Source organism: Limanda limanda, chromosome 11 (genome assembly GCF_963576545.1).
Source record: "Limanda limanda chromosome 11, fLimLim1.1, whole genome shotgun sequence".
Taxonomy (NCBI): domain Eukaryota; kingdom Metazoa; phylum Chordata; class Actinopteri; order Pleuronectiformes; family Pleuronectidae; genus Limanda; species Limanda limanda.
Window position 1 is genome coordinate 2,279,606 of NC_083646.1, and position 142,401 is coordinate 2,422,006.

Sequence of the window (142,401 nt, forward strand, 5' to 3'; positions counted from 1 at the left end):
AATTACACTTTTTCTACTTTTCTTTTCATTTGCAGTAAAACTAGAGATGGGTTTTTGTGTGACTCTGTTTCTCCTCTTCTTTGGTGAGTACACACACACACACACACACACACACACACACACACACACACACACACACACACACACACACACACACATGCTCGGTCTAAAAAGATGATGCGTGTAAATGTAAATGAAATCAAGGGATACGTCTTTGATTCTTCACCTGATAGTTAAACACAATAGACGAGTTTTGGCAGAATTTATTTATTTAATTAATTAATTCAACCTCAGTCTTATTATTAATTGTAATCTTTGATCTTCCTGTATGTTTAGTTAGGGCCCGAGCACCTACGGTGGGAGGCCCTATTGTATTTCGAAGGATTTATATTTCCCTTTTGGGGCTTTTTCAGGACCTAGACATGCTCAAATTCCGACCAAAGTTTGCAGGAATTTCAAAACCCAAAAAAGTAATTGTATTCTGATGTAATTTGAATTGGCTGTGGCAAAATGGCTCAACAGCGGAAAAGCTCTTCATTTAGCTTTCACCGATCCTCATGGACTTACTTGGACAGATCTATTAGTCTGTATGTAATAATAGTCATGGCGCCACTGCAACAGGAAGTAAGCTTTGTTTTACAACTTTTTTTGGGGGACGGACATCTCTCTGTCTGTCTTACGTCATACTTAAGTTGTTGTAACATTGTCCAATTGAAACAAAAAGCCTGTGCTCGGGCCCGTTAGTGCTAGTTTTAATTAGTTATTTGATGCGATGTCAAACGGGATGAAATGTCAGGATTGACAGCTGGAACTGGAAGGTGATTGGTCGAGTGAGATTACCCTCGGGTCCTCGCTGCCATCCGCTAACATGGAGGAGGCAAGGTTTAGTCCAGGAAACTGATTGTTGTCGTCATGGCGATGGTGTCTGCACCCAGTTGGAATGATCGGCCACTGGGGGCAGGAAGTAGCTGGTGCATCAACCCGCTGGGCATCAGGGCATCTCAGGGATTTAGGATTTAGACTTTACTCTGTGCAGAGTCGTTTACAGAAACATGAGAAAAACACTTTGAACAACTTCAAATAGTTTCATGTAACTGTATTAATTTGTCTATTAAATACTAACGACCCCGTCTTTTGTCGACGCCCAGGATGCGTCCTCTGCTCCGGGTTCCCGGTGCGTCAGTACCACTATGTGCAGCAGCTGAGGAACTGGGCCAGTGCTCAGAGTTACTGCAGAGAGCATCACTCCGACCTGGCGACCTTCGAGAGCGCCGCTGACCTACAGACGCTGAACGCCGGTTTTCTCTATCAGTGGGCGTGGCTGGGACTGAGGGACGGCCCTGAGATCAGAGACACCTGGAGATGGTCAGCGACCGGTGATACCATCGGAACTGGTTATCAGAACTGGGCTCACTATGAACCGAGCAACGGAGCTGGAGACAACTGTGTGAGGATGTACACGGATGGAGAATGGTACGAAAGGCCTTGTAATGAGAAAAGATATTTTGTCTGTTACAGTGGTAAGTAAACATTTAACTTATCAACTTTATCTGTATTAGCCTGTTGGATACAAGGAGACTTTATGTGATTATGGTTGAATTTAATTGAAAATGTCCCAGGAACTGGCCTGAAGCGGTTTCCACATCGACGCCATCTAGTGGCCGGAAGCATCATGTTTCTGAGTATCTGTCCATCTCATGTTTGTTGAACACGATATCTCAAGAACTCCTCGAGGGGATTTCTTAAATTTGGGCGCAAATACTCACTTGGACTCAAAGATTAACTGATTTGATTTTGGTGGTCAAAGGTCACAGTGACCTTCCAAAACCCTTCTTTCCCTGTGTTCACTGTTTTGTTCACAAGTGACTCCTGGATTAATTGGTCTAGAACATGATGTCCAAGATGAACTGGTAAAGTTTTACTGGTCGGACTGAAACTGCACTGATTGGTGGAGGTACAGCCACACAGCTGTAATTCATTTTTTTTTAATTAATTGATTTTGTTGGTAGATAAAATACCAGAAAAGCTTCCACTTCTCTGTTCCGTTCATTGCAGTGGGGACATACCCTTATTACGATCCTCGCACATATCACTACGTCGAACTTTCGAGAACTTGGTCTTCTGCTTGGGATTACTGCAGAAGTCACTACACAGACTTGGCCGTGATCGAGAACGAAGTGGAAAACTCCCAGGTCTTAAGTGTGAAACCAGCCTCTATGGTAGTTTGGATCGGTCTGTACCGAGAACCGTGGTGGACGTGGTCGGACATGTCTCAAAGCTCCTTTAGGAACTGGGAGACGGTGAGTGCAGAGAACTTCATTGGCAACGGACCCTGCGCGTTGGAGAATCCTCTCCACGAGTGGAACAACGCACCCTGTGAGGACAAGCACCCGTTCATCTGTCATCAAGGTGAGGGTTCAGTGACGCCATGAAAATCTGAAATCAACCGTCACAGCCCGTGTCTCTTTGTGTTGTAAGTTCATAGTTTATAGCTTTGTTGTACTTTTTAGTTTTAGTTCCAAGACAGAAGACGGTGGTGAGGATGAAGTTCAGGACCGAGGCGGACCTGACGGATCCAGCTGTTAATGCCCAGATCCTCCAGCAGGTACATTGCACTCATAAGATGTAGAATGACTTGGACACAGTCAATGACAGGAACCTGCACGTTTCCTTTTGTTCCTCAGCTCAGGTCAGTGCTCACAAGTCAGAAGTCGACCAACTTCACTCTGCGCTGGAAGGTTCCGCCCAGAAAGCAAGAGACAACCCCAAGGACAGACCTTTAAACACTCTCTGGCAAACTCTCTGAACCCTCCGGACACACTTCGAATGTTGGCACTTCTGCAGACTATGCTAAAGGGGAAATTACCCACAATTCATAGCGTCGTAATATAGAAGGAGCCGACAATCTCTACATCGTAACTATAAACACGTAGCTGTGTGCTAATTTTAGAATTTATGTAGCAGCTCGTCCTGATCCTTGGTAATTTAAAACTCTCCCCTCGTCCTCTGTAGGAAAAGTCTTGAACTTTATGTCGATTTGGTCTTGTTTTCGCTGAGTCGTCAGGCTCATATCACATGACCCCCTTCCAGAAGAAAACCACCGATCAGCTCATTCTAATAAAGCCACATCCATACCGCGATGTTTCAAACTAAAACCTTCCTGTACATTTGTATCTTCTAATACAATTCTAACATTTGAAAGTAGCAACAGGTCATAACAAATTAGACGTTCAAGACGTGATAAATATAAATCATTACAAAATATAGAAAGCAGTGACGATAACAGTGGAAACATTTGACTGCATCAACAAAGTTTTCTGTGATTTCTTACGGAGGAGCAGAGTGAGTGTGATGAAGGTCAACCCAAGGTCGTCCGTGAGCAGTTTGAAGAAACCAGTCAAATCAGCGTCTGTGGTTAATCTCCGGCAACCTAATGAGACGTGACTGCTATAAGCAAATCTGAGATTTGAATCAAATTCAAATGATCTTACACGTCCTCCGTGAGAAACATAATCCTTGCCGGCAAATAATATCACTTTGCATTTCATTTGGATCTGAGCTGCGTCGGGTTTTCCTGTCAGAGGTTCAGTGGTAAAGCATCGGAACAGGATTCAGATCTGAGAGCAGCTCTGATACATTAATAGACACTGGAACCCATGAATTAATATAAATAAAGCCCAATACTTAATAACAGAGTAAAAGTATAAAGGGGATTTAAATAGCTTGTATGTAGAAGTTGTTTTCTTTCTTATGTTTTTCAGTGTGGATTTAAATGTTAACGTTAATACATACATATATATTTTTGAGGACCCCAATTAGAGAATGTGGATAGTTAATTGAAATCTGCTCATTCAATTTGTTAAACTTAATTTCGGTTGGTTATGATAAAGATTAATAAAAGATGAATAAGTGTGACTGATATCTATATATAGATGTATATACAACGTCAGTTTGGTAAAGGTAGAGCAGCCGTTAATTCCAAACTCTTGATCAGGACAACAGACATTTAAAATGGCTGCCATGTGCCAAGTATGTGATCAGCCCCAGATGCTCAGAGTTCACCTCTCGTGGGAACCGTTCATCAATCACCAGGAGGAGTCTGTTTTTCAGCCGTTTAATAGTCCAGGTTCCGACTCTTTAGAAAATCTAAAAACGACTTCAAAGAGTCGTTTTAAAACCTGTCCGGTCGCCGTCGTCCTGCTGCCACTGCTGTGACAGAGAAAGTACAGAGATATATTGCACTAATAAATAACCCATCAATGGTGCCAGGCTGCAAACTGAAGGTTTACAACTGGTTGTAAAGAGTCAAAAGGACGACCGAGGATCGTTTGGTCATTTTGTTCCAATTCACCATTTGCTGCGACGCCATTAGACAAAAAGAGGAGCAGAGGAAAAGAGTTTCACAGTTCTCAGGAAGCCAGGATGTGGTTTGTGTGTGTTTGTGTTGTTTTGTAAACTTTGTTTTAAATTTCCTAAATCGTGACGATAGCATAATATCAACTTGAAACATGTTGAAATAACGTCTTTTAATTGAGCAGGGACACAAACTACAGGTGTCGAAATCCACATTCTTGAATCAACACAAACCGAACAGTGAAACATTTATCATACTGTTGTATCACAATGAAGTAGCAGGCGTACCTAATAAACTGGAAACTGAATGTATTTTAATCGTCCTTTTGAGCATTTAAGATACAAAACATCAATGAACTTTAATATACAACTGTTCCAACAGATATCACACGTACTTCTCTCCACAGATCTGCCAAAGACGCTCATCAACTTCAGATATATTATATGTATTTAGTTGTTGTTGGATCTTTTATTTAGTTGGTTTTAATCTTTTATTGTTGTTGTGGCTTTTCTTAACTTGTATTTTACTTTGTGAAGCACCATGAAACTCTCTGCGCTATAGAAATAAAGTTTATTGTTTAATTCATATTTAATTAGGTTTATACGATTATTATTATTCAGTCTGACACAGAATTCAAACTAACGTCAATTAACTTGTGCAAATCAATGTTTCAGTGGGACAATAAATAAATTGCAGTTTTCTTGACATATTTGTTGCATGTAAATACATTTTCTCTCATTACTTTAGTTCCAATTAGTTTAGTGCTTAACTCACAAATGCTAACATGCTAAACCATGATGGTGGACACATGTTAAACATTAAACCACTTAACATTAGCAAGTAAGAAGCATTGACTGTATATAAAGATGAATGAGACGACCGCAATCATCTGGCTCGCCCCCTGGTGGCCGAGGGAATACAGGTCATATACCTTGCCTCCTCCATGTTAGCAGACGGGACATGGACCAAAACAGAGTGAAGAGGTTGTGAGTAGTTTCCAAACTTCTGTCTGAGCAGCTCTAAAAACTCCTGTAGTGTGGATGTGGAGACCCAGGATCCATCTCTATGCACAGTCTTCAGTTGGTGGTGTCATTGTGAACTTGCTGATTTAACATTTAGTTTTTTAATCTTAATAAAAACCAGTATATCCCCTATCTATCTTTCCATGAAAAGCCTGGACAGATCCCACCACGGAAGGGAAACAAATGACCAAATGAATATTGGAAAAGGGTCGATGAATGAATGATGGAGAGCAGGAACAAAATGCAAGCGATGCAAAGTGGGGCCGAGGGAAGAGGAGGAAGATGAGAGAGGAGGATGGATGAAGGAGGAGAAAGGAGGACAGGCCGAGCAGAGAGGGAGGTGGAGCAGCAGCAGGCTGCAGGAATGTTTCACATGCTTGTCCTCTCCCTGACCTGGGCTCCCTGGAGTGTGGGAGATACTGGGAGTAATTAGCCTCCTTTAACATTGGAGCTGTGCTGCCCTTACGCCTCAATGGGGTTACAACAGTGGCATTGAAGGAGATCAAGTGTATTTCTTTTATTTTCAAACAAAAAAACAGCTTTCACGTTCTTCTCCTGCACCACCTGTCTGCAGCACGTTCAGACCATGCATTTAATCCCTTTTCCACATATAGATATAGATATTCTCTTTTGGCAGGTTGTTTTACAGTCGTTAGCAGCTGACGAATGTTGTAAATTAGATTCATTATTTGGAAGTGGAGCAGATCTGCTTCCCCCTCACCCAGCGGCCCGTCTTGCAGCTGACCTACTTCGTCTTCCAGCAGATTTAATCACGCCTCCTCCTAACTGCAAATATTTCTCACTTAAAGTCAGGCAGCGAGAATTGAAGTGGACGTGAATGAAGAGAAACTGAGCCTCGAAGTATTGATTGTGTAGAAGGCCACACGGTTTCAATCAGGAAATGCCAATAGTGGAACATTAGCGTTATCAGCTTTGCTCTGACGCCCGTTATTTAAAAACACACACCAGAATAATGTTAATCCAACATCAATCAATCGTTTAACAAGGTTTTGGAATAATTTGAATATCACCAGCATCCGGTGAAAACATCTGTATCTTTTAAAACAGAAAATGTTGGAGAACCATTGTTCACAGTTGAAAATATCTGATTTAATATCAGAGCAGACGTTTTCTGCTAAGAGAACACACGGTATAAAATGTGAAATGTAGAGATATATATAAAAGCAAACGTTAAGGTTTGTTACTTGCAGATGAATAAATTAGTTATACAACTTATAAATTAATAAATAGGTGAAATAAATGCACGGCTAAAAGGGATTTAAATGTTCTCTCAGTGTGTTCGATGCCACAGATTAAAGGTTTATGACTTTATACTGAACATCACATGAATTATGTAGTTTTATCAAAAACCATGGAAACTTTAACCAATTATATTTTTTTTCTGCAAAGGCTCGATTGGCAGTGCATGTTTAAGGTTTAATTTTAAGTTCAACACTTTCATGTTATATATTTTACTGAAGAAATGTTAGAAATATGTTTTTTAAAAATGCTTCAATCAGTATCACATAAATTAATAAAGTTATTCATAAATACAACGTGATACAACAAATGTACTTTGTGTGTAATCAACTACGGTAATTTGTTAAAGTAACTAAATAGAATATTGTTTCCTGTCAGTGTATGATTCCATATTTCAACTCAAACTTCTGCAAGAAAACTAAATATAAAACAGATGTCGAGTCGATTTAAGATATTTTTTATTGAATAATTGTTAAATATGTTTTTTAATCGACAACACATTAATGAATTAAGTTATTCGTCAACAGGACTTACATTATTTCCACTGGCTATGATGTCTAAGAAAACAACAAATACAACTTTTACTTCATTACTTTTTTCAATTGGTAGAAATAAAGTGGCTCAAACCAAAGTTCTCAGTTAGTGCAACTGAACATAACTTTGAATTTTGAGCAAATCTATTTAATTTGTCTGTTTCCAGTTGTGGTGCTTTCCCAGTGTTTTATTGTTTCCCAGTGCATCTGAAGCTGGTTCAGAATCATAACGATCAAACGATTTGTTTCCCTCAGATCAGGGAATCAGAATCAGAACCAGAATCAGAAGTATTTTATTGCCAAGTACGTTCACACATACAAGGAATTTGCTCTGGTTATTGGTGCAAACAATGAACATAGAAACATAAAAACGCAATAAATACAACATAGGAGAGCAATAAAAAATTGGAAACCAGTATATATTTACTCTGTTTACTGTTTACTTCTTATTTACTCACTTTTTACCAATATTTATACAAAGTAACATTTATTTTGACATAAACATTTCTGAATAAAAATATATAAAAAGATAAAAGATATAAAAAGTGAAGTAAAAGGTGAAATGCTAAATCGACTTCTGTTAAACCCGAACCTCCTCGTGGACCTGGAGTCAGACCTGGAGTCAGATCTGGAGTCGGACCTGGAGTCGGACCTGGAGTCGGACCTGGAGTTGGAGCTGGAGTCGGACCTGGATTCAGACCTGGAGTCGGACCTGGAGTCAGAGCTGGAGTCGGACCTGGAGTCAGAACCTGGATTCGGACCTGGAGTCGGACCTGGAGTCAGAGCTGGAGTCGGACCTGGAGTCAGACCTGGAGTCGGACCTGGAGTCAGAGCTGGAGTCGGACCTGGAGTCAGAACCTGGATTCGGACCTGGAGTCGGACCTGGAGTCAGAGCTGGAGTCGGACCTGGAGTCGGACCTGGAGTCGGACCTGGAGTTGGACCTGGAGTCAGAGCTGGAGTCGGACCTGGAGTCGGACCTGGAGTCAGACCTGGATTCAGACCTGGAGTCGGACCTGGAGTCGGACCTCGGACCTGGAGTCGGACCAGGAGTCGAACCTCCTCGTGGATCTGGAGCCGGACCTGGAGTCAGACCTGGAGTCGGACCTGGAGTCAGACCTGGACCTGGAGTCGGACCTGGAGTCAGAGCTGGAGTCGGACCTGGAGTCGGACCTGGAGTCAGACCTGGAGTCGGACCTGGAGTCAGAGCTGGAGTCGGACCTGGAGTCGGAGCTGGAGTCGACCTGGAGTCAGACCTGGACCTGGAGTCGGACCTGGAGTCAGAGCTGGAGTCGGACCTGGAGTCGGACCTGGAGTCGGACCTGGAGTCTGAGCTGGAGTCGGACCTAGAGTCGGACCTGGAGTCGGACCTGGAGTCAGACCTGGAGTCGGACCTGGAGTCAGACCTGGAGTCAGACCTGGACCTGGAGTCGGACCTGGAGTCGGACCTGGAGTCGGACCTGGAGTCAGAGCTGGAGTCGGACCTGGAGTCGGACCTGGAGTCGGACCTGGAGTCGGACCTGGAGTCGGACCTGGAGTCTGAGCTGGAGTCGGATCTGGAGTCGGACCTGGAGTCGGACCTGGAGTCAGACCTGGAGTCAGACCTGGAGTCGGACCTGGAGTCAGAGCTCCGGTCTGAGAACCTCCTCTTAGAGCTGGATTCAGACCTGGAGTTGAACGTGGAGTCGGACCTGGAGTCGGACCTGGAGTCGGACCTCCTCGTGGATCTGGAGTCGGACCTGGAGCCGGACCTGGAGTCAGACCTGGACCTGGATTCGGACCTGGAGTCGGACCTGGAGTCGGACCTGGAGTCGGACCTGGACCTGGAGTCGGACCTGGAGTCAGAGCTGGAGTCAGACCTGGAGTCGGACCTGGACCTGGACCTGGAGTCGGACCTGGAGTCGGACCTGGAGTCGGACCTGGAGTTGGACCTGGACCTGGAGTCGGACCTGGAGTCGGACCTGGAGTCGGACCTGGATTCAGACCTGGAGCCGGACCTTGAGTCAGACCTGGACCTGGAGTCAGACCTGGACCTGGAGTCGGACCTGGATTCAGACCTGGATTCAGACCTGGATTCAGACCTGGAGTCAGACCTGGACCTGGACTCAGAGCTGCTGCTGGTGCCGGTTCCTTGCGGGGTCACCTGAAGGTCACCACCAGCGGAGGAGGTTCACGCAGAGTTCACGCGCATACATTAGGTAACACAACGCTGCTGTGACGTAACCAGCGTCGAGCAGCTCGGGACGTGCAGGCGATAGAGGAGGAGGAGAAGGAGGAGAAGAAGGAGAAGGAGGAGAAGGAGGAGAAGGAGGAGAAGGAGGAGAAGGAGGAGAGAAGTCCTGGATCTAACTTTGTTGTTCTGAAACAGATGTGGATGCGTCAAACCGCTGGATTCTGCTGCTGGACGTGCACACGCCCCCTGTGCGCGCGTCCGCCACGTTAGATCTGTGTTTGCGTCCGAAGTGAAGAAGGAGCTGCGGAGGATTCCTCATTCCAGGATCCCGGAGAACATGTTCGATTATGTGGAGTTCCAGTCGTTCGCACCCGGAGTCATCATGGACCTGTACCGCTCATCCAGCCCCGCCTTCGCGCTGCAGGACCGGGATCAGGACCGGGACAGGGATCAGGACCGGGACCGGGACCAGGACCAGGACCAGGACCTGGCAGCCTTCTTCCCCGAGCTGATCGAGTCGGACTGGCAGCAGCACCGGTGCTCACAGTGTAGGTGGAAAATAGAAACTGATGTTTTCTTTGGTTAACACTAGAATCTGCAACGCTTTCCTGCACAACAATACAAAACCTGACTTCAAAAATGTGACCTGCATGAAGATAAATAACAGTTTATAATTTTTAGAGAGGACAATAATCCATCTCTACTGTGTTTTATAACAAATTGGACGCACAAATCAGAATAAGAAACTTCAAATTGTCCAAATATCAGTGCAGGACTTCATCCACACGTCTGTCGAATCCTCAAATCTTTGCAACACAAAATTAAAACATGGGAATTTGTCTAAATTAGCATTTTAACAGCTATTTGAGTAAATAGCTTTGGTTTCGCATTAAAAGTCTGGTTGTGTTGGACAGAATCAGACTGAGCCTCAGGTCCAAAGGGAGGTGTCCATGTTCTGGAGATAAGGCTGAAGTTTGCAGGATGAACTCGTTCTGTTGGGTCTTGTCTACATCCTGGTCAATAATCAATACATCAATGATAATTTGAGGAGCAACATTCCTGCAGGTTTAGTTTGAAAATCAGATATGATTGACAGGCTGATCCCGAGACAGTGCAAATGTAAACAGTGAAACAATCTGAGATAGAAATGAGGCAATAAAACCGACAGCAGAGATAAAGAGACGCAGATTAGAACAAATAGACGAGATAAGACGGAATAAAACATTTTAAAGTATAAATTATATGTTTAACACTCAAATCTGTATGGAATGTTTATTGTTGTGCTTAAAAACAAAGTGAGTCAATTCAAAACCTTCAGGAAACCTTCAAATTTTTATGTAATATAATAAATTTACAGTTCAAAAGTGTGTTACTCTTACCAAACCTCAGATTTGTTCAGTTAATCTTATATTTACGATAATGTTGCTACATCTGGATGAAGTCAACACATCATATCATTTTAGTTATTTGATTCTAACCCATTAACGAGCAGCAGATTGTTTACAACAAACTTAACTTAAGCTTAAAGTGGATAAAAATGCTTTTTAATGTATTTGTCAACAAGTAGAACTTCTCCTGTGAACATCCACAAGTGGAAGCTGCTGTGCAAAAAGATAATTAACGTCAATACAGTAAAAAACAGTTGTAATAATGTAAAATAGTGAGACTTGTAGCTGCATGTAACGTGTTGTGACCTCTTCGCTAAAAACCAGATAGAATCAGTAAAAGCAAAGTGTTGAATTCTCCCTTGAGGCAGTTTTCCTGTTGACTTTGCTGCTGCAGGATCTTTTATGTTTCACCAGTAGAAAGTGTTTGAAAGCAGTGGAAACCAGTGCAGTGTACTGGTTGACCGGTGGTGGTCTGCGTCTCGGGCCGGCCCGGTCAGTCCGGGGTCACCGCGGGTTCACCGGACGGTCACTGGCTCAGGAGGTCAGAGGAGAGCCAGACACTTCCACCGGAGGAACATGGTCTCGCTTAAAGTACAATAAACTTTATAGACCCTTAAGAGTACTTTGCAAGGTACAGAAGTAATAACAGTTAAACCATAACTAGTAGTAAATAAAGTAAATAAATAAATGGGCCCATAAGTTATACACTATTACTTATAGCACGGTTATACCAAAAATATCTTCTACTAAAATCTATTCGTCCAACTTGACTATGATGTTTAAAATTAGTTTTAATTAAATATTGGAATGTTTGACAGAGATTTGACCCCAATACCTTTCTCTTTGATGGTTTATTTGTTTATTTGTTATGTTTGTCAACAAAACTTTATTTATAAATTAAGATGTTTAAGAACATAATGCCACAATGAGCCATTATACCATTATAATATATAAAAAGTTGTTTCCCAGAGTTTTTAAAGTGTCTCTAAGTCAAAATATTTTCACACTTTAGTGATAAAACACAGAAAAATGTTAAATAACCAGATTACAACACATGTGAAATAATGCGTCTGTGAAGTCAGAATCATCTTAAAGTTCATGAACACAGAAAAATGTTTTTATTTTGATTTACACTTAGAAATAGAACAATACAAATAAAAACCTTAAGCAGCTTGTAGCATCTCTAAATAATCTTAATAAATGTTAGTTTTTTTCACACCAAGCAGCTGCTTCCTCTTAAACTTTATCTTTCCCTGAGAATTGTTTTACACCCCCTAAAAATTCTTTCTAGGTTTGAATCCTTGACACACATCAAACAACACCAACTAAATTGGGGCTGGGGCAACACCCCCCCTCGCCCACCTCCCCCGTCCCCCTCATCACTTCCAGCCACCCCCCCACCACAGACACTTTCTGTTCCACCTCCCTCCCTCCCTCCCTCTCATCACTCACCCGGGGCTCGTGGCCTGCTCCTGCATTGTGTGGTGTTGGGGGGGCGCTCGGCCTGATGGGGGGAGTCCACGTTTGACCCCCCGATTCCAGGTTCAACCAGGGGCCGCCGGTTCAAGGGGACGGAGATGAACAATTTCTCTTTCTCTTTTTTTCAAAATGACTCCCTTTGTTTTTTCCGCCAGCGCCGGCGGAGGTGGTCGGGTGGGCGGCGGGGGGGGGGCCGGGGGGGCCGGGCGGGAGGGCGAGTCCCGGCTCAGAAGTGGGTTTTAAGTGGGAGAGCGCTGCCTGCTGGGATTGATGGAGGGACGTTTTTAGACATTTAGCCGGATAAAGAAAGGAGGTTAGAGCGTAAGCGGTGATAGAGTGGCAGAGTTTACAAGAGGAGGGAGGTGGATTCAGAACAGAGGATGAGGCCGAAGAAAAGAAAATGAAGAAACCGAGTAGATCTGTGACGCTTCAAGGAAACTAAAGACTGAAACTTCTTCTCACTTGTTTCTCCGGCTTCATCCACACGAATACGTTTGAGATTGAAAATGTTTTAGAAAATCCATGCTCTTACTTTTACTTACTGCAGTGGAGACATTCTACTTCCTGTTTACACCGGCTCATCCATAGACATATATAAAGACTAGATGTCTCGTTCGACGGAGCCGGACGTCACCACATGGCGGCCATCTTGCTAGGGGGCAGCTCGCTCACCCATAACATTGTGTTGGTAGTGGTAAATAACCATAACTTGCTCAATTTTCAACCGATTTTGAAACGGTGTGGTTTGTTATAAACGTCAGAGATGTAGATATGACACTGCATACTTATGAATAATTATGTTGTTTTCTAAAAAAAATTAATAATTTATGCAGTGTCATAACTACATCTCTGACGTTTATAACAAACCAGACCGTTTCAAAATCGGTTGAAAATTGAGCAAGTTATGGTTATTTACCAACACAATGTTATGGGTGAGCGAGCTGCCCCCTAGCAAGATGGCCGCCATGTGGCGACGTCCGGCTCCGTTGGTCGGCAACGCAGATGAGACATCTAGTCTTTATATATATATCTATGGCTGCAACTACTTCTTCGCTGACCCGTACTCTCACTAGTTTCTCCGGCTTCATCCACACGACTACGTTTGAGTTTTAAAATGTTTTTCAAATCCTTGCTCTTACTTTTACTCATCTGCAGTGGAGACATTCTACTTCCTGTTTACACCGGCTCATCAGTTTCATGCATCTCATTAGATTTTTCAGTTTTTCATCCCGATGCTGTGAAGATCGGAGCCTCAATGAAACGTTATAGGGTTGATTCCCCGGAGACACTAATGTTCAGAGTCTAACGATATGAGACAGTTGCACCCCTCCCCCCTTTCCAGCACCCCCCCCCCTTCCAGCACCCCCCCCTTCCAGCACCCCTGTCACATGTGCAGGACCTAAACAGGAAGTAGCTTCTTCATCCAGATCCATGTCGTCCCTTTTTGTCGTTGCCCCTGTGATCCACCAGTGTTGTGAGGTGTGTGTGTGTGTGTGTGTGATGTTGTGTGTTTGCAGCAGTGGGCAGTCAGAGCTCCAGCTCCAGCTCGGACGACCTCTTCGCCAGCCCCTCCTCCCCGCCGCCGCCCCCCCGCACGTACAAGCCCTGCTTCGTGTGTCAGGACAAGTCGTCCGGGTACCACTACGGAGTCAGCGCCTGCGAGGGCTGCAAGGTAACGTGTGGGCGTCGGCCTCAGCGGACACGCAGGTGGTTTGTAAACCACAGCGTTAACAGGACAAGACAAATAATTATGTTGATGCTTGATAATGTTTTACAGGATTTGTATCATTATTTTCTGTTGCATTTGTCAGCAACATGTGGTAGAAGCAACTTTCTACTATATAACTCAAACACAGGACGTTTTCCATTTTCCACAGAACATTTCATTTCCTCTTGTAAATAACCTGAAAATTTTCTTCTGAGATTTGTCTCATTTGTTTTCAATGTTTCTTTATTTATTAAATTCATGTTTTCATCTCTGATATTAGAAGAAACGGATCAAACTCTGCAGTGACTCACATTTTACTTGACAAGAAAATAACATTTAACTTATTAGTGTTCTAGGAATGTTCATATTTATCGTAAATTATGTTGTCGATTTTTGATTTCTGACATTGACAAACAGCATTTATCAATATCACAACATCCATTAGGTGGATTTGCTTAATATTTTGCAGCCAATCATTGTTCCCACATAATGAATCCATTCCGCTAGCGCCACCACCAGGTCAAACTGTCACTTTTCTAGTTAAATAATCAAAATATCTATGAATTAAACATTTGTAGTCATTACACATTAATACAGGATGTTGTGAACATTCCTCCCACGACTTCTTGTAACTTAAATCATTAACGTCTTCTCCTCCCCCCCCGCAGGGCTTCTTCCGCCGCAGCGTGCAGAAGAACATGGTTTACACGTGTCACCGCGACCGGAACTGCATCATCAACAAGATCACCAGGAACCGCTGCCAGTACTGCCGGCTGCAGAGGTGCTTCGCCGCCGGGATGTCGAGAGAGTGTGAGTGTCCGAGACTCGTTTACTCTGCTGATGATCACGTGGCGTCTTCAGGGAACAAGTCGTTTCGCCCTCGAGGGAACGAGAACGACCCTCGTTAGAGCTCAGATTCCTCCGCCAAGGTTCAGCTGTTTCCTTTAATGCCAAATTCACACTCTCATAGTCATCAGTCCCTTAAATATGTAGTCATAGTAAGAACTTTATTTGTATAGCTCCTTTCTTTTTATATGCTATATTCTTTTTTATAGAATATAGTCATAAAACCGTTGAAGATTCATATGAAGTGTTGATTATCTGCTGAATCCACTTTATCTCAGCTACACGTTGGTGGTAGATAAAGGTCTCTAACACTGTTTATTGCTGAAGATTGGTGGGAGAACCACATATGAAACCACTTTAAATCTACTAGATGTGGATTTTTATTCTAAATCACAACAAATTGCACACACTCATATATTAGTTTCCCTAAATATACCAGAGTATTCGTTTAAATTCATGAATGATTCCCCGGGAAAAGAAAAAGCCATAAAACTCAAGGTTAAAGATTGTGAAAGAATATCCCAGATCCGCCCCATTTACCCAGAAGCCGAACTTTAATGATTTCTGTCTTGGCCCGTGTCCCATCCTCTCACCGAGGTTTTGTGTAATCCTGCTGACAAACAAACAAACAAACAAACAACAAACAAACCAACAAACAGACAAACTCACAGGGGTGAAAACATGACCTCTGAGGTGGTAGATCTTCAGAGAGGGTGACGTGTGACAGGTGAATGAAAGGTCAGTGTCGTCCTGTGAATCATTGACTCAGGTTTTTCTTTAGTGTTTCATAACTGATTTTATCAAACCACAGAGAAATGAGAGAACGTAGACAATAAAAACCTGAATACATAGATTTATTGTGTTCTGAGATTAGAGAATTAAATTTCTGAATGAGAAAAACCACAAAAACAACAACTGTGCAGTGTATTTATCTGAAAACATCATCTTCTCTTGTGAGATACTGGAGGACAGACAGGAAACAGGTTCAGAGATATTCAGTTAATGGTTCGACCGGCCGGGAATCGAACTGTGTCGCTGTTCAGTCGCCCGGAGAATTAATCTTGTAGCTAATGCAGAGGATTTTTTAAAAAGGTTTAAAAGTTAAAATTATCACAAAGTCACCACATTTGGAAAAGTTGATAAATCACTGTTATCTGTGTTCAGAGGTTACGTCTTGTTTTTATCAAATCTCTTCATCTTCCGTTACATCATCACTTCCCATTCTGAAGAAGTCAGAAAAGCGGTTTCCCAGCTAACAGAATGTCTTATGAAACAACCTCATGACACAGATATTGACCCGGTCATCTGATCGACCTTCGGTGATTCGTGTGTCTTCAGACCAGCAAGATGTTTATGGACGCTTCCTCACAGACGCTCTTATCTCCTCTGGTGCCGATTATTGAAGCTGAAGGCAGCGAGACAAACGAAAGACGACTAATCTCAGTAAACTTAGGTTAAGAAGAAAAAACATGAAGGGGGAAATGATTCATATTCCTCATAAAAGTCTCATATGTCCCACCTGCTAACATGGAGGAGGCAGGGTGTATGGCCTGTACTGCAGTCGGCCACCAGGGGGGCGATTGAGACACTTTGGCTTCACCTTTTCTGAGCTTTAACGTCGTCCGTCTTTAAATACTCCGTCTGTTGTGTCTGTGAATGTGAGCTGTCCTCTCCATAAGCCCCCCCTCCCCTGTGATTCGCTGACATCCTGTCCTGGGCGTGACCTTCCTCTCGCCGGTCAGCTGTGATTGGCTCCCTGTGACGGGATGAGCGCTCTAGATAAAGGACGAAGCTCCGAACACTGTGATCCCAACGTGCAGAACAGAGTTGACCTGAAAGCACCTCAGAGGACGGACGTACACTTTGTCCCACAGCGTCTGAAACTCAAACATTTTGTATTAATCAATGTTTTCCATGAATTTTACATCATTCTTCTTCGCTCTCTGGAGACTGAGGAAGTTCTCTGCTCATATTTGTACATTTCAAACTCATTTCCCGGTCCTGAGCTGCCTCGGCTGCACACGAGAAACACGGTGTTCAAACCCGGCAGAGCAGTGACCCAGATAACCGAGCTGGTGTTACGCACAGGGAGCCGGTGGCAGTGATAGGGCGACAGCGGAGGATCCACCCAAACACATGTTCCTGTTGTTGCTCCTCCACGCTCAGACACACACACACACACAAACACACACACACAGTCATTACATAAATACAGCACATCACATGGAGCAGACGGATGCCGTGTAGCTGCTTCCTGGCTGCTGCGGTCGCTCTGCAATACGAGCTGAGTCGCCGTGTTTACACAAGGAGGCCGGGAATTAGGGCATCCACGCAGAGGAGGAGGAGGAGGAGGAGGAGGAGGAAGAGGAGGAGGAGACTCGCAGTGAGGAAGGCAGACACCGAGGTGTTGCGTAATCCTGAGGCTCCCTGGACATGTGCGAAGCCGCCTGAACCAAGTCACTGTAATGTGATGACACTGTTACCCAAGCCGTTACGAAAGGCTAACCTGGTTCGGGCTCCAGGCCGCGGCAGCCGGCTCCACGTGCTCCCTGCCGCGGCAGCAGATGATTCACTCAGATCAGCTGCTTCATTTAGAGTCAGTTCTGTTCCAGTTACAGGGAAACCTGCTTTTAATGAGCTGAGCCTCAGTAACAAACACTCAAACAACAGCATGGAGAAAAGAACCTTGAAGCTCACGCGCACTTGTTTTAGTGAATTTACTGTTTGTTATGTTTTTCTTCTGACGTAGAACACTGAGCAGAATAAAAGACTAAACGCACCATATGAAATTAAATCAACCTTTAGTTTAACATTGAGGCAGAGAATTCATTTACTATGAATGAGTCAAGAAAATACACAAAACATTCCAAGAAAACCCAAATAAACCGAGACATTTACCAAAAAAAAGTAAAAGTAAAATCGTTTGGATGAAATTCTGTCTTTTTATATCAGGAAATATCAACTAAGAGAAAACTGTGGCTGCTCCTGATGTGCAGGCAGATCCAGGATATTTATTCAAATTTTCTCAGGGAATTATTCATGGATTAGTCCTATTTAGGGCACTGATATTTATGAGTGTCTGTGATGCGGTGCAGCTTTATAGGAAGTGTTGGCCGTGTAGTTATGAGCTTTACATCCTGAACAGAGCTTCAGGTGACGTGTCCCTGAACAGTTTTCATTCTCTCCTCCTTCTTCCTTTAACCATATTAGTTTTAGGCTGGTGTTGTACCTAATAAACTTACAGCTGAGTGTATACTACAAGTATTGAGATTTCTGCAAGGAGACCCATAAGGGATGTTTGTGGGGTAGTGCAAATATAAGGGAATGAAATAATTAGGATGAATCTCTCCATGATCAAACCCTGATACTTGACAGTTAAACCATAAGTAGCTGTAAATAAACACAATTAAAACCACATATTTAATAACTTACAGCTGAGTTTATACTACAAGTATTGAGATTTTTGCAGCCAGACCCATAGTGTATAAATGCAAATATAAGGGAATTAAATAATTAGGATAAATCTCCTGAGGATTGATACTTGACAGTTAAACCACAAACATGACGATAAGTAACTGTAAATAAACAGAAAACACAATTAAAACCACATATTTAACTGTGCTTTTGAGTTCTGCGCTGATTGTCTTGTAACCGGCGTCTTCCTGGTTCTGCAGCGGTGAGAAACGACAGGATCCGGAGGAAGGGGAAGAAGGAGGCGGTGAAGATGACGATCGTGGAGACGTACGAGCTGACGTCGGAGCTCGGCCTGATCGTGGAGAAGATCTGCAGAGCGCACACGGAAACCTTCCCCGCCCTCGGCCAGCTGGGAAAATACACCACAGTGAGTCGTGACACCAGATCTGACTCTTCATAGATAAATAAATAATCTGCAGAGGGGGGGAAACATCAAAGCCGTCGACTCCAGCCAGTGATTCAGTGGATTCACGTGTGTGTTTTATGCATCACAGGTGAATGATATCATGGATTTTGATCACGTGTTTCCAGTTTGGTTGTTAATTCGAGATCTCAAACGCAAAAAAAACAACGGGATCTACACGTGAGATTTTGCAGAAACGTCCACAAAGCTGTGGCGTTTTTTCCACTTATGGGATTACTGGAGTCTGAAAGCCTCATGGGAAATGTAGGAGTGTCGTCTGTGATCCGTAGTAAAGAGGGATTTAAGATGTCTGAGGGCATTTAAAGCTCAACACGTGATTTATACTTAGATCCTGAAAGGTCAGAGCTCGATGTCACAGCGGCTGAACACACACTCCTGGTTTTTACATCCATGTTGAAAAACCTTCAACGTTTACAAACTTATAATCAATAATAAAGAGGTTAATAGAGCAACAGCGCAAAAAACAGCCATGTGTTTAGGATAACTAACAATAAAATATTGCTTATTGGATTAACCTCAAACGTCTCATATTCTAACTTGATGATAACTCGTTTTTTGATTCATGCAGAAGTGTAAACAAACCTCACGTCCAGTGTTAGAAGAGTGAAATGTGAAATATAAACCACAGGAGAGGATTTAACTGAAATGTACACGAACTGTAGCTGTCGTGTTTCTGAAAGTATGAGCTGAACTTTCTCTTTGTGAGATTTATCAACACTGGACAGAGTCAAACATCTAACGAGCCCCAAAGACCTGCATCCATCAAAACAAGGAAAACCTGCTCGTCCCTTTAGAAGAGAGAACAGGCCCCTCCCACTGTTATGAAATACATCAAACTGTTAAAACATACAAGGGCGTGGCCTTTCCACAAACACACAGACTCCTTGACTCAGTTGTTTGTGTTTTAATGAGTCAGATGAAATCAATGACGCTGAAATAATGAATAAGATCACGACAGAAACATCTTCTGCATAAACACAGTCTACTTCCTGGTTTCCGATAAAGATCATTAACTATATACGTATATTTAATACTTCAAAAAGTATATTTTGAATTAATTTGAAGATTTTACAGATTAAAAAGATTCAATATTTAAGTTAAATGATTTTAAGTCATAGTTAAAACATGTTTGTGCCTAAAAATCCATTACATGGTTTTCTTTGCGTGGTATTGTAAATTAAATATGTAAAATGTATAAACTCTAGTGTCTTTACGTCCACAATATGGTTCTGATGAACTCATGATGTTTGGTTCTGGTGTTTTTAGTTCATTGTTTTGGTTTTTACAGGATAAATTTCATTGTTTTGTTTCGGTCGTCAAGCTTATTTACAGTTTTCAGTGAAGAGGCTCTAATACCTATCGAACTTTTGAACTAATGTTGGACATATTAATCAGATCACGTCTTCAACAGATCTTTAATGTGTCTCTGTGGATCCTTGCTTCCTGAAACATAAACTTCCACTCCCAACAGTTAAAGACATTCTCCATCTTTGTCTCCCGCCTCCAGAACTCCAGCTCCGACCACAGGATCCAGTTGGACCTCGGGCTGTGGGACAAGTTCAGCGAACTCGCCACCAAGTGCATCATCAAGGTCGTGGAGTTCGCCAAGCGAGTGCCGGGTTTCACCGGCCTGACCATCGCTGACCAGATCACTCTCCTCAAAGCCGCCTGTCTGGACATCCTGGTACGTTTCCCCCTCCCTAAGGAAATCCATTCCTTTACTTTTGTATCTGCAATAAGTGGCGTATACAGGATGTGATAATGTCTTGAGCTGAGTCATTTCACAAATATGAGTCACACCTTCTGCAGCAGCCCTCAGGCAGAGTGAGTGACAGCAGCGGGGGGGCGTCACATACAATCACAAGCTCCGATGTGTTTCCTCATAACACACGTTTCCTCACTGAAGCGTTCAGGGACAATTCTTTACCTCATTTGATCGTCATACTCTACATTCTTCACCCGACACACCCGACTATTACACATTCCAACAACAACATGTCCTTTTATGTATGTAAGGCTTTCCGGATGTTCTGTTTCCTGGTGTCTACAAGTTATTAATATGAATAGAAGCCCCATGAATTAAACCTTGTTTCCACTGTTTTTCTTTTCTCCTCTGTTCTTCTCGCGTCGCTCAGATCCTGAGGATTTGCACCCGCTACACCCCCGACCAGGACACCATGACCTTCTCCGACGGCTTGACCCTGACCCGCACTCAGATCCACAACGCCGGATTCGGGCCGCTCACGGATCAGGTTTTCACTTTCGCCGGCCAGCTGCTGCCGCTGGAGATGGACGACACGGAGAGCGGGCTCCTCAGCGCCATCTGCCTCGTGTCCGGAGGTAAGAACCTCCCACGCACATCAATTCTCTGCATGTGTTTCACCTCAGGAGGCAAAAACGTTGTGTGTCTCCGTCTGCTCAGACCGACAAGACCTGGAGGAGCCGTCGAAGGTGGAGGTGCTGCAGGAGCCGCTGCTGGAGGCGCTGAAGATCTACTCCCGCAAGCGGCGCCCCAGCATGCCCCTCATGTTCCCCAAGGCCCTGATGAAGATCACAGACCTGCGCAGCATCAGCGCCAAAGGTCAGGAACCGGCGACTCGCTGAGAGGACGTTCTTCACACAGTTCTTCACCTGGTCTAATGAGGACGAGACGTGGCGTTAACATGTGCTGTGTGTGTGTGTGTCTGTGTGTGTGTGTGTGTGTGTGTGTGTGTGTGTGTGTCTCCTCAGGGGCCGAGAGGGTGGTGACACTAAAGCTGGAGATCCCCGGCTCCATGCCACCGCTGATAGAGGAGATGCTGGAGGATCTGCAGAACCTGGAGGAGCACCAGAAGAAAGGCTCGGAGGAGAGCTGAGCAGAACACACAGACACACACAGACACACACACACACACACACACACACACACACTCTGGTTTCTCGCTCCGAAGCAGCTTAAAGAACAATACGTGGTCTTCCCCCTGAGAGAAGCAACAGAGAACGATGCAGTAATGTTTTTAATCAGTTTAATGTTTAACACCTCGTAACCACGGATCTGTTATTTTCTGTATTTATATTTGCATGGATTCATTTTTGTCTGATTAAGTAATAATATCTTTAGCATTAGTCTCGTAAAGAGAGTGAACATATGGAATTTGAGCTTTTTACAAACTGTGAATATTTGTACCTGATGTCTCGATGTTTTTTCTTCACGTTTGTAAAAACAAAAGGGAAATTTAGGTTTTTACTCGTAACGGTGAATGTTTAAAAATGGCTTCAACAAAGTTTACAAGCAGATGAAACTGAGTTGAAGCCGGAAACGTCAAATTTAATTACAAAAAAACCCTGAAAATACAACAAATTAATACTTAAAACACAGAATTGTTGTCAACTCTCGGGCAGAGTTTTGCATTTTGCTGGAAATCTTTGTCTCTAGAAAGAAAAAGGCTCTAGAATAGAGAATGTATTCATACAGCCGAGCCTGTCGGGACCTCTCATGCTGGGTTCGAACAAATTGAAATGATCTTCGGCTTCGATTCGGTTCTTATCTACTTGATTTTTTATGCTGCACATGCCTGTAATCGAGGAAAACACCAGCTAATAATCTCTTTGACTCAATTCAATGAATGTTTTCTACATTTAAAAACAATTTTAATTTCAGAAAATAAGCCAATTTCTGAAGTGCATCAGTGTTTGATGCCTCATCACAGAGAGCTGTAATAAAATAATGTGAAATGATAAAAAGAACAACAGCAGTTTTATTAAAAAAGTACCTGATCACAGGAGATAAAGGATTATTGGTAATGTGGTTTTCTGAGGTGTGAGAAAACACAAAACTACATATTCAGCATCATCATCTAATAGATTTTAGCAAAGCAGGTGTAAAATACAAAATGGACTCAATTATATTTGTGCCTGAAGTACGTATGTTTTATGGAAAAGAATGAAATAGAAGTGTGTGAATTATTCATTTAGAAATTACAAAGTCAGCATCTTATGTACTGTAACACCTCATCTGTGCCTATACTACAAAAAACATATCTATGATTTTTATATACTTTGCAAATTTATCAACCTGGAAATGTGAATGTCTTCATTTTTCTCCCCCATGTCTCCTGTTGTATAGCATAACTACTGTGTGTACATATTATATCTATGATCATTTTCCACGATGCGTTCATTTGTTATAATACTAAACAGATTTCATCACATTTTTTGTGGCTCTATTAATTAAAAGTCTTGTGTAATTTTGATTTCACGCTTCCTTTGATGCTTGAGGCTTTTTCTCGTGTTTCATGTGAGGTTGTTTCAGGTCACATCAGCTGCACTGAACTGGGCTCGTACTGCCCCCTGTGGACCAGTGGCAGATACTGCACTGCGGTACATTGTGTCCCCATTGAGTTTGAGTACACTGAACGTGTAACTGCTTTTAAAAAATATATATATTCAGTATTCAATTCAGATATAAAAAATGAACAGGTTGATATCTGACCCATAAAGCATCCCTCCACTGCACTTTTCAAAGTTACATAGGGTTTCATAAATGGGTAAAAAAATAAAAACTCAAACAATTATATATTTAATACACACACACAGGGGCCTGTAGTATAAAAGGTTGACAGCTTTAAGTTACCAGTTTTTTAATCTTTACTTTCATTTAATTTAATAACTCTCTCTCTCTCTCTCTCTCTCTCTCTCTCTCTCTCTCTCTCTCTCTCTCTCTCTCTCTCTCTCTCTCTCTCTCTCTCTCTCTCTCTCTCTCTCTCTCTCTCTCTCTCTCTCTCTCTCTCTCTCTCTCTCTCTCACAGACCAATGTTGTCTGTATGAATATGAGAATGAAAGAACAAGGAAATTGTTGATTTTCAATCATGAATACTGACATCTGTAAATACACACTTAAATATATTTCCCATATTATAACACTCATTCTTGCCAGAAGTGCCTTTTGAGTACTTACACCTCAACCTTTAATTTCAAATTTTCTGTATCTTTTCTCTTCTTTCAGCTTTAAAATGACAAAGAAAACTTACAAAACAGAAACATGCATTTAAGATGACCTTTATTTTGAAAATAAGTATTTCGGAGCACATGTGAATGAAAGTCAAGTGGAAATACCTTTGGGCTGGTTTCTCACGTCTGATTTATGAAAAGTGATGTTGAACTGAACAGACGCTCTGTGTCTTATCAGCTCTTTGAAAGTGAAGTGAGAGAGGAAACTAAAAACGAGTTAAAACAGTCAAACCACCGGATGTTTGCTCCTGAGACTTTAAACCACTAAACTGTGAAGTCAGTGGTTTTCTAGTGAAGCTGCCAGTTTACATAAATAAAAAAACACTAAACAACAACCGTTACAACCACATGAATGTACAGTACAAGTATAATATCATACATTCCCCTTGAATATCAGCACAGTCACATCACATTTGTAGGATTAGTCAAAGCCTGAGAGTCAAGGAGAAGAGTGGAGACAGAAACATATAAGTTATCGAGTACAAACGAGTACACGTCTTATGAATTTCATAGGTTAACATGTTTACTTATATATACATTTTAAATACATTTGATTATTGTATTGTGGAACATTTAGTATTTCTGTAAACAAATGTTGCCCTGCTGAAATAACAGCTATGAGGATGTATGTGGACGATGGTCATTTCTTTTCTCTTCGGCCCTAAGACACAAAAAAAAAAAAACAAGGACTTGTGTTCGAGTTCACGCATGTTTTGTGGCTTCAGTGTAAAAGTCGTACATGTGAGAAAATCCTCCCTCACCTTCTGTTTGGAGCTCGGTAGTAGCTGCTCTCCTCCAGCAGCTCCTCTATGATCCCCTGGGAAGAAACAGTTGAACAGGAAATCGTCACCATGAAGTGGAAATGAAAGGATGTTTACAGAATGATACACAGAACTGAAACAACCAGCATATTGTCTAAATCACATATTTTAAATATAAGTACTAGTTTAGCAAATTAGCATATTGTCTAAATCACATAATTAATCATTCTTCAAAAAGAAATGGATGAGTGAACGACAGGAAAGTGACCTGCATCTGCTGATAGGTCACTCCCTCTTTGAGGCTCCCGTCACCTGTCAACAGAACAAACACTGTAAGATTTAAGATTTAAAAGTATGTCAAAAGGAATTTGCAGTATTTGAGATCATGGGTCACTCTCCTCTGCAGCTCTAACTCGACTGTGGCTCTACCTGCTCTGTCAGCAGTGAGGGGGTCTCCTGTGTAGCGGTGGACCAGAGACCACCAGTCTGAACTGGTCGAGCCTAATTCCATCAGCTCTGTCGAGGCCTGGAGGAGCTGCAGGGAACAAACAGGGAGATTCTGATTTTGCTCACACAGGTTGAGGTACAAATGAAAAACGGTGAGGAGTTGGGTTCCTGGTTGAACACGTTCACATTTTATCTGAACCTTCATGGATTGGTGATTTCATCATTGAAATGCCCACCACCAGTTGATGTTTACCTACAGTACCTTGGGAGAGACCTATTCTACAACCAGTGAAGATGGGCCTGAGGGAAGCTGGAGTTGAGCATAGTGGGCAGGGTGGATCTTCTTTCAAGCTGTCGGTTTTTGGGTGGGGGAAGGACATCGTAGGTTGTTCTAAGCAGGAAGCTAATCCTGCTTGCTTCTATTCCCCACAGGTCCTTCCAGCTGATCCTCCTTTTTCTAGATGCTCTCCTGTTTCATCCACTGCTCCTGTTTTGCTTGAGTGACAGCCTTTGCACATCTTACTCCCTCTTCCTGATAACCGATTTCCAGGACTACCAATCTTTGCTGCTCTGAAGGAGCTGCCTTGTTCCACAGGGGTTGACTCTGACCTAGGCCCAAACTGCTGTATGTCCTCCATGTTGAAGGTGGTTCACAAGTGCAGCTTTAACCTGTTGAGTTTTGGATTCCATTACCTTCCTGTTGCCAGTGATGGTCCAGCAGTCTGTATAGATGGGTCTCAGGACTCTGAGAGGATCTCCAGTCTTGTCTTGGGGCCTTTAAACTCCTCTAAAGACTTGAGGATGCTGTTTCCATACATACAGGAGTTGATCATTCTCTCAACGTTCTCATCTCCTGTGAGGGGACGTCGGACTCCTGTGAGTCAGTCAGGGTAACAGGCCAAACTGTAAGGACCATAGCTTAAGCTTGCCAGAAGACAGGGACTGGTCGATGTTCGTAAGGCCGCTGCTGACATCCTGCCTCAGTTGCTGGACCTGCTCGCAGTCATTGAGGCTTTTTATAGAAGGAAAAGAGCAGAACTGTATCTGAAAAATTAGCCAAGATGTGTTTTTCTTATTCCCTTTGGTTGACAGGTGGTTAGCAACCGATCTACGGTGTATTACCGCCATCTACTGGACTTCTTCTTTGTTCAAGAGCCAAATTTTGTGTGTGTGCAGGGAAATATGTGGGAGAAGAAGTTCAAAATGTTTTAGATGTTCAAATAGAAAAATCTGAGAGTGATGACATCACAGTGGAACAGTCCTTTCATCTTCGTCTTTGAAGGTAGAACATCAAAGAACTCTTGACCAATGACCAAAGCAAACAAAGAACAGAAGAAGAGTCACTATTAACACGGTTGGTGGATACAAAGTTTTATCAAAGCGAATTCAACCATCGGCAGGTCAAGTTTTGCTCTTTTAGAAGATAAAGACATTGACAGTGATGGAGACGAGGAACGTTTCTTTGGCTGGGGAGATGGAGGAGCTGGACAATCTGCAGGAGATAGAGGAGGGGATGAAGGATGGGATGCAGGAGGAGATACAGGAGGAGACAGTGGTGAAAACAGAGGAGGAGATACAGGAGAAGATTGAGGAGAAGATACAGGAGAAGATTAAGGATAAGATACAGGAGGAGAAACAGGAGGAGACGGAGGAGAAGATAAAGGAGGAGATCCAGGAGAAGATTGAGGAGGAGATACAGCAGGAGATGCAAGAGGAAAAAGAGAAGGAGATACAGGAGGAGATACAGGAGAAGATTAGGGATGAGATACAGGAGGAGACAGAGAAGGAGATACAGGAGAAGAGTGAGGAGAAGATACAAGAGAAGATTAAGGATGAGATACAGAAGAAGACGGAGGAGAAGATAAAGGAGGAGATCCAGGAGAAGATTGAGGAGGAGATACAGCAGGAGATACAGCAGGATATTCAAGAGGAACCAGAGAAGGAGATAGACGAAGGAACAAAGGAGGAGAAGGAGGAAAAGACAAAGGATGAGATTGAGGAGAAGATAGAGGAAGAGATACAGAAGGAGACAGAGAAGGAGATAGAGGATGAGATACAAGGGGAGACAGAGGAGGAGCTACAAGAGGAGATTGAGGAAAAGACAGTGGAGAAGATTGAGGAGGAGATAGAGGAGGAGATTCAGAAGGAGCATGAGAAGAAGATAGAGGAGGAGACAGTGGAGGAGATAGAGGAGGAGATAGAGTCGGGGATTGAGGAGGAAACAGAGGAGGATATAGAGGAGGGCCAAGAGGAGGAGACAGAGGAGGAGGTCCAGGAGGAGACAGAGGAGGAGACAGAGGAGGAGACAGAGGAGATTATGAGTGAGACAGAGGAGGAGACAGATGAGGAGACAGATGAGGAGACAGATGAGGAGATTGTGGGTGAGACAGAGGAGGAGACAGATGAGGACACAGATGAGGAGATTGTGGGTGAGACAGAGGAGGAGACACAGGAGGAGATCAAGGAGGGCCAAGAGGAGGAGACAGAGGAGGAGGTCCAGGAGGAGATAGAGGAGGAGACAGAGAAGGAGAAAAAGGAGGAGACAGAGGAGGATATAGAGTGGGGGATAGAGGAGGAGACAGAGGAGGATATAGAGGAGGAGATTGAGGAGGAGATAGAAGAGGAGATAGTGGGTGAGATTGAAGAGGAGACAGTGGATGAGATAGAGGAGGAGATAGAGGAGGATATAGAGGAGGAGATTGAGGAGGAAATTGAGGAGGAGGAGACAGGGGAGGAGATTGTGGGTGAGACAGAGGAGGAGACAGAGGAGGACATCGAGGAGGTGATGGAGATGAGGAACGTCTTTTTGGTGGAGGAGCTGGAGGAGCTGGACTTTCAGCTTGGCTCAATGAAAACGCCAAAATCAATTTATGCTGAAGAGGTTGAGGAGGAGATTGATTGCTCCAAACCCGAGGAGGTAGAGGAGGAGTTAAAGGAGAAGCTCCAGGAAGTAACTGAGGAGGAGATAGAGGAGGAGATTGAGGAGGAGAGCTACACCCCCAATTATGAGGAGGTAAGTGTGTATGTAGGTACACACCCTACACACAAAATAAATGTAATAATATTTACATCTTGTGTAATATCTAATATTTTAGGTATTATTGACTCCCTTTCAGTAATTGACTGCATTTATTTAATAATTAATTATTATAAATGAATAATTAATTTTGTTTGGCTACATAAGCATATGAGTAAAAAACAACATGTCAATAGTCAGATGAATGAATGAACAACAAACCAATAATTGTTCTATGTTCCACAGTTTCAAGAATCAAGTTCTTGTGATGTTCTGCTCAGCGACCTCCAAAAGGACAAAGATGCCAAAGCTGCTCTTGAAGAGGAGTTGAGAATAAGAAGAGCGGAAGCTGAGATGAAAGAAGCCCTGAGGAAAAAGCGAAAAGCGAACCACGCTCATTCAAAAGCTTTGAAGAAGGAGCAAGTTGAAAAAGATCAAATAGCTCATCTTAGGCGATCAGAGCAAGACCACGAGCACAGATATGCAAAGCTTCAAAAGCAAATGAGCAGAATGACGGCTGATTTCAAAGAGAAAGATGGGCTGATCGAGAAACTCAAAGCTGAGCTGAAGGGGAATTGTGAGGTAATCCTTCAAGGACAGGAAACAATTAAGGAACTCAAACAGGTGTATGAGGATCTTTTTAAGATGAAACTGAAATTTCTTGAACAAGACAATGAAATCCAATCCCTTCACATCAGTATTGAAACTCTTCAAAACAGCTCAGAAGCCAAGAGCAATATTATTTCCATGCTGCAAGAGAGAGTTGACCAGTGGGCCTCTGGCCTCAAAGAGGAGAGAGCAAAAAACTACAAACTCCAGAGCGATTTGGAAGCCGCCCTCTCCCAACAGCAGAGGGACAAAGACGAGCTGATCCTTCTGACTTGTAAGAATCAGCAACTGGCTGTGGAGCAAAAGAGGCTACAGGGTGAACTTGAGGATGACCACAAGAGACAGCGTGCTCAAGATAACCAGTTGACCGTGAAACTGAAAAAGGAGCAAGCCAAAAACGATACACTCCAGAAGGATTATGAGGCTGCCTTCTCCCAGCAGCAGCAGAAGAACAGAGAAAAGCTGATCCTTATGACTTATAAAAATCAGAATCTGCAGAAATTGGAGCAAAAGAGGCTACGAGGTCAACTTGAGGATGACCCCAAGAGAGAGCTTGCTCAAGCTAGCCAGTGGGCCGTGAAACTCAAACAGGAGCAAGGCAAAAACAATAAACTCCAGAACGATTTGGAAGTTGCCCTCTCCCAGCAGCACAAGGACAAAGAACAGCTGATGCTTCTGACTTGTAAAAATCTGAAACTGGCGTCGGAGCAAAAGAGGCTCCGAGGTGAACTTGGGGATGACCCCAAGAGAGAGCTGGCTCAAGATAACCAGTGGACCTTGAAACTCAAACTGGAGCTAGGCAAAAACAATAAGCTCCAGAAGGACTATGAGGCTGTCCTCTCCCAGCAGCAGAAGGACAAAGAAGAGCTGATACTTCTGACCTGTAAAAATCACCAACTGGCTTTGGATAAAAAGAGGCTACAAGGTGAACTTGAAGATGTCAAACACAAGAGAGAGCTTTCGCTAAACCAGGTCAAGATAGACAGAGACACTTGCAATAGGCTTGAAGAGAAACTCCGGAAGTACAAAACCTGCTTATTGAGAGAAATAAAACAAAACGAGCTCCGAAAGAAAGCCTCAACAGCCACAGAGAGTAAGATGAAAGACAGGAAAACACCAAGGATGGAGAACGAGGGCATCACGGATAAATCTGAGGCTAAGGATCGATCAGAGAGCACACTGACACTGGCCCAACTCGAAGAGGCCCTGCACAAGGAAACAGTACAAAGGTCAATGTTGGAGGAGAGATCCATTCTGATTGGATCTGCTCTGGAAAGAGAACGGAAAAGAGCCAATGAAACGTTCTCTGCTCTTGAAAGAGAACGGGAGAGAGCCAACCAATCTTCCTCTGCTCTTGAAAAAGAAAGGGCCACATGCGAGAAGCTCAAGGAAGCTTTGACGAAGCAGAAACATGAGCAGACAAACTTTCAGCTCCGACAGCCCGATGAGCTCAGGCTGAATGAGCAGCCGCGTGCTTTGAGCGAGACAACGAACGCTCGACACAACCCGCAGAGGAGACACACAGATCTTGGGAGGCAGCATCGAGAAATGAATTCTAATTTCCTTGAGCTGCGTTTACCTCCCACCAACCTCCAGGACAACCAGGAGCGGCTCAGCTCTGCAGGGAAGCCCCGGCCACTATTCAGTCGGTCTCAGCCGAACCCGGATAGGACATCACTCATTTTAACCCTCCCCAAACCTGGTCCCTGCACTAATCTTAAACTTTAACCCTGCCCTAAAAGCCCAACCCTGACTCCAACCTGTCAACATATCATATCATATCATTAAGCATGGCTGGTGGTCCTCAATAACAAGACCTGGCAAACTGAGCTGAAGAGGCCGCTGTGCAAAGTTTGAATGAAGCGTCAAAGTATGAAGGAGATTGAGCACTTTCCCCATTCATTTGAATGAGTGAAAATATACAGAAAATACAAACATCCACTCACCACCTCAGAAAATACTTCAAGAATTAGTAATGGTGGAAACAAGTACTGAACGAGCTGAATGTTTTGAAACGGGACTGGTTTGTTTCCAATTCATCTTGAGGGGGACGTTGATATGTGCAACACAGTTTTTGGAACATTTCAATATGAACCAAAACCTAATTATGGACCCAGAATAGACGGTGAAGCCTGGATTCAAGCAGGGCCAAGCTGCGAGTGAGAAAACAGTTACAGGAAATTCATTATTTTCACCTCTTCAGTGACCACGGTACTGAAGTCAATTATAAGTCAACAGTACAAACCTTGCTTAGCTCCACCTTCAGGTTGTACGGATCGCTTCCATAGTGGAAGAGAGACTTTTTAAATCTTTCAATGACTCTGCGTCTGATGTTGTGGTGCGGAGCTGGTGGAAGCTGGTGATAACACAACCCAATTTAATACTAACACAAGAGCCTGTTTGCAGGCAGATCACAATGACATTAATCATTTGAATCCCAAGGATTTCTTGGATTTTCTGTGACACAAAAACTGTGCGTTACAATACTTGAGAGATGTAGACAATCTTGTGCAGCTGCACGAGTAGCGTCTGGCTGGGATCGATAATCTGTCGAAGCTTCTTCTGGGAGACGCAGATCCCTGCTGACACTGGGTTAGGATCCAAGAACAGACACAGGACAGACAGTGGTTTATGACTTTCAAACTTTTAAAACGTTGGCCTGAACTTCTGTTGTTTTATTTGTGAAGTCTCCTCATATAGTCAAGAGATTGAAAGAGAGGGTTGGGTTTTAGCATAAGGCTGAAAACATACCTGGTCTCGCTCTCGTTCTTGCTGCAGCATAATCCTTACTGAGGAGAAAAGGCCAGTGAGGAAGTAGACGTCAATAAACAGTGTGAGAAAAGAAATGTCGATAATTGTGCATCAACAAGTCGCCATTATTTAGAAGACATATTTTTACATGCATGGATAAAGTCAACATAATTTACTGCTTGATTCCTTCTCACTGACCACAAGATAAAGAAGAAAAAGATAATGTGATCTTTTTCACTTACCACTGTAGAACCTGGTCCGGTGTAGCACAGGAACTGGGCGTCACTGCTTTCAGTCAAAACCAAAGAATAAAGATCAAATCAGCAGGAACAGAGTTGAGTGTCATTGATAGCGAATTGGGGTTGATGTTATATCTGTTTGGACATCATTCAGAAACATGAAGTAATACCGGATACTACTGTCAGACCTTCATGCAGAAACTAAAAAGGTCAAACGTCTTAATCAGGAAATAATACCATGTTATCTATGTGAACATTGGCTGAATAATAACTTACTCTCTGATTACTCTTACCATAGTTTTTTCCCTCAGAGGAAGTGGTGGAGTGTTTCGTGTCAGACGGTTCAGCATCATCGTCTGAGGCCTCTTCTGAACACACATATACATAATTATTAAAAACGTGGTGTAATGATGTATTTAAAATGCTCCCAGTTGGTTTTAAACGTCTGCAGAATGAAACAGGAAACAGATTCACCTGGACGGATTATATGCTCGCTGTGGTTTGAGCTGCAGGTGGCAGAGGAGAGGGGAATCGGATATTCACTTTGCATCGAGGGTGTTTCCTGAATTCAGTGCAGCACAGCTTTAATTTACCTTCACCAAAAACATCTACTAATATCAGAGAAGGATGTGAAACGTTCAGGTACAATCCAAGTTTTCCTCAGTGAAATTCTTTCATTACCTGCGACAGACTCGAGAGGCAGCAGCTCCTCCTGCTTTTGTGTCGCTCCAGGAAATACTTTTGTGCTCGTTTTCTGTCTCTCTCCGCTCTTCTCTCCAGAACATTCTGGGAAGTGTAGAGTCCGTCCATCAGCTTCATGATGAGGTCACAGATCCTGGAGCTGACGGCCACAACGTCCGGCCGCTGGTCTGCATCTGGACTCAGACACCTGATAGGTCCATAACCAAACAGATATCCAATTGCTCTTAATTTAGAACAATATGAGTGGGATCAAATTTATGACAACTGTGATTTATTAGGATGAATTTATCAGGTTAAGTAGAATCAATCTTTGAGTTTAAATGGCACTCAGTATGGAGCGTTTCTCCGCCAAGGCCAAACAATCACAGATTCAGCATTTTCTTTCCCCAGATGTACGATTACTATCTGGATCTTATCCAGAATGTACAATCTCAACAGCATAAAAATGTCTGGCTCTTTTACAACAGGATCCATTACTGAGAAATTGAAGCAAATGCTGAAAAAAGACCCATCTTTAATGATTAAAAATAAATCTTTTAACGGGACATTTTATGGATTCAGGCACAGTTGCTTCACGTTTGAAAGCATTACCTCCTTGGCAGAGGAAATAAGCTTGTAAATCCCCAGAGGATCAACATGAGTGTCAGTGAAATATAACATTTAAATTTATTTAGTCGTGAATATTTTTATAACTAAGACTGAAGTCCTTCTTTTATGGATTCTATAAAACCTGCGTAACTTGTGTAAAACACCCTCAGGCAGGTGCAGTCACAAGTCAGTATGATTCATTTCAAAATAAAAGTCCCACCATCTGATCATGTCTGTCACTCTCTCAGAAAAAGAGCCTTCTTCAACCGGCTCGTAGTCGGCTTCCACAATCTGCAGGAGGGAATAAGAGGAAAAGATCATTAACTGATGATAAACAAAGCAATATTGTCTAGTGTGTGTGTGTATGTGTGTGTGTGTGTGTGTGTGTGTTGCCTTGTTGGCCAGCGACAGCATGTTACTACTGTTGAAAGGAGGATGTAAAGTGGCCATCTGGTAGAGGATACAGCCCAACGCCCAGATATCAGCTTTCTCTCCGTAAGGCTCATTCTTCACCACCTCTGGACTAACACACAAAACATAAACATCTGGGAATTGACACAAAACCATTCCTTATGCTAAGTCTGTTCGTAATTCTACTGACTGAACCACCGGTGGTTTAGTTGGAGCTTTTGGTGAGAAAGAAAAACATGTGGAATAAAAATAGTTTAAAGAGTGAAACCATGAAAACATTTCCTTCCTTATTTTCCCCAAAAATCTCCTCAGTCTCAACGTGTACAACTCAAACTTCATACAATGAAATATTTACTATTATCTTTAAAGGAGACATATTATGCTAATATTCAAATGGATCATTTTAATTTGTGTTTTTACTTGAAAATCTTAACACCTGCTCCTAACACGTCGCTTTCCTCATCCTGTCCTTTGCTGCAACTCCTCTCTTCAGCCTCTGTCTGAAACACATGGTCTTAGGGCCTGTCTCTTTAAGGCCCCCCACCCAAACCAACCCAGTCTGCTCTGATTGGTCAGCTGGCCTACTCTGATGTGATTGGTCTAGAGAATGTCGCTCTGCTTGGCTTTTTTAGGGGGCGTGCCCGACTAGACTTTTATAAATAATAACGTCTATATCACATGAGAGCAAAGAAGAACTGAAAAAGCATCTTGAAGTTTCTGATGTTCAGAATGCGTTTCCTCACCAGGAGTAGAGGATGGTGCCGACCACCGACGTCAGCTTGCTGTTGTCCTGCTTCTGTTTGGCGAGGCCGAAGTCGGCTTCAGACACGGGAAAAAAAACACGGTTGTCATAATGAGACGAAACAGGAAGTGGCGTGAATGCAGATGTGTTACACTGGAAACACACACTCACTGATGGTGACTCTGTCCTTCTCCCCCAGCATGATGTTGTTGGGCGTGAGGTCGCGGTGGACTATCCTCTTCTCCTTGTGCAGGTACCTCAGGGCCAGGCACATCTGGCCGAGCATGCAGATGTTGTACCAGTTAGTGATAAACAAGTGAGGAAGAGGAGTTTGTCGTGAGAAGTCTCCACTGAGGCCAATTATTTACATTTATATTTTGGGTTTTTGTTAGATAAAAAAGGATGATTATCATGGAAAGTGTGTTTTCTGACTGTATTTCTTATATCTTGACATCTGAATGATCAGCTCCCAAAGTCGATCATCTAAAAACTCCCTCCAGAGATTTATTTCCTCAAAGTCGAGCTCGGCAAACTCTTACCTGAATGAATATATTCCAAATTCTGTCTTCGGTGAACTGCTGCTGCTTCTCCTTCAGAGAGGTGAAATGCTCGGCCAGTGGCACGCCCTCTATCAGCTCCATCACGATGTACAGCCGGTCACCTGAAATAACGTGGCACCATCATTGTTTCATCTTTTATTTTGTTGTGTTCCTTCTCACAATTTAGTCAAAGTAAAAATTATCCTCACCTTCCAAAAATGTCTTGTAATATTTAACAATGTTTGGGTGTGTCATCTAGGGAGGAAGAACAAAACAACACATAATCATAAGTAAATATGATATGTTTGTTCGAATAGCTTGTTGCTGAATTGTCTGTCGGTGATTCAAGTTGAAAATCGTGTGCCTGCTCTTTGACGATCGTTAGCTCAGAGATGATTTTCTCCACGTTGCTGTCTCTGGACTTCTTGTCTTTGCCGAACACCGGGTTGTGCAGGTTCACCTCCTTCAGCGCCAGGAGGTTCTGGCCACTCTGCTTTCGAACCTGTCAGCGAGAACATTTGCTGAAATCGTGTGAGCCGCTCGAGGTTCGACTGCTTGAGGCCATAAACGATATATAATGATCACGAGAAAGCTGCTGAGTCAGAGTCCCTCAGTTTGGAGGAAGTTCATCGAACCTTGAAGACGCTTCCGAACGCCCCGGTGCCCAGGTGGTCCAGCACCGAGTAACCGTTGATGACCCTGAGGGGGGGGCGATTCTGATCCACAGCCTCGACGCTCTCTCTCAGATCGTCCAATTCATCTTCCTGAAGTAGAAAAACACAAAGCAATCAATCCTCCCTGTTGGTTTGAAAAGTTGTATTTATATATTTCTTTTTATTTCACAGCCTGAAACCAGCTGGACAAACAGAGGAATGAATTCCGAAGCTGTTTTCTTACAGTGTAGAGTGAGACCTTGGTTTGCAGTCCTTCATAGGCAGTGAGGTCCCGCACACAGTGGCCAACATCAATAAACATCTCAAAGATGTCTGTGGGAAAGAGTCTGAAAGAGAACAGATTACGTAACAGCGGAGGAGAACATTTGATGGAGCTTCTTTCCAAAGCAGATATCAAACAGAAGCTCATTTTGAAGTCCTTGCATATGACAAGATAAACATTATATTCTTTTTACTCTGAAATAATCATTTATTATAAACTTCATCACCTCTTGAACAGATGCCTGTTTCTTTCCACACGGAAAAGAAATCGGAGGGTCCTGAATGCATAGCACTGCCAACAAGCCAACAGGTTTGGAAATATGTTATTTAATATGATCAAATATCTTGATTTAAATCATAATGTAATTTAATACACATACAGCGTGAAGCCATTTACCTGCAATGATGAGATCTTTGCTCCAGACGTTTGTGCTGATATCAACTTTGCTATAATGTAAATGCCGTTTTCCTGAGAAAAGAAAATGAATGATGAATGTTTTGTATATTTGATATGAAGGTGGACTGTGCACGTCTCAGGGACTTTCCTTTACCTGCACAATGTGGTGAGCAGACGTGTCATCCAGACTGAGCTCGGTCAGAGCTGTACAGCACGCTGCATTAAACAGGATATGACTTCATTTATGAATTTATATACGTGCAAGTGTCAGACACAGCTGCAACCATAACAACTCTCCCCAAACTGTTTACTGTCGGAAGAGCTGTACTAAATATGACAAAGTAATAGTAGTTTTATACACAAGTGTTTTATTTTAGTGTCTGTTGAAATCCAGAAACAGAGAATTTACAACTACTTCCTCCAAAATTCATAAACAAGTCATGTATCAGTGGTCTGGATCCTTCAGGAAAAGCATGTTTACGTTCTCTGCTGCTGATAAGAGTCTCCTTGGGGAAGTGGTTTTCTTCACTCTGCAATGGCTCTGGGCTTTTTCTCCATTTTATATCATTTAAAGAACCTTTTCACATTAACTGGATGAATTATAACTCTACAGAAGCCTATAAATAACTCAACAGTTTCTCTTCCAGTTTATAGCTTTAACCTCTGACCTGACTGCAGAGCCTCGGTGTTGTCCACTTCCTGCTGTAGGCTGAGCTCCTCTCTGACGAGTTCTCTCTGGAAGCCAGCGGCTGCTTCGGGGCCGGAGGGCGTCTCAGTCAAGGAGCGGTCGGAGACAAACTGCCTGTCGCTGTGAGAGTTATATTACATGTCACCGTGATGAAAAACTATAAATTTAAACACACCCGCCTCTTAAGAGGTTAAACTGTTTCTTAGAACTGAAACAGTTTCAGATGAGTGGAAATATTTTGTTTCCAACACTGAGAAATAGGAAATAAAAACTATTTTTAAAGGCCAGAAATCTTGTGGTCAACACCTGGAAGATGTATTATTCCAAAGGCAGCAAAAGTTTGAAACTTTTTCACTTTAAAAAAACACTGTTTTTAGAAAGAGTTACTCCATGAAAGTTTGGCGAGAAAAAAGAGGCAGATGTTTAAAAGAAGAATATAGAGAATTCATGTTGTCCTGCCTGAGAAAAAGACTTTACAATGGGTTATGCTCTAAAATTACTGGACTACATTACCCTTTATGCAACCAACTGCATATTTGCCTTAGACACTCCCTTTGATAAACATCCATGTATATCAAATTCCCCAGTTTGTAATCCAGGTTTTCTGCAGTACATTTTTCCACAGGCCCAGGCTGATTTGATTATGATATTTATCTTTAAACCAGTTCCCTGTGAGTCCTGAACTTTGTAAAATAATCAAACAACATCATGGCATGACCTTTAAAGATCACATATCACTTCAATATGGACGGGATGGTTAATATACCTAAAAGTGAAATGTTTTGGTCGAGGCACCTCGAGGCGACTGTAAAATGAAGATGTAACATAAAACTCAGAAACTCTGCTTCAGCTGAGTCTCACCAACCTGTTCAGCAGCCAGAGCAGCTGCTGCACTCCTCCCCAGCTCCGGATCTCCGTCCGGGTGGTTTGGTCCTCGCAGAGCTGGACCAGGACCCAGGCCAGGCTCCACAGCAGCTTCAGGTTCTGCCCGTGCAGCAGGCTCAGCAGCACGGGCAGAACCTCCAGCTCCCTCACCTGGTCCCTCACCTGCCGCACAGGGGACAGGAGCCTCAGCAGCTCGGCTCCCGTCCTGGAGGAAATATCAGGATTTGATAAATGATCATTTATGGCAAAAACATCAGAAGTGATTTTTCAGCTTTGAATTTTGACCTTGTCTCGAAACCCTAAGCCAGTATTATTTCTTAAATTCTCCTACAAAAACTTACAAACAACATATTATCTTTAAGACAATACTATTAACAAATAAGTGATTCCTAACCTCTTTGACAGAAGGTCATATTCCTGCAGGATTACAAGTAGATTCTCCACTATCGGTGGCTCCCCAATCTCCTCTTTGCATTCTGGGCTACAGAAAACAAAATGTTTGTCAATAGATTAAATAAAAGGTGTGTTTAATACAGTAGATGAAATGTGTGTGTTTACCTCTGGGCCAAAGCGGTGAGAGCCAGCAGAGCTCCCAGCAGAACGCTGCTGTCTGTTGTGGAGAGGAGCTTCACCAGGGTCTGAAAACAGTTAACGTCATTAGAGTCTCGGTAACACAAAGAGAAAATGAAGAAGAATATATGATCCAAACTCAAAGTGCAGAGGCCTTCGCTGACTCTCGTACTACAGGAATAGATTGATTTTATATTGTCATCCATCTCACAGGATTATATAACAACTAAATTTGCCAATATCTGCACACAGGAAGCAATAATGTTCCCTATCGCCTACAAAGCATGTATCAGATGGAAGTAATAATATTGACAATCTCTCTAGTTTATTCTATGAACAAGATGCAGTGGATGAACAGGCTGCCAGTAAATTACACTGTGTCCTGTAGTTTATCTCATGTTTTAAAATGCATTGAAAACAAAAAGCACATTCAGACAAATAAACCTCATCACAACTTGTCATGTACCTTGTGAGCGCCGCTCTTGATGACCCAGGCCCTTTGATTTTCAATGGCGGACAGCTTCTTAAAGATGTCTGTGGAGCAGAGCGTTGATGAGGACGTACACAAAACTCAACTTATCTGTGTTGTCGTGTGATATTCTTCAGATTACTCACAGGTCAGTGTGACCAGTGTCTGCGTGGAAAATGACTGTTCACCGCAGGATATGTAGATGGCAGTGACAGACTCCATGTGCTTAAAGAGAGAAGAGGATATGGAGGATGACATGTGACACAGTATTTGTGGATAAATCACAAAATACACCCTGTTAAGGCACGTGGAAAAAAAACACAGGAGAAACTTTACCCTGGCGAGTAAACTGATGCCCTGGAGCTGATGGAGGATTTTCTAAAAGGGGAAGCATTTAAAAGAGACAGTTGCTGTTATGACTCTTTTGTTGCACAAGTATAAAATATGTGGAAGTGTTTTAACAATACATAATGATGACTATTAAAACAACAGCAGTTATTAATATTGAGCATTGCTAGAAGAGAGCCTGTGACTCAAGCATTTCATGCCAGCGACTGCTTAATGTTAATGTTGTGCATTTGATAATAAAAATCTTGAATCTTGAATCTTGAATCTGTACCTGGTGGTGAGGATCTCTGGTTAACAATCTGAGGCAGATGAGGACCCTGAGGACTGATTCAGGTGCTGCATGGTCAATCCATGCACTGCAGAATGAGAAGCTATTGTCAGTAACCCTGAGCTCTGTGTGTTTCAATGGCAGACTTGGTATTTACGTGGCAAATTTACCTGCAGAGTCGGTTCTCGACCAAAGACACAAGGATGTTGGAAAAGAGTTTATGCAGTGGGTGGCTACTGAAGCTTCTCTGGTCTCTGTATGTTTTACTGGAAAGTGAATATATTAATGATCAGGTACAAATGAAGAACAGATTGAATCCAAACATTCAGCTTCAGTGAGTGTGACACTCTTTACTAAAGTCCTACCAATATGGAGTTTTGGGTGATTTAAAACAAAAGAAATGAAGTGAAATTGAAGGGTTAACCTTACTTTCTGGGAAATTGCCAATCTGCTGTTGAGGTTTTGTGTTTGTGTGCTTTGACTTTCAGCTGATATACATGTGGCTCTTAAGATCTGAAGATTATAAATATACTAGAACCTGAATTTCTCCAGTTCAGAGGCTTCACTGGTGATGTCGCTCTCACTCTGTTGTCTGGTGGCGTCTTTCTGAGGATGCAGGCCTCGTGATCTGTCGGCTCCACCGCCGCGTGCTTTACCGTGACTCAGCGCTGCCACCTGCAACATGGGGAGTCTCATACTATTATATATAAACAAACCTGAAGAAATATGAGCCAGTTTGTGTCGTTAATAAAATGTCTAGACACACACACTGCCTCAGAATGGCGTCACTTGTTGTTGTTCACCTCTTGTCTGGGGCCGGTTTTGGCAAGCAGGAACTGAAGCCTCCTGAGATCATGAGATGCCCTGGAAACAAGGCTTATCAGGTGATTTGCTTTTGGTCATAAGAGGGAAACTAACTTTAAATTGTCTTGTGTTACAGACGAGTAACTTGGCTTTGAGGGGGAAATGAAGCCGCTTACTTGCTATGGATTCCTGTGGATTTCGGGCCCGTCCTTTCTCCTTGTCTCACTTTTTTAACCGAGTTGGACATTTTCTGCATTCCCCTTTGTTTCCATTAGAAACCTGTGGTTCGTGTTGGGCAGCAGTGGAAGATGCACACAGATACTTTCAATACCGATAACAATGTAAAAATACTCTGCTGCAGGATAAAGACCTCCACTCAAAACTGAGCAAAGAACACAATTGAACAGGGCATTGAAATATATAAGTACCAAAAGGCTTAATTTGGCAAAATTATGTTTATGAACACCTCCACCAAGGATGTTAAAGATCTGTATTTGTTTGTATCTCCACCAAGGAGGTTATGTTTTCATCCCTGTCCCTTTGTTGTATGTTTAGGGGACAGATATTTATGCAACTTGGTGCAGCGCCAAATAAGAATCTGGATTCTGTGAATTTAGATACAAAAGTTATATAAATAATGTTGTTACTCTGTTGAGTTCCATTCTACTTTCTTGGATTATAAATAATGATTCAGTAAAAAACGTCAATATAATGTTGCAGCTACTTAACAAATAGTTAATATAGATGTGGGTATATAAAGTATTGTCTCAATGTATAATACAAATGTATCATATATATATACATATAAATAAATAAGTAATCAGATAAATGTAATGGGGTTAAAAGCACTTGGTCAAGTCACTTCAAATCATTATACATTGAATTTAATTACTTGTAATCTGGTGCATTTGACAGTTAGCTTGAATTAGACATGTATTATCCATTTATAAGGAAGCCAGGCATCTTATTTACCCGTTTAAAAAGCAGTTAAACAGAATTTCCTCACATAAAAAGACAAACATCGTCTCCTACCCTTCCTCCAGCATCACAAACCAGCAGCAGGTGGTTGTTACGGTTCGTAAAACACGAATATTCCTTCATTAAATCTCCTTATTCGATGAGACGGTCAACACAACCTTGTTCGGTGCCGGACCGACGTTAGCCAATCAGAGAACGCTTTGCTGGGTTTTTAACCAATGAGGGCGCGCGTTGTTAAGAGCCCTGGTTACCATGGCTACAACGGACGCTGCTCTCATTCCGTCACACGTAAACCCAACGTGAAAACCGCAAATTCATCAAAACAACTTACGACATATTTTAATAAGAAGTCTTATATTCTCTACAGTGAAGTCTTCCTGTTTAAAAATAAGAAAATATATATAAAAAACGTGTGGTTATCGCGAGAAGACGCGGGAACGCTGAAAGGAAGTCGAGGCGGCCTCGCGAGATTTGGCCCCGAGCGATTCCCGTACGCTTCTACGCCAGTTTTCAAGCGTAGCCTCGTCGGGTGCCGCTGACGTTGCGCTACGCACGTTGCGTAAAACTGAACCCAGAATCAGCGACGAGGAGTAGAACGAGAGGAGGGGGGGGAATGTCGGCTTGTGGGTGATCGGTACTCGAAGCGGCAGGGAGCGGCAGCGTCATGGGTGAGAACCGACACATTACCCCCGGACCCCGGGCCCGGTTCCCCGGTTCCCCGGAGCCCGGTGTCCACGGTAGATTCTCCCCGGGATAAGTGGCTCCTCCGCGGCTGGAGCTGGAGCTTGTTGTCCGAGCAACCAACGCCCAGTCGTGAGCCTCCACTCCCGATGCTAGCTAGCTCCTCTAGCTAGCTGCTAGCTTCGGTGTCATTTCCTGCCTCTGGGCTCGTTCGTTCTCTTCTCTTCTTCTTTGGTTTTAACGTGTTTTAAGTGATCGAGCTCGGCGTGGACACCGCGTAGAACCACGTTCCACGACGGGTGTAGCAAACCGGGCGTCGTGCCGTGGGTTCGATCCCCGGCTCGTCGATGCTAACTTGTGTGAATCTAAAAGGGGGAGAGGAATGAGATGAGAGCTTTTTATAACGTGTGTGTCCAGATCACATCTCACAGTCCCACGTTATAAAGAGTCTGTAGATCCAAATCCTCTTTAAAGTGTGTGTTTCCATCGCATGTCTGTGTGTGTGTCCGTGTGTGTGTCTGTGTGTGTGTCAGACAGCTGGCCCAGTGTGGGATCGATAATTTGATTAAAATGCATTTATTGGAACATGTAGGTCAAACCAGGAAGCTGTCACGGTTCCACTTCAGGAGGACGAGGCCATTTAATCTGGATTACACTCGATCTAGAACCTTCCAAGAGTTTTGACTTTTTAACATCATTAGCTCCAGGCCCTGATGATGAAGATGATGAAGATGATGAGGATTATTTAAAATGAAACATCTGCAGCTCATTCCTGCACCTTCCTCCACCACTTCCGGTCGCAGACACTGCCTGAGAGGAAACTGACAGCTGCTGTCTCCAAAAATAGAAATCTTCTCTCTTACTCAAAAAGAGAAAGAGAATCTGATAGTTCACTTGATTTTTTTTTTATTGTTGCAGTTTCACAGATATTGATTCCCTGGGCTGCAGCTGAGGGTTGAACTCTTCCTCATCCTGTGAGCCAGGCAGCTCACAGAGTCACACTGAAGACATGTGGGCTGCTGCTGGTTGGCAGGAGATGCTGCAGCCGAGGAGGCAGCGGTGAATGAGGGGGGGGCACCTTACCTTACCTTACCTTACCTTAAGGTGCCTCTGACTTTAAAGGAACTGGTTTAAAGTCAATCTATGGTTGTTACAGTAGAGAAGATCGTGAATCATTTCGCCTCGGGTGGGTCTTTGCATCTTGAGAAGCTGATTCTCGAGATTGATTCTTGTTCTTTTGTTGTTCTTCTGCTCTCTCTCTCTCTCTCTCTCTCTCTCTCTCTCTCTCTCTCTCTCTCTCTCTCTCCCCTGTGACCCCTGGAAATCGTTCGCTCTCTTCCTGCAATCTTGGAAACTGCATCGCAAAGATCTACAGAAAGCAGCTGTAAGTATTTAAATGATTTGTGTACTTTTGAGTTTTGTTTACACTCTTGTTCACTGTCCAGTGCTGCATAATCCAATTTAAAGTCAAGATTCACCATTATACTAATTGTGTTATGCCTCATCACAGCTGAAAATATGTCACGATGCATTTATTTATTTAATATAATTGGGGCATCTTCAATTGGAATAGGTCATTAAATTTGAATCTTCATTGAAAGGGTATATTTCAGTTATAACACCGTGGGAAAAATGCCATGAAGACTTCTCTTTTGAGGTTTTTGCAGCCAAACTTGGTCACACAGTTGATTTTCTTATTGGTGTGGATGTTTATTTATTTTTCTGTCTTGCAGCAGCAGAAGAATCTGGAGGGATATGTGGGCTTTGCGAGCCTCCCCAACCAAGTGTACAGGAAGTCTGTGAAGAGGGGCTTCGAGTTCACCCTGATGGTCGTGGGTAAGAACACTCGCTGCTCCGCTCGCCGGCTGTCGTTTTTGTTCTAATTGAATCATTTCATTGTGTTGTTTGCGGTGCTGTGGCGTTTTGAAGTCGTCCGTTGTGGTTTCTCGTTGTGTGAGAGGGAGAGAGGTTGTCGGTGTGCAGCCACATTCACACACAAGGAACTTTATAGTATTTATTGCTGAGTCAGACACAAGTTTACCAGTTCTCTTATTTGAATTCATCCTGATGTTATGTTCTCGACACTCGCCTCACAGAACAAAAACATTCGGGTTGGATTTATCTAGAGCAGCACTCGGCGAATCACAAATGCAGACATTCTTTTAAAACCCTTGGATGTGGTCGTTGACACGCGGCCAAGATCCTCCCCGGCTGATTGGCCTCTGTTTGGAGGGAAATGTTTCTGTGGGTCAAAACCATTTCCTGTTGGGCGCATCTCCAGTTGCGTTCACACCAGCCAGTTCTCTTGCTTATAGAACTGCGTTTCTCTTTACTTTCATTTGAACTGGCTCTTCACAAAGAACTTGGATCTTGCTTGTTCTCGTCCTCTTGAGTGTTCTTGATAAAACCAGCTGGGCGGTGACCAAGTGCTTCTCTGCAGCCGGAGGAATGCTTCAAAGTGTTTTGCTTGCAGAAAACATAAAAGATGGCCGAGCATCTAGCGGCAGGAAAAGTAGAGGACGTCCTGTGGGCTTTTTAGTAGATAAATGGTTGCCTTTGTTTGTATGGTGTCACCCTCCTGCATAGACACACACACAATCACACACAAACACACACACAATATTCCGTTTTTCTTGGCTCTGATTAGCTGTGTGGCCACATGTCCCCGCCGTGCAGCGCAGTGCGTCACCGGTGTGGTGTGAGAAGAGGAAAAGAGGATGAAAGATGGAGGAAGTGAATTGGATTCGATGGGACTAGTTATACCACAAGTGACGAGCTCGCTGTCCCTTCCTCATGATGCACACGACCCAACAACAACAGCACACAACGCAGAGCAGCTCTTTTCCCAGGCCTGTCCTCACCTTGTTGTGCCGTGTGCTTGTTACCGATGGTTAAATGCCATGTTTAAAATGTTCGCCAAATGCTGCAGTGCAAGCTCCACACTTTACCCTTTGACTGTATTTGGGGCGTAAATGTTGGCTCGTTAAATATTGACCTGGAGCCATCAGCCCGGGAAGCCAGTGCCAGTGGTCATTTCCACTAATGATCCTTTTCTTTGGGAACTTTGGAAACAGGGGCACACAAAGGCCAATTGTCCGCGTTGTTTCTTTAGCCTTTTAACTGCTACCATAATGAATTAATGTCCTGGTCAAATGTCAGTCTCATCCCCGGCTCGGCACATGCCCTTTGATTCTCTTAAAAATGTCAGCTTTGATTTATGTATAGCTGTAATGCAAAGGGTGGGGTTTTTTGTTAAATACCTCAGATTTTCAGTGTTATTCCAGTAATGCAAGGCTCTATTTTCCTGATTTGTCGTCTCGTGTTCCTCTGTTTCAGGTGAATCGGGACTTGGGAAATCCACGTTGATCAACTCTCTGTTCCTCACAGACCTGTATTCAGCAGAGTATCCTGGACCCTCACATCGAATTAAAAAGACCGTACAGGTACATTTGATCTTGGTAAAAATAAACGTCTTTAAACGGAGATATTCATGCAGTGCTAAAAAACAATCAAACACACCTGCATTGTTCGCAAGGAGCCGGAACAAAAACAAACACACACGGTTTTGTTTCAGATACAGAAAGTATGTAGACCAAATGTCAGATATGAAGCATGACAGACTCAAAGAGGTTTGGCCAATTTTGACATGTAGATATTGCAAATGTGGCCCCAGACACTATGTCATAGTACATGTGATGCATGTGACGCACATACCAAAGTAATTATCTGTTTGTTTTCCATGTTTTCTTAAGAATGTTTCTCCCACGTAGATTAAACGACCTCCGAGTCGACTAAGATGGATGCAGTGACATTGCATTCGTGGCTTGTTTAACAGCTACAACAGCATTAAGCCGCAAAATGTATTATGATGAATGCAGTGACTCCTCAGTTTACCCCCATGGCTTCAATAAGTCAGACTAACTGTCGGCTCCTGTCACAAATGTTTTTAATCTTCATCCTTGTTTGCGTAGGCAGGGTTGTTTTGAATCTGGAGAGCCTCAGGTCCTGTACTTTATCTGTCTGGCTCCTGACTAACAGCATTGCTATCTCCAGATGCTTGTGTGCTTTTCTGGTTTCCCGGCATAGTTCGCTAATGGCACAGTGTGGGACGGCGTGTTGCTACATGCTGCTAGCTTCAAGTGTTTTCTATGTGACATATATGATACCATCAGCTGACAGCACTAATGATCTAGACCCAACCTTTCATAACTGGGTTTTTTACTTTTAATTAAATGGTTTTCTCTCAAAGACAGAAGTAAACACAACGTACTCTTCTTCTCCATCCCGTGTCAGGTGGAGCAGTCCAAGGTTTTAATAAAGGAAGGCGGCGTCCAGCTGCTGCTCACAATAGTTGACACCCCAGGGTTCGGAGATGCTGTCGACAACAGCAACTGGTAAGAATCTCACCAGCCTGCAACCTGGATCATATTCCTTCATTTGTAATCACCAAAATGTCCTTCTGGGTCTTTGTGGAGATTTGTTTCTTACTGGAAGCTGTCATTTGTACTATGTAGCTGGCAGCCAATCATTGATCACATAGACAGCAAGTTCGAAGACTACCTGAACTCAGAATCACGGGTGAATAGAAGACAGATGCCTGACAGCCGAATCCACTGCTGCCTGTATTTTATCGCCCCCTCGGGACACGGGTGAGTCTGGACAACTTCACAAGACAATCATTTTAGCGGATGTTTTAATCCAAGGTACCGTATGTTGCATGTAAAGCACAATTCTAGTGTTAGTCAAACTCTTAAATGTCACTGGCTTGATCAATGCAAAGGAAGTGGAGGGCAGGAATGTGTAGATAGGACTGGAGAAAGGAAAAGGTTGGAAGGGAAAGGGTGAACAGTGGGAGGAAATGAGTAAAAATAGTAGGGTGACCTAGAAGGGAAATAAGAGGTCAGCCGTGCCCCAGAGGTCAGAGACTGACTTCCAGCTAGGTTTGCTGGTTCAGATCCCTGCGCTGTCTGAAAAGTCCAGGAAAGGTTAGTGACTAAAGCACTTCCTTCCTTTTTTTGATTTGATATTATTAGGATCCCCATTCCCCCACTCCTTCTGTGGTCCACACATGAAACATGACATGCTTCCTTCCTTAAACTCTCCAGCGAGGTGCTCAAACCTCAGCTGCTTCTGGATCAGCTCAGTGGTCAACAGCATGAAGTGAATGTGGACAGTATGAACGGTATAGAACGTACACAGGTGTCAATTTGCCATATGATGTGGAATTTGACTGCCCCATGCTGACCAGTGGAGCCCTCAGGGATCAATGATGTAGCTACACCAGTAGGAGGCGGACTGAGTTACTGGAAAAATGCCTAACAGATCATACTGACAGCCAAATGACTGTGTGGAATTTGAATGTGGATGTTTATTATTCCGAAGGCATCGGCTATTGCGATAAACAAGTTAGTCAAAGAGCAGAAAGAGTGGGAGCAGTGAATAGAAACACGAGGCTTGAAGCAGTTACTTCCTGCCATGAATGAAGCTTTAACTCCTTATTGAGTGTGTGAAATTGTGTTAATGTGGAAATCTGCTCCGGGTCCCAACTCGTGACCTTAAAAGGTCTAGAACCCGGCTGTTTGCCCCTGCAGGGCTGGAACATGTTGTTTATGTCTCTGTCGTGTGGAGCTGCCCCATTTGTGTACACGCAGAAATGCAGCATGTGCTCACATGCCCCGAAAAACTGTTGACCGTGACCTGAAATGAAGAAGCCTCTTGTTTTTTTCTTCATCTCATGTCTGTCCGTCTTCTGTGAGACGTTGTGTATGTACAAGCTTGTCCTCTGTACGCACACAAGCAGAGCTCCAGCCTTGAGGATGTGCAGCGTATGTTCCCACAGAGACACAGAGCATCCCCTCATAACACCAGCTGACTGCTCTCACTCTGCAGCACAATGACCTCCGCCGCTCAGAGACACTCTGAATGCTTAACTCTTGACTGTTTTTTTTTTTGAATGGTTTGAAGACAGTGACTAATAAAACTTATCGCCCACGCTCGTCCCTGTTGGGTCATAAAATGTGGCCTCCCACAAACTGTGGTTTAGCTCGGCAATGACGATAAGTTGGTTTAATTTGTGAGAAAACCAACAATTTGCCTCTTTACACTTTAACTAGAAAGGAAGCAGTAACAGAAAGAGGAACTAAAGTAATATAAATTCAAAATGAATCAGTTGCTTGATCATTGTTACGTGTGGCCAGGAGGAAATTTGAGTCATTTTTCAAGCAGGAGTGTTAAACATTACCTTCCCCCAGTCTAACATTTACGAGGATTTCCTTATCTCTCTGAATTGAATATCACTTTCCATATTGTGAAGTGTGGATTTCACAGTCCAAATGATTGTAGTCGTGTCCGTCTGTCGCTTTCTTGTGATAGAGTTCAGTGGTCAAAGGTTAAGCTCCCGGTGACCTCATTATTATTGTAAAGCGATATGTCGGGAACACCTGGAGGAACTGAACCTGCTCTGGTTGAAGGGGGAAGTAACTCTAGTCTCTGTTTTCTCTGTGATGACATTTCATATTCCTCATGGTTTCAAATCTATTTTCATTTTGGCCCCAATCTTCTGTTTCCTCTGTTGATGCCATATTTGTGTGGGACAGTCTGGTTTGATAATTTCCGAATAAAGAGAAGGATCAGGGACATGGTTGATGAATCGCACAGAGGTTAACGTTGTGGTTCCTCTTTGTGGCGACGTCAACAGCACATTCTGCTGGTGAGTTAGTGTCGGGTCAGGCCTGGTTTTAGAGTAATTTATTCAAAATCTATTAGATTTGTAGTTGACTTAGATTTTGAGGCACAATTCAACCAGTAAGAGCTGCATCAGTGATGAAATTTAAACCCAAAAGCTCAAAATACTTCCCTTTGTTTCCATGTCTTGTAAATGTACAATATATGCACCAAGAATGTAACATACAATAACTCTGTGACTGATATCTCTCTGCAGACTGAAGCCCCTGGACATTGAGTTCATGAAGCGGTTGCATGAGAAAGTCAATGTTATCCCACTGATCGCTAAAGCAGACACTCTCACCCCGGAGGAATGCCAACAGTTCAAAAAGCAGGTCAGTGGTTTCCACAGCTGCACATTGCTGCAGAAAACAAGAACCACCACAGAGGAGTTAACTTTTCGACATGGGTGTGATGACAGTTCTGTGCATCTTGGAAGAAAAGTCCTCTGTAATTGATGACCTACATTCTTTGAATTGTGGAAAAAGATGTCCTGACAATAATACAGACATACAATTCAAAAAGGCTGTAGAACAAATCTTTAAACAAGATATTAAGAGGTTGCTTTTGGGTTGATGTGGTTAAATGTTAATGTTAAGAAGAGACAAACCCAATAATGCATCTTTTAAAAACATGAGAAAAATCAAGTGTGGACAAGATAATTTGATATTTCTTGATTAGAATGATGCTCAGCTCACACCTGTGTTGTGTCAGCTCACACATCTTCTCTTCTGAATTAGATCATGCGGGAAATCCTAGAGCACAAAATTAAGATCTACGAGTTCCCAGAGACAGACGACGAAGAGGAGAACAGACTGGTGAAGAAGATCAAGGTTTGTCTCCTCCCGTATCCACACATCAAATTATCTAAATGTACCAGTTTTCCTACAAACCCCAGACTCACACACTTTGTGTTCTACTTCTAGGACAAGTTGCCGCTGGCTGTAGTAGGAAGCAACACCATCATCGAGGTGAACAGCAAGAAGGTCCGAGGGAGACAGTACCCCTGGGGGGTTGCAGAAGGTACAAGTGTTTTCTTAGTGTAATAATATACCACATTCAAAATACTTGATTAAATGCTTTCTTTGTATTTGAGGTACAAACAAGGTTTCTTGTTTTTACTTGACAATTGACTAACTTGTTTTATTTCGCCCTCTAGTTGAAAACGGTGACCACTGCGACTTCACCATCCTCAGGGACATGCTCATCAGGTACAGAAACATACACAGTATCATTCACACTTAACACTGTCATCCACCAGGTGGTGATGGACTAAGCTGAGTTTTCAGTTAAAACGTTTCTCACAGAGGATTTTAAATATTTAGAATTCTTTCTCTGCCGTTGCCAGAACACACATGCAGGATCTGAAGGACGTGACAAACAACGTCCACTATGAGAACTACCGCAGCAGGAAGCTGGCGGCCGTCACCTACAACGGCGTGGACAACAACCGGGCTAAAGGACAACTGTGCACCAAGTAAGTCCCGCACAGGACACATTAGAGACAACGAGGCAGGAGAGAGACGCTCACAAGTAAAGAAGTTATTGACAGACCTGCATTATTGTGTATAATAGAACAGGGTCCTTATGTAGGAGACTTAATTCAGATGTAGAAGTTGCAGGATCTGTTGAGAAAATATGTCAAACAACTTGTGTAATTCTACGGGCTTGAAGTCGACCTTGTTTTTGATCAGTCGCATCCGTTAAACTGAGGTCAATATAATTGTGAAAGCAACATGGCCGCCATTTCATTCTTCAACCATTTGTCCTTTTGTTTGTGATGTTTGACGAACTGTCTGTGGTTTGAGTTCACTCATCACTTAACTGCTCTACTTTGCCTAAAACTCATGCCACCGCTGAATCGAGGCCTCACGCTGCTGATGCTAACTCACAGCTGAACAATAAAAACAAACTCTGCTAATATATTTTTTCACACCCGGCTCACAAAGCCCACATTGTTATTTTTCCACACTTTCAGGTTTTTTTTCTCAGTTTTTTCCACTTGCAGTGAAAAAGCAGTTTGAGTCACAGACACACAACTGGCAGTTTTTATTTTAGTGCATGACCTCATCATTGCATGCCGTGTGTGTCTGTGTGTGTGTGTGTGTGTGTTTTTGTGTGCGTGTGTGTGTTTGGTTGTATGTGTTTTTGTTTTTTTAGAGTTGACACAGTTGACGGAATGTAAGTGGTCATTTTTTCACTTTTTTTGCCCGACCCTTGTTGAACATCTTCATTTCTCTGTCTTCTTCTCTTCTCCCTCGTTCACTGCATCACGTTCTTTCCTCTCTTCCCTGTTGACTCGGTTCTTCCCTCCTCGTCTTCCCTCTGTCACTAGATGTTTCCAGGAGTCTTATAAATCTAGTTTGACGGTTATGAAGGGGATGCTTTCATATTTCATTCCACTGTTGTACGTCGTGCTGCCTCCACCTGCTGCTGTTTGGACTAATAACAGAGACCTGGACATGAGGTGTTCAGGGCGGTTACCTGTGTTTGTGACATGCAGGACTACAAGGCTGTAATTACATTAAACCTGCAGTGTTTCCACATAAGACAAAGTTTGCATGCTGGTTGTGCTGCTGCTGCTGAAATGATTTACAGCCTGAGACCCAGTATTCCACAACAAATCCATAAATTTCTTTTGGTCGTAGTTCAAATACATATTGAAGATGACATATTAACAGTTGATTCACTACTGAATCCACATTATCTCAGCTACGCACTAGTACTAGTTACAGAATTATAGGCTTATTTCTTACACTGTTACTGTACTGTTGTATGTGTTTTCATTTAAAATGAGTATAGCAGCTGATACTGATGGTTTCCCTTTGTTTTACTGTAACTTGGAAAACCTGTAACTGCACAAAGGTTCAACTTCAGATCACGATCAGATGAATGATAGTTTTAAAACATTGCTCGTGTTGTCACTGCTCTTAATAATCACAGGTAACCACTGCACATGTTTCATGACGGGTCTCTGGACGCTCGCACTGCAACAACCTGTCCTGTTGAGCTTCACTAACATTTAACCCATCATCCGCACTAACAACCAGTGTCCCCTCCACTAGCCCTCTGGTTCCTCCACTGGTTTCCAGATATGGTTTGGTTCCCTGCTCCTTTCACAGCCTTGTCGGATCCTAAAACTTCAAACCTTCTCCTCTCGTTTCCCTCCTGTTCTCCAATGTTTGTTTTCCTTTGGGGATTTGGGGGGTAAAGTTATATGTCTCAACACTGTTATATATTTTTACAAAGCTTCTACTGCACAGATTTTAGAGGTAGTTCCTTGTTTTTTCTGGCCGCTGTGTAGAGAGGAAAGTACGGAAGTAAATCAGATTTTGAAATTTGATTCAAAGGCTTGTGTTCCACTGTTCAAAGCCAGAGCAGCTTTTCTCCTGCTTGTTTATAAAACAAAATACGGCCATAAATCCCAAGACGTCATTATCAAACCCTTGGGAGAAAGAAACTGAGGCTTTTCATATTTCACAGTTTATTAATAAGCGTGTGTTTGTGCTCCCGTCTTCCCCCTGCAGGAGTCCTCTGGCCCAGATGGAGGAGGAGAGGCGAGAGCACGTCTCTAAGATGAAGAAGATGGAGATGGAGATGGAGCAAGTGTTCGAGATGAAAGTCAAAGAAAAAGTGCAGAAGCTCAAAGACTCCGAAGCAGAGGTGAAGCTCCTCCTCTATCTGAACATCTTCCTCGGTCATGTGCTCGCGTGGTTCAGTGGTTGGTTGTGTAACAGTTGTTGATCTGTGAGAATGGATGTTCTGCTTGTTAGTTCCTCCTCCAAGCAGATCTCAGATAAGGGCTGTTTGCATGTCAACGTTCATACAGACTTAAACATGTCGGTAGAAATATGTGTTTTTCACATGGAGCAGTTAACCGTCTCTTATTATTTCCATGTGTTGAGATTTTTGCAATAAAATTAGATTTCATTACAAACCTTAGCAGGAACATGAATATTAACTTGTTTACACCAGACGGGCTTTTACACAAACTGAATATTATCTCGTCTACTGCCGATATGAGCGATTCCTCTTTAATGATCCATGAAGAGTTTGTGAAAGCAAATCTAATAATATTGTAGATAAATGAAAGATGCATCAATAATGTTGTAATGACTTGTTTTATGTGCATAGAAAATATATTCAACATGGTAATGTGACACAGAGTTAAAAGGAAAAGGTCACGTCAGCATCACACTCATTTTTGCCTGAATTTCACAGGAAGTTATAATGTTGATTTTCTTGAGCTTTAAGTTTGCAGAAGTGTTTTCACATTTCTTTTTCTGTTGAATCTGCTGTTAATTTCTCTCCCAGCAGCGAATTAACTGACACTCACCACTTTAATCTGTCTGTGATCGTGTGTTGAAGCCTGTTTCTCTGTGTGCAGGATACATTTTGAGGGTATAAGCTGTGTACTTCACGTTTTTTTTTCACTGATTCCCCCGACCTGCCTGTGTCTCTGCAGCTTCAGAGACGCCATGAACAGATGAAGAGGAACCTGGAGGCGCAGCACAAAGAGCTGGAGGAGAAGAGACGCGTGTTCGAGGACGAGAGAGCGAACTGGGAGGCCCATCAGCGCCAGGAGCAGCAGAAACTCGAGGCCTCCAGGTACAAGTCACTGTCACACGTTCCATGGTCAGGTGTCTGCATGCACTCCTGTCTCGTGCACAAATCAACACACTGGCTTTGCAGGGTTTGTTTAGATCAAAAGCTCAAGGCACCAAAACTAAAATAAGGATTCATTAAAGGAAATGCAGTGAATTATCCTTATTTACCAATTAACTTCATACAAACTTCAGATAATAGTTTCCCTTCAAGGTTCTTGGCCTCAGTTCTTCTGTGGATTTAGTCTCCTCATGTGATGCCAGATCCACGTGGAGATCCGGGCTCTGCAGGGTTCTCACCATCTGTTGCTAGACTCCTTGTTCTCTTTGACTCCAGCTTGTGTTCGGGCTTGTTGTCCTGTCGCAGGAGGAATTTGGGGCTGATCAGATGCCTCCCTGAAGTTATTATGGGATGGATAAGAATCTAAAGTTCCTGAAACCGTTCTGAACATCAAGCCGTTAGCGTTCAGGATTCTGTAAGAGTGGCAGGTAAAAAACAAACCAGGCCTGACACACAAGCTAAAATCAAAGGAGTCCCTGCTATAGATGACCTTTACTTAGATATACAGGATATAACTGCATCATTCAGAACTGTGTGGGTGTTTATCTATCATCCATATCAGACAGGACCTATAAAGTGATGTATTTATTTGTTACTTATAGATCTAACAGAGCTGAAATGTTAATTAACACCTAACTGGTTATATCTCCTTCTCTCTCAGGACTCTGGAGAAGAACAAAAAGAAAGGCAAGATCTTTTAAAGTCGGCAGGACCCCCCCCAACTCGAGTTGTATTTGTTTGCCAACGTTGCCGGTCAGGTCACCAGTGTGTGGTGCTGACATTACCCTCATCTTCCTCCTCTTCATCCTCCTCTTCATCCTCTTCCTTTCCGCTCTGTCTGCCAGCACAGCTGTGCTCCTGCTCCCACCCACTAGAGGGGGTCACTGGGAGTATATGTAGGTATGTGGGTGGGGGGTAGGCGGTGGAGACGGGTCTACATGTACAGTCAGAATCGCCATCACAGAAGCCCCTCCCCCTTCACTGCCTCGGGACTCATCATCATCGAAGAATGTGTTTACCTTAACAGCCAATTAAAATAACCCCACGTTAGAAAGGCCAAACCCACATTATTTTAATTATTATTATTATTATTGATGTTATTATTGTTGTTGTTTTAACTGAATACTGTCCCCGCGCCCCCCCACCTGCTGCTCTTCCTACCCCCCCCAAACCCCCACGGTTGCTTTGAAACCACTGACGTGTAGTTTTAATGGAGGTGAGATGGAGAAGAGAGCTGAGTTACGTCTGACTGTTGTACAATCAAGTTCTGGTGAATTCTATTTGTTTACAGCAAAAAGTGACCGTAACATTCAGTGAATATTAACCTGATCGTCGACCGTGTATTAAACCCAGAGGACAAGGCATTAATTAATCCTTCTTTTTCTTTTTGAGTGTACCTGGTGAGCCGTCGCTCCTGTGAGGGCGACTCAACCAAGCCAATCATGAAATAGTGTCAACTGAAAATCATGAATTTGAGAAAAACGAGGAAAAAATGCACCTTGGGCCTTTTTTTTGATGGATTTTTTTTTTTTTTTTAATGGCTAAAGCTTCTTCTCTTCTTTTATTTTTTTTGACATGTAACGCTTTCTTTATCCTGTGTTTCGCTGTCTCCAGTAGCCTTGGAACCACCATTTATAATGTCATAAGTGTTATACTTCACTTTAGTTTATTTTTATATATATACACCGAGCCAGCTGAAGTCATAACTTCTTTTGTATGTTTAGAAAAAAAAAGAATCTCAGAGACTTTTAACAGCAGCGTCCGGTGCTCTGGATGAAAACAGTAACACACAAATCCATACACACTTTTACAAATAACATCCTGGACAATATTTCAGTCACTCTGCGGAAAATGAAAAGTGGGAAATGAAGAGTCGACACCGCGATTTGCTTTGGCTATGTACTCCATCTCTGTATTTTTAATTTTATTTTTCATTTGTATTGTACAAAGTCACTTAATAAACCTGTGATGATAACGAAGAGTGAGATGGTTTTATTATAAAGTGAGTTTTACATCATAATAATTATGCACCATTCAAGTATCACTGTTGTTTAACTTCCAGTGTTTACAGTATTCTGCCACTAGATGTCGCTGGTGTCCCCCAGTGTCAAACTATTCAATGAGACATTTTCATGAAACAACGACAAACTGAAAACACAAACTTCTTCTTGTTGATCTGAGATGAATCGAAGTAGAGAAACAGATGTTTTCTGCTCAGTAATCCTCGCTCCTCTGTGCAGCTCCCATGAAGCCTGCAGGGATGAGGTCAGCTGTTACCAGGCAGATTTCCACTGACATGACACTTGTTTTGTTTCTCTTGTGGCAGTTGAATAAAATCATACCTTCATCCTCAAAGCTCCGTTTCCCCATCAGACCCACGAAGGTTTGGAATTTGTGTCCTGGGGACGAAAAACAAGCAGCTTCTGTCAAAACTGCAAAAAGTGCAACTCACTGAAAAATCCAAAATAAAGCAAAATGATTTATTAATTGGCTACTTACGTTTATGTGCTGGCTGTATTTTCCCTGTTTATATAATGACAATAAATCAGTGATCTGTCTCATTAGACCTAGATAAAGTTAATTTGTTTATATGTAAATAATTAAATTAATTAATAAATATTCCTACCAGAGTCTTTCTTCCCCGTGAGTCTCAGATACTGGCGTGGTCCTGGTTTTCTGATCAGTCTCACGAAAACATCTTCAATGACTTCAGAGTTTGGCCATTTGTTCTTCAATGAGACAAAGGAGGAAAAACAGAGACTGAATATTATGAATATTTTTATATTCAAGTCAAAAAGTGAAATAAATCATCTGTCCAAGAGGCTTTAAACAGAAAAGACAATGGTTATAGTGTATTGTCTGTTTACCAAACATCCTGATATCGGTTGTGAATCCTAATAAATGTGAAGATGCTGGAGTCTCACCTCTTCTCTGGCTCCTCTCCAGTTTTCCACATCTTGACAGAAAACATTTGTCAGCAGCAGCAGAACAATCACAACAAGTTTCACCATCTCCATCATCACAAACCGTGCGTAAAATGACTCTGCATGGAAATATCAAACGCCTTCTCGTTCCCTTTAGCCCGAGTAAGATAAGAAAAATACATGTGCAGGTAGTTTCCACGTCTCTGCTCGGCTCTTTCTTAACGTCGAGAGAGAGAGAAGAAGAAGAAGAAGACGATGCCTCAGTTCGCCACAAGGATCCTTCAACGCTCCTTTTGCGCTTTTACGCACAGCTGGAGTGGATGAAGTGGATCGATGCTCGTCTCATTATCCAGTGACTCACAGAACTTCAATTATGTTATAATTAGTTTATGTCCCATGCATTAGGACCCAGGAATATTATACCGGAGTTTCTGAAGTACCAGGTTGGAAAATGTGACGTTTTACCAGCTTTCTGCCAAGTTTTAATATTGTTGTTTGTCAACCTGAGAACAAAACTGAAGCTGAAGCACTTTAGACGAGTAGGGAAATAATTTCCCAAAGAGGTGAAACTTAAAACATCTGTATAGAATCCAGATGTGGAGGTGGAAGTATCCAGAATCAGATCCCTCAGTAAAAATACTTCATAACAAGTAAAGATCCAGCTTCAAATAACCAGCTTCAAACGTTGCACTTATAAAGCTATTCATTTTATTTGATTGATGCACTTGTCTTAATTCTTTGAGGTTGTTTTCACGTCACTTTATTTAGCAATTGATTTTATTTTATTTAAATTCTTGTACTTTTCCGAATGTTTTTGTTTTTATTGCTCAGCAGTGGGTTAACTCTGGTTGTTTAAAATGTGCTTCATAAATCAACTTCTGTTATTATTATAATAATTATTATTATTATAATTAAAGTAGTAGTAGTAGTAGTAGTAGTAGTAGTAGTAGTAGTATTATACTATTATAGTAAGTTAAAACCTAAGGTTTGCTGTTTGTCCCCCCGCAGCCGCCGTACTCAGCAGCAGGTCCTGCCCTCGCATCAGATGAGGAAGAGGAAGATTCAGGAAGTTGTTTAAGAAGCTGCGACATTTGCGATAAATATGTTTTAAAGATAATCAAGTTTTAAAACAAATGCAGGGAGTTGTGTGGTCGTGGTGAGTTCAGGGCCCCGCGCTGTGCGCAGGATCATGTCCGCGGTGCGTTCAGGCTCCGCGCTGCTGAGCCTCCTCCTTGTTGTGACAGCTCATGTGACCGGGGTTCATGCGGGGACACCGAGGCAGAAGATCAGCCTGGCCGAGGCTGATCGTCTGCCTCGGTGCTCCGGCGGGCCCGAGCCGGGGGACCTCGCCGCCGCGTTCAGGGTCCCGACTCTGGGCGGAGAGTTCTCCTTCCAGCCCGGAGCGGTGCAGGGGAGCCTGGTGATCCACGCCTTCACCAACCGGTCCGGGTTCCTGGAGAGTCTGTGGAGCTCCGAGTCCTCGCTGCTCAGCCTGGTGCGGGAGCTGCCGGCCCGGGCCCAGGTCCTGTTCCTGTCCCTGGACGAGTCCTCCGTGTCCGATGCTCTGTGGATGAGGGAGCAGCTGCAGCGGGCCGCCGGCGACAGGTGACCCGGGGGAGGAGAGCCGAGCCGGGGGAGAAACAAGCTGCTGCTCCGCATCCCTGTAGACCTCATGGAGTATTTAAGATTATATTATAAAGTATACTCCAATACTACAGTGTAAAAATACTCTATTAGGATACATCTCTATAAGCCTCATGGAGTATTTAAGATTATATTATAAAGTATACTCCAATACTACAGTCTAAAAATACTCTATTAGGATACATCTCTATAGACCTCATGGAGTATTTAAGATTATATTATAAAGTATACTCCAAAACTAAAGTCTAAAAATACTTTATTAAGTTACAGCTGATTCCAAGATGATCAGATGTAACATTTGAAAAAGTACAAAATCATGATCAATATCTAAATATATATAATAAATAAAATAATCTATGTTACAAAACTACACACACACACATAAACATGTGTATTTATATATATGTGTATATACAGTATATGTGTGTATAGGTACAGGAGCATATGTTCTTTATGTAGTACTGGGTGATCTCGTGAAACAAATCTAGTTGATATTGATTATTATCGCAATAAATGTATCACAGTTATTGTTATTCCTTCAGCTTTATTGACCAGTGGAAGTATTTAAGATAATATTCTAAAGTATATTGTACTTCTGCCTTACAAAAAGTACCAAAAAGGTTTTAAACTCATGGCTGTGCAGCATCTTCTTGTGAGTGTGGATATGAAACATGAACAGAATCCTCTCCTCTCCTCTTGTATCTCCTGCTGGTGTCTGCAGTCACAAGGAGGTTCTGTCCAGACTTCACTTCTCTCCAGTGCCGGTCTTCGCTCTGGGGAACTGGATCCCTAAGGTGCTGTACTACTGGAGCTGCACGGCTGCACCCAACTGTGGCCTCTCCCAGGCCGTGTTCACCTCCGAGGGTAAGAACACTGAAATGAGCTGAGGTCTGTAGCTTCCTGTTCTCTGACTCGCTTGTTGAGCAGAGACAAAGACGGTCGGGCAGATACACTCCTGATCAAAATCTTAAGACGAGTTAAAAAATTGCATGAATTTGCATTTTGCACTGTTGGATCTTAGGAAGGTTCTAAGTAGAGCTTCAAAAAGCTAAATGCAAAAAGAAGAATTGGGAACAAGAGACCAAAAGTTGAGCGCAAGCAATTTATTGAAATCAACAATTTAACTGAAGTAGGCTGTTCATCAGCTGATCAAAAGTTTAAGACCACAGCTCAAAAAAAAACAAAACCCTCCTAAAACAGAAATTAAAGTGTCAAAAACGGACTCAGTAATGAGTAGCTCCACCATTATTGTTGATCACTTCAAAAATTCGTTTTGGGCATGCTTGATGCAAGTGTTTCCAAAAGGCTAGTGCGAATGTTGCGCCAAGTGGTGAAGATGGCTTCACGAAGGGCATCCACTGTCTGGAACTGAATTCCATTTTTGTAAACTTCCCTTGCCATCCATCCCCAAATGTTCTCAATTGGATTAAGATCAGGGGAACACGCAGGATGGTCCAAAAGAGTGATGTTATTCTCCTGGAAAAAAGTCTTGGTCAGACGGGCATTGTGAATTGGAGCGTTGTCCTGCTGAGGAACCCAGTGGTTACCACACAGACGAGGGCCCTCAGTCATGAGGGACGCCCGCTGCAACATCTCCACACAGCCAGCTGCTGTTTGACGCTCCTGCACAACCTGGAGCTCCATTGTTCCATTGAAGGAAAAAGCACCCCAGATCATGATGGCGCCCCCTCCACTGTGCCGCGTAGAAAACATCTCAGGTGGCATCTCCTTGTCATGCCAGTAACGTTGGAAGCCATCAGGAACCTCAAGGTTACAGTTTTTCTGGTCAGAGAATAAAACTTTCTTCCACCTTTGAATGTCCCATGTTTGGTGCTCCCTTGCAAAGTCTAAACGGGCAATTTTGTGGCTTTGAAGGAGACGTGGCCTTTGAAGACGTTTCTTGTTTTTGAAGCCCTTCCTTCGCAGATGCCGTCTGATGGTTATTGGGCTGCAGTCAGCACCAGTAATGGCCTTAATTTGGGACGAGGATCGTCCCGTGTCTTGACGGACAGCCTTTCGGGTCCTCCGGGTCAGCGCCGGTGAGATTTCTTTGGGTCTACCACTTGATTTTTTTGTTCCATAACCCTGAGGATCTTTTAAGAAATGCACAATGACTGTCTTACTGGGTCCAACCTCAGCAGCGATGGCACGTTGTGAGAGGCCTTGTTTATACAATCCTACCACGTTCAAAGACGGTGACCTTTTTTGCCTTTGCCATCAAGAGATCTTCACAGTGTGATTACTTGACAGGAAATGACATGGAATCCAAATTTTTGCACAGATTTTGGCTTTTAAAGGCTGTGGTCTTAAACTCTTGATCAGCTGATGAACAGCCTATTTGAGTTAAATTGTTGTTTTCAATAAATTGCCTGCTCACAACTTTTGGTCTCTTGTTCCCATTTCTTCTTTTTGCATTTTGAAGCTCTACTTAGAACCTTCCTAAGATCAGAACAGTGCAAAATGTAAATTCATGCAATTTTTTAACTGGTCTTAAGATTTTGATCAGGAGTGTATCTGTACTTTGATCTCACAGGGTGGAACATGCCAGTGATCATCAAGCGACTGAATGCCAGGTACGACTGGCTCTGGGCCCGCTGGGATAATGGGTCGTATCTGCTGACGGATGCAGGAGACGGATGTGATCCCTCCTCGGCTGTGGCCGGTGCCGTGGCCTGGGTGTCCGAGGGAAACTGCTCCTTCTTCACTAAGGTCTGTGACGAGTTTCTGCTTCTTGTACTTACAAGGTTCAGCTTAACTATATCAAGCAACCACTGTTTATTAAAGTTAAGTTTTTTTGTGTTAATTTAGTAAAACTTCCATATTATTATATAATTTTATCATAATTTTATGTAAAAACAAATTTTTACAAAAGGTTTTCTCTGGCAACTCCCATGCAAATTACAAATAAATGCTTTTTTCTTAACATTTAAAATGCTAAAACCAACAAACATTTGACATTTTAGCTGACTCTCATGTTTTAAAACACTTTGCCTGCACATGAATTCTTCACCATCAGACCTTCGTGGCTGTTTCTCCCTCCAGGTTCAGTCCATGGCCAAATCCAACGCCTCCGGAGTGCTGGTCTACGCCCTCCCTGGAAACCCGATCCAGGACATGAACTGTGTTAAGGATGAATGTGATTCGCCTCTGAACATCACAGCTGCCATGGTGCACCTGGAGCCGTCGGTGGCTCAGGCGCTCCGGTGAGAGCGGCTCACTGTCGGGATTAAATCCCCAGATGTTGATGCTTAACGTCCTTCTAATTAACTGTTCCTTTCTAAAAGGTTAAAGTTGTGATCCTCTCAAGTCTGAGTGAAAACTAGCATCTCTACTGATTTAAAGTCTCTTGAGACACTTAGTCTATTTATTTTTTAAATGATTTCATCTCAATTGTATTTTTTAAGGTAAATTAAGCGTTTGTCTGGTAATTATGACTCTTAATTTCAGAGGTGTCAAGTAACGAAGTACAAATACTTCGTTATCTTACTTAAGTAGAAATTTTGGGTATCTATACTTTACTGGAGTATTTATTTTTCAAACGACTTTTTACTTCTACTCCTTATATTTTCACGCAAATATCTGTACTTTCTACTCCTTACGTTTTTAAAATAGCCTCGTTACTCCGATTTAATTTTGGAACACAACCGCACCGGAGGGTTCAGAAAAAAGAGGAGAGCCAAGCCAGAGCTGCGCGCGGCGTAAAGGCTCAATTATGCTTCTACGTATCCGTTTCTCGGAGAGGGTTGCACGGAGAGTGGAGAGTCTTTTTGATTTTTACCTCTCCGACCACTGTACGTTGAAAACAATTCACCGCCAAACCCATAGGTGGCACAACGGAAGACGAGCTCAGAGAAGCCTACCCCATTTATGGGAAGAAGAAGTCCACGTGTCTCTGTTGACATGTTAGCTTGCCTCCCACACACTGAACCATGGCAACTAACAGAACTAAATAAAGTGACACCCAGCGTGTCAAGATGCTGATGTAATCGTTTCTTAGCGCAGCGGTTCCCCGGTCTTGTTTCCGAACTGTGTTGCTGATTCCACAGCTTGAATCTGCTTGAGGCTACACGGAGCTAGCTAGCTCCCCCCCAGCTTCCACACACAGACAGCAGGCACTCCCGACACTAACTACTACCCAGTGTTTGCTTCTAACCTGACGGTATTATAGAAACAGTGTCATGATAGAAGTGGAATTAAAGTCGTGACGGCGGGTTCTTGCACTGTTACCACCGCAGTTAGCATGGTGGCTAGCCCGCTAGCCTAGCCCGCTAGCGGCGTTTTGAAAGCTTGTTATAACCGTATGTGACCGTGCACACATGCCCTCAGTGCTCTAACGAGCCACCTTCAGCCGGACAACTCCGCTGGCTTAACACACACGTCACATTAATCGTAGAATCGTAGTTGTGTTTGGGTTAGCTGTCAAGCAGGACGTTTAAGGTCCGGAAATGTGAAATCCGGAAATGACGTCGTAGGGAAATTATGTCGTTCGCGGACCAATCACAGCCAAGGTCTGTCCGTGGGCTCTCCGACATAAACACGGACAGTTAGAAAAATCAGAGTTGTACGAAAAGCTCTCCGAGGCGCTCGGAGAGGGCGTTCCACGACGGATAGGGCGGTCTTATCTGTCCGTTTTAGAAAAGACGTAGAAGCATAAATTGGCCTTAAGCCACCGTCCTCGCAGCATCCGCCATGGCTCGTTACTTGAGCAACGGAGGTTGGCGCAGCACACCTCTACGCACGGCGCACCTCTCTCTCTCTCACTCTCTCTCTCTCTCTCTCTATCTCTCTCTCTCTCTCTCTCTCTCTCTCAACTCGGGTTCAAAATTTGTAAATTATACATTATATACATTATATTCATATTGTCGTTATAATTTATCAGTCAGTTGAGATAAATCTTGAGGAGAAACATTTTGGGTTGTTTTGTGTCTGTATAGGCCTACTATAAAAAGCACTTTGCATTTTAAATTTTTTGTACTTGTACTTTTACTTTTGATACTTAAGTACATTTCAACACCAGATACTTTTGATACTTGAGTACTTTTAATATGAGCTACTTTAAGACTTTTACTCAAGTCATTTTCTGACGGGTGACTACTTTTACCGAAGTCACTTTCAGGTAATATATCTGTACTTTTACTCAAGTATGGCTTTCAAGTACTTTATACACCACTGCAACCCACACACACTGACCCCTCGGCCCTGGGGCGCAGCACGAGACCCTAAGCACCAGAGTCGAATCAGGCTGAACCGGTAATAGTCCTTCCGCAGGTTCACCTACGGAAACCTTGGTACAACTTTTACTTCCTCTAGATCAGGGGTGTCCAAACTACGGCCAGCGGGCCCACTGCGGCCCGCCATCCATTTTTAATTGGCCCGCATCAAAAAATTAATAAATGATAATAAATATGACCCGCGATTATGGGAAATAATTGCAATCCCCAATCCATATCGCGTGTGGGGTTCAGCGGGTTTACCCGGAGACACAGTGGATGTACTGAAGTCCTTCCCAGCTGTGTGCCATGTATCACTTAAGTTTAATACTGCACTCCCTGCCTCAGCAGCCTGTGAAAGACTGTTTAGTGTTGCAGAACTCATCTTCAGGCCAGGAAGAGCAGGCATAGGCTCAAATAACTTTGAGAACCTGCTGCTTTTGCGGCTGAACAAAGCCAATTGGTAGTGTTGTAAATACAGGATTGAGTCCAAAGGTCTCAAGGTCTCTTCCAATATAGGTTATTGATAACATTCCACTGAAGTTTGACTTTTTGCATTATTACAATACTTATTGGCAACTAGTTATCATGTCTTCCGCTCCATGAAACGCATGTTAATGCTCAGTGGTACACATATAATACTCTAATGTATTTGCATTGTAATAAAATGTGATGATTTTCAATAGGCATATATGCAGCTGAAACAGGTAGCCTAGTGCATCCCACATTTTTCAACATAACATTTAATATAACATGATAGTCATAATGGTCTTTAGAAAACAGTTTTTTTAAAGGAGGAGGGGGGGTAGTGCACTATAGGCCCCTGAGACGCGGCTTAAGAGTTTGTCCTTAATGGAAAATGTTTTTCCCTTACATTACTTTTACTATTATACTTTAAGTAGTTTTGAAACCAGTACTTATACACTTTTACATAAGTAAAAAGCTTGAGTTGATACTTCAACTTCTACAAAAGTATTTTTAAACCCTAGTATCTATACTTCTCCTTGAGTAATGAATGTGAATACTTTTGACACCTCTGCTTAATTTGTCTTGTAGGTCTGGACAGAAGGTCAATGTGTCCTTCCAGATAACCCCATCTCCTAACTTCTTCATCGGTATTGACCAACAGGGGGCGCTGGCGGAGATGGGCTCGTTTCTTTACCCCACGTTCAGCTTCATCAACTGGCAGGCGCAGTGGTGAGAGCACGAAGATACACATCGATTTATTTAAATTCATTTTATCTGTCAAGGAGGAAAATAACACGAGCTGTTCAATGTCTCACTAACATTTAAATTAAATCAACTGCACATGAGTAAATGTTATTTCTTTATTCAGAAAATAGAATAATTTATTTCTAAAAGAAATATTTTTTGTTGTAGCTTTTATCATTTGGTTCATGGTGGGTTGTGAAGGACCAAATGAGGAAGACATGATATTCTGAGAACTGTCATTTCCTCAAATTAAAATACTGTAGGAACTTCAGATGCTGGAGGATTATTTCCTGAGGGGAAAGTCCAGGACCATCAAGATAGGAAACTAGGAAGTGTTTACAAAGATCAACATGAAGTTAGAAACTAGACAAAGACTCGTTAGATATCATTTCTTGAAAAAGGTTTAGTTTCCAAATCTTAAAATTTAGTTTTTAACTTTAAACACTGACACAAAGAGTAACAATAATCGTAATCCAAAACCCTCATACATATTTGTTTTTAAAAGTTTACACACATGTATGTGAAATGTATTTTTTCCCTCCACAGGTTTGACTTCTCTTCAGATCTTCAGGACAAACTTCAAACTCGGGCCGAGGTCGTTTCTGTCTTCGACAAAGTCCCGATGCAGGGAGACAAAGGAGCAGTGGCTGCAGTCGAGCTGCCGTCAGGTGACCTCAGCAGCAGAGTGTGTGTGTGTGTGTGTGTGTGTGTCTGTGTGTGTCTGATTGTGTGTGATATGGGGTTTTGAACCTTGTGTTTGTTGAAACGTGTTCTTTTATCCTTTTAGAGAAGTAGAGCCGAACTCGGTTTGCTCAATCAAGAATTTATTAAGAGACGATGAACAGGTTAAAGCAAAAGCAATGGGCTTCCAGTACATTAGGTGAATCAGAGCGCGATGAACATCCGGCGTCTGTCCATTTTATACAGTAGATCTTCGTTCCTCCTCCTCGGAAGTGCGCAGGCGTAATCCATCCTCCTGGCATTTGGTATACGGAAGTGAAAAGGAAGAAACTCCCAATGACGCTTTAGTTGCTAGGCAACCTGTTTACTTCATAAAAGTCCTTGAACCACAGATGCAATGTCGGCCAAAGGTGTTTACAATTGGAGAAAAGATTATTATGTTTCAGCTATATCAAAACAAACCTGACTGTGTAAACATTCGCATCTTCGAAACCCAAACAATGTCATACTGACTTTGCCCCAGAAGGGACAGTTCCTGGATCTCTGTGTGAGTTTATTGAATCTGAGGGAGTTACGCTTGAATATCAAAAAGTTAAGTATCAGAACAAGTAAAAAGATTCATTATTGGCACTAAATAGCAACAGTTATTAAAATCATTTGTATGAAGCATAATATCTAGCTAAAACTATTCCTATCTTTATTGTTAGAATTCCATCAGCCACAACCTATAGTTAAAAATTAGAAATCCCAACATGTTTCGCTGCAGGCTCGTTGGACTTTGACAAACTGGAGCTGGACGCGTCCCTGTCGTGTCCCGGCAGCAGGGACTCGTCCTGCGCTCACTGGGATCACACGGTGCAGCTGTTCGTCTGCTGCGATCACCTCGGGCCGTACTGCAACATGGAGCTGAGCCGCTGGATCACCGCCTTCCGCAGGTTCGATGCCCACGGAGATGTTACACTATTCTGTTTTAAGTCTGTGTTGGGTAACCTTAGACTCCACTCAGCCCTTATTCCACCCATTATTTAGAAATGACTGGATCCTGTTATTAAATCTGATGTGTATGAGTGTGTTTGTGTTGTTTTGACAGAGGAATCGGTCGCTGGCTCACAGATGTGTCTCCCCTCATCCCGCTGCTGGACAGCCACACATGCACCTTCACCATGAAGACGCCGCCGTGGGCGATGCCTTGGATCGTTTCCCTCAACCTGAGATTCAGTGTCAGCAATCACACAGGTTCGGATCCCGAGAGCGATTCATGATGTTTGTGGGTGAACAGGTTGTTTGGCTCATTTATAATTAGTCACTGAGGAAGCATCTCAGGTCCGTAGTCGTCACAGCTGAAAAAGTGCAGCTCAGTATTGCCTGTAACACTCTGGACACTGGAAAGTGGATCTGATGGTTGTTCTGTCGACACTCGGAGGAAACTTCCTGCTCTGATCTGAACTCTTCCTCTGTGAGGACGGAGAAATGCGACTGAACTAACGACACCTCAGAACATTTTCTGCCCATTTCTCTGTCACCGGAGGATTTTTCTTTAAAAGCAGGAAACAGGAATTTCTCTGCAGGAAGGAACAGTCGGTGAATAGTTACTGGAACTCGTCTGGAACAAGGACACTCTGACTGTGAATTTGATACTTAAACTAGACTATAAAAGTAATAATGTGTATGTGTAAAACTGTATTATTTCCGTATAGGGCTTTAACTACTGATTATTTTCATTATTGAATGAAAGGTTGATTATTCCTACGACAAATCAATCAATTAGTTTATCTAATGGTTGTCAAATATCATATTTGTCTCTTTGGTGACACAGATAACCACACGGAGAAGCTCCGCCCCTTCCGAGTGATGTCACTGTACGGCGGCGGGACCTTTGACAAAAACTACAACAAGCGATTCCAGCCAATCAAATTCCTGGTCCCCCCCTCAGCCATGAAGGTAACAGACCCATAAGTGACTGTTGAGCCCCCCCTCCTCTGTGGAGCGACTCAGCAGCCGTGTGTCCGTCTGTTCGCAGGTGGAGCTCTACGCCGTCATCACGGGTCACGGCAGCGACGACAACCGCTGCGGGGAATTCTGTGTGACCTCCCACCACTTCCTGATCAACGCTGCGTTCAACAACACGCGCATATTTGACTCTGCAGGCGAGTGACAGGTTCTGATCTCAGCTGCTTCTCCATCTCGTCACGTGATCAGTTTCTCTAACTGTCATTAATCTCTCGTTGACTTTTTCAATTCATCTTTTAGTCTCATGAAGTCGGAATATAGAGATAATTTTCTATCAAAAGTTCTTAGAGCCTGAGTTGATATCTTTAAATTCTGTGTTTTTCCAGCCAATTCTCTAAAACCAAAGATTTTTCATTTATAAACCTGTAAAACCGACATTTTCAGGAAATACTAATCTTTGAGAAGCTGGATCCTGATAATAATTGCTTGATAATTAACCTAAATGTTCAAATTGAGCTTTTATCATTTTCGATGGTCACTGAATCACAGATTAAATGTTAATTTCTCTGCACTGACTGTCGTTGTTTGACTTCTTTTTGTTATTCCTGTGGTGGAACCCCCAGGCTCTCCTCTGGGCTGCGCCATGCGAGTGACAGAGGGGGCGGTGCCAAACGAACACGGGACGTGGCTGTACGGGCGGGGGGGCTGGTGTGACGGGCTCCAGGTCAGCCCCTGGAGGGCGGACATCACCGAACAGGTCCGTCACCACAGTCACCTATAGTGCCACTCTCCACATGCTGGAAGTCAGACTGAAGTGAGAGTGAAGGAAGATCATTAGATTTAAGGAGCACTTCATCATTCAGTTATAGACCAGAGAGACTCTTGATGTAATCACCACGTGTTTCTCTCATGTGAAGCTGGTTCCTTGAGTGTGCAGCTTAGATCGACTGGAAACTAGAGATGTGAATCGGTGTTTGTGTCTTGAAATGTCTAGAAAATTTGGTCCAGACTTTCTCCTGGAGTTTGTCTTTCACATATAAAGATGCAGCAGTAGATTGTCCAGGTTGGACATTTGCGTTCCCACATGCAGCTCCTCAGGAAAGGGTCCAGACTTCAGTGCATGATTTTACGCAGCTTTAAATAACTATCGTTTAACTAATATCTAATCCTGTCTCTGTCTCTGTCCTCTCTCAGTTGGACTTGAGCGGATCTGAATCCAACACAGTCGTCTACTTTGGTCTGTTCGAGGAGAAGCATCCTAATCCCTCTAAGAATCCCGGATACATCATCATGTCGTCTTTTCTCATCTTCTACAAATGACGCCCGCCTCTTACTTGTTGTTCTGCCAGAACCAATGTGATACTGAATTCAAGTCCATGATTAAATTTCTATTTTTCTACTGCTTCAGTGTTTCCATTACACTTGCTCCTGTTTCATGAACGTGCACAGGAGGTAACGTCTGATGCAAAGTATCACCTCCCACACTCGACCTGCACCAGCGGCCATTTGCATTTCCCCTCAAGACGTGACCCTGAGGTCCAGGTGAAGACGTCTCCCTAAAGGCCAATTTATGCTTGTCCGTCTTTTCTAAAACGGACAGATAAGACCGCCCTATCCGTCGTGGAACGCCCTCTCCGAGCGCCTCGGAGAGCTTTTCGTGCACCTCTGATTTTTCTAACTGTCCATCTTTATGTCGGAGAGCCCACGGACAGCTCTTGGCTGTGATTGGTCCGCGAACGACATCATTTCCCTACGATGTCATTTCCGGATTTCACATTTCCGGACCTTAAACTTCCTGCTTGACAATAAACCCAAACACAACTACGATTCTACGATTAATGTGACGTGTGTGTTAAGCCAGCGGAGTTGTCCGGCTGACGGTGGCTCGTTAGAGCACTGACGGCATGTGTGCACAGTCACATACGGTTAAAACGAGCTTTCAAAACGGTGCTAGCGGGCTAGGCTAGCGGGCTAGCCACCATGCTAACTGCGGTGGTAACAGTGCAAAAACTTGCCGTCACGACTTTAATTCCACTTCTATCATGACACTGTTTCTATAATACCACCAGGTTAGAAGCAAACACTGGGTAGTAGTAGTTAGTGCCGGGAGTCCCTGCTGACTGTGTGTGGAAGCTGGGGGGAGCTAGCTCCGTCTAGCTTCCAGCTACACGGAGCTTTAAGCTGTGGAATCAGCAACACAGTTCGGAAACAAGACCGGGGAACCGCTGCGCTAAGAAACGATTACATCAGCATTTTGACCCGCTGGGTGTCACTTTATTTAGTTCTGTTAGTTGCCATGGTTCAGTGTGTGGGAGACAGAGGTAAACAGACACACGTGGACTTCTTCTTCCCAAATGGGGTAGGCTACTCTGAGCTCGTCTTCTGTTGCGCCACCTATGGGTTTGGCGATGAATTGTTTTCAACGTAGAGTCGTCGGAGAAGTAAAAATCAAAAAGACTCTCCGCTCTCCGTGCAACCCTCTCCGAGAAACGGATACGTAGAAGCATAATGGAGCCTTAAGGAACAGACCCTCGGAGCTGAAGATGCTCTGTTCTGAGAGCCGCCTCTTCTCACTAATCACACGTCATCATGTCCAACTTGAAACTCAGAGGTGAAGGAAGCGTTTCTCTGTGACTCATGTTAAGGCGTGTTTGTTTTATCCTATATAATGAGAGAAGCCGATCCAAGATTTTGGTTCAATCAAATGTTTTATTTAAAGATACAATGAAAAGTTATTCATAGCTATGGACAATTATCACAGCCTATGCTAATTAAGTTAGCAGTAGGAAGATGAAAATGGCCCCGAACAGAAGGGGTTTGGTATAGTTATAACAGTAGATTTGATGTGATTGGTTATGAATATTTGGAGGGGAGTCACCGCAAATCACTTTGGATCTCCCTTATTGGTCCAGCCGCAGTCCCACGCCTCTTGTCACCGAATCCAGGAAGTGACAGGGAGCAGCTCTCCGTCATGCACCTACGCTACTCTACCGGTTGCTAGGGCAACCCTATCTACCCTGACAGTCTGATGTTGTCTCGTAATTCAGCCTTGAGTAGAAAGTGTCTTGCTCTAGCCATCTCGACTGCACCAACTTAACCATAACAAAACTCTCTTCGACTCTCCTATCAGGACAGCTGTTAGACTGACCATCCTCGTGACGTACAAACATTCTTAGCAAATTCCAAATATTAAATATGATAAGCGAAAGGTTGAAAATAATGATTTGTATAAGGTTATGTTATTGACCCACTGCTCCTACCTCCCCTTCCGCCTTTATGAAAAGAGTCATTCATTATGGTTTGAGAAACTATTATTGTGTTATTGTGTGTCTGCTCCATCAAAACAATCTTGACTGTGAATGTGTAAACATTCGCATCCTCGAAACTAAACAATGTCATACTGACTTTGCCCCAGAAAGGACAGCTCCTTGAATTCTGTCTGATGTTGAATACAGCTAATGAAAATATGCTTTAATATCCAAGAAGTTAATTATGAGGACAACTAAAAGATACATTATTGGCACTAAACAGCAACGGTTATTAAATTAATTTGTATGTGCATTATATCTAGCTAAAACTACCTCTAGCTTTATTATTAAGAGTTCTTTCAGACACAACCTATAGTTAAAAGTTTGAAATTCCTAACACTCATCAGCTGGAGCTCCACCTCTTTCAAGCCTTCAATTATCAGGAAGTTTAAACAAAACTACAAAAAAACTTTATTTGCTTTCTTTATTTGTCATTTAATGACATTACACTTTATCAAAAAAATTAAGACATTAAGTAAAAAAAATACATTATTGAATCATACAAAATGGATACTCTTCCAAATAGAAATGTTAGTGGTTAAGAGTATTGTTTTTATTTTACACAACTAGTCAACACATTAACTTGTTCACACTATTAATACAAAAATCCGTCCGACAACAGGAGAAAAAACTATTTAACAGCTATAACTTGATCTTTGGCACATTTTGTTTAAAAGGAGACATATTCGACTCATATTTAGGTTCATGATCTTCATCAGTGTTATTACTTTAAAATGTTTAAATTCTCTAATGTTCAGAAAACATCACTTTCCTCAGACTCTTCGCTGCAGCTCCTCTTTTCAGCCTCTGTCTCTTTAAAGCCGAACTGACGAGCTGCATTTTCTGTCCCTTTAACGTTTAACACTTGAGCCTTTTTAACTTTACAGATGTTTTACATACACAACAAAAACCTTTACAACACACTAGAGCTGAACAGACCAGATGTGATCTATGTAACTTTTTAACCTGAAACAGCAGCTTCAATATTAGTTTGATGATTGAGTGAGTGTGAACATGGAGAAAGTTTCATCCTTCATTCCCTGAACGTCTGTTCTGTGTATCTCTGGTGAGTGGGTTCCATCTCCTGTGAGGAGAACTGACCGAGAGTCACAGATTCACAATCAGCTGCAGCGAGTTGAAGAGTGAAGCTGAACTGTGGATCAGTTAAAAAGACTCAGAAGTTATTAAAAAACAGAGTTTTTCGCCAATATTCTGCAGGAAACTTTTCAAATATGAAGAAAACAGAAAAGCCGGTGATCATGAGTGTTATCCACCATCACCGCATGTGGCTGTAGAGGGCGCTGTTGTTCAGTAAAAGTTACATAGTGTTACTTTAAGGTTTGAAAAGTTGCATAGTGTCGTTTTAAAACAAGTTTTCCAAAGGTTCAGCTGGAGTGGATGAAGTGGATCGATGCTCATCTCATTATCCAGTGACTCACAGGACTTCAATTATGTAATAATTAGTTTATGTCCCATGCATTAGGACCCCGGAATATTATACAGGAGTTTCTGAAGTACCAGGTTGGACAATGTGACGTTTTACCAGCTTTCTGCCAAGTTTTAATATTGTTGTTTGTCAACCACTTTAGACGAATAGGAATATAATTTCCCAAAGAGGTGAAACTTAAAACATCTGTGTAGAATCCAGATGTGGAGGTGGAAGTATCCAGAATCAGATCCAATCAGGAACATATTTTATAACAAGAAAAGCTCCTGCTTCAAATCACCAGCTTCAAACGTTGCACTTATAAAGCTATTCATTTTATTTTACTGATGCACTTGTCTTAATTATTTGAGGTTGTTTTCACGTCACTTTATTTAGCAATTCATTTTATTTGATTTAAATTATTGTACTTTTCCGAATGTTTTTGTTTTTAAGGTTCAGCAGTGGATCAACTCTGGTTGTTTAAAATGTGCTTAATAAATCAACTTCTATTTTTATTATTATTATTATTATTATTATTATTATTATTATTATTATTATTATTATTATTATTATTATTATTATTATTATTATTATTATGAGTAGTAGTAGTAGTAGTAGTAGTAGTAGTTGTAGTAGTAGTAGTAGTAGTGGTAGCAGTGTTAGTAGTAGTAGTAGTAGTATTATAGTAAATTAATACCTAATCTAGTGGCCGCTAACAACATAATCTGCAACCAACGAAAAATCCCTTTCTTGCGTTAAACCGCTTAGTGGGGGGTTTGCTGTTTGTCCCCCAGCAGCCGCCGTACTCCGCAGCAGGTCCTGCTCCCGCATCAGATGAGGAAGAGGAGGATTCAGGAAGTTGTTTAAGAAGCTATTGAAACATTTGAGATGAAGATGTTTTAAAGATAATCAAGTTTTAAAACAAATGCAGGGAGTTGTGTGGTCGTGGTGAGTTCAGGGCCCCGCGCTGTGCGCAGGATCATGTCCGCGGTGCGTTCAGGCTCCGCGCTGCTGAGCCTCCTCCTTGTTTTGACAGCTCATGTGACCGGGGATCATGCGGGGACAGCGAGGCAGAAGATCAGCCTGGCCGAGGCTGAGCACCAGCTCCCGGGCTCCAGGGACAACACGGTGCCGCTGGGGTGCAGACACCCCTCCGGTCCCCGTGGCTCCGCCGGGCCCGAGCCGGGGGACCTCGCTGCCGCGTTCAGGGTCCCGACTCTGGCCGGAGAGTTCTCCTTCCAGCCCGGAGCGGTGCAGGGGAGCCTGGTGATCCACGCCTTCACCAACCGGTCCGGGTTCCTGGAGAGTCTGTGGAGCTCCGAGTCCTCGCTGCTCAGCCTGGTGAGGGAGCTGCCGGCCCGGGCCCAGGTCCTGTTCCTGTCCCTGGACGAGTCCTCCGTGTCCGATGCTCTGTGGATGAGGGAGCAGCTGCAGCGGGCCGCCGGTGACAGGTGACCCGGGGGAGGAGAGCCGAGCCGGGGGAGAAACAAGCTGCTGCTCCGCATCCCCGTAGACCTCATGGAGTATTTAAGATTATAATATAAAGTATACTCCAATACTACAGTCTAAAAATACTCTATTAGGATACATCTCTATAGACCTCATGGAGTATAAGATTATATTATAAAGTATACTCCAACACCATAGTGTAAAAATACTCTATTAGGATACATCTCTATAGACCTCATGGAGTATTTAAGATTATATTATAAAGTATGCTCCAACACTACAGTGTAAAAATACTCTATTAGGATACATCTCTATAGACCTCATGGAGTATTTAAGATTATATAATAAAGTATACTACAACTCTACAGTGTAAAAATACTCTATCAGGATACATCTCTATAGACCTCATGGAGTATTTAAGATTATAATATAAAGTATACTACAACACCATAGTGTAAAAATACTCTATTAGGATACATCTCTATAGACCTCATTGAGTATTTAAGATTATATTATAAAGTATACTCCAACACCATAGTGTAAAAATACTCTATTAGGATACATCTCTATAGACCTCATGGAGTATTTAAGATTATATTATAAAGTATACTCCAACACTACAGTGTAAAAATACTCTATTAAGTTACAGCTGATTCCAAAATGATCAGATGTAACATTAGAAAAGTACAAAATCATGATATATATCTAAATATTTATATATATATATATAATACATTTATATAATCTATATTAAAAAACTACACACATAAACACACATGTATATATATATATATATATATATATATGTATATATATGTGTATATACAGTATATGTGTGTATAGTTACAAGAGCATATGTTTTTTTATGGTTGATCTCGTGTAACAAATCTAGATAATTTAATTTCAGTTGATATTGATTATTATCACGTCAAATGTATCACAGTTACTTCATTCCTTCGGCTTTATTGACAATTGCAAGTATTTAAGATAATATTCTAAAGTATATTGTATTTCTGCATTTCAAAAAGTACCAAAAAAGGTTTTAAACTCATTTCCGTGCAGCATCTTCTTGTGAGTGTCGATATGAAACGTGAACAGAATCCTCTCCTCTTGTATCTCCTGCTGGTGTCCACAGTCACAAGGAGGTTCTGTCCAGACTTCACTTCTCTCCAGTGCCGGTCTTTGCTCTGGGGAACTGGATCCCTAAGGTGCTGTACTACTGGGGCTGCACGGGTCACAACTGTGGCCTCTCCCAGGCCGTGTTCACCTCCGAGGGTAAGAACGCCGACTGTAGCTTCCTGTTCTCTGACTCGCTTGTTGAACAGAGACAAAGACGTTCGGGCAGATATCTGTACTTTGATCTCACAGGGTGGAACATGCCAGTGATCATCAAGCGACTGAACGCCAGGTACGACTGGCTCCCGGCCCGCTGGGGTCAGGGGTCGTATCTGCTGACGGATGCAGGAGACGGATGTGATCCCTCCTCATCTGTGGCCGGTGCTGTGGCCTGGGTGTCCGAGGGAAACTGCTCCTTCTTCACTAAGGTCTGTGACGGGTTTCTGATTCTTGTTCAGACGCTGACTTACAAGGTTCAGCAAAATAATATCCAGCAACCACTGTTCTATATTATTATATCATTTTATATACAAAGAGAGCAACAAATAATCATTTTTTATTAGTGATTAATCTACAATTTTCTAAATCAATTTATTTTTCAATATAATGTTGATCAAATCCTAACATTTAAGAAGCTGAAACCAACAAACATTTGACATTTTTGCTTAAAAAATGACTAAAACTATAAAATTGACGACCCTTATGTTTTAAACACTTTGCCTGCACATGAATTCTTCACCATCACACCTTCGTGGCTGTTTCTCCCTCCAGGTTCAGTCCATGGCCAAATCCAACGCCTCCGGAGTGCTGGTCTACGCCCTCCCTGGAAACCCGATCCAGGACATGAACTGTGTTAAGGATGAATGTGATTCTCCTCTGAACATCACAGCTGCCATGGTGCACCTGGAGCCGTCGGTGGCTCAGGCGCTCCGGTGAGAGCGGCTCACTGTCGGGATTAAACCCCCAGATGTTGATGCTTAACGTAGATTAACTGTTCCTTTCTAAAAGGTTAAAGTAGAGATTCTCTCAAGTCTGAGTGAAAACTAGCATCTCTACCGATTTAAAGTCTCTTGAGACACTTTGTCTGTTTTCTTCTTTAATGATTTTGTTTGTTTGGTAGTTATGACCATAGATATCATATATAAACACCTTATAACTTATATACCTTATACACGCCTTATATATGTCTATGGTTATGACTCTTAATGTGTCTTGTAGGTTTGGACAGAAGGTCAGTGTGTCCTTCCAGACGACCCCATCTCCTAACTTCTTCATCAGTATTGACCAACAGGGGGCGCTGGCGGAGATGGGCTGGTTTCTTTACCCCACCTTCAGCTTCATCAACTGGCAGGCGCAGTGGTGAGAACACGAAGATATACATCCATTTATCTGAATTCATTTTATAGGAGAAAATAATTAGGAAAATTACATGAGCTGTTCGGTGTCTCACTTACATTTAAATTAAATTAACTGCACACGAGTAGTTGTTATTTCTTTATTCAGAAGTATTCAGGAATATATATTCTCTATTAAAAATAGAATAATGTATTTCAAAAAAAAATATTTAGTTGTGCAGTGTAGCAGCTTTTATCATTTGGGTCATGGTGGGTTGTGAAAGACCAAATGATGAAGACATGATATTTTGGGAACTGTGGTTTCCTCAAATTAAAATATTGTTGTTTTCTTGTTCTCTGCCTTCATGGAGACAATCTCTAAAAATTTACTTGACTGATCAGAGGAACTTCAGATGCTGAAGGGTTATTTCCTGAGGGGAAAGTCCAGGACTATCAAGATAGGAAACTAGGAAGTGTTTATGAAGATCAACATAAAGTTAGAAACTAGACAAAGACTCGTTAGATATCATTTCTTGAAAAAGGTTTAGTTTCCAAATCTTAAAATTTAGTTTTTAACTTCAAACACTGACACAAAGAGTAACAATAATCCTAATAAGCATCCTGATTATTTGAACGATGCACAAAACCATCATACAAATTTGTTTTTAAAACTTTACATGCATGTATGTGAAATGTATTTGTTCCCCTCCACAGGTTTGACTTCTCTTCAGATCTTCAGGACAAACTTCAAACTCCGGCCGAGGTCGTTTCTGTCTTCGACAAAGTCCAGATGCAGGGAGACAAAGGAGCGGTGGCTGCAGTCGAGCTGCCGTCAGGTGACCTCAGCAGCAGAGTGTGTGTGTGTGTGTGTGTGTGTGTGATATGGGTTTTGAACGTTGTGTTTCTCTGCAGGCTCGTTGGACTTTGACAAACTGGAGCTGGACGCGTCCCTGTCGTGTCCCGGCAGCAGGGACTCGTCCTGCGCTCACTGGGATCACACGGTGCAGCTGTTCGTCTGCTGCGATCACCTCGGCCCGTACTGCAACATGGAGCTGAGCCGCTGGATCACCGCCTTCCGCAGGTTCGATGCCCACCTAGATGTAACACTGAGCTATTTTTTAAAACATATTTATTGGTTTATACCGGGGGGGGTATATGGGGGGAGCAACATCACCCCAGAGCATGTTGACCAGCTCTTGTTTTTGCACAAGAATCTAAACATACCCAAGCACTAGCTTTGCATCGCCTACATGCAAACAACAATAGTCTACTTTTTGTTTATTTCAAAGTTTATATTTAAGTAAACTTTTATTCATTCTATTTAATTTACCTTTTATTTATTGTTTAAAAGTAGCCTAGGTGGCTTACATTTCTTAATCTGTCAGTTTGTGTGCAGTTGACAGGGGCTTTACAATGATAGGGAACATTTTTATTTATTTTCTCTACTGGCTGCCCGGCAGTCATTAAGTTAATGTTAATATTTGAAATAAAACTGGTAAAGCTCTAAGTGAATTTGACTGTGTTGTATTTGAAGGAATGATTCAACATTTTTCCATGGTCCAGTATTTAAAAAAAAAATAACCAAAAGAAATCCCAGGAAATCGTAATATCAAATCGCAATACTTACAGAATCGCAATACATATCGTATCGCCACCTAAGTATCGTGATAGTATCGTATCGGGAGGTCCCTGCCGATTCCCGTCCCTAGAAATGACTGGATCCTGATATTCTAATCTGATGTATATGAGTGTGTTTGTGTTGTTTTGACAGAGGAATCGGTCGCTGGCTCACAGATGTGTCTCCGCTCATCCCGCTGCTGGACAGCCACACGTGCACCTTCACCATGAAGACGGTGCCGTGGGCGATGCCTTGGATCGTTTCCCTCAACCTGAGATTCAGCGCCAGCAATCACACAGGTTCGGATCCTGAGAGCGATTCACGATGTTTGTGGGTGAACAGGTTGTTTAGTTTATTTATAACGAGGAAGCATCTCCAGTCTTTCTTTAAAAGCAGGAAGCAGGAATTTCTCTGCAGGAAGGAACAGATGTGAATAGTTACTGGAACTCGTCTGGAACAAGGACACTCGGAAACAAATACAAAACAAAACAAACAAACATGGCTTAAATAAAAATAAAAAACTGTGAGTTTGATATGTGTTAATATAAACCATATTGATATTATATATCATTTTATACAATAATATTGTCTTTTGCACACTCTGTCTACATATTCTTACACTCATAGTATATTATATTATCTATTGTATAGTCAAATACTTATATTTATACCTCCACTATATATCATATATTATATCATACTCTCTGTATATTCTTTGTATATATAAGTCTATATACACATATGTGTATATAGACTTATATGAATATGTGTACATGTTATAATTATTATTATTATTAGGGCCCGAGCACAGACATCAAAGGTGTCTGGTGAGACCCTATTGAAATTGTAATGATTATTATTATTATTATTATTCAGGCAAATGAATTGGCTTTTTGAGGGCTTTAACATGCTCAACTTCTTACCAAAATTTGCAGAAAGTTAGAAAGTGGTGAAAATTTACGTATTCTGAAGGAATTTTCAATGGGCGTCGCAAAATGGCTCAACGGTGCCCCCCGAGACAGCCCGAGACCCCCGGAAGGTGTTCCCATTGACCTATCTTCACAAAAATCGATATACAGGTGTATCATGACCAGACAAACAAAAAAGTCTCTTGGTGCAATTGGAAAAACACAACAGGAAGCCTGCTATTTTGCATTTAGTGGCCATTTTGGCCATATTCCACATTTTTTCTTTGATACACTTGTACCAGGGTTTTCATCGGATCAACTTCAAATTGAGATGAGTGTCATCACAACAAGATGGAGATAAAAACTGACTGACGGATTTTTTTTTAATCACACGGTGTGACCGTGGCGTGGCGTCAAAGTTTGATTACACGCCATTAAAACACGATGTTCTGTAACGCGGACATACATGGACCATGAATCCTTTGATTTCAGTCTTCCTAGATCAAAGGAAACTTTATGTTTTGCAAAGGTTACGTCTCTCTCTCTCAGAACTGGTTATTTTAGTTTTTTCAGACAAAAAGCATGCAACGCTTCAAAATGGATGTGCTCGGGCCCACCCAGTGCTGCTTTGCAGCCCTAAAAATTTTATATTATTCTTGTTACAAGTTGAATCACATTTGATACTGCTCCTGTATATATTTATTTTATATATATATTTTTTAGATATATACATTTTATTTTCTATTTAAACATTTTTATTTTTATTATTATTATTATTATTATTATTATTATTATTATTATTATTATTATTATTATTATTATTATTATTATTATTCAGGCAAATGAATTGGCTTTTTGAGGGCTTTAACATGCTCAACTTCTTACCAAAATTTGCAGAAAGTTAGAAAGTGGTGAAAATTTACGTATTCTGAAGGAATTTTCAATGGGCGTCGCAAAATGGCTCAACGGTGCCCCCCGAGACCCCCCGAGACCCCCGGAAGGTGTTCCCATTGACCTATCTTCACAAAAATCGATATTTATTATTATTATTATTATTATTATTATTATTATTATTATTATTCAGGCAAATGAAATGGCTTTTTGAGGGCTTTTTATTATTATTATTATTATTCAGGCAAATGAAATGGCTTTTTGAGGGCTTTAACATGCTCAACTTCTTACCAAAATTTGCAGAAAGTTAGAAAGTGGTGAAAATTTACATATTCTGAAGGAATTTTCAATGGGCGTCGCAAAATGGCTCAACGGTGCCCCCCGAGACCCCCCGAGACCCCCAGAAGGTGTTCCCATTGACCTATCTTCACAAAAATCGATATACAGGTGTATCATGACCAGACAAACAAAAAAGTCTCTTGGTGCAATTGGAAAAACACAACAGGAAGCCTGCTATTTTGCATTTAGTGGCCATTTTGGCCATATTCCACATTTTTTCTTTGATACACTTGTACCAGGGTTTTCATCGGATCAACTTCAAATTGAGATGAGTGTCATCACAACAAGATGGAGATAAAAACTGACTGACAGATTTTTTTTTAATTATTATTATTATTATTATTATTATTCAGGCAAATGAAATGGCTTTTTGAGGGCTTTAACATGCTCAACTTCTTACCAAAATTTGCAGTTATTTATTATTATTATTCATTATTATTATTATTATTATTCAGGCAAATGAATTGGCTTTTTGAGGGCTTTAATTATTATTATTAATATTATTCAGGCAAATGAATTGGCTTTTTGAGGGCTTTAATTATTATTATTATTCAGGCAAATTAATTGGCTTTTTGAGGGCTTTAACATGCTCAACTTCTTACCAAAATTTGCAGAAAGTTAGAAAGTGGTGAAAATTTACGTATTCTGAAGGAATTTTCAATGGGCGTCGCAAAATGGCTCAACGGTGCCCCTCGAGACAGCCCGAGACCCCCGGAAGGTGTTCCCATTGACCGATCTTCACAAAAATCAATACACAGGTGTATTTATTATTATTATTATTATTACTATTATTATTATATATACTGTTGCTGCCATTATTACTATATACTGCTATTATATTGGTATAATTACTATCATATATAAATATATATATATATATATATAAATATATATTATGTTATATATTATGCTATATATACTGTACTATTTTAATATACTGTCTAACAATAACATTACCATCATATCATCAGTACTATTACCATCATCTTGCCACTGCACCTTATCTACCTATTTATCTTGTGTTTCTGTTTTTATTCTTTCTACCTCAATATTTTTTATGTTATTCTATTGTATTGTATTTTATTGTATTCAAATATACCGGCTGCTATGACGACTTAATTTCCCTTCGGGGATGAATAAAGTAATCTATCTATCTATCTATCTATCTATCTAAACTAGACTTTTAAAGTAAAATGTTAGAAATCAATATTTATATTTGTATAAAACTGTATTATTTCCGTATAGGGCTTTAACTACTGATTATTTTCATTATTGAATGAATGGTTGATTATTCCCACGAGCAATTAATCAATGAGTTTATCTAATGGTTGTCAAATATCATATTTGTCTCTTTGGTGACACAGATAACCACACGGAGAAGCTCCGCCCCTTCCGAGTGATGTCACTGTACAGCGGCGGGACCTTTGACAAAAACTACAACAAGCGATTCCAGCCAATCAAATTCCACGTCCCCCCCTCAGCCATGAAGGTAACAGACCCATAAGTGACTGTTGAGTGCCCACCCCCCCTCCTCTGTGGAGCGACTCAGCAGCCGTGTGTCCGTCTGTTCGCAGGTGGAGCTCTACGCCGTCATCACGGGTCACGGCAGCGACGAGAACGGCTGCGGAGAATTCTGTGTGACCTCCCACCACTTCCTGATCAACGCTGCGTTCAACAACACTCGTATATTTGACTCTGCAGGCGAGTGACAGGTTCTGATCTCAGCTGCTTCTCCATCTCATCACTTGATCAGTTTCTCTAACTGTCATTAATCAATCAAATCAATCAATCAAATTTTATTTGTATAGTCCATATTCACAAATCACAATTCGTCTCATAGGGCTTTAACATGGTGTGACATCCTCTGTTCTTAACCCTCAACAAGAGTCAGGACAAACTACAAAAAAAAAACCTGTTAACAGGTAAAAATATGTAGAAACCTCAGAGAGACACACGTGAGGATCCGTCTCCCAGGACGGACACAAGTGCAATAGATGTCAAGTGTAGGAAAACATCATCAAGACCGGTCAGAGGCCACTTTAGTCCACAGTCATTAATCTCTTGTTTACTTTTTCAATTCATCTTTTAGTATCTTGAAGTCGGAAAATAGTGATTATTTTATATCAGAAGTTCTTAGAGCCTGAGTTGATTGTCTTTAAATTCTGTGTTTTTCCAGCCAATTCTCTAAAACCAAAGATTTTCCATTTATAAACCTGTAAAACAGAAATTTTCAGGAAATACTAATCTTTGAGAAGCTGGATCCTGCAAATATTTGATTGATAATTAACCTAAATGTTCAAATTATGCTTGTATCATTTTTCCTGGTCACTGAATCACAGATTAAATGTCCATTTCGTTTGACTTCTTTTGTTATTCCTGTGGTGGAACCGTAATACACACACCGTTTAATATTTATCCCTGCACTTCTTTTCTTAGACTGTCGCACTGTTTGTATTTTGTATTGTTTTTTTCACTGTTTGTATTGTATTGTTTTGTTTTGTGATGTGTATTCTGTGTAAGCTCACTGAGAGCCACTTTACCGAGTCAAATTACCTGTTTGTGCAAACTTACTTGGCCAATAAACCTGATTCTGAACCCCCAGGCTCTCCTCTGGGCTGCGCCATGCGGGTGACAGAGGGGGCGGTGCCAAACGAACACGGGACGTGGCTGTACGGGCGGGGGGGCTGGTGTGACGGGCTCCAGGTCAGCCCCTGGAGGGCGGACATCACCGAACAGGTCTGTCACCACAGTCACCTAGTGCCACTCTACACATGGAAGTCAGACTGAAGTGAGAGTGAAGGAAGATCATTAGAATTAAGGAGCACTTCATTATTCAGTTATAGACCAGAGAGACTCTTGATGTAATCACCACGTGTTTCTCTCATGTGAAGCTCGTTTCTTGAGTGAGCAGCTTAGATCGACTGGAAACCAGAAGTGTGAATGGGTGTTTGTGTCTTTATGACCAGTTTGAGACATGAACTCAGAAAAATGTCTTGAGAATTTGGTCCAGACTTTCTCCGGAGTTTGTTTTCACATATAAAGAAGCAGCAGGAGATTATCCAGGTTGGACAGTTGAGTTACCACATGCAGCCCAACTTCAGTGCATGTTATTACGCAGCTTTAAATAACTATTATTTAACTAATAACTAATATCTAATCCTGTGTCTGTCTGTGTTCTCTCTCAGTTGGACTTGAGCGGATCTGAATCCAACACAGTCGTCTACTTCGGTCTGTTCGAGGGGCAGGATCCGAATCCATCTCAGAAACCCGGATACATCATCATGTCGTCTTTTCTCGTCTTCTACAAATGACGCCGGCTTCCTACTTGCTGTTTCTGCCAAAACCAATGTGATACTGAATTCAAGTCCAAGATTAAATTTCTATTTTTCTACTGCTTCAGCGTTTCCATTCCACCTGCTCCTGTTTCATGAACGTGAACAGGAGGTAACGTCTGATTAGGGTTGCAAAGGGGCGGAAACTTTCCAGAAACTTTTCATGGGAAGTTTGGCTCGGGAATTTTGGGAAGCAGGGCTATTGAGGCCTGCTGTAGTGTGCAGGACTAGTCAGGTAAGTTTCCATGATATTACTGGGGAAAATATATTAGCATGCTGATTGAGGATTGTTCATCTGTTCATCTAGCCTATTTCCATTCATTTATCCATCAATTTCATCAAACTTTTTTCTCATCTTATTCTACAGAACAATGCCACGTGCACTCTCTCATGTGTGGAGACATTTCACCCCATCCAATGTAGAAGGAAAGGCTGTGTACATTTGCAAATACTGTGCAAAGACCTATGTTAAGAATGGCACAACGATGCAGAAGCATATAGTCAAGTGCCCAAAGTTTCCTCAGGGCTCAAATCAACCTATGACACAACAAAATGTTTATATTTATGTCTGTATATGAGAAGGTAAACACAGTTAGTATAAATTACCCACAACATTTCCCGTTTATTCCCGTTAATTCCCGTTAATTCCCGTCAATTCCCGTATATTCCCGTTAATTCCTGTTAATTCCCATGGAAAGTTTCCAACTTTGAATATTCCCGCAATTTTGCAACCCTACATCTAATGCAAAGTATCACCTGACACACTCAACCTGCACCAGCAGCCATTTGCATTTTCCCTCAAGACGTGACCCTGAGGTCCAGGAGAAGACGTCTCCCACCTGCACAGACCCTCGGAGCTGAAGATGCTCTGTTCTGAGAGCCGCCTCTTCTCACTAATCACACGTCATCATGTCCAACTTGAAACTCAGAGGTGAAGGAAGTGACTCATCAGCCGGAGCTCCACCTCTTTCAGGCCTTCAATTATCAGGAAGTTTAAACTGCTGCAAACAAAACTACAAAAAAAGTGTATTTGCTTTATTTATTTGTCCTTTAATGACAGTACACTTTATCAAAAAAATTAAGACATTAAGTACAAAAAATACATTATTGAATCATACAAAATGGATACTCTTCCAAATAGAAATGTTAGTGGTTAAAGAGTTTTGGTTTTATTTTACACAACTAGTCAACACATTAACTTGTTCACACTATTAATACAAAAATCCATCCGACAGCAGGAGAAAAAACTATTTAAAAGGTATAACTTGATCTTTGGCACATTTTGTTTAAAAGAGACATATTCAACTCATATTTAGGTTCATGATCTTCATCAGTGTTATTACTTTAAAATGTTTAAATGCTCTAATGTTCAGAAAACATCACTTTCCTCAGACTCATCGCTGCAGCTCCTCTTTTCAGCCTCTGTCTTCAAAGCCGAACTCCTGACGAGCTGCGTTTTCTGTCCCTTTAACGTTTAATACTTGGGCCTTTTTAACTTTACAGATGTTTTACATACACAAAAAAACCTTTACAACACACAAGAGGAAAGAAACTGAAACTGTTTGATCTCTATCGTTGTCAAAGTAGCTGCAATAAAATCTGGAGTCTCGTCTGAGCGTTAGTGGGCGTGTCTTCGTCGGGTCAGACCTTCACGCAGGTTTCTTTGCAGCTCCTCTCGCTCTCAAACTGGTTCCTGTTTCCCTGACAACCTCCGAACCAGAACTGGGCGCAGGAATTGCCGTTGACGTCGTAGTACCACCTGACCACGTAGTCCCGACACGGGCCCGGGTCCAGGACCTGGAGGCACCGCTCCGCTGGAGATGACAGGAGAAGTGTCAAACTTGGAAATAAGAGTGAGTGGTTGATTTATTTGACCCACATTTCATTCAAATATCTGTTTTGGTTGATGACAGTAAGAGAGAGATTTAAAACTTTTATTGTCGATTTGTATGTTCGTGACACAATCCAGAAAATATTTTTTCTTTAATTCCAGTAAAATTACTTCATTTGATTTGATGGATTTAGAGAATTTAAAAGACTTTCTGGAGCAACCTAAAGTTTTTATTCCTCAATTTGTGTATGGATTATACAAGCAAGATAAAGTGTTTTTTATATCCATGGATAAAAACAGGAGTGGAATCTAATTTCTTGTTTAACACTCGACAAGAGGAAATACGTACATTTTCAAAAATGTGAACTCTGGTTGATTGGTAGCTTTTTCTTTCCTCATGTTTCAGATTAGAAAAAGGTCACTAAAAGTATCAGATTTGAGTTCACAAGCGATGAATGAATTCGAATTTTGACCTCTTTGTCTCAACATCTCAAAATTTTTTTGAAAAGTGTTGGTGCAGACAACTTAAAATGAATAAATCTAAACATCTCCACTCCTCCATCAGTATTTACCAGATACACCTGTGTCGGAGGTCACCAGAGGGGGGGGCTGTGGTGACGGCGGTGGAGTCTGCCCCTCGGGGGGGGCCTTCACAGTGGGACCGGCTGGCCCGGCGGCTCCGTTGGTCTCCACGTGGGTTGAGGGTTTGAGGTCTGTCACTGGTCTGAAAGGCTCCCAGTCGAAGAAGGGAACCCTCTGGGTGTCTGTGGGGGTTCTGGCGTCCGGCTTCGGTCTCTGAGGAGAGACGGCTTCTCTGTCGAGCTGAGTGCCTGGAGCGCCGGGCTGGAACAGAGGAGAGAGGCTTTTAATCTACTGAACAGATGAGATGTGATCACTTTATTACCCTAAAACAGCAGCTTCAATATTAGTTTGATGGTTGAGTGAGTGTGAACATGGAGAAAGTTTCATCCTTCATTCCCTGAACGTCTGTTCTCTGTATCTCTGGTGAGTGGGTTCCATCTCCTGTGAGAAGATCTGACTGAGAGTCACAGATTCAGAATCAGCTGCAGCGAGTTGAAGAGTGAAGCTGAATTGTGGATCAGTCAAAAAGACTCAGAAGTTATTAAAAACCAGAGTTTATCTCCATTGTTCAGGAGGAAACTTCAAAAATATGAAGCCGGTGATCATGAGTGTTATCCACCATCCCTGCATCTGTCTGTAGAGGGCGCTGTTGTTCAGTAAAAGTTACATAGTGTTACTTTAAGGTTTGAAAAGTTGCATAGTGTTGTTTTAAAACAAGTTTTCCAAAGGTTTTTCTCCTCACCACCATCTGCACCCTCCTGGAGTCTCCTGTGAAGGTGGGCGTGTCCGTGTCCGTCCTGTGCGGCGGCTCCCGGACGTTACCGGACGTCTCAGGGACTCCCGGAGGATTTCCGGAGCTCGGGATGGAGCTGAACAAATGTCTCTCTCCGTCTTCACAGATACGACTCAGCAGTTTCTTCTCGAGAGCTGAAGCACCAGGAGAACGTGATGGTTAATATACAGAAGAATGTGGGTGGTGGTTGAAGCTGATATGATAGTTGCTGTGTGGTTGTGTGTCGCCTGAAGCCCCAAACTCAAAAGCTGATTTAGAAAATAAGTTTTCAAGGCCTTAATGTATAGATATGATGACATTGAGTTACATTTGAATGGTTTCACAATGATTGGAGTTGTCACCTGGCAGAGTTTTGAATTCCTCGATCAGGTACACGTGCTCGCTGTCGGGGTCGGAGGCCATGAGGTTCAGCTCCGTCCTGAACTCCTCGTACAGAGGGTCGCTCTGGTTCACCACCCCGACCACAAACGTCTCGATGCTGCTCCCCCGAGCTTCGGCCACGGCCGTCTCCAGCTGGACCGAGTCCCTCTGATCGGCCTGACCGTCCGTGATGACGATGGCCACCTTCCTCACGCCTGGCCGCGCCCCCCTGAACACCTGGTTGGCCTGCTGGAGGGCGCTGCCGGTGAAGGTGCCCTCGCCCATGTAGGTCATCGAGCGCACGGCCGACTTGACCTGGTCGGGGGTGGCCACCTGCTCCAGGCCGACCACCACCGTGGTGATGTGGCTGTAGAGCACCACGCCGACCCGGGTGGTGTCCCGGCCCACCGAGGCCCGGTCGATCAGAGCGTTCACGAAGTCTTTGATCACGTTGAAGTTGTCGGGGCCGACGCTCTCTGAGCTGTCGATCACAAACACCAGCTCCAGGGGGGTTTGACGGCAGGTCACTCCACAACCTGAGATTCAGACATCGTTTATTATCACTTTTTAAAACTGAGAATTACAGATTTAAATGTGAGAAAATGTTTAACTTCAGCAGCAGCATTGATCCTCTTCTGATTGAAGACTTACTGCAGATGGATCTCACTATTCTGACGACTTCTTCCCTCTGTGAAAGACGGCAAATGTTATATTTTCAGAGCTGGTTCATCACTGATTTTTATTTTAAGGCTGCAATGTATATTAATATTCTCCAAACTAATAAATAAATCCATAATCCCAGAGACTAAGGTAAGATCTTTATATCTGTTTTTGAGTCCAAATTCAATATAAAACAGTCTAAATAAGTAAATTATAATATTTAAGAAGTATTTTCTATATCAATTGATTGTTTGAACACTATCTCATCTTATTGAACGATGCCTGACACTTACTGTGAGTCCAGCTTCTCCCTTCTGTCCCGTTCGGCCCTGTGATGTGACAGAACCAGTTATTTATGACATATTGACATTGAACTTCATCACACGACTGTTAGAGAAGTGGTTTCCTCTCAGACAGCAGCTGAGATGACTGCACAGTTCATATAGAGAATCAACCTGGTGTTTCAAATCCCATTTACGATATATAAAACAACTCAAAATCCAGTACCGAAGATCCGATGGTTCCTGGTTCTCCGGCGGTTCCTCTGTCCCCCCCTCTGCCCTTCTCACCTCGGAGGCCTCGGTCGCCCTGAGGAGTGGAGAGAACAGAAATCATGTCAAACTACATTTTAAAAGTCTTCCCAATCAGAATCCATGTAGATCCACATACTTGTAAAACTCCGCCTGAAAACCTCCTGATCATCAGTGATTAGAACTTTTATATTTCGTGTTATTTTTGCATCCTTAAGTCTGACAATTTTACTTTTTAAATGTTAAAACCTCTTTTCCAAATAACCAGTTCAGTTTTGGTTCTAGTTAAATAATAATAATATTGATCACTTATTAATGTTTGTGTTACCTTGCTCCCCTGCACACCCAATCCAGTAGGACCTCTGGGGCCCGGGAGGCCCTGAAATCCAGGCTCCCCCTGGAAACATCGAGCAGAGACCACGTGAGAGAGAACTTATAAAACAAGATGAAACCAACAGAGGTCAAAGTTCATCTCTTTTGTCCTTTAGAGGTGACAGACGTACCTTGTGTCCTTGAACGCCCTCTCCAGTTAACCCCTGTGGACCTGTTTGTCCCATTTGACCGACTGAACCCTGCAGGAAAGACAAAAACTCTGAGGAAACTCATGTAGGTTTCATAGATTTCGCATGTATGATTTTTTACAGAGTTACATGCATGTCGTTGCTTTTCGTGTACATGTTACCTTCGGACCAATCAGACCGATTCCTGGAAGCCCTGAAGGTCCAGAGGGTCCCGGCAGTCCTCTGTCCCCCTGTACATAACGTTTAAAGATGATTGTTCACATCTCAAAAATGATAATTTCACATCGGACAGACGGAAAAATACACAACTAGAACGTCACTCAGTAGAACTTATACCTGGGTCAAAGCTTAGCGAGGTAATGACAGAAAACAGAAAAGATCTGCTTCATAAAAGCTCTGGCCAATAAAAACAAGGATAAACCTCCATATATATATATACACTGTAAAATATACTTTTCCATCTAATAATTACGTCGTTCTCTATCCCAGAAGAAAAGAGAAATTTTGGAGAAACACAGGAAAAAGAATCTCTCTGATCTGTTGATGCATCTGAGCAGCACGACTGCAATTTAAATCACTGGAGAAGTCAAAGTAAGCCATAAACAATACTCATTATTACAGATCTCACATTTAATTATTTAATGTTCTTCTGACCTTTGGTCCTGGTAAACCAACTCCCTCTGGTCCGGCCTCTCCCATCAACCCAGGAGGCCCCGGAAGTCCCTGAGACCGAGGTTAAAAAAATGACATGATGGTGATGATGAGATTTAAAGTGATGAAGGAGGCTGTGCTGTGGGTTGATACTCACTGGAGAACCAGGGAAACCATCACTGTTGAGTCCAGGGGAACCAGCAGGTCCTGGTGTTCCTCTGTCGCCCTGAAGACCACAACACAACACTTACTATTCACCGTCAGGGAATCTGTGGTTCACACCTGAATGAGACCGGACTCTCACCTTAGGTCCAGTCAAACCGATCCCTGGTCCTCCCAAAGCTCCGGCTGGACCCTGTGGACCTGGTTCTCCCTGACAGAACAAATAAAGTAGATCCATTAACCAAACCTAGTTGCTGTTTGTTTGTTGAAGTCCTGTTGTTTCTTCTGCCCTCACCTTGGCTCCAAGTAACCCTCGTCCTGGAGCTCCAGTCGAACCTGTTCTCCCAATTATTCCTGGTTCCCCCTGGAAAACAATTCAAAATCATTAATGTCAAATAACTAGAAAATTATAAAAACCCAATTCAGTCCCAAACTCAAACATTTCTTAGGTATATAGAGATAATCATCTTTGAGTTTGGGACTGAATGTGGATTGAAAATAGAAAATTATCAATCTGTTTCTGTTCCTCCTAAAGTTCGTAACTTCGATCAGAGATGACATTATTTGTTAATTTGCTTTTCACTTCCACAGATGCAGTAGCATCACTTCACGTCTCAGATACTGTGTGAACGGTCTAACCTTTGACCCCATCGGCCCCACGGGACCGACTGCACCTGACAGACCTCTGCCCCCCCGGTCCCCTCGGTCTCCCTGCAGAACAACAAAATCCTCCAAATCATCATCTGAAGAAACAACTTTGAGTTCAACTTTCACATGATGATTATTATTATAAAATATCTGTCACCTTGTTTCCAGGAGCTCCTTTACCCGGAGCCCCGTCAGGTCCTCTGAGGCCCGGAAACCCGAGGTCACCCTGTCATCAGTGGACAATGAGTCAGTGGAGAAATATATATACATGCATTTATTTTATTATTGAAGAGAGAGAAACTGGTTTTAAAGGGTGATGTTACCTTTTGTCCCGGGGTTCCATCCTCTCCTAGTTGACCTGGTATACCTGCCCGCCCCTCGGCCCCCGGGTCGCCCTGAGATGATGAAGAAGGAAATAAATCTCCTGAATGAAACAAATGGTCCCTGCAGGATCTCACTGGAATGTTCTAGAGATTCAGGCTCTATTTGTGTCTCTAGTCTGGATGAGAGATTCATCTAAACGTCTGCTTATCGATCATTTCCAAAACATTTTAGAGACAAAACTGATGAATTAACTTTAATTTAACACTTTTTGAGGTTTGTGGGAGACTTTGAGCGTTTTATGCATAGACATATATAAAGACTAGATGTCTCGTTCGACGGAGCCGGACGTCACCACATGGCGGCCATCTTGCTAGGGGGCAGCTCGCTCACCCATACCATTGTGTTGGTAGTGGTAAATAACCATAACTTACTCAATTTTCAACCGATTTTGAAACGGTCTGGTTTGTTATAAACGTCAGAGATGTAGATATGGCATACTTATGAATAATTATGTTATTTTCTAAAAAAAATGTAATAATTTATGCAGTGTCACAACTACATCTCTGACGTTTATAACAAACCAGACCGTTTCAAAATCGGTTGAAAATTGAGTAAGTTATGGTTATTTACCACTACCAACACAATGTTATGGGTGAGCGCGCTGCCCCCTAGCAAGATGGCCGCCATGTGGTGACGTCCAGCTCCGTTGGCCAGCAACGCAGACGAGACATCTAGCCTTTATATATGTCTATGGTTTCATGTATTTCCCATGTTGCTAAACTTTTAAAGTGACATCCTCTGGTGAACAGTGCTGCTCTGGTCTATTACCTTCGGTCCTGGTTGTCCCACTCCTCTCTCGCCCGGCAGACCAGGTTCACCCGTCACTCCCTGAATCCCCTGAAGACAACGTTCACACAGACACGTTCATCTCCTCTTTCTTTTTTCTCTGTGACTGAGACTCTGATTCAAACTCGCTGGCGTCTGATTGACAGATCAGCCGAGTTTCACCCGCGTATTTATGCAATAAAATATTCAGAGCAATTTGGAGGCAATCAGACAGAGAATCATCTGAACGTCAATCACAGAATCTGCTCTCAGATGATAAAATCACCAGTTGATAGACACCACCCTCCTTGTGCATTACCTTAGGTCCTGTTATTCCGATACCTGGAGCTCCTCTGGGTCCTGTGGGTCCAGCTGGGCCTTGACCCCCCTGAGAGAAGGAAGATGAAGGTGAAGTTGGATCATTTCTTTATTTTTCAAACCAGATAGAGCAGTCTGATGTGTACTCATCCAGTTTTTACCTTTTCTCCTTGAGGTCCTGAACCAGAAGCCCCGACTGGACCCTGAATCCCAGGAGGTCCGCGGCCGCCCTGAGAACAGATTCATAAAAGTTTTAAAAAATAAAAATGAACCGGAAGATAAAATAGACAACGTTGCAGCATCAGAAACAGTGAATAAAACCAACGACTGTAAATAACGATTGATCATATGACGGCTAACACAGGTGAAGCCAAATCTTCTCTATTGCCTCCTAGTGGCAGGTTGCAGAACAGGTCATAAACCCTGCCCCCTCCATGTTAGTGGATCAGACATCGACCAACCTCTGTTTCCTCTCAGGATCAGATTATTTTCTCATCTTGATATTTGAAGATTAACTGAAGCTCCTGACCTGTATCTGCAGGATTGTATGCGTCACACTGCTGCCACCCTCAATTACTGGATGAGTATATTTACCATGTCACCTTTGACCCCAACTCCCGGAAGCCCACGGATGCCTCTGGGACCCTGATGTCCTCGATCCCCCTGGAAACAAATCCAGTGAACACACAGCTCAGTTTCAAGCATATTTCAAAAGTCACATTTAGACCAGTTATGTGAATTTCTTTGAATCACTGAGCTCTGATTTGCACCTGAAGTGAACAAATCATAATGTTCAGATGTCCTGTTTGTCATCAGCAGAGAACATTTTAGAGATGAAACTTAGAATACAGGTGTTAAAGGTTGTTGGGTCGTCTCATATTACATCATATCCAATATCACATAATGTTTATCTGAGATCCGACTCACCTTTGGTCCCGTGAACCCCTCTCCAGGTGGTCCAGGGTTTCCTTGTGCTGCAGATGGTCCTTGAGGACCCTGGGACAAACAGTCAGATGTTTTATATCTGTAATTCACTGGATTTTATTTAAAACACGCTCATGTTTGACGGCCTTTAATAGACCAGTTCCACTCACTGGTAGTCCTGGTTCTCCGATCCCGACACGACCTGTAGGACCTGGTCTTCCATCGATTCCTTTTTCACCCTGTGAGAATCACATATCATTTGTCCACTATAAACACTTGGCAGTTTAACAATTTAACATCTAGCACTTTTTAGTATTTTCTATTATCTTGCTATGAGAGAAATTGTCAAATATGTCAAAATAAAAGCCTGTAATTATCAAATGATCCAATTATAAACAATTTATGAGTCATTTTGATTGAAAATATTAGAAAGTGGACAAATTATTTGATTTGAGGAAGATTATTTGACTATAGTTTTTTTTATTTAAAGTAATAAAACAAACATTAATCGTAAAAGTAAAATAAAAGCGTCACCTTGGCTCCTGGGAATCCGATCCCTCTCTCGCCCGGTGCTCCAGCAGCTCCCATGAATCCTCTGTCGCCCTGAGACAAATACACAAGTTTTATAAAACAGGAAAGTAAGATCATATGTCTGATTCATATCTCTTCCTCACGAGAGATAAGGGCAGAGTCATCTGCAAACTAGTTGACATAACATGGCTTAATTATTTTGGCACACATGCTCCTGCCAGATCTGGGCCACAAGTGATTCATAGCAATACCACATGTCAACCAAAGGTCCCGAGTTTGTTTTGTGTTATTTGGACCATAGTCACCATTTACCACTTTAGGTTCTCATCCAGTTTACACCTAGAGAACCGCATGTTCGCCAAAGAAAAGACTAAACATTTGTTTTGGGATTTTTGGACCATATTAGTTATTTTACCTGTGTTCTAGTAAACAGAGATTTACAGCCACCACCCGAGTCCCATCCATCCACATCATAAAGTTACACCAGTACATGTTGACAGCTTTTAACATATGTTCTTCATGCAACGTCCACATTTTCTCCACTGGTAATTAAATAAACTTCAGATAAATTAAACTTTTACAATTCAGACAAAATAGCCTTGAATCAATCTTTTAATCCTTTTAGAAAGAAAGATTGTTGCTTTGTTCCTTATTTAAACTCGCTTAAACTTGATTAATGTGTGAACTTTTACTGACAGTGATATAAATCACATTTCATTTCCTCTGCATAAAGGCGTCTTTGTTAAGAAGCAGCATGGCCGCTCTGTGGAGACGGAGACACTTCGGCATCTTATTGACCTTGGGCACATTTTAAAGGTCGTTTTTATGTTTGGATTAAATTCACAGATGTTGTGTGGGAACGAGTTTAAGGAGAGCTGCATGTGAATGAAGAATGAAGAACATCATTCTGACAAAAACTCAATAACCCCCAAATAAATAAAATATAATCCTTCTTCCTCTGGATGCTCCGTAACTGTGGAAGTTGGTTAATGAATTTCAGTTAAAGGACTTTTTATTTGCCTGTGTATTTGTAGCATTACTTTATCAAGTAGTCTACAACATATCAATTAGTGCCTTTTAGAAATCCTTTCCCTGCTTTGAGTCTTCATCCTATGACACTTTAGTGAGAAGTCGTGAGTATCACAATAACTCAGCCAGTTTCTGCAGTAGTAATCTCGTATTAAATGTATGTTGACTTTATCTCAGTGTGATGAGGTTTTGTGCAGTTTACAATTGAAGCCGTTTGATATAAAACAGACCTGGAAATGTCCCTTATTTAGATATTTAAATCTTTTGGGGAAACTTACTTTAGGTCCCGCTGGTCCCTCAGGACCTGAGTCTCCTGCTGGTCCCAGTGAACCCTGCAAAACAAATTTAAACTCAGTCATAACATTCCTATATCTGTTGGATATCCAGGACCAACATATATTATAAATATCATCGGGTATGAAAAAAATGAAGCTGTACGACTTTGGTCCAAACCAAAGCACCACAACTGAGTGAAAACTACAACAGGATTAACACAAACATTCACGTCTTTCATGTTCTTTGATTCTCAGGCTGCGCTCACACAACTACGAGGTTATTCTGACACTGTGCCAGTGACACAGAGGAGGAAGAGTTGTTCGGTCCAGGTCGCTGCGCTAATCCCACCACACAAAGTCTGCTCCTGCAAAAGAATAATATCCTGCAAGCCTGGATTCACTGCTTCCAATAGCCACATGAGTATCAGGATTACCCATAATCCAAAATTCACATTCCATTAGTGCACAGCTGAATAAGAGACAAATTCCACTTCCATTTTTCATATTGGCCCGTGAACGTACTCTGTGATCTCGACATGTGTCGTACAGTAGCTACAGGCTCATGTATGTGAGGGATGACGGCTGGAAGGCACTGAATATTCAAAAATCTGGAATTTAAAACTTTTAATATTACTCAAAATCACAAATGTGAACTGTAAGGTGACGGTAGATGAAGGATTCATCCTCTGGTACCATGAACGTGTACAATCATATTTCTGCCTGAACCACAGTTTGAATTACTAATAATATCAAGCTGACTTTGAGATATTAAGAGGAAGTTCTGAAACATCGTCTCTTGTTACAGATGAGAGACGTTGATTTTCTTTGTTTTTGCTCATTAGATTTCGTACACGTGTCTCCACTTATCAACACGATGCTGTATATTTAGCATTTAGCCCATACAATTATCAGAACAGACGATTATAATCTGAATTGTTTCTGTTCAATATAGAAAAATGACACACAGCCACTCTACCTGTTCTCCATGTGAGCCTCGTGGGCCTGGAACTCCCTCGGGTCCCTGCAAGATGAAGATTATTTTATTATGAGGTTAAAAGTCTGTGTGATATTTATGAATTCATATCTTAGTCGCTAAAGATCATACAGCGTCACCCTTTGTCCCTGGAGTGCCACAGTCTCCTCTCTCGCCCTGTAACACAAAACGTGATGATAGACACATTTTCTACGGTTTTATCACTTGATTTAAACGTGTAGTTGGAGGAGATTCTCACCTTATTGCCCTTGTACCCTGATCGACCCTGAGGAGGAGAAAACACTTTTAACAATCTGCTGCAACGTGAGGCTACGTCATCGTATCTGAGCGAAAGGGAAGAAAAAGACTTTCACCTCTGGGCCATCACTTCCTGGTCGACCGCTCAGTCCGGATTCCCCCTGATGAAGAGACACAGGTTTACAAAGAGCTGCAAACAGAATCCAACACAAAAGCATTTTGTGTCTTTGTGTTTGTTTGTGTGTCGACTCACCTTCGCTCCTTTGACCCCGGACGGGCCCTTGAGGCCGGGGTCTCCTTTCCTGCCCTGGAATCACAAAGTCAAGTTCAGGTGAAGCCTCGGTTGGAAGATTTTAGACGAGATAATTCTGTGTATGTTCGTTATGAATAAAAAGAAAGCAGCCGGGACAAAATCTGTATCTTCTAATTTGGGAAATTATTTCTGAATAACTCACCGGACTTCCAGCAGGGCCCCTCTCTCCTCTCTCACACAAACACACCGGGGTTTGTGGACACTGACACAGAGAAACACAAAGTCAGCACAACCACAATTCACACTCAATAATTACAGTTTAAGTAAATGCTAAATTCACGGATTTAACAGACTTACTCCTTCTGATGCGACTGTAGCCTGGAAAAACAAAATCACAAATTCTTAGATTAATGACAGATTCCACAAAAGTAATTAAGAGACAGAAAAATACATTTACTGTTTTTAAAATGTAGTTTTTTGTGTAGTTTATGTTGTCTTGACACATCCAGTCTTTTTGTGTGAGAGTGAGTGTGCAACGTCACACATTTCTGGAAAGCAGGATTCTGGAAAGGAATTCCAGTCGCACTGACCCTCTGCAGACATTTGACATTTCGGCGATTGTGGAAAATGCAAAGGAGGCAGGAAAGCCCCCCCCCCGAAGAGCCCCCCCGATAGCAGACACGACTCTGTGACAGGGGATTGACCCCGGTGTGAGGACACAGAGCAGAGACCCTGAAGGAGACGCTGCTGGCTCTGATGATCGGTGCTTCTCCACCACGTGAGGGGCCGAGGAGACGAGAACATGGTTTTAAATCCAAGCAAACAACAGCTGCTGTCGTCAGGGATTTGTCCGATTGTGAAATGTAATTATGATTCAAGGCTCAAGACTCTTGAGCATCTTTGACACCTGGTTTAAAATCAATGAAGCAGTTTCTAGATGATGATCTATCATCAATCTTTTTGAGGCTTCTTCTGCCTGTGGTGGTCAGCGTCGGCTTAAAATGAGTAAGAAGCTATTATCAAGATATTCTAACTTTTTAGATTTGATAACCTCGGCCAAGGATGTTTTCTTCTGCTTTTGTTTGTCTGTCTATTAATCAGCAGGACCACGAAAAGACAGATTTTCATGAAACTAAGTGTGAGGATGTGTTATTGATCAGGGAAGAACCAGATCTGGGGACAGATTTGTTTTTATTCTTCTTTTATCATTGTGAGATAAGGTGTTCTTTAACATTTTCATTGATTTCTTATACATATAATGGGTTTTGAGGAAAAAAGGCTTTTTAAAGGGACTGATATTTTAGGAGTAGGTGTAATTTAGTGCAGATCCAAATAAAAACTGGGTCTAGTGAAGTTAAATGTGGTTTCATAAGGTGCTTTCACACTGGTATGTGCTCTACTGAGGGATACTCTAGTTGGTTTGTTTGTCAGTAGGATTATTAAAAAATTATTGTTAAAGATTTGCATTAAACTTGAAGGAAAGAAAGAAACTATCAAAGTTTATCACAGATTTAGACACAAGGATTTTTAGCTTTTCTTTGCAAGATGATCATAAATAAATAATAATAATAATACAGAGGAACCCCCCCTGTCCCTCCACTCACCATCTCCCTGAGCAGCTTCTCCTCCAGCTGAGGGTCCAGGAGGCTCTGGACGAACCTCTGGGCCGGGGCGCTGGCCACGGCCCGGAGCTTGGCGCCGCTCGGACCCTGCTGGGCGATGTCCGACAAGCCCACCGCGAAGAGCCTGATGCCGTGACCTTTGACCTCGGCCGCAGCTGCGATCACGTCGGGGCTGCGGGGATGGTCGACCCCGTCCGTCATCAGCACGGCCACCCGCACGCTGTCCGCCGGCGTCTCCTGCACCAGCAGCTGCGAGGCGTTGGTGACGGCGTAGGTGGTGTAGGTGCCGTGGCCGATGTAGCTCATGGCGCCGACCCGGCCCTGGAAGGAGTCCAGGTCCTTCCAGGTGGAGAAGCGCTGTTCCACGGACACGGAGCTGCTGTACTGGAGCGCGGCCAGTCGCACCAGCAGCGTCCAGCCGGGCGCCTGCAGCGTGGAGAGCTTGGTGCTGAAGCTCAGGACGAAGTTCTTCTGCTTCTGGAACAAGATGGTCTTTGCACTCTCAGAACTGTCCACGATGAAGACCACCTCCAGGGAGCAGGGACCTGAGGGACCAGGACACTTCAGACTGACTCTCAGAGTCTCAGTAGTGTCCACTAAGACACAAGTATCTGGAGAAGGGCTATGACCAATGTCTTCTTCTGGGTTTCTACCAGTTTGTCCTCACAGACCAGTGCTGCTACCTTGGTGGTTTGATATAGATCTAATATTTCTTGTCGATATTCAATATTTTTAAGTTTTTTTATAGCAACATGTTGCAGAATTCAAACAATTAATTGATTTTCTGATCTGAAGTCGAGCAACCACGATTTATCAAATTGAATATATTCGACTTCAGTATTGTTCTTACTTTGACCTCAAGACAGAGTGATGGACATTCTTTACTAATATGTGTTTGTTACCGGGTGAACGGGTTTTGTTCATTTGACTAATGAACCAAATGAATAACATAATTTCATATTTTGATATTACCACTGGGGGTCGCTAAGGCCAACAAGACTTCATTTAACTCCTTCTCTTCACTCTGATGTCCACAAAAATAACAACTTTCATTATTCCAGAAAATCAGAAAATGTCACTTGTTTCCCCCGAGATCTTTAATTTTATTATGAACTAAACATCATAACTTCATCTCTCTGAAGACTTCAGATCTATACCTAAGCTTTTCACTGAGAGGTTCAAAGCTACTTCACAACTTTTCTGACTCCTTCTAAAGTTCTGAGAAGAAGCCTGAACGTATAAAAAGCGAGTCAAATTGTCCAACTTCTGGTTGTTTGGTGAACATCTGATCCTCTGACCTGCAGTCGGCTACACCCACAGGATACAATGACTAACAACTCCCCCCTCCCCCCCACAACACATTTATAGAGACTCACCATGTCCTCCCTCGTCGTTGTGCAGCTTGTAGTCGCTCCTGCGTCCTGACTTGTGTCTCTGGCTCGTGGCCTCGTGTGCGAGCGTCAGCAGCAGGAGGCAAAGCACCGCTCCGCTCCTCACGTTTCCCCTCAGCAACATTTCCAGTTCTTACAGAGGCAAAAATATGGATTGTTATAAGCAAAAACAATCTGTCTGTATCATAAGATTTAACTGTTTTACTCTATGTGCTGCTGTTACACTTCCTATTAACCACACCCTGACTGCTCTTTCATAATGACAGCACTTTAATTTACTCAAATAATGATTATGGTCCTAAGATATAATGGACTTGATATAAGAAACTGTAATATTAGGCTGGTAGAATCAAATAAATCCAGAATAACACATGGAAATACTAATGAGCAAGTTTAAAAACAACTTTAAATAGCCTGTTATGTAAAGAAATAGAGTTTAAGTACAAGCATCTGTGGATGTAGAGAACATTCTAATGGACATAATGACTTTTCCAAGCTTTTATTAGACAAGTTATATTACAGATGTTACTCAAGTAGCACAGAGGAATTAAAATAAAGAGTTCACACCGTGCAGAGAATGCAGAATCAAACCTCGTACCTCATGTAGCTGCAGTCAGTGTCTGTGGTCCGTTCAGCTGCGGCTCTTCTGGAGACATTTGACCCAGAACCCGGCCCCTTCACACCGGACTCAGATGAAGTGCGGACCCTCGGATGAGCTGATGTGCTGTGTGTGTGCAGCCGGAGGCTCTGGGGCCGCTCCAACATTTCTGCGCTGCTCCAGCTCAGCTTGATGAATGGCCGAAAGGATTTTATTGTCTCTCTCCTGTTCACAGACAGTGCACAGACCCGGGAGGGGAGATTATTGGACTGGTGTCAATAAATTACAGCAGCTAGGAGCTGAAATGTTAAAAAGAAATCATAATCTTTAAGCTCATGAATGCAGGAATATGAAAGGAAGCATCATAGTCTCATGAGCAGATTACCTGTTGTAAGGGGTTAACAGAGTTTTCATTCCACCTCCCTCCTGGTGTTTGGTTCTGCTGCTGCTCATGGAAACAGTTTTGGATCCTGAACGTTAAAGAAAGTCCCGAATGAGAATATTTTAATGTTCCACTCTCGCCCACTAATGTGAAAACCAGATGAGCTGTGGTGGGATTCCCACGTACAGTACACACACGTACTACTACTACTACTACACACACACACACACACACACACACACACACACACACACACACACGTACTGCACGCGCACACTGACCTTATTTCATTTTGTAGTAACAGTAGAGTGAGTTATGAATAGAAGATCAGATTTACAGATTCAGTGACGTCTTCTAAAAAATATTCTTTTTGAAAACACTCATTCATCCCATTTCACCATTTTTATTATCGTCACACATATGTTTTAACGTTTTATTGGTCTTATTTGCCTGAGTCCTGAAATGTTTGGATCCTGTTTTGAACATGTAACATGTTTTAAAGATGTAAATGCAAAATACATAACCACTTAATATAGTAAATACAATATAGAATAAATACCTACATACATGTTCTATTCTATTTGTGTTATTCTATTTTAGTTATATAATACAATATATTATACAATGATGTAATGTAATGTAATATAATGTAATTTAATATAGATAGATAGATAGATAGATAGATAGATAGATAGATAGATAGATAGATAGATAGATAGATAGATAGATAGATAGATAGATAGATAGATAGATAGATAGATAGATAGATAGATAGATAGATAGATAGATAGATAGATAGATAGATAGATAGATAGATAGATAGATAGATAGATAGATAGATAGATAGATAGATAGATAGATAGATAGATAGATAGATAGATAGATAGATAGATAGATAGATAGATAGATAGATAGATAGATAGATAGATAGATAGATAGATAGATAGATAGATAGATAGATAGATAGATAGATAGATAGATAGATAGATAGATAGATAGATAGATAGATAGATAGATAGATAGATAGATAGATAGATAGATAGATAGATAGATAGATAGATTACTTTATTCATCCCCGAAGGGAAATTAAGTCGTCATAGCAGCCGGTATATTTGAATACAATAAAATACATTTGAATAAAATACAAAATATTGAGGTAGAAAGAATAAAAACAGAAACACAAGATAAATAGGTAGATAAGGTGCAGTGGCAAGATGATGGTAATAATATAATATAATATAATATAATATAATATAATATAATATAATATAATATAATATAATATAATATAATATAATATAATATAATATAATATAATATAATATAATATAATATAATATAATATAATATAATATAATATAATATAATATAATATAATATAATATAACTCTGCTCCTCATGCTATTTTCCTGTGTGGTTAGTGGCGCCCTCTCGTGGTGAACTGCCTGCACAGCGCCACCGGAACTTTGAGCAGCGGACTCCTGTGAGCGCCCGGACGTGTTTTGGTGTAACACACAACAGCAGCCTGGCTCTAAGTTGTCGGACATGTGTGAATCCGGTGGAACCTCGTCTCCCTCTCAAACTGTGTGTGTCTGTGTGTGAGTAACAAACCGTCTCCGTGTTTCTACACAACCCTGCACCCCCTCAGCTGTTAGCTTAGCCGCAGTTAGCTAAACTCTCCCGTTCTGTGCCGCCCTTCAACGGTTAGCATTAGCTTCGAGGAGCTAGCATGTCAACAAACTTTCACCTGCACTTTGACTTTGTGGATTAGTGTGAAAAACGACTCGTCTCCGGATTCATGTGATTATTTATTTGTTCCTTAATCAACTTTTCTCACGTTGAAATGTCCAGATTAATGTCAACACTTTAAGAAGCTTTATATATATATATATATATATATATATATATATATATATATATATATATATATATATATATATATATATATATATATATATATATATGTTTATATCATTTCTGAGGCTGTGTTGTGTCCACACAGGTAAACACTATTCTTCTTATAGTGTTTATACAGATGTTTTATATTCATGACGTCCAGCTGGAGCTAATCTACTGCCTGCTTCCTTAAATTAGGGTTTTAAATCTAAATCTAAATCTGACAAGTAAGTAGATCAAACAGACAGAAATCATCATCTGTTTAATGTGAATGTGTTTTAAGACTTTTGAAACTTTGACATCGAGGAGAAGTTGTGTAAAAGGAAACTAGGAAATCTAAACGCAGCTGAGCAATACAACAATATCACTAATTATTTGATATTAAGCTTTATACATTGACTAAACACAGTGAGTATAATACTTAAAGTGTTCAAAGTAGCAGCTTCTAACGTCTAATGTTCCACTTTTGTCACTCTTAAATGTTCATCTCTCACTTTTAACCAAATACAGGTTCATCTGCATGTTTTTAATTAATTAAAAACCTGTCACATCTGATCATTAAAGATGTGTCAAGGTGTTTTTCAACTTTCTAAACACGTGAATACAGCACATTTGGTTTCCAGTGTCAATATTCTTTCCTTATTCTGACCTCAAAGCACATGAACACACTTGAATCGAATCCAAAAATCTAAATCAGAAGGTGTTTATACACTTAAATATAGTCTTTATGGATGAAAACCTGTCACAACAGTAGTTTATATATAGATATATATCTGGTAGTATTTGTCAGTGTGTTTTTTCAATCTGCTCTGATCCGAGGTCGCAGAAGGCCGATTCCTGTGAGATCCTTCCAGCTGCTTCTTAAACCATGAGTGGCTCCAAGCCCGACATCCTGTGGTCTCCTCACCACCCGGACCGCTATGTCATCTGCGACTCCGAGCTGGGACTCTACCGCATCGGACCCGTGGGCAACGCCGAAACCAAGGCGGGCTCGCTGCTCCCTCTCTCCGGGGAAACTGCTGCTACTTTACTCGCCATTAACTCTGACACCCCGTACATGAAATGCGTGGCCTGGTACCCGAAGCACGAGCCCGAGTGTTTACTCGCCGTCGGCCAAGCCAACGGCCGGGTGGTGCTCACCAGCTTGGGCCAGAGCCACAACTCCACGTGCAAGGAGCTCGTGGGGAAGGAGTTTGTTCCCAAGCACGCTCGCCAGTGCAACACGTTAGCCTGGAACCCGGTGGACAGCAACCTGCTGGCGGCCGGTCTGGACAAGCACCGAGCCGACTTCTCCGTTCTCATCTGGGACATCAGCAGCAAGTTCTCCCCGGAGGCCAGTGTCACAGCGGAGAAGATCCGCCTCTCGTCTGTGGACCTGGACTCCAGCTCGGTCGTGACCAAGCCGCTCTACGAGTTGGGTCAGAACGACGCCTGCCTCTCGCTCTGCTGGCTGCTCCGGGACCCGAAGCTGCTGTTGGCCGGGATGCATCGGAACCTGGCGATCTTTGACCTGAGGAACACGAGCCAGAAAACGTTTGTCAACACCAAGGCCATCCAGGGGGTGGCGGTGGATCCTCACTTCCACGACCGCGTGGCGTCCTTCTTCGAGGGCCAGGTGGCGATCTGGGATCTGAGGAAGTTCGAGAAGCCGGTGCTCACGCTGAGCGAGCAGCCGAAGCCCCTCTCTAAGGTCAAACAGGTTCCTTTACTTTAATCAGACTTTGTAATGTTCTTGTTAGATTTAAAGATGTAGCTCACATTACATTTTATTGACAGAAAACTGGTCTTTAATTTTGATTATATCATTCTCAGGTGGCCTGGTGTCCAACGCGAACCGGCCTCCTGGCCACGCTGACCCGTGACAGCAACATCATCCGTCTCTACGACATGCAGCACACGCCCACCCCCATCGGGGACGAGACCGAGCCCACCATCATCGAGCGCAGCGTGCAGCCGTGCGAGAGCCAGATCGGCAGCTTCGCCTGGCACCCGTCCTCCCAGAACCGCATGGTGGTGGTGTCGGCCGCCAACCGGGTCATGACCGACTTCACCGTGTTCGAGCGCATCTCGCTGGCGTGGAGCTCCACCACCTCGCTCATGTGGGCGTGCGGCCGACACCTGTACGACTGCGTGGAGGACGGCGTGGACGGCGTGGAGAGCGTGATCGAGAGAGACATCGCCACCAAGATGAGGCAGCGAGCTCAGTCCCGGTACGGACACGACACGGTGCAGGTGTGGAGGAACCACCAGCTGGCCGGGGGGAGCGACCCCCAGCTCAAGTCTCTGTGGTTCGACCTGTTCTATATCCTTCACGAACAGGAAGTGGTGGATGAGACCAAGTGAAGCAGCAACTCAATGAATGATACCAATGTTATACTGGTGACCGGACACTGGTTGTGATGGTTTGGCTTCACCAGTGAGACCTATGCTCATATTAGATTAGATTAGATTAGATTAGATTAGATTAGATTAGATTAGATTAGATTAGATTAGATTAGATTAGATTCAACTTTATTGTCATTGCACAGTACAGGTACTTATACAATGAAATGCAGTTTAGCGTCTAACCAGAAGTGCAAAAAAGGCAGTAAAAGTGCAGAGTATTGTGCATATTAAAGTGAAAATTAAAATTAAAGGGAAAATGTAAATAAATAACATCTGAACAGTAGAAATATAAATGGAATATTACAGTATTAACAGGAATTGTATGATATAAGAGCGATGAATACACTATGAGCAGGATAAAAATATAAATATATATAAATATGAATACACTATAGGCGGGGTAATACAGTAGTACAATGGTAGTATATGGGCTTTAGGACTATTCTGCTTATGGGGCTTATGTTGCATTTGAAGAAAGATACAGTGAAAACTTACATTATCTAGTTTTACACAAGAGCTCATATATTTTCCGTATTTTCTAGTCATAAATCCTCATTTAGTCTAGAAAGAAAATATTTAAATCTTCTTTAAACAGCCCCAGTTATTGTTTTTATGTTAAACTGTTAAAAAACAAATGTCTGTATTTGATGGTTTGGCTTCACCAGTGAGCCCTATGCTCATATGGGCTTTAGTGCTACACTGCTTATGTTGCATTTGAAGAAAGATACTATATATTATCTAGTTTTCCACAAAGTATTTTTTTAATACATATATTTTTCTAAATTACTCTCATAAATCCTCATTTATTCTATTCTGAAATCTTCTTTAAACAGCCCCAGTTATTGTTTTTATGTTAAACTGTTAAAAAACAAATGTCTGTATTTGTTGAAGTTCAGCTCAGGAAACAGATTTCTCCTCCTTTGATGCAATTTGAACAGTTTAAAACTTTGCTGCTTGATTTCGCCGTCGTCATTGTTCCTTAATTTGTAAGAATCACATATGAAGCAGTGTGCCGAGGACCCGGAGCTGAAGCTGCAGGGGAACAAACAGACGCTGGTTTACTCTGGAATCAAGAACATCGTCAAGAGCAGCTCAGGTAAGAAAGTGACACATTTGAAAACTTCATGTGTTGTCTTATATAAAATGTACAAGTAGGGATGTGGGGAAAAATCGATTCAGTTACAAATCGCGATTCTTGTGAATGACGATTTAAAATCGATATACTGCCTCCCAAATCGATTTTTTTTTTTTAAAACATATTTATTGGTTTATACCGGGGGGGTATATGGGGGGGGCAACATCACCCCAGAGCATGTTGACCAGCTCTTGTTTTTGCACAAGAATCTAAACATACCCAAGCACTAGCTTTGCATCGCCTACATGCAAACAACAATAGCCTACTTTTTGTTTATTTCAAAGTTTATATTTTAAGTAAACTTTTATTCATTCTATTTAATCTACCTTTTATTTATTGTTTAAAAGTAGCCTAAGTGGCTTACATTTCTTAATCTGTCAGTTTGTGTGCAGTTGACAGGAGCTATACAATAATAGGACACATTTTTATTTATTTTCTCTATTGGCTGCCCGGCAGTCATTGAGTTAATGTTAATATTTGAAATAAAACTTGTAAAGCTCTAAGTGAATTTGACTGTGTTGTATTTGAAGGAATGATTCAACAATTTTCCATGGTCCAGTATTTAAAAAAAATAAATAACCAAAAGAAATCCCAGGAAATCGTAATATCGAATCGCAATACTTACAGAATATGGGTATTATATATATCGTATCGCCACCTAAGTATCGTGATAGTATCGTATCGGGAGGTCCCTGCCGATTCCCGTCCCTATGTACAAGGCAATACTTTGATGTGCTGTGTGTCTTTCTAGGAACAACAGAGAGCCGCAAGTGCTGGAGCGGCTCGGACCGGCAGACGGACGTGCCGCGCTACCACAGCGAGGAGCGCTCGCTCGCCCTGCGGCTCTGCGGCTGGATCAGCCGCGGCCCGGACATCGACGTGGAGACCTTCCTGCGGACGCTGGAGCTGGAGCGCGAGTGGGAGCGGGCGGCCGCCGTCGCTCTGTTCAACCTGGACATCCGGCGAGCGATCCAGATCCTCAACAAGGGCGCCACCGCGGAGAAGGGTGAGTGAGCAGAGAGCACAGGAAGCAGGTGTGTGTTTGAAGTGTCGACAGGAAAGAGGATTTAACACATCAGAGTTTATTGAAGTGCTCTAGTTTTAAATAGAAATTTATATAACCTAATCAGGACTGTGACTAGTGATCACTTCCTAGATTAATCATTTCTAGGTCAAGAAAACATCACAATATTAAAGACCATAAGAACTATAACTTGGACAGCATGAATCCAACTGTCAAAAACCTGAAAATATTCAATTTACCATGAAAAAAGTCCAAGAAAACTCATAAATTATCATATTTGACAGCATACAACCTGCAAACGTTTTTCACTATGACATTATTCAAACAGTAAATTATTGAAACTTGAGCAGATTTACTAACTAATCTTTGCACAAGGGATGCTGTTGTCTCACATATTAATCATTTCTAGGTCAAGAAAACATCACAATATCAATATTCTATTGATATAACATCAATAGAAATAATTCTGACCAACTGTCAAAATATGCAATTTACTAAGACAAAAGTCCAAGAAAATCAATAAATTATCATATTTGACATAAAACCAACATAAAACCAGCAAATGTTTTACATTTTGACACGAAAAATTATTAACACCATCAATTATCAAAACTTGAGCAGATTTATTAACAAATCTTTGCACAAGGGATGCTCTTGTCTCACATTTTCTGTTTTATTTCCCTTAATCAAATTCCTTTGAAAATGAAGCGGAAGCAAAAACAAAATCCAACCGATTAAATAATCACAAACTTTGAAATGGGTTATTTTCTCTGTAGCTGACTCTCCCATTGTTCCACACTTCACAGTGATCTGCCTCCATGTGGTTCTGGTTCATAATGTCGTGCTGCTTCAGGAGGAAGTTAAATAAGAAATATTTATAGCTCGTGTCAATTCATGGTTCCTGCAGACGTCTGTGGAAACGTATGAAAAACCAGTCTCATCATTTAAGGTCATTCAGGTCATGAACTGCTCAGAAATATGTTCGTCTGCAACAAAAAGTGATTTTACTTCCTTGATTTCTTTCTAATATTGTAACAGTTGTTGCCGTGAATAAAAACCTTTGTAGACGAGTTTTGTCTGTAATGAGATTAGTCGGCGAAAATCAAGTTTATTACCAAACAAAATCAAATACATTAAAGATTTTGTGGGAATTTAAAAAATGTGTCAGCAGCAGGAGAAGCTTGTTTTTCACCCTGAGCGTGAACGCAGTTAAAGCAGTGAGGAGTGAAGCCTCCTGTTTACACTCGTCCTATCTCAGAAGAATTCCACCAATGTGGGTCAAACCTTTTTCAGCTGTGAGTTCTAATGAGGGTTTCCTGAGCGTGAGTGACGGCCTGACTCATTAGATGAGGTGTGTCAGCAAAACTGTCTCAGCAGTTACAGTGGGGCGGGGCCGGGGGCGGGGCCAGGGGCGGGGTTCTGTGTCAAACAGCAGCTCTGAGTTCATGAACCGAGGAGCTTGTGATAAAGGTTCAATTTCCTTTCACACGTCCTGTGGGTGTTTCCCCTGTTCTCTGTCTGTTTGAATTAGAGGAGAAGCTTAATATCACTTGTTATAGAAACTAGAATCTGACAAATATACCAATATTAGGGAGTTAGGAAAATTATGATACTGATATATCGGCTGATGAAATCTCGGTCACTTTGAGCAATAGACTCAAAAGCTCCGCCCTCTTGCTCCGTACTTACGTCAAAGTCCCTGGAGATGGTAAATACACCCGTCTTCTTCTTCTTCTTCTTCTTCTTCTTCTTCTTCTTCTTCTTCTTCTTCTTCTTCTTCTTCTTCTTCTTCTTCTTCTTCTTCTTCTTCTTCTTCTTCTTCTTCTTCTTCTTCTTCTTCTTCTTCTTCTTCTTCACAGGTGACCTGAACCTGAACGTGGTTGCCATGGCGCTGTCGGGCTACACGGACGAGAAGTCGTCCCTGTGGAGGGAGATGTGCAGCTCTCTGAGGCTGCAGCTGAAGAACCCTTACCTCTGCGTCATGTTTGCCTTCCTCACCAGCGAGCCCGGAGCCTACGACGGCGTGCTGGTACTGCAACTCCAAATATCACCCAACTTTTTAAAACCCAGTTAGTGGATCGGGAAAAAAGATATCTGACACTTTCAGTAAAACTCTTCTTTGACTTAACTGTGGCCGTTTTTTGGTTTCCCTTCATACAACATGTTGCCAACAATCAATCAATCAATCAATCAATCAAGTTTTATTAGTATAGCCCACATTCACAAATAACAATTCGTCTCATAGGGCTTTAACATGGTGTGACATCCTCTGTTCTTAACCCTCAACAAGAGTCAGGACAAACTACTAAAAACCCTTTTAACAGGTAAAAATATGTAGAAACCTCAGAGAGACACATGTGAGGATCCGTCTCCCAGGACGGACACAAGTGACACAGATGTCAAGTGTAGGAAAACATCATCAGGATTAAAGTTTTTAGCAGCATCGGTGAGGGTAAACATTTTTGAAGGATAACTTCAATACTATATATCAAGTAGTCCTGCTGCATCATAGTCTCTGGTCAGCAGCAAGATCATGATCCAGCATCAGGACCAGATCCACTATAGTCCACAGTCATTGTCCACTGCCGCCAGTTAGGATCCCTCAACACAGTGATGAGCAGGCAGGTGATGCTCCACTGGTCTCAAATCCTCAGGTGCACAGGAACAGATGTGTTTTACGTTTTCTCCGCCATCGGCGCTGAAAGTCATAAAACACTTCACCCATCATGAACCGCTGCCCAGAGCGGAGCGCGTGTGTTTCCACAATGAGAACATTGAAACACTTTGTGCTTATGGACCGTAAAAAATCTGATTGGTTTCCTGTTGAAGTGGGTCACAGAGCAGAGGAACCTTAAATCACGAGCTGCATATTCTATCTACTGAATATCATAAGCACATTGTAAATCAAAACGTTTTTAATTCAACTTTAATCAAAAAAATGACAGGAAAAAATCCTCTGTTTCAGCACGAGAGCAGTGTCGCTGTCCGGGACCGAGTCGCCTTCGCCTGCATGTTCCTCAGCGACACACAGGTGACCAACTCCACTTCTACCTCCAGTCAAACTTCTAACTCCATGTCCTGTTAATGTTAAGTTGAAACTCTACGTGTGCCACACCCTGTCACGCCGTTTCCTGAGGCTGAATGTTCTTAGAACCCTCTGACGTGTTTGATGAACTGAGTCCCTCGGGGGAATGTGGTTGCAGCTGCCGCGATACATCGACAAACTAACCAATGAGATGAAGGAAGCGGGCAACCTGGAGGGCATCCTGCTGACCGGGCTGAGTAAAGACGGCGTGGATCTGATGGAGAGCTACGTGGATCACACGGGAGATGTCCAGACCGCCAGCTTCTGCATGTTGAAGGTACAAACCCCAAGAGACACATAAGCACCAAAAGGAAATGGATATTACTTATATTTAAGTCACCTATAACAAGAAAAGCATTTGTATTCTAAGATAAAAATCAACCTTGACTTATTGTGTGAGGGTAATCTATCAATTAAACATGTGCTAACTTATTTAAAATTATAAGTTAGCTATAGTAAAGTGACAATTTACCTCATTTGAAGTTGTACGTCTGTTTTTAGTATAGTAGTATAGTATAGTGGTTTTATTTGTCAATTTCTTTACATGTACAGACATACAAAGAAATCGATATATCGTTTCCCTCTCTCCCACGGTGAAACATAAAGTGCAGGGGGCACAACGGATAAGACAACAAGACATTTCCTAATTCTAAGTAAACAGATTGAAGTACAGTACGTATAGCAGCATAGGTTTTATGTAAAGTCAAGTGTAGACGTACTAAAGTGATAAAAGTGCAAAAGACATTTTGTTTCAGAGTTAGTTATATTTTTTCATCCTGAGATATTTAAAACTATTCCCGTCACCACTCCACTGACGATACCAGAAACAAGCTGCCCCATGAGAGCAGAGCAGAGTGAGAACTTACAATTCACTTCAACAGTCCACGGCCTCACCGAGCTGCAGGAAGTGACTCAAAACACAAAGTGGATTGAGTAACTTAAAGGAAATTACTCGAAACGCTCTCGGTTTGCACCCCGTGAGGAATCGGTGCTCACACTAACACACGTGTCTTCATTTCTCAAATGTCACAACTACCCATTGTTTCCATCTCCTCGTGGAACAGGTCTGTAAGTTTTCACCACGCTTTTGAAGAGCTTTGTTTTCTGTCCTTCTCTAACCTGCTCCTGAACGTAGTGATGCTGAACATAAGGCAGCCACCAGCTATGTAGCTAAAGCATATAATTTACATTCATATACACGTCCATGTACACATTCCACCAGAGGGATGGGTGCAGGAAGGATGAGCTTTGTGGAAGCCGGCTCCACTTCACTTTGTTTTCACGGTGGTTTTCCACAGATCCTCAAACCTGTCTTCAACTGTCTTCAACTCAGTTTAACCAAATAAAATAGAAGTTGCTGTTTAGGCACGTCACCACCAAAGCCAGACCCAGATTATTATTAGTTCTGGTATGTGCTGCATCATTGGTCTGTTTCTGGTTTTCTAAACATCCTGGTTGCTAGATTGTGAACATGTGGAAGTTTGAGTTTAAGGATAAGTGGATTGAAAATGATGAATATTTAAACTGGTGCCTGGAAGTTCCTATAAAGCAAAGTTTGGACCAAGGGTCTCAAGGCGATGGAACAAGAATATTTTAACTTTTGATCATTATCTCCATTGAAAGTTTGGTCTTAACTTCAAGTTGTATTCAGGTATAAAGATCCTGAAACTTCAATTTGAACTTCCTTACAGCTGTAGACATTGACTCTGTGTAAGCATACGTTGACAGATACAAATATTTAATCGTCCTGAGCATAAAGAAAACCTCTCTCTCCCTCTCACAGGGTTCCACAGGGGAAGTGTTGAAGGACCCTCGAGTCCAATGCTGGATAGAAAACTACCGCAACCTCCTGGACGCCTGGAGGTTCTGGCACAAACGGGCGGAGTTCGACATCCACCGAGGGAAACTGGACCCCAGCTCCAAGCCGCTAGCCCAGGTACAGAAAGTCAGGGGAAGAGTTTTAATATATGTAGTTATAAAACAATTCATTGATCTTTTTTCCCAGGTTTCCCAGGGAATCACAAATAAATCGGGTCCATTTCTAGGACTCACATCTATGACTGTGTGCAATTTGGTGCTGATCCAAATAGAAATCTGGCTCTTGCAGATTTACATGTGGTTTCCTAAGGAGACTGTGGGGCCTGGGCGGAGGAATGTGCCATTTCCCAACAAGAGTAAACATTATTAATGAAAACAAGTTGCAGCCATAAAATACTGATGATAAACTCAGTCATTATAAACTAAGTTAATAAAACCGTTTTCCATTCCTGTTTGTTGTCAGATCTTCAGGCTCTGATGTCTCTTGTCTGATATCACTGCCCTTATTTCTTGTAAGATTTAATTCTCATCATAAAGCAGACACTTAGTTTTCTTCTTTACTGCTTCAGACACACGTACTTGTCTTCGATATAGTTTTATTATAAAGCTGATTATTACAAACGGGTGGTTATGAGAACCCTGGCACTGGGAACACAACCGGGCACTGCCGAACATTCCAATAACCACCGTTAAGCGCGCTGGGATTATTGCTGTATTATCTAATACTTATCTCTCTCTCTCTCTCCTAAAAAATGAAATCCTGACAGCTGGCGAGCATGTGCTTGTTGGTTCTACCTTCATATCCGCCGGCTCTTATCACCCGACCTTTGTGTTTGTTCTCGCCTCGGCAGGTGTTTGTGAGCTGCAACTTCTGCGGGAAGTCCATCTCCTACAGCTGCTCGGCCGTGCCCCACCAGGGCCGCGGCTTCAGCCAGTACGGCGTCAGCGGCTCGCCCACCAAATCCAAAGTGACGAGTTGCCCCGGCTGCAGGAAGCCGCTGCCGCGCTGTGCCCTCTGCCTCATGAACATGGGGACGCCTGTGTCCAACTGCCCAGGTAAAGATCCCAGTGTGTGGACAGATGCTCAGCTGACAGGAAACCTCCTGGAGCAGCTTGAGGAGCCTAATACCTAATAGTCTAGGTCCTGGGAAAGATTTGTATGCGCTTCATTTACCGGAGAATATCTCAACTGTTATAGACTAATATGACCCCACTGAACAACGTGGGATGTGTGCCAAAATCTCCATCCGGGACGAAAGTCCTGAAAATGACCACTATAGGTGACACTATTATTACACTACAGGTGAATAGGACTTTTTTTTTCCTTTATAGATATCCTCATCAATTTCTACCAGATTAATGTGCGATATCTCATTATATATGCGTACATAAACCCTTGAAGCTACAGATTTTCTGAGGTGATCACAATGTTCATAATGACCGTGATTATAAGGTCATAGAAGAGTGTAAGCATTCTGATTTGATATAAATAAAATGGCTAAAAAAATATTTTAATATTATTTTTGAGACAAAGTGTAATACAAAAAGTATTTCACTTAATATGAACATTAATCTGGTAGAAATTGATGAGGATATGTATAAAGGAAAAAAAAAGTCCTATTCACCTGTAGTGTAATAATAGTGTCACCTATAGTGGTCATTTTCAGGACTTTCGTCCCGGATAGAGATTTTGTCACACATCCCCCTTTGGGGTCATATTAGTCTATAACAGTTGAGATATTCTCCGGTAAATGAAACGCATACAAATCTTCCCCAGGACCTGTACTATAACTACCCATCTGCAGGGGGAGGATATCTGGACTTTGATCCACATCTACCTGAGAGTGTCAGTGCAGCAGCCAATCCAGCTGTCTCATCGCTCTGATGTCACTGACACCTGTGAGATTTTTTATTGATTGTGAATATTGACTCACGGATGAATATTTATTCTGTTTGCTCAGGAACAGGGAAGTCGGACGAGAAGGTGGACCTGACGAGGGAGAACAAACTGGCCCAGTTCAACAACTGGTTCACCTGGTGTCACAACTGTCGCCACGGCGGCCACGCGGGTCACATGCTCAGCTGGTTCAGGTGCGAGTCTCACACGAGTGCATCGCTGTGAGACGGATGTGGACGTGGTTAACGGCTGTGGTCTGCGTTCTGATTCTGAAACCAAAACCCTACGCCCCTAAATTAAGCTTGTAGAAACTACAAGTAGAATTTTGTATATTTTCTCATTTCATATGAGATCAATTTATTCTCCCCGTCAGTACAATTTGTAACATTTGACCATTATCGAAGATATTAGGGGATTTCTGCAAATGATCATCAACAGTTATAGCTGTATTCATTACAGATCTGTTTATAAACTCAAAAGTGAACACATGTTGTTCTCAAAGCATTTCTCTCTGATATAATTATGAGGTGATTCTTTTGATCCGTAAAACATCTACCACTCTTATATATAATAATTAAAAACTCTTCAGTAAAATGTCTAAAAAACATACTAGACCCATGACTAGTCTACTTACATCATCCAAAATAAGTCCAACAACGTTTAAACCCAGAAAATTCTCCCATTTTATTCACGTTCGCCATTAAATTGCATCATATCTGCTTCACCCAAGGCTTTGCTCGTCTCTGCTGTAGCTTCTGGGGCAAACAACATGATGACGGATGAGAAGCACACAGTCACCCAGTCGGCTGTTTTCCTTTTAACTGCTCGTATTGCTCACTAATAACTGATCGTGACTCACTGGCGTTACGTGAATAAAACAACTTCATCCAAGAACATGATTTGCGCTTGAGTCACATCCAGTAGATTTTCCTCTGGAATGTCGGTGAAGACAAAACTCCCCTGATCCATCTCTTGAGTTTGTTTTGAAATCAGAGATCCCCAGTGTTTACATGTTAAGGTAAATGAAATGCTGGAAAAGTATGATTTTCTGGTGTAAACTGGTTTGCTTGGAGGCGATTGTTGCATCACCTGTGAGAGTAAAGTGAGTCAACCCTGTATTTACCTGATACAGACAGAGGCAGTGTCAGGTGGAAGGAATATCCTTAGTTATATTTTCTGGTTTGTTTACCTTTGTGGGCTTATTGAATAGAAATACAGACATTTGAGCCATATTCCTACAAACCAACCTTTTAAAAAACAGGCTCCTAAATAAGTTCTTTTCATTTTCAGAATTCAAGATTCAAGATTCAAGATTTTTTATTGTCAAATGAACAGAGATAACATGAAGCAGTCACTGTCAATGAAATGCTTGGGTCACAGGCTCTCTTTAAGCAATGCTCAGTAATTTCAACCCAAAAAAATAAAATAGAAATAGTATAAAATAGAATAAAAAAGAATAAAATAGAATAACAATGAAATAGAATATCAAACATTTAAAATAGAAAATAAAATATATACATCTAAATATATATCTTTACTAGGGCTGGGCAAGTTAACTCGTTTTAATCGAGTTAACTCAAGTGATGAGTTAACTCGATTGTTAATCCGCCAATTATTTTCTTTTTTCCTGTTCTGCAGCAGTCAGCAACAGACTTTCACAAAATAAAAGCCTGACTTTCACAATAAAACAATAAATAATCAAACCTGAGTTAATGCGAGATAAAATAATTAATCGAGTTAACTCATCACTTGAGTTAACTCGATTGAAACGAGTTAACTTGCCCAGCCATAATCTTAACATATGAATGTTCAATTTGTGCAGGAGTGCAAATATTCAAATATGCTTATTATGGTGCTGGTACAAATATGCAAATATTCCAGGGTGCTGGTTTGGTGGAGTTATTGCAGTTCAGAGGAGTTTAAAAGTTTAAAAGTCTTATGGCCTGAATTCCGGGTGAATAGAAGGTGACCTCCTCCTAATTATGCACCAACTCCTGTGATACCTTCAGTTTCCACGTTGCTTGTTGTCTACACGTGGTTCCTCTCTGAGCTGACCCCCGTGTGTCTCTCCACAGGGACCACACAGAGTGCCCGGTGTCGGCCTGCACGTGTAAGTGCATGCAGCTGGACACCACGGGGAACCTGGTGCCTTCAGACTGCAGCTAAACAGGAGGAGCCTGTCGGACTCTGAAGCCAAACACCAGCCCAAGGCCGAGCGGCGCCGGGTTCAACCGCTGCACCCGGCCGCACCGCGACCACTGGGCGAGGGACACAAGGGGGACGGCGGCCTCCCTCTCCCGACGCCGCTGCTGCAATAGAATTAAACCCAGTTACGTAGAGTCTAGTGAATGTAACGTGGTAACACAAGCCTGCGTGTGGAGAAGGGAGGCAGCGTGTGTGTTACTGATCCGACTAACTGACACAATCACACAATCACACAAAGGGAGCAAATGAAAACTCACTGCTTTGCTAATCAAAGTCCCACTCAGGAGAAATACACTTTAACCTGAATCAGGCTTGTTGATTTTTTTATTATGATCCATTCAATTATTATGAAAAGTCCAACTCACGCATCAGGTTTATGAAGATGTGAACACAGGTGCCAATATGAGTTTTGAGCTATATTTTGTTTGCTTGTGTTTTAATGCTCTATTTAAATGTAACGTCTGCGTGGTGTCGTATGAAAAGGATCTTCACATACCTCATGAAAGCATTGTTCCGGGTGAGGGATGGTACCCCGGGTGACTGGGGGGGGGGGGCAGCGCACAATAACAGAACTCTCTTGCTCTCTTCATGTTCCTCGGTGCCACTGTTCATCTGGCATTGTGAGGGAGGGCTTCCAGGGCGAGGGGTGGGAGAGGATGCGGAATTGGAGAAGGTCAGGGTGGCGGGTGAGGAGGAGGAGGGAGGAGGAGGCGCTGAGGGAGGAGGGAGGAGGAAGGGGAGGGAGGGTGCTTCTGTATTCAGCAGCCCACTCCAGGCCTGTGGCTCATGAAAGAAGCTCCCCAGAAAACAGCAGCTGCTCGGCACTCGGACAAGACCCTCCAGATTGTTCCCCTCATAAAGAACCTCAGCTGCCGGAACACTATTGACTCAAAGCGAGAGGGCGAGAGAACAGACAGCCTGAGCCCCCCCCACCCCCCCCACCCCTCTCCTCCCTCCCTCTTACACCCTGTGACACACACAGACTCGCCCTCTCTTTCTTTTCTCCATCTCTCCGGTGCCCAAATTGCACCCAAACGCTCTGCATACCACACATCAACCCGAGGATGGGCGCCGTCTGTGTGTGTGAGGGGGGGGGCGACCGCCGTGTGTAAGCCGCATTGTAAATGGGGGTTTTTCTCTCTCTCTCTCTTTCTCCCTCCTGCCACCCTCCCCGGCTCTGTCACTAACCCAGGGGAGGCATTGTAAGTGAGAGGCGGCCAGCGGCACCAGAGCCGGCTAAATCACTTAGTCATGGAGGTGGGAGGGAGGGAGGGTGCAGGACCGGGGGGGCGCACAAGAGCTACTGTATGCTGCTTTCACCGGGACCTCTCCTCCCGGTGTGGGGGGGTTTCATGGGCCTGCGTTGGCCTTTTGTGATCTGTTCTGGAGTGGAGCTGACAAATTGGCGAGCCGTGTGGCGTCCCCGATAAAACCGAGCGGCTGGAATTTCGTCCTTTTCACTGTTTTCTTGTGTTTTTGCCTTTTCAATAAATTCCGACTGACTAATTGGAGCTGCTGCTGAATGGGGGTGTTTTCCATACGTCTGCATGGTTTATTTTTACATTATCATGTTTCATAGACACAGATGGCCGCTGGGTTTCTCTACCACTCGGATCTTTTCATAAACGCATTGAGTCACGCGTTGCTCTCCCATGGGAACTCCCACATCATCACAGGACCGATCCACGGAGGCTGGAAGACGACTCTGACAAGAACAGCAAACACGTTGGTTTCAGATGAGCAAATAATAACCTGCATATGAACCAAAATCTCAAATTTGCATGTGAATCTCACTATGAAGTCCAGTTGTAGGTGTGGAGCTCTCAGTCCTATCACATGATTTCCCTCTGCAGATTATTCATACTCATTTGTCATGATAGGAAACTACTAATATGAAAAATATGATATGAAGTCATCCTGCTCAAACAGGTGCTGCAATATTAATAGGAGAGTGAAGCTGTCAGTAGGAAAACATCAATCAATCAAGCAGTCAATCTTATTCATTTTTTTTTATTTGTATAGCACCTTTCATAAAGGTTACTGCAGCTCAAAGTCAGAGAAAATGCTGGAAATGAAATGTCCTACTGTAAAGAATTTGTTAAAGCTATAAATGACTCAATTAATAAAAGAAAAAAGACCACAGATGGTGATAAAAACATCAAAAAGACATCAATCAATCATTAACATTTTAGAGTCTAATAAGAGCCTGTGTGTGGGGGGGGGATGAAGGTGTACAGCAGCTGGACAACAAGATGGGAAGATGGACGACCTCTTAATTATATTTTATTCTTTACATCAGTGGCAGTTTTCTGACAGATGTGCGACCAATCGACTGTTGATTAGAATGATAAAAGAATATCGTTGGCTCTTGAGGCCCCGGGCTATTAATCATGAAATTGGTACTAACTGTTGTATGTTGTGGATTTTACCTCAGCATATATGTTTAGTGTATATATAAATATATGTATACTATATACGTTTGTTCTCTGTGTCTTTGTTTGTTTTTAACATCAACCTCCAGATCAAAAAATAAGTCTCTGGTATATTTATATGAACCATTCTACTCATATTAATTCATGTACACTCTCCCTTTTAAATAAATAAAAGTTAAAAATTGCTTTAACTGCACCATGTGTTCAGATAATATAATTTCCTTACTGTCCTTAAACTGTAATACAGATTTTTCACTATTATTCTATTATAAAGTTGAATTTATGAGTAAAAACTTTTCCATTAAAACTTTTACCCATGTTAACACACACCGGGGCCCTGATTGGCTGAAGGTACAGCCCCGTAGCCACACTCCCAAACCAATCAGCGACGGCCAGTGTGTGTGTGTGACCCCTGCTGTCCAATCAGGAGAGGAGGAGCTCTCAGATGGCCCCGCCCCCTCGCGTCCACCAGTGGTGTAGCAGCAGCAGCAGCTGTCATTCACACCGATGAGGACGTGATGGAGGACACGCAGCTGGGAACCACCGAGTGAGACTCTGTGTCTGGAGACGAAAAGTATCGAAAAGTAACTTTTTAAAAACTTTGCTACTTTGGACTCGCAGCGGAGGGGGGGCATGTGAGCGTGTGAGCCCGGTGAGTGAGAGAGGAACAGCCGGAAGAGCCTGGTTCTCCGGGTCTGAGAGAGAAGAAGGAAGCTAACGTTTTTTGTTTTTCTGCTAACAGGCTAATGTTTATTTTACCCTCCTCCTCCTCTTCCTCCTAACCTCCTCCTCCTCTTCCCCTTCACCTCCTCCTCTTCCTCTTCACCTCCTCTTCCTCCAGAGTCTCTCTTCAGCCACTTTCGGAGGATGTCAGCCCCGAGCAGCTCGCTCCAGCAGCCGAGGGTGAGGCGCAGCAATGCGGGCTCTCCAGGCGGAGTAGGAGGAGGTGTTGGTGGAGGAGGTGTTGGTGGAGGAGGTGGAGGTGGAGGAGGAGGTGGCAGCTGCCGTCTGCACCCCCTCCGGGCCACCGTGCCCTACCAGCTCCTGCATGCGGGCCAGAGCAGCCCCACGCGGCCGCAGAGCCTCCACGGAGGGGGGACCACCACCACCACGACCACCACCACCAGCCGGGGGTCCAGCACCCCGTCCAGCCCGACCCTCAGTCCTCCAGGAGCCGCCAAGACCAGACTGTCCCCGGAGAACAGGGACTCCTCCTGTCCTCCTGACTCTCCTGTGTCCAGAGGTAACACACACACACACACACAGACACACACACACACACACACACTCCCAGCTGGGTTCTAGGCCACGACATGCAGTGTCACCACGTGTTGTTGGTCCCTGTTCCCCAGCAGCAGTTACACATTTACATTAGATTATTACCCAGGTGCAGGAAAAGGTCATATCTCAGAGTCAAGGTGGAGGAGCAAGTTTCAGTCTTTTATGGGAAGTAGGTTTTTCCTGCATTAACTATTCAGCCTATCGTCCATTTACACAATTAGACGATTGGTAGAGAGAATAGAGTGCACTGGAGGCTCTGGTGCTTCCTATGGACTTTTGACAAGAGGAGACAGGGGAGGAGAAACGTGCTTTCAGTTGTAAAAGGAGCCACGTCAGTCCCAGCAGGAGCAGGAGGAGCAGGAGCAGAGGAGGAGCAGGAGCAGAGCCAAGGGTCAGGTGCTGTCGATGGTCTGACTCCACTTTCCACACATGCAGCTTGTACTTGACACATTCAGACCATATGCTGCCTCTCCACGTGTCGCTCTGCAGAGGCTCACGTCAGACTCAGCTGCTCCCTGGAAGTGATTCAGAGACAAACAGGAGGAGGACATGAGAGTCCAGACGAGTCCTAAAGTCCTGATCCTTCACTGGATCTCATTTATGTGATCATAGTCTGACCAGGAGCTTGTAGACCAGGACTAAGAATACTAAGTTTCTCTCTGTAAACCCTGAGTTCTCTACACAACCTCGCGTGTGTGATGTGCAAAGCGTGTGAAGACAACAAGCATTTCCTGGCGTCTGGAGACAAAGCGTCTCATTTTCGTTCTGTAAAAAACCTCACAGGGACTTTCTGAGATTTGGTAATTAGCTGCAATAACGTTCTGTATCAAACAGGATTAGATCTTGAAATCACCACGAGCTCGACTTCCACCACATTCCTCCATCGGCCTCGGATAACTGCATCTCCCCCTCACTTTGTACCAGAGCCCTCATTTCGGATATCGTGGAGTTGTGTGTGTGTGTGTGTGGAATATAATGTTTGTGCCGTGCTTCACATTCCTCCGTTCCTTCTGAATGAGATGACCTCCAACCTTGACCAGTGTACCATGCAAGGCAGGAAACAAAGTCTTTTCTACAACAACCGAGTAGGCAGCCTCCCTTAGGCATGATGGGTTTCACCGGTGTTTGGCTAGCGGTCCGTATTGATTTCCCACCCCTGCGGCATGCCAGGCATACCTCGGTCCCTCTGAAAGAGAGAGAGAGAGAGAGAGAGGACCTCTCGCCCCGGCCAGTGTCCAATGTCAGTGGTGGTGATGGAGACTTGACCGGCGTCCGTCATGGCTGTGACCTCACAGTCCAAACACACACGTGAGAGGCGCCAGATGACGACACTCCCATCGAGGGGTTGGTTAGAAATGCTAATTACTAAGTCAACAAGTGGTTTGTTACCTATACATTGCTAAGTTATGGTTTAACACTAAGGGTGGGAATTGGCAAAAATGTGACGATTCAATAGTATTGCGATATTTGGGCCACGATTCAATAGTATTGCGATTCTGCGATATATTGCGATACTGCAAGTATTGCGATTCGATTCTGCGATATATTGCGATTCATGTCCCCCATGTTATTCAAAGGCATTACAAAAAATGAGGAAAATAAGACTCACTTCAAGTGTCACATTTAATTCTGTGAACAACATTGTCTTCTACACATTAACTGAAGTGCAAAAACTTTGTCCTTGAACATTCAGGACACAGGACCTTTGTAATTATTTTCTGAATAGGAGACCTCTCACATGAACACTGAGCTCCCAGCACATAACTTAGAATTATTTAAATACAATACAGTAACATCAAGCAGACATAATAGAGTAACATAAACCTGAGAATAATCATATAAATAAGAGTAACCTAGAGCTTCAATCAAATTGAGAAAAATAAACAAATGTGTTCTACTAGAGTCCAGTCCAGTTGGCTGCAAGGTCATGACCCAAAATGTTAAATTCATTATATATTGGCATTTTTGCTCAGAAAAAGGAGTTGGTCAACATGCTCAGATGTTTTTTGTTTTTTTTTAAATATTGCAATACTTTGTGCTACAGTATCGATATAATCGCGGGCGCAAAATATCGCGATACTGAACAGAATCGATTTTTTCCCCCACCACTAGTGTCAACAAGTGGTTTGTTACATTTACACAACTACGTTTTGGTTTAACACACATTGCTACTGGTTTGTTTTTGCTTGCCGTCCATTCTACTCTGGAGTTTTCAATGCTGCTTGCTCAGTTTAGTTTGAAAACTGCACGTATAGGCCATTAATCCCGCTTCCCTCCATGTTAGTGGATGGGACATGGGCCCAACTAAATAGATCAAAATACACCTGTAGATGAATATAATATCTCAAAGACGGGGCCGGTCATCTTAAGTAGTTCTTTCACACTAAATGTTCATGTTTCTATTAGTTATTTGATCGCACTTCTCTTATTCTGCCTTCAAATGTGTAAGATGGTGGCCTTCGCATCTGTGATATTCAAGTTTCATTTCCCGATAGTGGGAGGAAGTTGAGACGCATCGTTAATCTTTATTTACACTCGATGGTTTACACTGGCATGTCACATGTTATTCACTTCCATGTGTGTTAAAAGGGTTTTCACTGATATGGAACTTAAATGCTCAAGTGGACAGAGATTGTTTTGGTATTAAAATACCATTCAAAAAGACGTATTAGCATGGATGTAGCCTCAGTTTGAGGATAATTGATCCTTGCTCATCTTTCATCACCGCAGCCAACCTCGACTAGACTGAAGCAGAGGGCTTTGCACTTTGTAATTTCCCATTCGCTGGAGCACTTTGAACCCACTCGCAGACATAATGCTTCCCATTCGGTGGGAAACGAGAGCGAGTGCCAGACAATGTGCATGTGGTAATGGACCAGTGTTCACTTCTTGGCCTGACGATCAAGGACGGAGTAAAGAGCATTTTATTCCACATTATGACCTTTTGGGATCCACCAGTAATGACATCATTCTCTTACCATAGCGTCCCAACAATGCGAGAGTCCCACACTGTGTCAAAGAGCCAGCTGTGCTGAAACAGCACTGCCTCATTGTCACCCATTCAAACTGCAGAGTAGGACCAAATCTGAAAATGAACGTGTTGTCCAAATCACTCGACTCTGGAACTGTACTGTGTGTCTCCTGTGGTTTTTATCACAGCTTAGCATTGTGACGCGTCTGGGAGGTGAAGGCTGATGTGGCGTGGAGATTGTTCAGTGACACAAGGGGCCATTGTTAGCACAGCTAGCATACCTTGCTCTCTCATCTAGGTATTTTCAAAACCAGTCCACGCTGGCATGCTGTGGGAGGTACCTGCTGGACGACTCGTTGAGAGACAATATTAATAGTAACAAGCCGTTTCCTGAGCAGCTGAGGGACAGATGCTGGAACTCATAACTTTAAACCTCCCTGCTTAAGATAAATACCATCTCAGCATATTGTATGAAAGACGGCTCCACTTGACAATTCTGCTCACATTTAACTGATGTATAATATGGCTGAACTATGACCTGCAGGATGTGAGTGTATGACCAATGTTTGATTCCAAAACACTCACTTCTAGATTGTTTCTTGGGTATAAAATATCATTATTAAAACCCACATATATCAAGGTTATAAGGTTAGGCTTTCATTTAGAATTAATAGTGATTACCTTCAGACCAATGGGTGTTTATTTCAGCACACATTTAAATTCATAACACCAGAATGATAAAGAATCAACAGGTAGTATCAGTAAAACCAGAAATTGGAGCTATTGTTTATATTTCTAAACATGTGTTCAACATTTATCAGTTTATATAAGTCCTGATAGTTTGTAATTCAATTCTATATTATCCACCGTCTAGGGGCTGAGAGCAACTGTATTAAATATAATCTACTTATTTGTCATTTAATGTAGGACTCAAGCATCAACTTAAAGTTCTTGTCATCTAACTGAACAGCTCTCGGATCCCAAAAGTGCTGAGATTCTCTTCCTTGAGCCCAAGATGAAGCTAAATATTTAGATTTTTCCTCTGGACCGGTGTCGTGCAGCCTTGAGAGAACCTAAAGGAAACCGTTCTGCTTTGGTTTACTGATCTGGACCACATGTTTGCTTTCACATTTTGCTTCTGCCCCTTCAGTTAATAAACCACCCATTTATCCCTGGAAATGTGGAGATTTCCCCCCCCACAGCTTGTCAAATGGCCAGTTTTTCTATTTAAATTCAGCCTGAGAAATACTTCTTTAATATCACAGACACCACTTACTTACCCTGAAACCGGCAGATGGACTGCTTTGATGTCTTGGCTTCTTTCACACTCTTTTTCTCATCCGGAGATTATTCTGGTCGGGCAAGTCGAGGGGGAGACGATGGAAAATATCCACGATCGCGGGTCCTGAGAGCACCGGCTCGGCCTGTATCAATATTGATGGAAATTTAGCCTGCTTCCTTTGTCTACAATGCTTCAGGGAATTTTATTGTAGCCCAGTAAGCTTACTTAGGCAATACCTTTGGGTGGGTAGGCCTGTGTATTCTATGAACAAAGAACAACAGTAAATGGCTGTGTAGTTTTGCTGGGAGAGGGGTGCCTCACGTAGATGGTTTAGTCTCTGCCTGTGTGTGTGTATAATGTTGGGAAGGCCTCAGCTTCACCCGACTCAGACGAGGAACAGAGTAAACTCACCGGTCATCACCATATTTCCCTTTGCTCCGACAGAAATGGACCAAAGGGAAATTCTTCAACTTGAGTTAATCAACCAAATGAACCCTAATGAATCGAATCCACTTCTTGCAGCAGCCTCACACTGATCTCATACTAATGTCTTTGTGTTTGCGTGTTTTGTTTTTCTCTCTCTCTCTCTCTCCTTTGCTGCGTGTCACTGCAGGAATGTTGAGTGGATGCAGGCAGTATTGATGTGCATTGTGGTGTGGTTGTTTATGAGTTCTTATGTGGGTGGTGTGTGCTTAACTGCTCTGGCTCACCACAGCCTGCTCTCATAACATCAGATACTCCTGCTCAGCCATTTACATTTGCTCCGGGCCCTCGGCTCTCAGACCCACTCGGCTCTGCACTCGTACTTGTGAGATTGGAAAATCCTGTCCTTGTTTTTTGGGAAACAGGAAAACATTGTGAGGGATTTTTTTTTTTTTTGGGGGGGGGGGTGTCATGATTAAACCCTGTTGCAGTGGTTAACAGATGTGAGGGTGAAGTGTTGATTTCCATGTTTGGTTTTTGGAGATGTTGTCTGACTCCGTGGGTCCTCAGTAAATATTTTCATTCTTTCAATATGTGAATATCACGCTACGATATTTGTTGTTTTACTTTGATTATTTATTGGCTTTTCAGTCCCAGTTAATGGCAGTTTGACAGTTTAGCCAAAAATTTTAATTATTAAGAATATGGCTCCCGGTCCGTGGCTACACATTTGCACTGAGAGATTTATTACTCAGTGACATTTCAGCACTGTAAGTTGAACTTATTCTTATTGACACAACCAGGGAAGTTGGCTCATAGAATGTCGAAGATGCCTCAGGGTGCCTGGGATTATTGCTCACTAAAGACTGGTGCCTGCATGTGTGTGTGAGTGTGTGTCTGTGTGTAGTAGGCCTCATCCTGTTTCTTGTTTTTCTCCACTTCACAGCAGAAAGGTCCAAGTTGCAGGTTCGGAGTTCCAGTGCCATCCGGCGGACCTCTTCCCTGGATGCCATCACAGGACCTTACCTCACAGGCCAATGGCCTCGGGACTCGCATGGACCGTACGCTTCCTGTATGAAAGACAAAGCCACACAGGTACATACCGTTCAGAGGATCATGTCTGGGCTCTTCGCTTGGAAAGGGGTGTGCTCGCATGTTTTTAATAATCGGCTCTGAAGTGGTAGAAGTGTTCTTGTTCGGTATTAAAATGTCAACGTCACGGAATATAGAAAGTAACACACCCCTAGACAATCCTTGTGGTTTATGTTATGATGTCCATGGTTGATGGGTCCAAAAACTACAATACCCATGAGTCTCAGCCACTGTTGCAATGGAGAAGAAATCAGGGCAGTAGTCAGTTTGCAATTTAAGAAAGTTGCTGATTTAATCCAGAATTTAAAAGTAGAATTGTTGAACCCGAAGATTGTTTTGTTTTAACACTGTGAACTTTAGCTTTTCCTGGTCACAGTGATTTCTGAAAGTTTCCTGCTGAAATGCACCTTGGGAGTTGTAGTTCAACTCTCCCTCTGACTTATTTGTTTTCAGTCTTGTAGCTTCTCCCTTTCACCCATGAGCTCACTCAAAATGGTTCTTTCCTCTTTGCAAGACAATTACAGGTTCACATGATATAAACACTACTGCGACATGTTAACTTCTACATGTAAATACTGAAAATGTCTTTTAGCAAATGTTTTAGATGTTTCGATACCAGCATCGCTAAATAAAATCAATATTCATGTTTTAGTAATTAATCAGAAAAGCACATTTCAAGGGGTAAAACAAAGTTAGGAAAAGTTGAGTCATTTGCCCATTATGGCTCCATTGAGTAGAGCTTTGTTTAAAGCTTGAAATTAAATATTTCACCATCTTAAGGTCCGCCCTTAGGTCAGTTTTGTCTGGTAAATCCCTAAATGTACCACTCACTTCCACCTCTCGCTGGCCGATCGGACTTCCAAATAACTATTGGTTTGTGTCATAGTTCCTTCGAAGGAAACGCTTACAAACCACGGCCAAAGATTTCCTTATAGTGATGTGGTCGCTGTGGACTCTGCTGCCAATACAGGCCTGTTAGACTGTAGAGTAAATAGTCTAAAACACTCTCACTGCACCACAATTTAAAACGTTATTACACTTAATAAGGCCTGTGTATGTTTTTCACATTGGCCCTGACCAGACCACAGTATTCCTGGAGAGCAGCCCCACTCATGGTCACCCACAAATCTCCCCATGTGACCCGTGGCTAAATTATGTTTTTCTCAGAGGGCTTGCTTTTCCTCCTGTTTTTTGGAAGTGGGGGTGTTATGAAAGAATATTGAATATGTATGATCGTGACGAGGGCTGCTCCCTCCCTGCTAACAGAAGCCTTTCATGTGTCTGAATGAGGACAGCCAAGCCTCATTTACATGGGCTTCATTTCTTTGTGTGTAGGCTGAGGAAGTTCTGAGAGGGCAGAGCCGGGTTTCTTGAAGTGGCTGTATGCTGAATAAACACCTCTAATTACAGGGTTCCTGCTCAGCCCTGGAAAGACTGGACGAGTATGGAAAATCAATTTGATAATTATCTCTTCCTTGGAAAAATGCACAGAAACGCTGGTTCACAAATACACACTTAACTTCTGTTTCTTTGGCTAATGGGACATTTGCCTCTGAGATATGGGGACATTAGAAATCCAGGCTAAGAGACAAGTCTGGGGAAGTTTCTAGATGGAAAACATTTGTCTGTGTTGCGTGACGTGGGAGAGTGAACACACTCGACAATCCCTCGGCGATTAAATGCACAAACTCTCCCAAGGATTGTCCCGATTTCCTGTTAACAAGCTATGCCTGGGCCCGGCTCTCTTTATAAGACAACAACAGCAGAAAGCAGCAGACAAAAGGTCCTCGGGTTCTTTTGTTGTGCATTGCACAAGTTCAAGACAGCCTCTCCTTTGAGCTGTAACGTAGCCCTGCATGGAGGTGAAGTTGTTTGCACCTGTCCCCCCGGCTATGGCTTAGGCCGGGAGAAATCCCACTGCTTACCACCTGGCCCTTGTGGCTGCATGGCCCGCCTGCCTTTTGTGTGGGAGTCGAGGAGCAGAGGGTCCATACATATGCTAATCACTGTTCCGGGATCGTCCTGTGTGCCACAGGCCTCGTGGTTACAGAACACAGAATGTCTGTATGAAAATTAGGGCCCTGACACACCAAGCAAACCTCAAAGAACTCGCGCCGACAAAGACGGACTGATCAAACAGCGTGCGTCAGCTCGCGTCTTCTGTTTAAAAGTTGCACTTGAATGCAACACAAAGGCTCCGGCCGACCGGCAGCTGACCACCGGCGTGTGCGTGCGTGTCCGGCTGCCTGAGCTGAAGCAGCATATCAGTCGTTTGTATCTGTAAATATAAAAATGACAGAAAAGCAGAATAAGGAGACCTGCTGGTTTTCAGGCCACTGAATCTGCTCAGACTGTTTCCTTATTGCTTCATAAAGTGTGCTGGTGAAATGTTTGCTTTGCTGACAGCTGCTGAACCATCGGTGCCAAACACATGTGTCACACAAATGCATAGTGAAACTGTGCCATTGACCGACAACCAACTTTAGCTGTGTAACACAATTAATCCAACTTGAGTTCTGTATTATATGAATGTTATCGCTGTTGATCCAATACCACTTCTCCACCGAGGTTTGACTTCTATGATCCTACTGTAAACTTGGGTGTATGTTTATCTTTTAATGATACTTCTCCACTTCTCTGGGAGGCTTTGAGAGCTTCAGACATACTCAAGATGACAGATTAATTCAACTCACTGAACAACATGTACATCTTCATATCTAACCCCTCATCAAAAGACCGGCCGCTCGCACGCCACCTCGTGAAATCTAAACAAACCAGCTCCAATTCCACTGAAATTCTATTGAAGCTCAGTCATTATTTCCTGCTTTGGAACAGAGCTGGATTCTTGAGGATGTTGCCGACATGCAACCCCCTTTGGGTGGGAATCAGAATGTGAAGAAAGCTGCAGGCTATGGTAGAAGTTTCTTTTTTGTATCTGTACAGAAGTGCATTATCAGACAATAAACACCTGGCGCACAAGTCTACAAAACACACAACGTGGGCCGGAAGTTCAAGAGCTAGCATGATAAAAGGGCCTCTGAGGTAAATAAAGGTGGGTGTTCATGTTAACAGACGATTTGCTCTGGTGGTGGGGGGGGGGGGGGACAGTCAATACAGCCTGCAGTATTTTTTAACTGTCTTGTCGTACTGTGGAAAACCGGGGTGGAAAATCTTCACCTTCATTCCAAACTCCCAAAAATGTGACCCCCACCAGGATAGGTGTGGCCCGTTGATAAGAAATTTGCATTCTTGAGATTTAAAACAAACTGATGTGGAAAGTCCCCTTTGTATCTGAAAGACTGAATGTTTGGGGAATAAATACCACCCCCCCCCAGACCACATTTGTTTAAGTGTTGGCTAAAATGCAAACAACTCGGCCATTAGCCTTGAGCTAAATCAGCCCAAGTGTCAACATACTGTATTTGCTTTAACTATTATTCTGGATGGTGTCAGAAAGGCAAAACCATTACGACTTCCACTCACTTCTGGTTTGTATAGTGGGAGCTCACAGGGCTAGTCCAGAATTAATGAATGTCTGTGGAGCTGGAGCCTGAAAATGTTGTTAATATATATATTTCCTATGTAGAAACAATGGATAAAGTTAGATTAGATGAGATTCCCACCTTTTCAATCACAGTTAAAAACCTGTAGTAGATATTTGTGATGTTGCCGCACCACAAGACTCTTAAAACCATTAACCATTCGGGTTTCACTGGGCGCCTGTTTTTTGTGTGAGCGTGTAATGTAGTAAATTCCTCCATGACCAGTTGGCAGCTGCTACATTATACACATACACAGTGATCCCATTGGGCCTCCTTTAGATGCTCATTCAACTTAATGTTCTTCTCTGCGAGTGTCCTGTCGCACTCAGATGTAAATAGTCTAATCCGTGCCGTATTTGCCTAGAATACAATGTGGAAGAGGCAGGTTTAAAGTCTTTGCAGTGTGGCTCCCTTCACTGGTGAATTACAGCCAGTTCTGGTACAACGGCAATAATAGGAAGCTGGAAGTAGATGAGCTCTGTTGCTTCCTGGAAAGGAAAGGAAATATCACTGCTTGGTAAATAAGTAGGGACGGGAATCGGCAGGGACCTCCCGATACGATACTATCACGATACTTAGGTGGCGATACGATATGTATTGCGATTCTGTAAGTATTGCGATTCGATATTACGATTTCCTGGGATTTCTTTTGTTTTTTGTTTTTTTTTAAATACTGGACCATGGAAAAAGGTTGAATCATTCCTTCAAATACAACACAGTCAAATTCACTTAGAGCTTTACCAGTTTTATTTCAAATATTAACATTAACTTAATGACTGCCGGGCAGCCAATAGAGAAAATAAATAAAAATGTGCCCTATTATTGTAAAGCCCCTGTCAACTGCACACAAACTGACAGATTAAGAAATGTATGCCACTTAGGCTACTTTTAAACAATAAATAAAAGGTAAATAAATTGAATGAATAAGAGTTTACTTAAAATATAAACTTTGAAATAAACAAAAAGTAGGCTATTGTTGTTTGCATGTAGGCGATGCAAAGCTAGTGCTTGGGTATGTTTAGATTCTTGTGCAAAAACAAGAGCTGGTCAACATGCTCTGGGGTGATGTTGCTCCCCCCATGTTGCTCGATTTGGGAGGCAGCATATCGATTTAAAATCGTCATTCACAAGAATCGCGATTTGTAACTGAATCGATTTTTCCCCCCATCCCTATAAATAAGTAAACCGAATGGAAGTCCAATAACAGCACCAGAAAATGACCCTTCCAATTTGCTCTTTTGGATTTTCAAGCAATCGCAGCTCAATGGAAACTCCAAGCGTTTCACATGGAGATTCAAGTAGTGAGAGAAGCTCGTCTCCTTGACGTCAGAGAACATCTGTGAGAACTTAGATTTTCCTCAACAGCAAAGTTCACGGCTCCTCAAAGGTCGTCAGCGGTCTCTATTCTGCACGGGCGGATCGGGCTGCAGCTTCCAGTCCCTCGGTCTCTGGCCGAAGCATCAAACGTCTGAAGGCCATTCCATAGGCCATGCACGAAATGTGAAAGCTAAAGGCTAGCAACACATCTGCCGTCCAGTGTGGCCGAGCACAGTCGTCTCTTTATGAGAGCACAGGCGGCCATTTAACTCGCTGTCCTTTCCTCGGGGGGGGGGGAACCAGCGCCAGCAAGCCAACGCACACGGCTTCACGGGTGTTCCTCATTATTCAGTGCGATATTCCAAATCATAGGGCCGGGCTTGTGCGCTGGCTGCAGAGTCATAGAGGTTTTTCTGTGTGTGCCGGGGGTCGGACATGAGGCAGAACTGAGACACTGACATTTAGGCTGTTTGGTTCTGACCAGAGAAACGTCAGATGTTTGAGGATTTGTTTGAGGGACTGGAGGCCCTGTTGATATGCATAAGCCGGGCAGGAGGGGGGGGGTTCTAACAACCCCTATGAAACATCCTCAGTCCTTCGTCTGTTGCATATATTTACATAACTTAACCAGTTCCTTGTTTATGCAGCAGAGGTCTAAAAGACGTGTTCAGTTGGACAGATCTGCTTCTATGCTCGAACGTTTTGTATATTAGATGTTTTCATTCTGGTTTTACAACAACACAAAATGTCCCTGCAGACTCACATTGTGCAGTACACACACTCTGCAAAATCACATCAGGTTCTACCAGCTGAGAAGTTGCTTTAATTTGTTTACTTGCACTTCTGAAGGTGAAACTAAAACCAGCTGCTATTAACGTCCATGTAAATGTCACCTCCTGCTCACAATGATGTCTTCATGTCAGATAAACGTATATTTTATATTCTCCGACTTTGTCTGGCTTGTTCAACGATGATAAAAGATGGTGGATTTTGAAAATGTAGAAAACAGTTTAGCCTAAAGACGAGAATAGTTTTCTGCCCGGTCACAGATGTATTTATCTGAACCTGGCTCACTAATGGGAACACTCAGACCTGCTGTGACTCTTGTGTTTTTCCTCTCGAGCGAGGTTCTTTCCTCAGGGACGGGATCTCAACGCTGTTTTTCCCTCATCTTCATTGATTCCAGGTTTTCAGCTTCACTTTTGAACACATTGCAGTCATTTACCGCTCTCACCCACTTCTTTCCCGAACTGCTTATACAAACATTTAGCATTCTGGATGCTCACTGGACGCCCACGTCTCGAAGGGAGTCCACTGAGAGAATGCTGACGTTATTTAGCCTTTTTTTAATCAAAGACATTTCAGGAGTTTGTTGTGAAGATCTTTATAAAATCCCAGTCACTCCCGTGCACACAGTGGATATTTGAGTATAGGTGAATGTGTATTTATATACAGTTTGTTTATATAACTGAGTTGTTTGTGTAACTCTCTAGTCATTTACAACAGGGACAGAGCAACACAGACTCGGTGCATCGGGCTCTGACACAATAAACAAAATGCTTGTTGGGTTCGAGTTGTGCTACGTTTGTTATTTTGTGGGTTTGGACAGAAAAGTGCGGCCTCAGTTGTGCTCTAGCAACGACCTTTCTTGTGACCTTTCAGTTATTTGATAGCTAACAATAAGCCGCCCTGACACTAAGAAGCTGCAGGTTGATTACTTTAGGTTTTTAAAGTTGATCTAATCTCTTTACACAAATATGCATCCGCAGACAGTGAAAACTTGTGTTTATGCTCCTGTGTTTGCGTGTGAAAGGAAAGGATGTGAAGTTGTGTAACACGTGGGTTTGTGTCTCTGTGTGTCTCAGACTCCAGGTCTCTGGAACGACGAAGGAGCCGAGCAGGGAAGTCCTCACCAGCGGTCGGCCTCCTGGGGCAGCGCCGACCACCTCAAAGAGGTACATTCACCTCCGTTAACCTCGGCTCACCCGAGTCACAGCTGCGTCCGACAGCAGACGCCACAGACAGTTGGAGAACCACAGCGTAGCGGTGTCAGCGATCCGGCTACAAGCCCCAAACACTCAGGCAGCCAAATCAAAGAGCACGTTATTGCCATTTTTTTGAGGTTCATTGCATTTACTCAAAAATGTGTTTTATTTGTCGGCCTGAGGTCAGCGTAAATAGCAAGCTCCTTAAGACTGGTTTCCACTCCTGTCTATCTGCTGGGCTCGGGGGCCGACCAGCTGACCACACGGAGCTATTAGGACTCCGGCTCTCCAGACCACGGTCTAATTTTAACTTCCTTCTCTCCTCAGTTTTCCACTCAAGTGCACTCTCGCATCTCATTATGGCCTGTTGTTTTTTTGTGAGACATTTCAGGAACTCCTCTCGAAGGGTGAAACACATTGTTCCCTCCTCAGTGGACTGATTCAGGCTCACTAGTGTTACTAAAAGAGCCTCAGAGATGCTGAGGCAACACAACAGACACGCACACATTTTTCTTCTTCACACGTAGTTACAAAACATTAATGACACACATGTCTTGGGTTTTCTATGACCACGAAAAAGCCAACATGTCAAGAATCATAAAATTCTTTTTGTAATGACTTCATTACGTATTTAACGTACATGAAGTGACATATATGGGTTCAGAGTTATTCACATGGCTGTTTAAATTAAGAAGGCATATGGAAGTGTTCAGGTTTTTACTGTGCCGTCACCCTGGCAACAACCATGGGCGGAGTTTGTGCGTCTGTCCCATTCTGGTGAATTTAATATCTCAGGAACATCTTGAAGGTATTTCTTTAAATTTGGCAAAAACAATCACTTGGATTACATCAGAGTTTTGTGGTCGAGGTCACTGTGATGTCACAAAACACACTTTTAGTTTTTTACTCAAGAATTAATTAGCTGATTATTAGAATATTTAACACACACAGCACAAGAACAACAAAACTGTACAACATTAAGTCAAATCAATTTATTTATTTTACCCTCGATCATTAAAAACAATTACACGTAATACCTTTTTTATTAAATTAATCCAGTCACTTCACTAAATATATTATGAGTCTGGTCAGACTTCTAAAAAACGATAAACAGGAAGTGACCTCTTCAACCGCATAAAATGTGTCCTCGTTGTGGCGAGGAAGCAGCAGTCATTGAAAGTGTGTGTGTGTTCCGTGCTTTATAACAGACCCGACTAATCGATTATTAAATTAGCTTACAGCTGTTTTAATAATCATTTATATCGGTTAATTGTTGCAGCCCTAGTTATAATCAGATTTTCAAAAATGAACATTTATGTGTAAATGTAGCCGCAAGCTCGAAGAATCTAGTTTTCAACTTCCTGAAAACAAACCCAGGACCTTGGCTGCACAGCGCAGCCAGGAAAACCTCCGTGTCATCCTCTGGAGATCCTATCGGGGATCGTCTGGACTTGTCATCATCGACCGCTGCGGTCACTCGATGAACGTAGTGAACTGCATCCTGGCTCTGTAACCTCTGTGTTTCCGTGTGTGGGAGGACATCTATGAACAGAGCGAGTCTCTTTGTTGACTGTGTTGCCAGGATTACAAGATCAGCACTGAAGACCACACCTTTGTCTGCATAGTACAACTGCGTGTGTTATGCTCACAAAGGGTATCCTGTTTTTAATCTGATACTGGGCCACATGCAGAAACACCCACTGACCTGAGTTTCATCATCAGAGAAATCCGACGCACAGTAGTGCACATTTATGTTGTCAGTCAAATAAGTCTTTAATTTTGTAAAAAGCACAATCTTCCCGTTAGTGTAGGTTATTATTGTTCAAAAATGAAGAAGTTAAATCAATAATAAAATATATTCAACCAAATCCAATAAATCAGCCAGTGTGATACTACCTTTATTGTGTGAGACCTTTTTTGGGTATTTTCACTTTGTCAATGGGAGAATTTGCTACTTTTCTTGTTCTAATGTATTATAGTAAATGGATTTTCAACCATGTTGCCTGTCAGACAAGATATTTTAAGACATCTGCTGAGCCTCTTGGAAGTAATTGGTAATTTCTCACTGTTTTTAATACACTTTCAAACTTAATTTTCAAGAATGTCACAGATTAAATGTCCTTCCAGTCTGCTGTTTTCATGCATTTCAATGATGGTCAAATTTACAATTGCTCTGTTGACAGAAACATTGCCCCCATGACCTGATTGTGACCCATGAGCTGAAGTCATGTCCTGTCTCTCTTCCTCCAGCAGATTGCTAAACTACGACTGCAGCTGCAGCGCAGCAAGCAGGTCGGCCGGCAGAGTAAAGACCGGGAGCAGATCTCACTGCAGCTGCCGCAGCAGGCGCTGCACACCACGGCGTGCCAACCTCAGGTGAGTGACTCCTGCTCGGCCAAATGAAATCCCTGGCGTGACCCTATTCCGCCACAGACACCAACAAATCATGATTTAGAGCTGACAGCAGTGATATGATAACTTTGCAGCCAAAAAACACGTGCAACTTAGACAGATGGTGACCAAACCATATCCCTGCTGTGAGAGATAAGAAAAGTGAATATGAGCAAACCTGGGTTAACGTAGGTCACTTTGTACATTACCCACTTAATACTCACATCGTTTCAAAATTATTTAATCAGGAGTTTAATTTGTTATTTTGCTTTCAGCTTCATTGTTATGAATCCAAAGTTTATCATTATTTTATAATTCTACAACATACATAAGATATACATTCTTTATTTGATTTTGTTAATTATTAAATTAGATTTAATCAGACATTTGTTGATTTTATCCATTGTCTCTTACATAAACCTGTTATGCACTTTGTAAGACTGTTATTTTAAAGTTCATTCTTGTGATAGATCACTTTAGTTTGAAAATAGCAAAAAATATATTGAAGTATATATATATTTGATATTCATACATATACACACTCCATACATGCATATATGTACACACTGAGACAAATACATGTCTATGGAGGAATCTCCAGTAGAATAATCAACAGTCTCTAAACAAGTGTTGGGATTTCTAATTTTTAACTATAGGTTGTGTCTGACAGAATTCCAACCAAATAAAGCTAGAAGTAGTTTTAGCTAGATATTATGCCTTCATACAAATTAATTTAGTAACCGTTGCTGTTTAGTGCCAATAATGTATCTTTTAGTTGTCCTCATAATTAACTTTTTTGATATTAAAGCATATTTTCATTAGCTGTATTCAACATCAGACAGGTGATAATTGTCCATAGCTATGAATAACTCTTCATTGTATCTTTAAATAAAACACTTGATTGAACCAAAACCTTGGATAGGCTCCTCTCATATTTTAGGATAAACGAACACGCTTGACACAAGTGACATAAACATTAACACTGGTAAAGTATAAAGTAGTAAGTAAAAAGAAGCCTAGTCAAAACACATGGTCGCAGTTTGAGGACTTGGTGTTCTTGAAAGTTAGTGTATATCGTATTGTCGTGTGTTTGTCATATTTGGTCTCTGAGTTTTGGATGTTGTGTGTTGCACTGACAAGTTCTAGTTAATGAGTCCCTGCTCTAACCAGCGGTGTCAGGAGAGGAGAGGAGAGAGGGAATGAGTCCGGGCACGTCCCGTCCTCCTCCTCCTCCTTGTTTGGAGTTCATTCATTAACAGATGCCAAGCAACTGCACACATGAGCCACTGTGGGGGAAATGAACATGGACGGCGACATGCTACACCCCTCGACCCATCTGTGCTGGATGACAGTGTTGGGCAAGGCCCAGTGATCCGACTTAGAACAAAGGGTCGTAAAACCTTAGGCCAGGCTCGGGTAACCCCTTACATTTAAAAACCCAGCATGGACCCTTATCTCCATGTGGCAAAAGATCACGTCCTGGTCCCCCACGGTAAGCCCGCCCCTGGGGGCCAAATCCTGACAACTCAATTGGCTGGAGGGCCACACTGACCCCTGACCCCTCCTCCCAGGGGGGAGTCACCTGAGACATGACTTAAAAGGGCTGAACTCACAGACTTCTCTCTCTCTTCACTCAGATGCCCAAGCAACAACAGAACCCCTCCGGGGTTCTACTAGTTAACTCGGTATTTTTAAGAGACTCTCTTCGTCTTTTTCTTTTCCACGCTGCTCAAGTTGTCTTCTGACCTCAAGAGGTCTAACCACACGACTCAGTAACTAAGGAGGCGATTAGACGTTTGTTTAATATCATTTTTATTTGAAGTCGTTTCATTTTCTTCTTATCTCAATCAAAGTTTTATCTTGATAGGACCTTTCCGGTTTTTAACTTGAAATATCGAAACAGGAAGTGCCCCGCTGGACGGACTCCGACACTTCTATAAACTTCCCTTTTTCCAACGATCCACAAACGGCTTCCACAAAGCCGTTCCCTGCAGAAGCGCGACGTTCATCCCGCTGAGGAGTATGAGACAATCCACTCCGTTCCTGTAAAGCAGCACGGTCTCCGCTGTTACAGAAGAAAGACGAAGTTTCATTCCGTCAAGGAGCACGAGGAATTCGCTCCCTTTTCCGGTCCAGCGGCCGAGCCAGGAGCTCCGCTCGTGAGAGAGACTACGTGATTCACTGGCCCCCGACACATTCGCGCCGAGGTGCAGACACACCGCGAGGGTGGTACAGTAAGACTTGATTATCTGGGCAGATGTTAGTTTTGATACGTAGCATATTATTTAACATTTGATTGTATTTGTTGCGAGACCGCTGAGTCTCATTGTTTTAGCCGGCTACGACGAGCCGCTACTTCCGGTTCATTTCCGGGTTTTGTGTTAGTGCTTGAGGCCGCGAGGAAAGCCTCCAGCCACGCACTGTTAACGTCTGTGTGAGTCTGCAGTGATTTCACCGATCAGAACCTCGGCCCACAACGCTCGCTTGAGGGCTGAGGGGTGAATCACAGTTAACTCATCTCAGGCGTGTACTTTTAAGAGCTTCTTTGAACTCTCCTTACATGTTTTCTTTCTCTCTCTCTCTCTCTCTCTCTCTCTCTCTCTCCTTCTAAACCGACCTATACACACTTCTGACCTGTATTTATAATACAGGTCATGTCACATAGTTAAATCTATGCTTAGAGAGGCTGAACACATCTGGAAACCATTCGGCCCCCAAAGCCAAGCAGAGATAAGAATTCTCTTTGTCTAAAATTTCCTTTGTGTAATTCATGTGACGACCACCAGTGTGCGCTCCGGCCACATGGTGTCATTAACATAGACTCCATCTTGAATAACGCAAGTTAACCCACCATTTTGAGTCTATTATTGCCACGCCTCCGCTCTCTCTCTCCTCCCATCCTGGCTCTAAATTCATAACGGCTCCGCCATCTTGTTTTGTAGTCAATCCGCCATTTTGAGAGTTTTTAGGCCTTGATTCCACGAATCATGATCGGCCTCCATCTTAGATGTGATGTCACTACGCGTCATCGCCACCCCCCTTCTTTTTCTCTCTCTCGCACACACACACACACACACACACACGTTGATAGACACAGACAGACACACACACACACAGAGACACATAGATGGACCAGAGGTTACATGTGTGTTCTAAATTGTGATAAGCTGCTGTTGTTATCTTTGAAATATGGGAGTTTGTTAAGATGATGAATCATTAAATAACACTAACTTTATTTCACACACACACACAGAGAGACACTTTGACACAGACACACACACACATAGAGACAGACATACATAGGTAGACCGCAGGTTGTCCATGTATTTTCTGAATTGTGATAAGTGCTGCTGCTGTGTTTACCTTTGAAATATTGGAGCTTGTTAAAATGATAAATCATTGAATAACATTATAACTTTATTTCCCCTTTTTAATAAATACTTTTGTAATTAAAGTATCTGTAGTCTGTGATTATTTGTGCATATGTATGTGATTGCAGCTGGATTATGATCGCCTGTGCTCGAACTTAGAAGCCTTCACTGTTTATTAAGTAATCGTTAATATTAAAATATTGACATTATTAATTTGACATTTATCATTATGAGACTGATAATTATAGCTTGACATCGTTGGTCCCTGGTAACCAGGGTGGTGCCCCCCCTTTCTCAATTATTAATATAGATAGTATTATTCTTAAATTGATAATTTTATTGTTTTAGACTAATTATTTTCATTATTCTTGGTTGATAACCTTATCATTGTTAATTGACAGCTTGTACTTTCTAATTGATAATTCCTATTTTCTCATTAGTGGTTTTATTGTTATTTGATTACTGATCATCTTCAATTAATAATTTAATTATTTTTGATAGATAATTTTTATTATTTTAATAATCCTATTTCATGATTATTAATAATTAGCCAACGTCAAGTCTACTCCTATTGCACAACATAAATGGTGCCCCCTGTGAGGCTATCTAACTCCAGCTGTATCATAATACTGTGTACAATAATCCAGATTCTTTTTTTCCAGAAATTTGATTTTTTTTTGAAAAATTTAAATTTTTTTGAAATTTTTTAATTTTTTTTCAAAACTTTTCCTTTCTCTCATTTGGTATTGATCATGATTCGTTGTTGAAGAAGAAAATTATTTTGGAAATGTATTCTTCTTTGCAAAGTTTTATTTTTAATTCATTTGAACTTTTACCAAACCGGTATACCAGTGCCTGGTGTATCCGTAATTGGCTGCAGAGTGCAATCGGTGGTTGTGTTCTCGAAGCACAAGAATCATAAATAATTTAAGAAAAGAGAAAAATAATTCTAGGAATTTATTTCTCTTTGAAAAATTTTATTTTTATCCCTTTGTACCTGTCCCAAGCAGGTATACTAGTGCCTTGTGTATCCGTGGTTGGCTGCTTATAGCATGTCAGTGGTTGTGTATTTCAATGCACAATAATTATGATTAATTTTTGAAGAGAGACATAGGTTCGAAACTAATTTCTCTTTGAATTTTCTTTATTCTTAATTCCCTTTGCTAAGCAGACTTTTGTGTAACTATGGTTGGTTGCTGACTGCGTTTCAGTAGTTGGTAATTTTTATAGGAGATTTTCTGCATGCTTTTGATCTTAAGGAGACAAACTAGATTTGAGAGACTAGTTTTGAGAAGACTAGTTGTTGACCAACTAGGTCTTAAGGATTGAGCCACCGAGCTATCCTTCATTGCTACTATATAGACACAGGGTGAAGCTCACCTGTGTATCTTGTTGTGTAGTTTTTAATTAAGTGTTTTACCCACTTTATCCAAGCAAGCTTGAGCAGTCCACCAGGTGCCTTTTCGCACTCAGAAGATGAGTAGCATGTAACACCGTGGGGCAAGTGCTCCCACAGGACCAGAGGTCCTATTAGAGACTGTAGCCAGTCTGATTAATTTTTTTTCTAATGATGCGGTGAGTGAGTTGAGTGAGTATGAAATAAGTACCTGCGATCGTAAGATCAAGAACTGTCCATGCACTCATCAACCCCACTGGCCCGCATCCGAAAATACCCCATGCTCTGGGTCAACTGACACTCCTCTACCAGCAGAGGGCCGAGCTGCAGACCCAAGAACATGCGAAGGCGCTCAGAGCCATGCAAAGCAGCATGTCGAGCGGAGCAGGAGAAAAACTCCCACCTGCGGCATATCATCGAGACCCGCAAAGAACAGGACCAGGCGGTGCAGGAGCACACGCAGGTCAAAGGTCAGCAGAAAGGGGGGCACAGTCAAACAGAGCTGTCCCCCCCTCCAGCTGAGATCCCTGATGACAGGGCCAGGAGCTGACGTCATTCCCGGTGGAGCCAGCGGAACAGAGACACTGGGAGAACAGCTGCGAGCACAGCTCCACAACCCTCATGCAGAGGAAGCTTTGTTCTGGCGGGCCAGACACACCCAGCAGTCAACCGCTCCGACCCACTCAACACCAAAGGGGGAGCAGGACTCAACCCCTAGACGTGCAGTGACCTGAGACCGCTATGAGGCAACATCAAATGCCTGTCCAGCATCCACTCCAGCCAGAACGAACACATCCTGCACGGAGCCATGCTGATCCACATCACGACGACGGAAGGAATCCGTCCTGGAGGGCTTAAGGAGATTCCCAGTCTGCCACTCAGGCAGAGGCGCACCACGACTCACGGTCGCGTCCTGGATGGTCCTCCACCCCCGGTGCAAGAGATGGTGGCCACGAAGATGAGTACCGTGGCACATTCGAGTCAAAAGACACTGATGACTCAGCACCCCCTCAAAGAGAGGAAATCCGCAACCGGCGGCAAGAGCCCCTTGAAAAAGACATTTATCGCTTCGACCCAGACAACCGAGGGTTCAACGAAGACGACACCGTGGTTCTGGCAGTTCAAGTCCAACTCAATGTGGACCCGGCGCTGGAAGATGACAACTTTCCCCACGCCAGGATGAACCCCAGCAAAGAGAACCAGAAACAACGACCCTTCCAACAGGGTGCCCCTCAAAACCAAGGGGGTGAGGATTTCAACCAGCCCCACAAACAGTTTCGACCTCAGCACCTGAATCCCTCTCCACAGAGAAGTAGGGGCTGTAACCAAAGGAAACCTCATCAATACCAGGAGTATAGTGATGGTGACCGAAATCCAACACATGGGATGCATCCTGGCACAGAGGAATTAATACGGAGATGTGTGGATGAAGCAATGAGAGACATTGTGCCACGTGTTCCTCCAGGCTCCCCTAAGAGACCAGACACTGAACCCCGTTGGCGAAACTAGAAGCAGTTGCCCTCCTTCTCCACTCCCAAAGATGACTTCAATGACTGGGAAGGACCGAGGCGCTGCCAGAAACCCCCTCTCACCTCCACACCTGAAAGGGGGGGGGGGAAGAAATCCCAATTTTAAAACAAAGACCGCTCAAACCACTCACTCCACCAATAGCTGCATGCTTTAGACCTTCTGTCAGTAAATTGTATAACGTATGTTCAGGTAGTGAACTCCTTAGACCTCGTTGAGGATTTTGAAGTCGTTACCACTACGGTTGTGCAGCCCTCACGGGTACAGTTGGCAATTCAGTCTTGGCAGAAAAATTTCAATATCTGTAGATTTGCAAACCTAGAAATAGGATTTACCATATATTCACAGGTTAGCGAACAACAGAACGTGACTCGCCGTTCTAAATGTTTTGGTTTGACAGAATAACACACATGATTACCTCAAAACACCAGCACCTACTCAAACATTTTCTTCTGTTCCTTTTCCCACTTTTCTTTCATTTCACTCTTCACCGAAATTCATCAGTATGTTAACAATAACTGCCGATAAGCATGATGTGAAATTGAAAATGTGCGCCGTGTTTTAGAATATATGTTATTTAGTTCCTGTCTGCCCAGACAATTACCTCTCTCTGTTTAGACTCATGCCTCAAAGACATTTATGCCTCATGATGAACTAACTTTCAATGCTTCAACTCCACTCAAGGATTACCTCTCATGGATTATCACTGGACTCTCGACCCTAGCGTGCCCTGGAAACTGGGTAACGACCCACTTCCCAGGTCAAAGGGGGACTGTTGGGCAAGGCCCAGTGATCCGACTTAGAACAAAGGGTCGTAAAACCTTAGGCCAGGCTCGGGTAACCCCTTACATTTAAAAACCCAGCATGGACCCTTATCTCCATGTGGCAAAAGATCACGTCCTGGTCCCCCACGGTAAGCCCGCCCCTGGGGGCCAAATCCTGACAACTCAATTGGCTGGAGGGCCACACTGACCCCTGACCCCTCCTCCCAGGGGGGAGTCACCTGAGACGTGACTTAAAAGGGCTGAACTCACAGACTTCTCTCTCTCTTCACTCAGATGCCCAAGCAACAACAGAACCCCTCCGGGGTTCTACTAGCTAACTCGGTATTTTTAAGAGACTCTCTTCGTCTTTTTCTTTTCCACGCTGCTCAAGTTGTCTTCTGACCTCAAGAGGTCTAACCACACGACTCAGTAACTAAGGAGGCGATTAGACGTTTGTTTAATATCATTTTTATTTGAAGTCGTTTCATTTTCTTCTTATCTCAATCAAAGTTTTATCTTGATAGGACCTTTCCGGTTTTTAACTTGAAATATCGAAACAGGAAGTGCCCCGCTGGACGGACTCCGACACTTCTATAAACTTCCCTTTTTCCAACGATCCACAAACGGCTTCCACAAAGCCGTTCCCTGCAGAAGCGCGACGTTCATCCCGCTGAGGAGTATGAGACAATCCACTCCGTTCCTGTAAAGCAGCACGGTCTCCGCTGTTACAGAAGAAAGACGAAGTTTCATTCCGTCAAGGAGCACGAGGAATTCGCTCCCTTTTCCGGTCCAGCGGCCGAGCCAGGAGCTCCGCTCGTGAGAGAGACTACGTGATTCACTGGCCCCCGACACATTCGCGCCGAGGTGCAGACACACCGCGAGGGTGGTACAGTAAGACTTGATTATCTGGGCAGATGTTAGTTTTGATACGTAGCATATTATTTAACATTTGATTGTATTTGTTGCGAGACCGCTGAGTCTCATTGTTTTAGCCGGCTACGACGAGCCGCTACTTCCGGTTCATTTCCGGGTTTTGTGTTAGTGCTTGAGGCCGCGAGGAAAGCCTCCGCCCGCACTGTTAACGTCTGTGTGAGTCTGCAGTGATTTCACCGATCAGAACCTCGGCCCACAACGCTCGCTTGAGGGCTGAGGGGTGAATCACAGTTAACTCATCTCAGGCGTGTACTTTTAAGAGCTTCTTTGAACTCTCCTTACATGTTTTCTTTCTCTCTCTCTCTCTCTCTCTCTCTCTCTCTCTCTCTCCTTCTAAACCGACCTATACACACTTCTGACCTGTATTTATAATACAGGTCATGTCACATAGTTAAATCTATGCTTAGAGAGGCTGAACACATCTGGAAACCATTCGGCCCCCAAAGCCAAGCAGAGATAAGAATTCTCTTTGTCTAAAATTTCCTTTGTGTAATTCATGTGACGACCACCAGTGTGCGCTCCGGCCACATGGTGTCATTAACATAGACTCCATCTTGAATAACGCAAGTTAACCCACCATTTTGAGTCTATTATTGCCACGCCTCCGCTCTCTCTCTCCTCCCATCCTGGCTCTAAATTCATAACGGCTCCGCCATCTTGTTTTGTAGTCAATCCGCCATTTTGAGAGTTTTTAGGCCTTGATTCCACGAATCATGATCGGCCTCCATCTTAGATGTGATGTCACTACGCGTCATCGCCACCCCCCTTCTTTTTCTCTCTCTCGCACACACACACACACACACACGTTGATAGACACAGACAGACACACACACACACAGAGACACATAGATGGACCAGAGGTTACATGTGTGTTCTAAATTGTGATAAGCTGCTGTTGTTATCTTTGAAATATGGGAGTTTGTTAAGATGATGAATCATTAAATAACACTAACTTTATTTCACACACACACACAGAGAGACACTTTGACACAGACACACACACACATAGAGACAGACATACATAGGTAGACCGCAGGTTGTCCATGTATTTTCTGAATTGTGATAAGTGCTGCTGCTGTGTTTACCTTTGAAATATTGGAGCTTGTTAAAATGATAAATCATTGAATAACATTATAACTTTATTTCCCCTTTTTAATAAATACTTTTGTAATTAAAGTATCTGTAGTCTGTGATTATTTGTGCATATGTATGTGATTGCAGCTGGATTATGATCGCCTGTGCTCGAACTTAGAAGCCTTCACTGTTTATTAAGTAATCGTTAATATTAAAATATTGACATTATTAATTTGACATTTATCATTATGAGACTGATAATTATAGCTTGACATCGTTGGTCCCTGGTAACCAGGGTGGTGCCCCCCCTTTCTCAATTATTAATATAGATAGTATTATTCTTAAATTGATAATTTTATTGTTTTAGACTAATTATTTTCATTATTCTTGGTTGATAACCTTATCATTGTTAATTGACAGCTTGTACTTTCTAATTGATAATTCCTATTTTCTCATTAGTGGTTTTATTGTTATTTGATTACTGATCATCTTCAATTAATAATTTAATTATTTTTGATAGATAATTTT

At 42.5% G+C, this 142,401-nt stretch overlaps 9 protein-coding genes across 13 annotated transcripts in view; 6 read left to right on the forward strand and 3 right to left on the reverse strand.

Annotated features, from left to right (window-relative positions):
- Nucleotides 1-9,677: 9,677 nt before the first annotated feature.
- Nucleotides 9,678-21,514, forward strand: LOC133013501 (retinoic acid receptor beta-like). The gene is made up of 8 exons (XM_061080456.1): nt 9,678-9,888; nt 13,725-13,879; nt 14,584-14,725; nt 18,436-18,602; nt 20,167-20,343; nt 20,795-20,999; nt 21,082-21,240; nt 21,390-21,514. Exons 1-8 carry the CDS (start codon nt 9,678-9,680, stop codon nt 21,512-21,514), a joined length of 1,341 nt encoding a protein of 446 aa, XP_060936439.1.
- Nucleotides 21,515-24,263: 2,749 nt separating this feature from the next.
- Nucleotides 24,264-40,082, reverse strand: nek10 (NIMA-related kinase 10; the record flags this gene model as incomplete). Its single annotated transcript, XM_061080452.1, has 35 exons — nt 24,264-24,309; nt 24,410-24,465; nt 24,678-24,721; nt 24,839-24,944; nt 30,727-30,837; nt 30,969-31,069; nt 31,233-31,270; nt 31,475-31,520; nt 31,765-31,839; nt 31,946-32,033; nt 32,153-32,360; nt 32,982-33,052; nt 33,155-33,284; nt 33,916-33,991; nt 34,086-34,188; nt 34,454-34,575; nt 34,663-34,708; nt 34,818-34,955; nt 35,089-35,217; nt 35,351-35,453; nt 35,616-35,680; nt 35,786-35,857; nt 35,940-36,001; nt 36,454-36,593; nt 37,339-37,563; nt 37,753-37,839; nt 37,917-37,996; nt 38,395-38,462; nt 38,544-38,622; nt 38,734-38,775; nt 39,017-39,101; nt 39,184-39,279; nt 39,552-39,688; nt 39,817-39,889; nt 39,994-40,082. Coding segments are annotated over 35 exons (3,237 nt in total), but the record flags the coding sequence as incomplete, so codon positions are not given.
- A 1,317-nt stretch (nt 40,083-41,399) lies between these two features.
- Nucleotides 41,400-54,839, forward strand: septin7b (septin 7b). Of its 3 annotated transcripts, none has more exons than XM_061080457.1 (15): nt 41,400-41,463; nt 42,844-42,860; nt 43,210-43,312; nt 44,813-44,919; nt 45,770-45,870; nt 45,991-46,125; nt 48,417-48,534; nt 48,940-49,032; nt 49,126-49,222; nt 49,359-49,410; nt 49,548-49,676; nt 50,360-50,380; nt 51,727-51,862; nt 52,665-52,807; nt 53,526-54,839. In XM_061080457.1, the coding sequence occupies exons 1-15, from the start codon at nt 41,460-41,462 to the stop codon at nt 53,563-53,565; spliced, it is 1,296 nt and encodes a 431-aa protein (XP_060936440.1). In that variant the 5' UTR covers nt 41,400-41,459; the 3' UTR covers nt 53,566-54,839. The 3 variants fall into 3 exon arrangements, with proteins under 3 accessions (XP_060936440.1, XP_060936441.1, XP_060936442.1); XM_061080458.1 differs by having other exon boundaries at nt 43,213-43,312; XM_061080459.1 differs by lacking the exon at nt 50,360-50,380.
- Nucleotides 54,737-55,881, reverse strand: LOC133013505 (protachykinin-like). Its single transcript, XM_061080461.1, has 5 exons — nt 55,789-55,881; nt 55,491-55,593; nt 55,364-55,387; nt 55,207-55,263; nt 54,737-55,116 (listed from the first exon to the last, which is right to left on the reverse strand). Exons 1-5 carry the CDS (start codon nt 55,879-55,881, stop codon nt 55,079-55,081), a joined length of 315 nt encoding a protein of 104 aa, XP_060936444.1. The 3' UTR covers nt 54,737-55,078.
- A 940-nt stretch (nt 55,882-56,821) lies between these two features.
- LOC133013499 (uncharacterized) lies at nt 56,822-67,889 on the forward strand. Its single transcript, XM_061080454.1, has 12 exons — nt 56,822-57,393; nt 58,154-58,296; nt 59,966-60,141; nt 60,475-60,635; nt 63,699-63,839; nt 64,401-64,522; nt 65,302-65,470; nt 65,626-65,771; nt 66,352-66,476; nt 66,556-66,682; nt 67,109-67,242; nt 67,680-67,889. The coding sequence occupies exons 1-12, from the start codon at nt 56,978-56,980 to the stop codon at nt 67,803-67,805; spliced, it is 1,986 nt and encodes a 661-aa protein (XP_060936437.1). The 5' UTR covers nt 56,822-56,977; the 3' UTR covers nt 67,806-67,889.
- Nucleotides 67,890-72,046: 4,157 nt separating this feature from the next.
- On the forward strand, nt 72,047-82,268 carry LOC133013498 (uncharacterized). Its single transcript, XM_061080453.1, has 12 exons — nt 72,047-72,670; nt 73,804-73,943; nt 74,037-74,212; nt 74,556-74,716; nt 75,003-75,143; nt 75,833-75,954; nt 76,031-76,199; nt 76,890-77,035; nt 80,239-80,363; nt 80,449-80,575; nt 81,477-81,610; nt 82,060-82,268. Exons 1-12 carry the CDS (start codon nt 72,201-72,203, stop codon nt 82,183-82,185), a joined length of 2,037 nt encoding a protein of 678 aa, XP_060936436.1. The 5' UTR covers nt 72,047-72,200; the 3' UTR covers nt 82,186-82,268.
- A 1,579-nt stretch (nt 82,269-83,847) lies between these two features.
- LOC133013496 (collagen alpha-1(XXVIII) chain-like) lies at nt 83,848-97,791 on the reverse strand. Its single transcript, XM_061080450.1, has 34 exons — nt 97,653-97,791; nt 96,259-96,821; nt 95,012-95,032; nt 94,857-94,916; nt 94,655-94,708; nt 94,518-94,562; nt 94,403-94,429; nt 94,276-94,320; nt 94,147-94,191; nt 93,174-93,227; nt 91,870-91,938; nt 91,506-91,574; nt 91,339-91,407; nt 91,006-91,074; nt 90,573-90,641; nt 90,413-90,481; nt 90,097-90,165; nt 89,268-89,339; nt 89,102-89,170; nt 88,936-89,007; nt 88,592-88,660; nt 88,439-88,507; nt 88,292-88,360; nt 88,138-88,206; nt 87,645-87,713; nt 87,466-87,534; nt 87,291-87,359; nt 86,940-87,020; nt 86,726-86,761; nt 86,424-86,460; nt 85,754-86,308; nt 85,362-85,546; nt 84,610-84,880; nt 83,848-84,020 (listed from the first exon to the last, which is right to left on the reverse strand). Exons 1-34 carry the CDS (start codon nt 97,789-97,791, stop codon nt 83,848-83,850), a joined length of 3,570 nt encoding a protein of 1,189 aa, XP_060936433.1.
- Nucleotides 97,792-100,166: 2,375 nt separating this feature from the next.
- mios (missing oocyte, meiosis regulator, homolog (Drosophila)) lies at nt 100,167-114,398 on the forward strand. 2 transcript variants are annotated; one of them, XM_061081185.1, is made up of 12 exons: nt 100,167-100,245; nt 101,363-102,233; nt 102,356-102,845; nt 103,926-104,024; nt 104,815-105,069; nt 106,947-107,116; nt 108,053-108,118; nt 108,291-108,449; nt 109,956-110,108; nt 110,842-111,046; nt 111,952-112,081; nt 113,963-114,398. In XM_061081185.1, exons 2-12 carry the CDS (start codon nt 101,412-101,414, stop codon nt 114,051-114,053), a joined length of 2,640 nt encoding a protein of 879 aa, XP_060937168.1. In that variant the 5' UTR covers nt 100,167-100,245; nt 101,363-101,411; the 3' UTR covers nt 114,054-114,398. The 2 variants fall into 2 exon arrangements, with proteins under 2 accessions (XP_060937168.1, XP_060937169.1); XM_061081186.1 differs by having other exon boundaries at nt 101,370-102,233.
- Nucleotides 114,399-117,054: 2,656 nt separating this feature from the next.
- The window catches only part of LOC133014069 (glucocorticoid-induced transcript 1 protein-like), a 29,060-nt gene continuing 3,713 nt past the window's right edge, over nt 117,055-142,401 (forward strand). Inside the window, exons 1-5 of one of the 2 annotated variants that reach the window (XM_061081200.1) lie at nt 117,055-117,176; nt 117,366-117,767; nt 123,428-123,576; nt 130,298-130,387; nt 132,668-132,793. In XM_061081200.1, the coding sequence (XP_060937183.1) occupies nt 117,392-117,767; nt 123,428-123,576; nt 130,298-130,387; nt 132,668-132,793 (741 nt within the window). In that variant the 5' untranslated portion in view covers nt 117,055-117,176; nt 117,366-117,391. The remainder of the gene's footprint in view (nt 117,177-117,365; nt 117,768-123,427; nt 123,577-130,297; nt 130,388-132,667; nt 132,794-142,401) is intronic. The other variant, XM_061081201.1, reaches the window with a different exon arrangement.

Excerpts from the sequence above, each read along its gene's own strand:
- LOC133013501 (XM_061080456.1), top strand. The coding sequence starts at position 9,678 with ATGTTCGATTATGTGGAGTTCCAGTCGTTCGCACCCGGAGTCATCATG. Across the intron at positions 18,603-20,166 it reads AGCTGGGAAAATACACCACA|AACTCCAGCTCCGACCACAG; the intron begins GTGAGTCGTGAC and ends TCCCGCCTCCAG. Across the intron at positions 21,000-21,081 it reads CATCTGCCTCGTGTCCGGAG|ACCGACAAGACCTGGAGGAG; the intron begins GTAAGAACCTCC and ends CCGTCTGCTCAG.
- LOC133013499 (XM_061080454.1), top strand. The coding sequence starts at position 56,978 with ATGTCCGCGGTGCGTTCAGGCTCCGCGCTGCTGAGCCTCCTCCTTGTT. Across the intron at positions 60,636-63,698 it reads TCGGTGGCTCAGGCGCTCCG|GTCTGGACAGAAGGTCAATG; the intron begins GTGAGAGCGGCT and ends TTTGTCTTGTAG. Across the intron at positions 66,477-66,555 it reads TCCCCCCCTCAGCCATGAAG|GTGGAGCTCTACGCCGTCAT; the intron begins GTAACAGACCCA and ends GTCTGTTCGCAG.
- septin7b (XM_061080457.1), top strand. Across the intron at positions 49,033-49,125 it reads GACTGGTGAAGAAGATCAAG|GACAAGTTGCCGCTGGCTGT; the intron begins GTTTGTCTCCTC and ends TTCTACTTCTAG. Across the intron at positions 49,223-49,358 it reads CCCCTGGGGGGTTGCAGAAG|TTGAAAACGGTGACCACTGC; the intron begins GTACAAGTGTTT and ends TTCGCCCTCTAG.
- LOC133013498 (XM_061080453.1), top strand. The coding sequence starts at position 72,201 with ATGTCCGCGGTGCGTTCAGGCTCCGCGCTGCTGAGCCTCCTCCTTGTT. Across the intron at positions 72,671-73,803 it reads CAGCGGGCCGCCGGTGACAG|TCACAAGGAGGTTCTGTCCA; the intron begins GTGACCCGGGGG and ends TGGTGTCCACAG. Across the intron at positions 74,717-75,002 it reads TCGGTGGCTCAGGCGCTCCG|GTTTGGACAGAAGGTCAGTG; the intron begins GTGAGAGCGGCT and ends TGTGTCTTGTAG.
- mios (XM_061081185.1), top strand. The coding sequence starts at position 101,412 with ATGAGTGGCTCCAAGCCCGACATCCTGTGGTCTCCTCACCACCCGGAC. Across the intron at positions 104,025-104,814 it reads CATCGTCAAGAGCAGCTCAG|GAACAACAGAGAGCCGCAAG; the intron begins GTAAGAAAGTGA and ends GTGTCTTTCTAG. Across the intron at positions 108,450-109,955 it reads CCAGCTTCTGCATGTTGAAG|GGTTCCACAGGGGAAGTGTT; the intron begins GTACAAACCCCA and ends TCCCTCTCACAG.
- LOC133013505 (XM_061080461.1), bottom strand. The coding sequence starts at position 55,881 with ATGGAGATGGTGAAACTTGTTGTGATTGTTCTGCTGCTGCTGACAAAT. Across the intron at positions 55,388-55,490 it reads CACGGGGAAGAAAGACTCTG|GGAAAATACAGCCAGCACAT; the intron begins GTAGGAATATTT and ends TTATATAAACAG. Across the intron at positions 55,264-55,363 it reads AATACAGCCAGCACATAAAC|GACACAAATTCCAAACCTTC; the intron begins GTAAGTAGCCAA and ends TTTCGTCCCCAG.
- LOC133013496 (XM_061080450.1), bottom strand. The coding sequence starts at position 97,791 with ATGTTGCTGAGGGGAAACGTGAGGAGCGGAGCGGTGCTTTGCCTCCTG. Across the intron at positions 90,482-90,572 it reads CAGGACCTCAAGGAGAAAAG|GGGGGTCAAGGCCCAGCTGG; the intron begins GTAAAAACTGGA and ends TCCTTCTCTCAG. Across the intron at positions 84,021-84,609 it reads CTCCGACACAGGTGTATCTG|CGGAGCGGTGCCTCCAGGTC; the intron begins GTAAATACTGAT and ends TGTCATCTCCAG.